Source organism: Anopheles nili, chromosome 3, assembly GCF_943737925.1.
Source record: "Anopheles nili chromosome 3, idAnoNiliSN_F5_01, whole genome shotgun sequence".
NCBI lineage: Eukaryota > Metazoa > Arthropoda > Insecta > Diptera > Culicidae > Anopheles > Anopheles nili.
In genome coordinates, this window is record NC_071292.1 from 44,178,194 (window position 1) to 44,315,735 (window position 137,542).

Consider the following 137,542-nt stretch of genomic DNA (forward strand, 5'->3'; position numbering starts at 1 on the left):
GTGTGTAACTCCCACGACAACCGACTACGTCACGTGTCAATCCGTCTTTTTGACCCCTCTCGAGGAGGAAAGCTAGAATTACGCGTCAGGGACTGCATTCGACATCTGTTCTCTTTTTTTGGGACGATTTTGCTTGATTTTTTTTATACGCTGAAAACTTCCCGTTACCCACCGAAAGCCAACCTCATCTGACCCATCATTCGAGCGCCAAAAGAGTCGTTCTAAACGCAAATTTCCTTATCAAACGTGTCTCTCCATAGCCAGCAGCAGCAGCAAGGAGACCATCACCATGGCAACGGTGCATTGCATCGCCAGCTGGGAGCGAAAGCGCATTTCTCGAAATATGACAGCTGACTGACGTCCCCATGCGGGCCCAGATCGTGCAGGGATTTCTGCGAGCGTTTTTGCAAGTGTGTTGCAAACTGCGCCAACACCGAACCGGTCAAACCGTAGTCAATTAATGCGCTTTATCGAAGCTGTCTGCTGACGCAACTGACAACTGGTGTGCTCCACTCTGGCCAGGCGATGTTGGCTGCTATCAGCTTACAACTGCTACCAACACATGTCACCTCGAGCTCGAGTGCTACAGCTGCAGCATCTTATCGTTGGGGAGAAAAGCAACGGGCAAGATAACGTTCTCCAACATATCGGTGCAGGTGAACAATTTCAGAATGGAATATACTGCCTTAATTTTTACCACCATGAAGTCATGAAGGATAAGATAAATTATTGCGTCTTAATTGTTGCCCGGTACTCTATTACCAAAGTTCATTTAATACCTCACACAAAGAATTGTGCTGTTTTGTATCGACACCTTTCTCTCATGCGTAAATTATTAATAAAGCTCTCAACAATTTCCTCTCCTGTGGCTGTTTCTCGGTTCCTGCGTATATTATTTGAACTACTTTGAAAATATATAGCAAACGTAGCAAAAATAACACTAACCCAACGGTTCTGGGGGTGGATTTTATTATTCTTCCAACTATCCTGCCCTGCGGGGATATCCATTTCCGTCGGCATCCCGCTGGTGTGGGTAAACAATTATTTACTCTTGTCTCAAAATTGAGCAATATTTTTGGCACCGTTGCGTAGTTAGTTGCGAAGGTTATGAAGCGCGCAACTCGCGCTTCCTGCTCGGATTGCGTGCGTGTTTTGTTGCGCTTTGCTTGTCTAGCGATTTGAATGTATTTATTTCGGCTGCCCCGAAATATTTCACCAAATGGGGAGCATTTTGCTTGGCGGAACAAAACCATTTCATGGAATTGATTTTACTCAACAAAATACAAACCTCCTCCCCTTCATTTCGTCTGACATTTCGTGCACTTTGGTGGGGATTTCGCGCACATTTTCCATACTTGAACAAATAGAACGGGGAAAAAGTTTTGCACGGGGGCATCAAAAACGGATGAAACGTTGTTCGAAGAGTGAACCCTCAACAAACATCCACACTGCCGGAACCCATCACGTTCGGCCGTGCGTTCGACGTTTCGACGCAGGGAAATTATGGAAAACCCAGCCCGTGCCGTCGATTGTGAACACGTACACGAATCGCTAAACGGAACCATGTGGCATGTTGTGACTAATAAACGAGCAGGCAGTCAACGAGACAGAAACAATTTCACCCATTTCATCCCTTCGCCGTTGCACCTTGCACTCTCGAAAAAACGCAAACACACCGCGCGACCACTTTGGACCTGCTTTCCTGCTGATAAAACGGAGCCCGGGCACGGGCTTGTTACATGATAATTGGCTCATATAAATCAATAAACAACAAGAACGCCGAACACGGCGTGTTTGGCCGTCCGTCAACTGCCCGATTTTTATCAATCCATAATACATCTTGGCCGTTTCGTGGCCGCGAAAAAGGCCAAATAAAAATAGCCACCAAGCTACTGGCAGACGAACCAGAAAACCGTAGCCCCCGTGCAAGGCTGCAGATTATTAATTGAATGTAGCTAATCCATCCGTCAGGCCGATCGCTGGTTGATCCTCGTTTTTTTTTCCTGCTCCTTTTTTGCAGCTTTCTTGCCCGCTTACTCCAGCGGAGAAACTCACCCCGTTCTGGTGTCGAACGCGAACGAAATGGTGCGAAACATTCGACATAAATCAAATTAGGCTGGCCAGCGGTCAACGAAGTACATTTCCTGAACAACCGCTCGATCGTCGCTCTTCAGCACAGCAAGGACGAGCTGGTTGTTGAGCACGCGAATGCCACAGGATCGGTGGCTTCTTCATTGGCCTTTTTTTGTTTGCTTGTTTTGGTCAAACGAAGAAAGCAGCTTTCTCACTTTCGCCATCAACCTGCTTTGCAACGAAACCGCGGCGAAGGATCACCACTTTTGCGTGCGATCGCAGCCAACTGCACAAACTCACACACGCGGTCCAGTTTCGATCGGATGTCTTCTGAACCATCGTCTGGGTGCAAACTAACCAGGCGCATTTGATCGAGACGTAGCAAGGTGTAACGTGTACTTTTCCGGATCGGGCCGACAGAGGGAATTGATGGGGCGGAACAAAGAAAGAGGCCGTAAAAACAAGATCCTACATTTATTTAATCCACGCATATGCTTATTTTTTTTGGCACGTCCCTCCCGTGCCAGTCCCGTTTAATTTGAGAAAAGGTTCACGCGAGTTTCAGCAAGAAAAAAAAAACGAACCACAAAACCCGACCGTGGCCGTGTTTCTGTTGACTTAAGGCTTACTTCTGCTCTAAAATTCGCACATTTTAATTGTCACCCGTTAGCGTCGGAGCGGCACGAATGCTCGCAGAACGGCAAAACAGCGGCAGGCAGGCAGACAGATCGCGATCGTCGAGAAAAATAACGAAACAATTATAAGCCGATGCTAATTTGCTACAACATGCGGGCCCTATAATTTCGCAAAACACCCCAAAAAACTTCATTCAAACCGCACTTTTGCGTCGCTCGCGAGGATACCACGATCGGGCGGAATAGGAAGAAGCTGCAGCACGCAAAAGGGACCCTTGATTATTGTAGATCCTTAAGCCGGTTTCTGTGCTCGGTGCGGATGGCACAATCTTACCGTGTGTGCGCTCGCATCGGAAGCAGATCGGGGTTTGTTTTATTGCTGGGTGCATTTTTTTGCAATTTTTTTCTTTTCCACTTTGCCCGTCGGTGGAAGCTCCGTTTCTCATTATCTGCATCGAGGATTGTTTCGTTTGTACGGGGTGTGTGTGTGTTTTTTTTTGTAGAGCCACCGAAAGAAAGGTGTACCGTTTTCGCGCGGATTCGCTACAATTTTCCCCGCAGTTTGATCGCATTCGCTCGCGAGCACAGTTCGAGTGTCGGTAGCTGCAATAGAATGCCTTTACGAATGGGTGTGGATCGGCCGAGAACGAGATCGATTGGCTCGGGATCGGAATGGCTTGTAATGTTTAAAGTTGACATGAAATCAAAAACAGACAAAGTGCTTTTTAGTCGTTATATCTGGTTCCAAACATGTTTAACATAAGTGAAACATTGTGAAATTGGAAGCAATAATGGAGCCGAAACACAAATTACAAACCAAATATGCATCTGTGCGCGTTCATCTTCAAGAAGAAATGTGACAAGAAATTCACTCCATAATTTTTTTTTCTTAGTAAGTAAAAATACTCGCGTCCGTGATAAGGCTCTCAGCGACTGTTAGCAGGAAATGCCTTTCAGTTCAGAAACAATTATACAAATCTCAATAAGGCCTGGCCGTTCCTAAATAAATAATAAAAATACTCGCTACTTTTGCAAACAGATACGAAACCGTCTAATGATACGATGATCAAACAGTTGCACTAACAGTTTTCTTATCTTACACGTAAATACAAGGCTCCACAAATGTTGTTTTTATGAAATCAGCATTTTACATTCCTCATGTGTGGTTGGACAAGATAAAATCAATCCAGTGGTGGTTCTTTTAATTCTTGAGGTTGTTTGATTTAGAGGAATGTCCTGTTACCTACCCAGATGTTTGCCTCTAGGATTGAGTAATTTTACAAAATTACTTGAAAGTAATATTGATAACTTAAATATAATATGCACTATACTCTTACATGTATCCATTCTATATTAATTATCGATTGGATAAAATATGTTTAGAATTACAACAACCTAACCTTATTGTGTATTTGAGTTCCAGTGTATAATAAGATTCATTTTCACAGCAAATCTCGTTGTATGTATCGAAACTTATCTTAGAAGCAAATTAAATTTGCTATAGAACAAACACCGAAAAGCCTAAAATTCCAATAAATATCATATTGTTGCTTGTATAACCCTATGGAATACTTACCCGTATATACCCAGAACAGGAAAAAAAAAACATACATTTAGATAAAGGTACAAAGAGATAGAGTTTAACAAATTATTGGCCTTGTAGTTATTCTCGTGTTAACTTTCAAGTACACCTGCCACCTTCAAGTTATCGATGACAAACAATATTCAAACATCGTTTTTCAGTGGTACACACGGCTGTATCGTTTTGCTCACTGGTGTCACGTTCTTAAACACCCTTATCGACTAGTTCTTCAGTAGCATTGTGTAATATGGTACTTGTTCCCTATTTTCTGTGTCTTGGAATGAGTAATGTGCGTTATTCATATCAAACCTCAATTCGATATGATTTGACGCAGCAAAACTGAAAAAAGCAAGCAATGTAATAACTATCAATATATCTCTATCCTACATTCAAATAAATAAATGTTTTTTGAATCCAATGAAATCCGGATTTGTTCATATCGGAAACTAATATCCTCAAACACTTATCGCACCACATCTGCTAGACTGCACTAGAATGCAACGAAAGTAGTGCAAAAAATGCATCTACATTTACCAATGCACTCTATTATACAATCACTTATCATACTTTACGCCACGATTTAGCATTCACGATCATTAGTCAAGCGATCAATTTTAAAACAATATTTGACGGCAATATAAATATATCATTATGCTTCTCTTGCACTAAATTTGCATTCGAGCTTCAACAAACTAGTGAGGTATTTTGAAACCACCACACAAAAGGACAATTTACACCACCCAAAAAACTGCTCCCATCTCCTGCGATCGATTCAATCACAATCTCGCGAACGATAACTCTCGATCACCACAAACCCTGAATATCCCCGAAGGCGATGCATCGCTTTAATTGATTTAACAGTGTAACAATCAATAAAACAATTTTATTATATGTTCTCACTTTGCAAACCGTCAATTACCTTCCAGCTCCGCCTACATCGTTTACCATGTCCGGATGTGCTGCCGTGTGCGCGCGTGTGTGTGTGTGTGTGCTTTTTTTCTGTTTCGCTATGCTCCACGTTGTTAAATACTATGTTAATAAACCGGAAGTGGGTAGTAAAGTTTTTCCCTTGCCATTTGTCCAGCTCCGCATCGCATTTCGCTGCACGCCCAGCTGCAGGTATTCGTGTGTTTGCGTGTTTGTGTGCAGTTGCCGTGTGTGTTCCACTATCTCCCCACCCCCGCACGCCTGCATTTCATGCATTTCATCGACGAGTTGCATTCGCTACCCATCAGGCCCCCTCGCCAGAACCAGAACACACTTTCCCAAGCACGATTGTTTTATGGCGACCGGGGCCAGCCCTTTTGCTTGCCTGCACGGGGTAATGGCAGTCAGTCAACCATCAACCATGTAAAATGTGAACCGAACACGTTAAAAAGCCCGTCATGGTTCTCCCCCCAAAACCCATTCCGGAAAAGTGCTCCGAACGAACGAAGGGCGGCTCGATGGTTCACTGGCCCTTGTGTAGGGCCCTATTGATTTCCTTTTGTGGGGGTCGATCGCGTTCTTCGGCCATGTTCTTTTTCCCTCACCCGGAACACCTTCGCGCCATTATCACTGGCTGTTTGGCCAGCCAGAAGTATGGGCACTCGAAGGCCCACACGAAGGCCCAAAAGGGCTGCTTCTTGGGGTGGCTTGTAATTGTGCCCCTTTTTTGCTGTTCGAACACAGTTTGCCACTGCACTGCGACGCGCCACAGTAGCGCCCCGATACTCGACGAAAACGGTAGAGCATAATGTTCTCTTTTTTTTACCATGCTGAATGCATCGAAACAGAGCAGGACGTATGTATGTAAACGGTTGGGTGATAGGACAACTCGCGCAACGCGGGCTAACTTCTTGCCAGCACGTTCCACCAAAAGGACCTTGTTAGGAAGCAGGGTTTATAATACGCCACATGATTTATCATAATACCAACGCTCACGAACTAGAGTCCCGTCCCGTTCGTAAGTAGTTCTACAGCACCATCGTAAGGATCGTGAATCCTTTTGGCCCCCCTCCCCAACGCAACGCAAGAGCGCATGGAAACAAATTTATGACCTGTGAACATGCAGGATCCAAAGACGCCTTGCGCCTGGTGGGACCCAGGAGGTTGGTTGGTAGAAATTAACCTATTAGCAACATCTGACGGACCGGTGCTCGAAGTGTACATGCACAGCTTTGCGGAACGGCATCACTATCACCTGCCCGGGCGAGAGATTGTAAGATCTTGTCGTGGTACCTTTCGCATCGTCACCTCGGTACGATAATTGTAAGCCACCTCTCAGAGTAGCAATCACTTTGCTTTCCGGTCCCAAAAACCTTGGGTGCCCGTTGGTGAGGAGTCTTGTAGAACATCTAATACCGTCGCTACAGGTAAATGCTTGTCTCGTATTATCTCCGTAAACTGGGCAGCAGGATACGGAGCAAACCGTACGAAAGCGACTTGGAACATGACCTTCGAAGTTTCTCCGGGTATTCAGCAAAGTGTGCACGACGAAGGACGCTTCAATCTTGTGTAATGTTACCGATTTGCATGGATGGCAGGGCAAGATCGTGCCGAGATGGGCCAGGTCAAGTGGGTAGACCAACGTTTAACTAACCAGTTTATGACACGCTTGCAAGTGTTGCACATCATCGTTGGGTAATTGGTGTGATTCGGAAGAAGCCGCTTATTGCGAAGTCGGCAAACTACAGCAATCTGTCACAATGATTTAACCATCATTGTGCAGCACCAACTTGTAAAGCGCTTTTGCTCAAAGTCAATTAAAATTAAGTTATTTATGTCATTTTGAATGCAACCTGTAATGAAATGTACATGCTATTAATATTTTTTATGACTGACTGTCCGGCTAAGGGAATATTTCATGTCACAGATAGCTTTAGCTTCGCAAAGGAGGCCTTGATCGTACACCGGTTGAGAAGAAGAAAAAGATTTTGAGAAGAAGAAAAAGATTAACATTTTTGCATACAGAATTATACAACACACGCTCAACGAATTAACGTCTCAAGTATAACGCTTGTGAGGCACAAGTATAAGTAAACAGCATTTGAACGTAATTTGTTAATTATTAAAAGCATACCGTATTTTATCGAGTATAGTGCGCAAATGGGTATAGTGAGCACCAAAATTTTACACAACCAATTTTTGGGGAAAAAAAAGCTTTTATCTTTAACTTTAATTTTACTTTTTTCTTTCAATATGCTGCTTCACTCGGTAAATCTTTCTTCGCACAAAATGTTTCAGCTAACCTCACTTACTGATTTGGTGACTTCTAACTATTGTTGCGCAGACACTATTTTATTTGCTTTTTTTTTTTTGAAAAATAAAGTTAGCACTATACTCGATAAACTATGGAACATATAATCTTTCGACATAATAAAAAGATTCGATTTGTCTCAACCTGTAGTTGCTTAATGCAAAGGGTTATTTTTTTCAGTCTTCATATATCTATTGCTCTAAAATTTTTATTCCAAACCGAGGATGATCCTATAACCGCATTGTAAAAATTGTACATATGCTACTTAAATTGCTCCTCGGACTTTTAAGTATGTGGAGAAATATTTCTCTTACTCGGGCACTACAGGAAAAAAACCCCTCTGGTACAAAATCACCTTCAAAAGGTATTCTTTTCTAACGAAAGTATTTCGATATTGGTTCCGATGCTATGCGAAAGTCAATGAGAGAGTCTAGTAATACCGGGAAAAGAAAAAAACCAAACCAACCACAATACCACATCTTGTGTGAGCTCTCGGGACTATCTCTTCTTGCTTTATCCCACTCTCATCCCGCATTTACAGTCTGCGGTTCTTATCATTGTCCGCAAAACAATACGCTTCACGTGTGATATTCGAAAACGGCAGCGTGGGTATAGGACACCAGGACATTACTTAATATGTCTTCCTTGCATCGTTCCCACACCGTTGCCGGTTGAACAATGAGGGAAAACGAAAGAATGCCATACGTTATCGTTCATTGTTTTGATAAAGTTTTGCAAACGGAAGTTTGACTTCGTCGCCTGCGTCCATTGTGCTGTTGTTCTAGCATCTCAGCAAACGTCGGTTATGGATAGTTTTTTTTTTATTTAGATTTTGAATCATTGTGCATGGGAGTATGATTCTTCTAGTTTTACTCAACGAAGTGATCAAGTTCAAAAGGTGCATAAATACAATAAAGAACTAAATCATATGTTAAGCATTGATCTATAGCATAATTTAACTATACTTTGCAATTTATCTATCAATATTCCTGACTCCTGTTTTGCTTAACCGTTATTAGACGCAGTATACATTACAGCCCAAATATATGCTTTTTGATCGCTAAAACTGTATGTTTTGATCATCAAAAATGATTTCTTCTTAATTAGGATCAGTCAACCACCTTCCATCGCTACACGACACGAACACTACACGAGAAGCTCTTTATCCTCTGGATGGTAGGCCACTTCGCGCTGGTGAAGCCTCTTATCAATATGATATGTTCGGAAAATGGTAGCCACCGTACCGCCGGACCACCCAGCGTTTATTGTGGGGTTATAAGCGAAGGAAAGAATCAATTTGATGTGAGTATTCACCATGTCGTAAAGAAACACGCAACGTTAGCCTCGCGGATTCGTTCTGAGAAGGCAAAAATGCAAAACAAACAATAATTGGAACAATAAAACATCGGGAAAGACCAACGTTCCACCGCTGGAAGCTGGATCGGTAGGAACAATAAGAAATTATGACACCCGCCTCGCACATTTGAGTCCCGGGTTTCCGTTGCTGATCATCACAATCCTGAAGAAAAAAAAGATTCTCCGAACATCGACATAAAACTTAACAGCGTCCGCTGATGGCTAATCGCTCCGAGGTCGGTTAGTCAGGCGAATTAGTAGCAATTACCATCTCTTAAAAGCTAATTGACACAACATTGGTAAACCGCTCTTGGATGGGCTCTTGGTTTGCTCGCAGGAAAAGGTTGTTTAACCATAAAGACACAACAAACTTATTCTTCTGTACGTATGGCTAATTAATTCGGATATCCATTTATCTTCGAAGCATTTCAAAGGTCTTCAACAAAGGATTTCAACACCATTAACCCGTTTTTTGCTATCCATTGAGTAATGGTGATCTTCTATTCGCTATTCGACAGATGTTCAAAACAATGATATCTGCAATTGATGATTGTCGCTATATCAGCGAAAAGTGGTTGATTTTTTATTCAGTTCCCTTGCTGTTTGGCATAGAGATAAACTACAGCATTTATTTATCGCCAATCATAAAACGGTCAATCTATCTGCAAAATGCGCGCCGTAATTGAGGCTCTGTTACTCTGTTTGGCATACACGCACGCACACAAATAGCGCGCTCAGCTGGAATTCCAGATGATAACGCTCTCGTAAATACGTGTCAGTTCACATTGTTCTACTTTGCTTCGTAGCAGTCATACGTATCGGTGGGTGTAGCTCCCAGAACAGCCTGCTTCTTGACGCTAATAAGTGTACATTTCACAATTTTATAAGTAAACAAGTGAAGAAAGTCGTTTACTCTGACGTAGGTCGATTTCGCCGGCCGGTGCATTACGCAAAACCCGTTTGCAAGTGGCGTGTTTGCAAGTGCAAGAGAATTGTTTGTTTACATTACAACCCGTTGGCTCTGTGTGTTGACAAACGATATCGATATCGCGCCCGGTTCATTTAGCTCGAGCCCAGTTCATTATGACAAGCGCTCAAAGCGACCTCTATGTGCAAGTGTTAGAAGCAGTACCCAGCTGCGAAAGGGTGTCTCGGCTGGTAGAACGTTTTTCGGACGAGTTTGCACGTGCCCCAAGTTTCGTTGTGCGATGCAGCGGAAGGTAGTCAAACTTTTGTTTTACGATTTTACCAAACGAATGAGCATGTGCTATTTCCCAGGGTGAACATCATTGGCGAGCACGTGGACTACTGCGGCTACCCTGTGTTCCCGATGGCGATCGAGCAAACGATCTTGCTAGCGGTTGCTCCATCGGATGATAACCTGCTGCACATCAAAAATGTCGACAACAACTTCAAGCCGTACAAGTGCAATGTTCTTACGTTCAGGTAAATCGCAAAGGTAGTGAAATGTGTATGAATTTTGTCCCACTGCTTCCTCTCCAAACTCTGATATTTTCAGCATTGATGTGCCTAGTATCGGAGGTCCAAACTGGTATCAGTACGTGCTATGTGGCATCAAAGGAGTGATAGAGAATACCACCCCGAATGGCGTCGTGCCCCGGGGAATGATGCTTATGCTTTCCGGCAACATTCCTCCTGCTTCCGGATTATCTAGCTCGAGCGCCATCGTAAGTGCCACAGTCTTGGGCGCCGCTTACCTGCATGGTGTGAGTATATTTTACATGCAAGTGTGCTCAGCAGATGCATCCTTAAGATTCGCGTTGTTGCAGGCCACACTCAACAAACAAACGCTTGCCACCATTTCTGCCGAGTGCGAGAAGTACATTGGAACTCAGGGCGGTGGTATGGATCAAGCTATTGCATATCTTGCGCAAGAAGGATGCGCCCAGTTGATAGATTGGAACCCGCTCCGAGCTACACCAATTCAGTTGCCATCGAACGCAGTGTTCGTGATTGCCAATTGCCTATCAGAAGCGAATAAGGCAGCAACATCCGACTTCAATCAGCGCGTCGTCGAGTGTCGACTTGCGAGCAGGTAGATAGTAGTAATTGGTTCCAGATGGATCACCTCCTGACCTCAACGATCCTGCCTTTTTGCACACAGATTGTTGGCGAAACAAATGAAGCTGAACTGGCGCGATCTTAGTCGATTCGCCGATCTGCAAAAGGCGCTTGGTTTGTCGTTGAACGAGATGGTGGCACTAGTACAGACTAACCTTGCACTTGACGTTTATACCAGGTTGGATTTGTTGAAGTTGCTCGAGGTATCTGATGAAGATTTTTCCGAGCACCTGTTAACGCCCAACACACGCGACTCACAAACGTTCAAACTGAAGCAACGCGCTTTGCACGTTTTTGAAGGTGAGCAGTCGTCGTTCATATTTTCAGGCATAAGAAATTTATCAATTCACATCCCTGTGTGATTCTAATGGGTTGCAGAAGCTCTACGTGTGCAACAGTTTATAGAAACGGCGAAAGCGACACCTGAAGATTGCATTCAGCGAATGAAAACGCTCATGCAACAGTCCCACGAGTCTTTGCGGACGCTGTATGAGTGTTCGCATGAAAATCTGGACCGTATTGTTAAAATTTCGGAGCACCTGGGTGTTGGAACAAGGCTAACTGGAGCAGGGTAAGAATGGCTCCGTTGGAGAATTGGGAAAACTCACAAATTATCAATTTTTCTTCGCAGATGGGGTGGATGTGTTGTAGCTTTGTGCGATGGCGTGGCGGAGAGTGAGCGCTTCGTCGATACACTTCGAACAGAGTTTTATGCACACATTCCTAAAGCGCAGACATGCGATATCGCCAGCCTTTGCTTCACCACGAGTCCGCAACGAGGCGCGGAAATATACTCGATTAAAACCCGAAAGGAGATCTGCAGCCCATGTGCCTAATACCCAGGATTAGTTTTTTTTTTTCCTTTTTCTACACTAGCTCAGTTACCAAGTCGTGGACACTTCGTGCTAGATGGATGCACTTTAACTTTTAATCTGATAGATACAGGCTACGAGATTCTTCATGGGCGCCATTAATGTTGCAATTTTCAGCGCTTTGTACTGTAACGGACTTCAATTAGCATTTACAATGTTCAATACTTCGTTGAGATCGTCAATTAGGAGCCACACACAGGACTATGATTATTCATTCACCATGTGCTAATTATGATGACATTACACATTGCTAAAATATCAGAAGCAGCTACCGTTGCTGAATAATAAAAATAATTACTAACGATAACACAAAACTCAACGCGATTGTCTGTAAGTGTCTATTCTTTTAATGACTATAAAAATAATAGTGGAAATTGTTTGTGGGAAATACATAAAAAATCATCATTCTTATGTGTTATGTTTCATCAAATTGAGAAAAATAATACTGTAAATCATTGTACGAGCGATATGAGATTTATATTGTGTAATACCAGCATGTTACCAAGATTACAATGTTTACGCATCACCTAAGAATGTATCGATTGCTTAACCAATCCATTAGCATAGAGCTAGAAGTTACGTGTTTCTTTATTACTATCGTATCGTATCTTATTTACGCTTTAACCTCACTCCTTTTTTAAAACGGTATGCTTAACATAATTTGATTTCGAGTTTAGCGTAATTGATGTTCTACTGAAGAGGTAACAGCATTGGTTTCTTCTAGCAAAGATAGAATTGTAAATATTTTATTGTACCGCAAAGGATTGAAATTGTGGAGTAAAAACATAATAATTCAAAATCTAGCTATCAAGGATGAGGCTTTTAATATCTTTTGATTAATTAGTGTTTTACTTTTAAACTAACGTTTTAATCATTTATGTTTTTGTTTTTAAATCACAGTATGATGTTTTTGTAAAAGAAGGTCTCCTATAACTTTTACTAGAAATTATAATAAGAAAAGAATTTAAGCTAAAAATAAAAACAATTTCTACTAAACTGATTTTTTTATCACATTCTTACCTAAGCTTAATCGTGATTATGAATAAATTAAAAAGCTAGTAAACTTGTGAGAAAAGACTTGTTTTTCGAGTATTTATTAAGGAACAAATCATTTAACATGATTAAAACAAATCTAAAATTGTTGTCAATAACATGATCACTTATAGAACTTGATCCAAATGCAGCATAAACAAGGAAAAACTCTGCACAGTGACCCAACACATCAAATCATGCCTAATGTTGCTTCATAAACACTTTTCAACCAGTTTTGTTGTAAATTGTTACATAGTTTAAAAAAAACTATTTATGATCAGGTTTTGTTTCGGGCTGCATCACTCTGCAAATATTTTCTCGCAATGTTTGAATTTCCTCTCCGTGAATACCTGTTTGCCGACTCTTATTTTTCAATTCTCACTTCCCGCTTCTCACTTCTCATGTCTCATTTCTCACTTCTTCGGGACGTCGTCAAAAAGAACGATTACCTGCTTCTGGTTCGGGAGCCTTATTTATTGGAATGTTCACAAATCGCTCAGCGATACAAATGTTTGTATAGGGGGGGGGGGGGGGGGGGGGGGGGGGGTTGTATAGGAGCTCCCCTTTTTACCTCGCGGGGGTAGTTGAAGCTTTGAAAATTTTTGCAGTATGTAAAACTACAAGTGAATTCTACTGAGTTAATTACACCAGAAACCAACCTACACTGTGTGACGAGGGCATTCCCTAAATTCGAGATCGTGATACAGCTATGTACCAAGTTTGGTGCAAATCGGTTCAGTAGAAACCACATTGAAGCACGACCATAGGCACATAATATATATATATATATATATATATATATATATATATATATATATATATATATATATATATATATATATATATATATATATATATATATATATATATTCAATATAATTCGCGCTTCAATATGGTTTCTGCTGAACCGTTGTGCACCAAACTTTTTACATAGGTGTATAACGATCTCGGATTTAGGGAATGAATTTAATCCCTCGTCACACACCATAAGTTGGTTTCTGGGGTAATTATTCAGTAGAATTGAGTTGTACTTTTACGAGGTAAAAAAGAGAGCTCCCATACAACCCACCGTCTAACAAATCTATAATAATTACTAAACAATATAAAGAACCACCGATTTCACTGAAATTTGGGATGCATGTTTCTTTTTCAATTTAAAATTAATCCAAATCGTCAACTACTTTGGTGGGGCCCCTTGGTTCCCCATACAACCCCCATCAAAACAGGGTATATTCTTCACCTAACAATACAAAACACAGATCTGTTCAAAAATGCATCTTTTTATATTTTGCAAAAGCCTCATAAGTTTCGGCCACCCCGAAGAAAAAAGGGAAAAAGAGGGGGCTTCCAAACAACCACTCGTCGAAAAAGTCTATACACAAGTTGAGAAACAACAAGAGAAGAAAGAATTTGATATAAAACCCTTTTCTTGATAGCTAAGATGGTTAAAAGGGTAGATTTGCTTAAAAAGGAGCGCAGGATAGTTTGAAAAAGCAAGGTATAGCCAATTGGATAGGTTGTGTCAAGAGCAACAGAGAAAGATGAATTAAATGAAATAGAAAACCTTCAAAGACGAAGCTAGCAATCACGTACACAAAAAAAATTGAATTGAAAAATACACAAAAAATTTAATTTTTTGAAAAATTGAATAACATTATTATTCGTAAAAATTCATGTTACCTTAAACTACATCGACCCGAATGAATCAGCGTGTTAATCAGGTAGTATAAAATATATAGCATCGGACTTAGTAGACTTCCTTGAGGAGCTTCTGCCGATATCGTTACTCGATGAGATAGAGTGGAGCGCAGCGCTACTTTAAACAACCTCTCTCTCTCAAATAGCTACTTATCCCGTACAATTGTGTACGGGAAGGCGACATCTATCAATTCAACAACGGTTGACCTAATAATTGCTTTGTTCCGTTTCTTGCAGTTAAAGCAGCTGATGGACAGTGTACAGCTGCAACGGACGTCAATGAACTAATGCGCTTTATCCTCACATCGGCGATACTAATAGTACATCAGGAAGACCAGGGCCATCGATATACCTTCTAATCACCACAAAGTCTGTGTGATCTACGTAGAGCAACAGCTGGCCATTACAAATAAGACAGATACATCTGTGATCCACAAAATTTACTACGTTTAAATTTGCCAAAATGAGCCGGAACCGCTTGTGGTTCTGATACAACTGAGTAATGCGCTGTCCTGAACGTGCTCTCTAGTAGATAGCTTTGCAATCTAACTGACCTAGCTAAAGTCAAGTTAAAGCCCGGCGCACTTTACAGAGATCAAAGGTAGAAAGGAAGTTGAACTAAACAGGGTAGGAGATCGATGGTCTAATCTCCAAGCGAATATTTATACTTATGATCACCTCAAATCGAACAAGGGTCGATCTCGCCAGTTAATGCATGGCGATTGAGCTACAGCTGAAGCTAAAACTCCCATGAAGTGAACTTCTACTGGCCTAAACGCATCCCTATAAAATAAAAATGGCTTACAATATACTTAGGCACCGCTATCCTCTTTTTTCAATTTTATTCCCCACGTTTTTCGTATGATTTTTAACAAAGAAATCACTTATCACTTAAATTAGTTTAAGTAGAGTTTGATTTTATTTTCATTAATAACTATTATTACTCAGCAACAGGACTTATTGTATATTAACTATATAGATATTTTCAGCAATGTTCAGTGTTCTCAGAATTAACGTATCCGTGAGGAGAAGCTGACGAAAACGGACGTAGATACCTTAGAATCAGCATTTGCTGTGGCTCTAGTGGAGGATTAGACGTTGTAAAAGCTATGTGGTGTATTCTTTTTTATTAATCGATGTACCTCGTGGTTTATTTTGTCTCTGGAGTTCCCTGCTCCGTCTTGGGCATCGACTGGATGATAAAGAGAGCGTCGGTAGACCGCGCTCTTTATTTTATACTTTATTAGCTATTAGATTAAAAGTTAAAGTGCATCCATCTAGCACGAAGTGTCCACAACTTGGTAACTGAGCTAGTGTAGAAAATGAAAAAAAAACTAATCCTGGATATTAGGCACATGGGCTGCAGATCTCCTTTCGGGTTTTAATCGAGTATATTTCCGCGCCTCGTTGCGGACTCGTGGTGAAGCAAAGGCTGGCGATATTGCGTGTCTGCGCTTTAGGAATGTGTGCATAAAACTCAGTTCGAAGTGTATCGACGAAGCGCTCACTCTCCGCCACGCCATCGCACAAAGCTACAACACATCCACCCCATCTGCGAAGAAAAATTGATAATTTGTCAGTTTTCCCAATTCTCCAACAGAGCCATTCTTACCCTGCTCCAGTTAGCCTTGTTCCAACACCCAGGTGCTCCGAAATTTTAACAATACGGTCCAGATTTTCGTGCGAACACTCATACAGCGTCCGCAAAGACTCGTGGGACTGTTGCATGAGCGTTTTCATTCGCTGAATGCAATCTTCAGGTGTCGCTTTCGCCGTTTCTATAAACTGTTGCACACGTAGAGCTTCTGCAACTCATTAGAATCACACAGGGATGTAAATTGATAAATTTCTTACGCCTGAAAATATGACCGACGACTGCTCACCTTCAAAAACGTGCAGAGCGCGTTGCTTCAGTTTGAACGTTTGTGAGTCGCGTGTGTTGGGCGTTAACAGGTGCTCGGAAAAATCTTCATCAGATACCTCGAGCAACTTCAACAAATCCGACCTGGTATAAACGTCAAGTGCAAGGTTAGTCTGTACTAGTGCCACCATCTCGTTCAACGACAAACCAAGCGCCTTTTGCAGATCGGCGAATCGACTAAGATCGCGCCAGTTCAGCTTCATTTGTTTCGCCAACAATCTGTGTGCAAAAAGGCAGGATCATTGAGGTCAGGACGTGATCCAGCTAAAACCAACTAGTACTATCTACCTGCTCGCAAGTCGACACTCGACGACGCGCTGATTGAAGTCGGATGTTGCTGCCTTATTCGCTTCTGATAGGCAATTGGCAATCACGAACACTGCGTTCGACGGCAACTGAATTGGTGTAGCTCGGAGCGGGTTCCAATCTATCAACTGGGCGCATCCTTCTTGCGCAAGATATGCAATAGCTTGATCCATACCACCGCCCTGAGTTCCAATGTACTTCTCGCACTCGGCAGAAATGGTGGCAAGCGTTTGTTTGTTGAGCGTGGCCTGCAACAATGCGAATCTTAAGGATGCATCTGCTGAGCACACTTGCATGTAAAATATACTCACACCATGCAGGTAAGCGGCGCCCAAGACTGTGGCACTTACGATGGCGCTCGAGCTAGATAATCCGGAAGCAGGAGGAATGTTGCCGGAAAGCATAAGCATCATTCCCCGGGGCACGACGCCATTCGGGGTGGTATTCTCTATCACTCCTTTGATGCCACATAGCACGTACTGATACCAGTTTGGACCTCCGATACTAGGCACATCAATGCTGAAAATATCAGAGTTTGGAGAGGAAGCAGTGGGACAAAATTCATACACATTTCACTACCTTTGCGATTTACCTGAACGTAAGAACATTGCACTTGTACGGCTTGAAGTTGTTGTCGACATTTTTGATGTGCAGCAGGTTATCATCCGATGGAGCAACCGCTAGCAAGATCGTTTGCTGGATCGCCATCGGGAACACAGGGTAGCCGCAGTAGTCCACGTGCTCGCCAATGATGTTCACCCTGGGAAATAGCACATGCTCATTCGTTTGGTAAAATCGAAAAACAAAAGTTTGACTACCTTCCGCTGCATCGCACAACGAAACTTGGGGCACGTGCAAACTCGTCCGAAAAACGTTCCACCAGCCGAGACACCCTTTCGCAGCTGGGTACTGCTTCTAACACTTGCACATAGAGGTCGCTTTGAGCGCTTGTCATAATGAACTGGGGCTCGAGCTAAATGAACCGGGCGCGATATCGATATCGTTTGTCAACACACAGAGCCAACGGGTTGTAATGTAAACAAACAATTCTCTTGCACTTGCAAACACGCCACTTGCAAACGGGTTTTGCGTAATGCACCGGCCGGCGAAATCGACCTACGTCAGAGTAAACGACTTTCTTCGCTTGTTTACTTATAAAATTGTGAAATGTACACTTATTAGCGTCAAGAAGCAGGCTGTTCTGGGAGCTACACCCAACGATACGTATGACTGCTACGAAGCAAAGTAGAACAATGTGAACTGACACGTATTTACGAGAGCGTTATCATCTGGAATTCCAGCTGAGCGCGCTATTTGTGTGCGTGCGTGTATGCCAAACAGGGTAATAGAGACTAAATCAGGTCTTATTATTCGCTCAAAGATTGGTTGCAAAGGAATTGTTTAGAGATAAAACGTTACTAGATTGCGAACGTCATAGATCACGTTTTAAATAAGGTTAAAATGCCTCAATTGAGATACTTATTTTGATTCATTTTCTTTGATATTAAAAGGTGTAAGATGTACTTCAGTATCACACGAAAAGCTGAGAATTTGTATGTTACTCGCTGTATGCACTGCGTTAAATATAGTTATATTACGATTGTTCATAATAATTATTCAAAAGCTTTTGATATAACCTGGTTAAATAACAAATAACCTGTTTTTCTTATAAACGACGGCTAGTCTAGCAAAACTTAATTACATATATGTACAAGCTGTTGCACATTTTCTCCAAACAGCAATTGCGCTTCTAATCACTGATAAACTTGGTTGAAGATTGATAAATTACACGAACCGTTGTAGATTAATCTACTCAATGTAAAATATACATAAATTGAGCTATAAAGCAATTGAGCAATAAAGCTCACATATATTTATTGAAAATATAATATTGAAGTAATACTTAAAGTATGCATAATACAATACTGAATTTACGTGTTCAATTGTTCAATTATTTCTGTGAGCTAATTTGTGTTTATTTGCAAGTTGATTTGATTCATTTAAACGAATTTTTGCCTTGACACCTTGAACAGGATTTGAATCTTGAAAACGAGATGTCAAATGTTAATTTCAAACTTCAATTGGCAAAACTGTTGTCATTGGATGCGTGAGCGATTGTTGTTTGGAAAAGTGCTTTTGCTGGTGCAAAATTGTCGTTCTTCGGTGTTACAATTTTTAATGCAAAGCAATCAAACCCTTCTTTCTTTCATGTAAATTGAAACTACCAAACTATTTGCAGTGTCCGTGTTCAGTACTTAAAATCGCGCTATCTGCTATTTGTGCTTTATAGCAATAGCTAGGTAATTAAAGCTAGATTAGTTGTGCTAAACTAACAAAGAAAGGGATACCTTCAAAACCATGTGTTAATGCAAGCTCTTTTTTTCTACCACAGAAGGCTTCATTTTGAAAACAAGGGTACTGTGACACAATTTACACAATTTCGAGTAACAATTATCTCAAATGGATGCCATACAATCACAGCTCGCAGTAAGGAATAGGTGCGAGCAGGCTCAAAAAACCATCAAAGAGTTGTACGAATGGGAGGATCAAGTGAAGCGTACAGCCTCTAAAGCACAGTTTACGGATAACAATGAGGTTAGTTGCCATCTAGTTGGCTGTCTCGTATTATACGACGCTTGCAGGAACTTAATTATTACATTAACTTTTTGTTGTAGCACAAAACAATACCACCCGTCAGAAGTGATGTGAAAGCAATGAATAAATTTTCTGAGCAAAAGACTACCAATGCAGAAAAGCAAGATCCTACCGAGCCTGAAAGTAATTACACATGCACGTGCAACTTTGATATGTAAACGTTTATATGAGTATATCGAAATTGTTTCTTTTGCAGCTGTGGACAAGAAAAGACTAGCTGACGCTGAGACGTTGAAAGAGAGAGGAAATAAACAATGCAAACTAGGCAATTACCACGAAGCAATCGAGTTATATAGCCAAGCCATTGAGACATACGGCGATAATGCAGTGTACTACAGCAACCGCGCATTGTGCTACATGAACCTGGAGTTTTTCGATGATTGTCTTGCAGATTGTAACCTTGCCATTGCCAAGGATCCTGAGTACATCAAGGCATACTATCGACGGATGCAGGCGTACGAACGTTTGGGAGAGAACGAAAAAGCCGCCATCGAATGCCGTCAAATTCTGCAGCTATCGAAGGATGAAAATGATCGCAACACGGCGAAACGCGATTTGGCAAGAATAGAGAAACGACTCAAGGACCAAAAGCCATCAGCTGCAGCCAAACCTGTTCCCGTAGAGGTGAATGACACGCTCGCGATGGTTAAAGCAGAAGCTGACAAATACAAAGAACTCGGCAATAAGCATCTGGCTCGGAAGGACTATGAAAAAGCCGAGCGATCCTATTCAAAAGCAATTGCACTGTTCGCCGATGAAGCTATCTATTATAACAACCGCAGCCTGTGCTATTGGAATCTGAAGGATTACGACAAATGTCTGGCCGATTGCAATAAAGCGATTCAGCTGGACGAAAACTATTTTCGGCCGTACTACCGTCGGATGCAGGTGCGAGAACTTCTCGGTGCTTACCAGGGTGCGGTGGAAGACTGTAGAAAGTTTCTCGAACTCACTAAAGATGACAAGCAGAAAGCAACTGCCGAGAAGGATCTCCTGCGCTTAGAGAAGCTGGTCAGAAATGAGCAACCGGCTAAGCAAGCATTTGTGTGGAGCGAAATAAAGAAAAATGCCAAACTGATCCATCCGATCCAGAAGCCGCCACATCTCCGCTCTAAAAAGCCCCTCAAACAGGTGTTCATTAAGGAGGCAGGATCCTGCCCTTTCATATTGGATCCCAGTGCTGTTACACCTCCAGGACAGCGTAAAGTCATCCACGATGCGATCATTGACAAGATATTCAATAATAACACTGGTGAACGTTTGATAGAACCAGAGGAAAAAACCAATCTTGAGCATTTGTTCCCATCACACTCGAAGCTACGCAACATGTTCTCTCCTCCGACGACGCCAACAGAACAGCGAAAACTAGTCCCAGCCAAATCTGCCGCGACTTCAGCAGTGGTTCCAAACAAAACAGCGAACACCACGGGGCCAAATACTAGAATAACAGCTGAGCAGAAACCGCAAAATAAAGTAGAAAAGAATAAAATAAACCTAGGAAGCCAGGTATGTAATAATAATAATAATAATAGTGACGGTTAAAACCCATCCATACCCCCGTCATATCAATACGTTCTTTTGCGTCCTATTACAGGATGCGACCGAAAAAGCTCCACAAAAAGCGCCCTTGCCTGACACGCAATTACCACGACAACTGCCAACAATTCCAGCAATACCCAAGACCAGTTCTCAGTTTTACACCACCTGGAGTGAACTGAACGAGGATGCAAGATATCAGTGCCTTAAGGTAACATTTATAATTGCAAAATGTAATCTTGATTCGATCTGTTTTAATCCATTCGCTCGTTAATGCATCCTCTCCAACAGCTACTCAGAAGTGCGCCCTTGAACAAGCTATTTGGTGCCAGCTTGTCAAACAAAATGCTCAGTGAGCTGTTGCAAATTCTCCAAAAACGATTCATACCCGATCGGGAAGAGGTGACGTATATTTTGCAGGAAATAATACGAAATGATTCGACAGCGATACTTTCGATGATGATGAACAAAACAGATCGTGATGGTAAGTGTGTGTGTGTGCGTCATACTTGATGAAATTTTTCGTTGTAATAAATATTCATGTTTTATTTTCCGTTTACGTTAGCAATCACGGAGTTGCTCAAGTACATGAAAGCAAGTAACGCTAAACCAGAAGACGTGGAGGCAATTCGTCAGAAGCTGCTGAACTGAATATTCTCACAGCAACGGTGTATGTATGCTTGCAATAGATTATTAATGGTTTTGTGGTGCGAAACAATATGATAAATACGGTATCCATTTCTCTCCATACATGGTTCAAAATATCAAATATTTAAAATAATGTTATGCTACTAGGGTATTCTTAATTGTACATCTCGAAGAGAAAGAACGAATGAAAATAAAATCTATGAACCATCGCAACATAAGTTAATTTAACGCCTTCTATCCGAATGTTTGCTTCACGTTTAAGCAAATGGGTTTTCAGCAGTTATAGTGTATTGAACAAAAATAAGTACAAAAAGAGTGATTTCGTTGATATATTATTTGATATCGTAGTTCATGGAATACTTACTAGTCGCAATATCTCAACTCGTACAACAATTGATAAATAAAAGACAAAATCACACAACTTTTTTTCACAAAACAACATACTTTGTTTTATTGGGTTCAGCTGCTTACCGTATCTGACATAGTAAAAGAGCCACTGGATGGGTTAGTGGACCACTTTCCTTTCTGTTAAATTATTGGATTTACCCTTTATTTCCAATGGCAATCCCCAATTATTGGACAACAAATTATGTCACCATTATCAATATCTCGTTAATACTACATTTCGTTTTTTTTTTGCATTTTACGCTGGCTCTTTCTATGGGTCGCTTGCATTTCATAAGGATAAGAAACACTGCTTACTTGTTGGCTTTTGATGTTTAGTGTAAAAGTATGCGGACGAAAACACGTCAGTTCTATAATTCTTCCCAACACGTTGAGTAAGATGTTTACCCAATTGCTGACGTGCTATCGTTCGATTTCTTCATTCTACGAATACATCGAGCTCAATAAGACAATTTCCTATCGTTTACGATTTATTATACTCATTCGTTTAGTTTTTCTTCTACCGCTAATAACAGCGTATAGACTCAGAGCACTTTCAATACATTTGGTATTCTCGTGAGAGTTTTATCGTCCTGTTTCTTCTGTCATTAGGTTACATTTAATGTGCACGCTCATCCGAGTATAAGTTCGCTTCCTAAAAGCGGCACCCACACACACACAAACACACACTTCAATGCTGCTTAAAGAGATGAAATCGTAGAATATTTAAGGGTTACTAATTCATGTCGCTGAGCGGTTAAGCGCTTTTCGCGGGTTTTGTAACTGTACGCACGTGTGTGTCTTAAGTTTGGTTCATTGGATGGCTGGTTGGATGGTTGATTATATGGTTTGTTTATCGTAGTACCTTAACGTAAATGGAAGTTAGATCAATAGGTCAAAATGCACTGTGGGTCACCGCGATCACGACACTCCATTACTACACTAAAAACAAAGGACATTCACGTACTGATAGTTTTAAGAGGGTGTTTGGCGTATTGTGTTGTGTATGCTTGTTTGTAATCGAATTTATTTTTCGAACGCAATGCATAGTGTGTGGGTGGAACGAATGTCGGGGGACAAACAGTATCCCTAGCTTTTGCGGTTGTTTTAATTTGGTTTTATTAAATTCATGAGATTACTGGAAATTACGCATTTGTCGCATTTCATAGTTGTTTTCTGTCAGATTTCACCGTTGTGCCTTAATTTCCCCCCTATGCACCAATAGTCAATCTTTGTCGCTGAACATAACTCATAACCAAAAACCTGACTGCACACCACTATCTGGGATTGAAGATGAACATAAAACTAATCTAGCTACCCTGCCGCGCTTTGATTGTAGAATAACTGCTCCACTAAACGTAAGAAAAATGCCCGTTTTATAATTAACTTGGAACCAACCTAATGGTCCTCTAGTGATGCACTAGCAAAAACCTACTTATGTTCTTCGCGGGTCGCATAATCGTTTTGATCAAGGTTTATACTTGGACAACATGAAGCTGTGTGTCAAGAGGTGTGATAGCTTGAAGGAATGATGCTAAACGATATTAAATGACCAAGTTATGTGTAATCCTATTCCCTACATCAATGGCTGACATCATGGGTTTCCGGCAATGGTTTTTGCTATAATAGGAATACCCGATGATGGGGTTATTGTTATTTCAGAAAGTAAAACATGCAACAATAGCCAATCTGTCGAGATTAATACAAATGCTAAATCTTGCCAATATCCATTCTAGCGATCGACATATCAGCTCCATTTCTATAAAAGGCTCAACCACAGTGATCGCTCCTCTCGCTACTTGTAAAAACAGCATTCAACAAAAGAAAACGTATTGCTGCACGCCTTCTACTAGCTCTGCTGATTGATGATCCAAGGAAGGAGACTAGGCTATTTTCGTCCTACCATTCTATGTTTTTTTTTGTTGTGAAAATTCCAATTACACTCCACGCACTCACAAAATTTATTTCATTTCGTTTATTAATACAAGCACACGCCCTTCCTTTTCTCCTTTGTGGGACCACTGTTCTAGGAAACAGCGGCACTTTAACGTGCTATGCAATGCTTGTGGGTCTTAATTACGATTGAAGCCGACTGATCCCGTGCCACTGAGGTTCTCACGAACACTGCAAAAAGAAATAAAATAAGCAAAAAACAAATTAGGAACTGTTTGAATGAACATCATTTCGATAGTTTTTATATTTAAGCTATGAATGAATCAAACACAATTGTTATTTACGATAATTTCAAACGAATCAACTAAACAGACTATGCGCACATTATACATTTATGTCGGTGAGATGTAGCCAGGCCTGTTATTGTCGTTATGTCGGTAGCAAAGAGCAAACTTTGTAGAAAGACGAGAGATTTATTGTTAGTATCTTAAGCCAAACAACAAAATCACTAGTCTTCCATACAATGACTTGCTTTTGGAAGAGCGATAGCGCATTTGACAGAAATGTTTGTTATTAAAGCACAAATGAACCGAATAAATGAGCGGATTAACACATCACAATGCAACACACACACAAATCGCCATTATTTTATCCTCCTGATTTTACGAATCACCACAAATAATCTAACCACCATCGCGAACAGCATTTTATTATGCCTTTGCATAATTGTCTTTACTAGCAGAACGGAATAACAGCTTTTAATGATCTTTCCCAATGAGTTTAATGAATGCCTTTTATGTATATGTTCAATTTAGGTTTTGATATTACCTTTGTTGTAGCATGTATTGAGCAGCTTGAATTTCGTTCGGCGTGCCGGTGATCGTGATGATACGATCATTCGATCCTGGTAAGGCTTCGTCTATCCGTATAAAAGCGTTAGACTTATTCCGAATACGACGTATTCGGCCACCTTCCTTGCCAATGATAGCCCCAGCCAACTGATCAGTGAAAAAGAAAAAAACAACAAACAGAGGTTATTAGAACAATGAAACAAGCAACGCCCAGTATAGTATGGCAAGGTAGGGAATTACTTCAACTCACATCTTTGGGAATTGTGACCTGTGTGGAGGTTTTGTTATCCATAGCACCATTGTTCCCGCCGCCAAAGTTGCCAAGGCTTCCGTTTCCCAAGTTACCTCCTGCACCACCTAGGTTCAGACTACCGAGGCTTCCCAATGCCAGACTGTTTCCCCCACCGAAGCTTCCTCCCATGTTGTTTCCATTGATGGGATTAGCCCAAGGATTGATGTAATCTCTGTCCCTAAGATGAAAGGAATATTCGCAAATGTATCGTCTCGTTGGAAAACGCAGAAAACCTATCTCCACCTCATCCTGTTGCCTACCTCATTCCACCACCACCGCCACCTCCAGCTCCCGCTGCAGCTCCACGGTTCGCACGATCGTTTCCTCGATCGTAGCCACGATTGGCACGTCCACGGTCATCAAACCGATCACCTCCGCCTCCACCTCGACGATCGTATCCGCTACCAGGTGCGGCACCGGTGGCGTTTCCACGACCGCCACCGCCATTACGGAAGCCTCCGCTACCGCCACCACCTCCGCCGACACCGTAGCCACCGTACTCGTCGGCGTACAAATCGTCGTAGTTGTGCGGGTCATAGTTATGCACCGGCCCCTTAATCGGCGTGCCCTTGATCAGCTTGATGATCTCGTTCAGCGTCTTCAGACACTGTTCCTCGCTGCCTATCACTTGAGCAATGCGGTCTGTGCTTTGCGGTGGGATGTTTGAGAAGATCTTCAAACGACATCCTATTTCCTATAAAAAAAGGCAAACAAAATATTTTATTAATTCAATGCATTGAAATCCTATGGAAGTATATAATTCATGTTTTTTTTACATTTCTGAACATGGAAGAATTACACTTTTGCTATTATTTTACCATAAAAATGTAAAAATAAAAAAAATTAAGATAAGAATTTTACTGTTTCATTTGTAGCCATCAGTATTTGAAATAAAAAACAAAGACTTTTATTTAGTGTTCTACCGAACAAAAGACATCCTCTGACGATCGTTGAAATGAAAGGTAAGTTTCATTGAAATTGAACACGGCGAACATCTGGTTCCCCTCAGATACGTTTGGCAATAATTACCGGTCTGAATTTTCGTCTGTACCCTCGTATTTACTGATCTTCGTTACGGTGTAGCCATATTTGCCTTCTTTTCTGTGCTCTCCCCAGGAACCCCTAAAGGAACAAGCGAACGAAAAGAAAAACAAAGGAAATGTCGAAAAGGCGCAAACGGAATGAACTCATATTCAAATGTTCCTTGACATTGTTCCCCTACTGTATCTAAAACTTCCCCTTTACTCAACTCATCGAAGGTCGTGAACAGAGTGCCAAAACATATGCCCAATGCCTACTCATGCCGTTTTTGGCACATAAGAGTAGTCAAGGAATGCATGCGAACCGCATGTGCGACCACACGGTTTATGTGAGACATGAGCGATGCATCTGTACTGGACCTGTATCCTTCCTTTGCGCTGTCTACGAGCGTTTCCTGTGCCGAAGAGGCTTACGATCGCGGTAACGTGCCACACCATCTGCGCCAGTAGCATAAGATAGCTTTTCTGGCGCCCAAAATGTTCCGAAAACGGATGGAAGTGGAAACAGAACGAACGGATACGCAGGAAGCAGAAGAATATCACAAAGCGTAAACGCAACTAACGGATGCGGTGTAGTTACGGAGAGCTGAGAAAGTACAAGGGCGAAATCCTGAAGCAGCTGTACGAACGAATGGTGAACATAAAAAGGAAAGAAAAAACACACACGAAATAATTATCGGAACGATAGTTTAAAAAAAAAAGGAGCAGCAAGAAAACCTGAATCCGACAGCCTCAGCTTGACTGACAGATCAAAACCGGCAAGCACACACTCATACAGAGTAGGCTGAAATTAAGGTGGTTACTACGCTTTTCCGACATACCAGTTCAAATTAATTCTACTGGTTTCCTTCCATTCCTATTCCCCCATATTTCGGCCTACGGTTGTGTACGTAGTTACATACACCTTAACACTCGGCGACGAGCATTTTTTTTTTCATTTCGTCTTACTATTTCCTCCTTCGTCAGGATGACATTATTCTACGTTTGTGCACGACCTGGATGCTCTGGTAAAGAAAATGCGGGAGAGTAGAGCCAGCACATAAGAAAAAAAAAGATGACATTTCACGCAACAGGGGACACGCTAAATTACGATCGACAACGTGATGATGATGAGGCAGATGTACAGCAGAGCAGGGATAACTCTCATTAATGACGACGCATACACAGACAAATTCACAGCGCACATCGTACGCAGGAACGAAGGAAGGTTGAACACAATATACAAAAAAAAACGTTCACAAGACGTCCTGAAAGGACAGCTGGATGCGAAACGAAACATTTCTTCGCGTTTATTTTCACAGCTTCTTCACGCTTCTATATGGCATATGTGTGCAGCCGATTCCGTTTTTTACCTCAAAATTTATATTACACGAATTTGTGAAACCCAACTCTTTTGGAAAACGCTTCGCAATGACAAAATATAAGCGTAGTTTTTGCAAATTATTTCTTGTACTTCTGCCGTTCAAACGGGTATTCTTAACGTTTAATCTTAAGAAAAACTTTGGTCATAATTTACATTTGCTCGCAAAACAATATGCCAATCGTTTAGCAATTTGCTATCATTGACTGACGGACACCCAATGGACGGATCCAAATTTCGCGTCATTTACTATCATCGACAGTCATTGCCACAAAACCTCGCGTGAGCATCATTACAAGTGCTTCGCTGTCTGTGTGAGATAGTGACCAAATTGGAGTCGAAACCGAACAGGCAACGAATAACGTGCTACCGGAAACACAACTAAGGATTCAGTTCGAATTTAACACTTTTTATCGATCCAATGTGTTTCTCTTTTCACACACGAACGTGATAAATGCGACGAGTTAAGCAAAAATTAATACAAATCCATGGTTATCAGCTTTCCGCCCTCGTTTGCGCTTGGAAATAAGCGTACAGGTATATGATTCACACATCAGAAAGGACACCGTACCACAGTAGCAGTGTGCGTTTGCTCAGGACATTTAGAATTTCTTTAAGTGAGAGGGATCGAAATTGTAGCATAACTGTAAGAGGACAGGGAGAATATTGTAGGCTTACCCGTGTGTTGAGGTGATGATTTCATCTCCCTTGTACAATAATGTTGATGAAAGAAAAGTGCAATGAACAACTGCAGGCCGTACGAGCTGCATCATTACACCGCACACTGACTCAACGGCTCGGGGGGGGCTGGACTCCTCGGCTAGGAATAGCATCGTCTCGCTCTCAATGGAGACAAATTGAAATATTTCTTTGTTCGATACCGCAACAGGACGTACCGAAAACAAAGCACCACCTAAGTGACCCATGATCGCTGGGGAGTGAAAAGGGAACATGCAGGAAGCGCGCGCGCACACACACCACCATCTTTGCCTGTTCGTGAAAGAGTGCCAACCATCATCACCTTCTTTCGTGTTCAAGACGTTCTTGCTGGAGTAACACGCACCTAGCGGTGGTGGCGTCCCAAGAGAGGTTGGAAAATTTCCACCTCTTTTACAACCAACTGTCCACCACTCAATGTAGGATATGATGATGTGTAAAGATTTTTGTTAGATGCGTTTAACAAAAAATATCACTTTGTTGTTCCTTGCGGCAAATTAGTTGTTTTTTGATGAGCAAGCAACGGAATAGAAACAAACTATTAATAAAACACAATCCACCATACATCAATCAACTATGAGCAAGAGCACAGGAAACTATTGATGCAATTGAAACCTTATTTTGAACAATCTGTATGCTCTGAACTAGACAAGATTCAACTGAGCGAAATAATGCCGGCCTATAAACGCCGTTCCTCGAATCGCAACTGTCCAATGCCAACTGAACGGCGAGAAACGTGTCCTCTGAGTAGAAAGCTGTTGCGCATGCCTTAACTCTGGCTCGTTATTATCTTCGTCTCCTTGCTGTGGGGTTCGTTTGCTCCCTCGCGCATCGCGCAGATGGGTACGGGTATCCTTGTTCAACCGCCATTCGTCTCACTCTGCGGCTCTCCATCTGCCACGCACAAAAAGGATTCTACGATGCCGCGCTGCTGCTCATAATATGAAAGCGATCGCTGTTTGCTCTCCCGCACTCACAATTGCACTCTCGCACACGTGCACGCATACAGAGGCAAGCACGTGACTGCATACATCATCGAATCCGGTGGTACTTTTGCCTTTCTTGGAAGATCCTTTTGCCTTTTCTTCTTCGTGAAAGCTTACCATCTCACGCTTCTTGCTTGACACTCTCACTGACAATAGGCTATACGAACGAGAGGACGACGGCCGCTGCGGCCCTGTCTCGTCAAACAGTTCTTCTTTGCGCGCCTATTGCATTTTTCTTTTCCTTTCGTCCTTCTTCAAGAGGTAAACGCAGAATACCATTCTTCGGTACACCCGCTGGTGACTGCCGCGGTTGCTGCTGCAGCTGGCACGCTGTTCCTTCTTCCTGTTGTACGCGCCATGCTATGTTAGAGCTTATTTTCTACAATCAATCAATAGGATACCCCTCTCTGGCAAGTTTGTATGTATGCGGCTCGTGCTAGCACCTGCCTGCAGCTTGCCTACTGCGTTTCCATATGGCAGGGAACAAGAAAAAGGTCCTGCCGTTCCACTGTTGCATGTATGCTTGCCCGCGGTGTTCGATTCGGTGCTGTATAAAATGCCATTAATGTTTCTTCATGGGAGTCCCTAGTTTCGACGTGTACTCAAGTCGAAATTTATATTAGCTAACATTCTCGCTGTATCACGAAAAATTCTATTCTATCGTGTACTAGGAAACACCGTATTGCATACTTTAGGGAAAATTCGAACGAATTTAGCAAAACATGCATAATCTTTAAACAAAAAATATTTTTTCTATAAAAGTATTAAATTCTCGTTCGATTCAAGTCAATTCCAGCACCAGAATACCGCCCATTTTGAATCTATTAGCCTGCAAACAACAAAATCATCATCAGGAAAAACACCGTCTATTGTAACGCCTTCGACAGATGCATAACCTGCATAGATCCCCAATCGGTTAAATTTTAATGGTAATATAGTTTCATGCCCACGTCCCACAATGTCTAGCCTTCAAATCCATATGACAACCGCTCCGCTTGTCATCAACGAAAAACCACAAGGGATGCACAGCTCATGCGAGCTCCAACAAACCGTGTGTCGCCTGAAAACTGTACCGTAATTACCCTACATTTGGGAACCACTGCCATCACCGCAAACCCCCCTTGTCTCTTTCGATGGACCAACAAGGACATGAAACAGCGCCAATGGTGAGAGCCAAGAAAGCAAATGTACAATGCACTCATTATAACCAGTGGTTAGAGTCATAATTATTTCCATGAAACGCTGGAAATAGTTTCCCGCATGCATCACGAAGGGGCGGAAGAGCAAAAGGAGGTCATAACCGCCACTACCGCCATCTGGTAGCGGTAGATGACCAGTCTGCAACTCTACGATCTCCTCTTGCGTGCTCGTAAGGACATCGGGCGATGGGAAACGGCATTTGGAGCAGCTACACAGGACAAAGTGTGCGTGTGCATGACCCGCTGCGGGGTTTACTACCACATACGTGCGCTTATCATGCCACACACAACATCCACCGTCGTCACGGTTCCGTGCGTATCTTAATAACGATTTGCTTTTGTCATCTGTTCACCAGAATTACACACTCCCGTCGCTAGAGCGCACTACGGCCACAGAGAGACGCACCACCGGGGGGGGCCTGTGGCAATGAGGAGAAAAAACGCAGCAGTCCAACACATACTTCTGGCGCCGTTAAATACTTGGTTGCAGACAGCAACCACCCTTCCTCGTCGTACTAGTCGTCGCACCGATACCCGACTGTCGATCATTCGACGGTCTAGCTAAATGCTACTTTTCCCTACAACGCCTTTCCCGGTAAAATTTCCCAGTGGCACCTCGCTGGCGCGAGCTCGACGCTAATACGACTACGTCGACAAATTTCTGGATGTTCATGCTGCCGATGATGATGATGATGATGATGATGATAATGTTGACCAGAATTTACAGGCTGTAAAATTGAACATACTCCAAAAATGGTTGCGAGGATAGAAACCATTTTATATGCATTTTTGACTTTCATTCCCCTATGAGGAGATGTTAACTCAATGTAACATTACGATGGATTGGCGTACACGAAATATTCGTATCCAAATCAGTTACCATAATCAGAGCCACCACTAGTAGTAGCTGGACTCTCCTCTTCGCACTGCGGTGCCATTCGTCCTTACGATGACGTCATGTTGCTATGAAAATCGACATCACGCAAGTACCTATTCTTTTTCATTTCTAACGAAGGATGCAAACCATACAATCGACATAGGCTCCAGCGAGCAGCGCAGGGAAAGGATCAATTTTACATGGTCAACATGAATCCACTACGGCATAGACGTTTGTGGGGGTAACGGTCACACTCATCGGTCTGTCGTCATCCAAGTGAAACAAAAACAATCCTACATCGACGCCAGCGAATCCGACACATTCTACGGCACTTAAATTGTTGGCTCGTCATTCATAATTTATCGACTGTTTGATGATAAAAGATTCAACTCATTCACGACAGGTAGAACTGTAACACGTTGAAAAGGCTACAATTGGCCCACATCAAAGAGCGCCCATGTACTTACATCCTTGATCTCCTTTATTTTGCTTCCACCACGCCCGATGACGCATCCGGCCAGACTTAGATGAATCAGTATTCTCAGTTCGAATTCATTATCTCCAGCCTAGTTCATATGACAAAAGAAAGAAGAAAAAAATCGAATTAAGTTAAAATACTAACAAAATGATTAATAAAAATAGAAAATAAATCGTGACACGTGTGATTATATATGTAATCTTGGTAACATTTTATACCCTATCATTTCTTTTGAACTACTAATAGATATAAACATTTGATCTGATGAACTTCAGCCAATGTATTCATGGACAATTAGTTGAATTATTTCGAAGGATCCAGAATAAAGGAAACAACTCAACATACATTACGTCACCAATAAAAAATTCTCGTGAAACGGGATACCGGTAAACATAATTCCAGATGTAGAATAGTAGAAACATTGAAAAAACCAATCCACACACATACATCAATACGAACAAAATCTAAGTAAATATGCACACATTCAGGTATAGTACAGACAATCTGACGCCATGCACTTTATAAAAATTTAAACTTGTAATTACGGAAAACACGCGATATCAATTGCGGGGCGCTGGGAATCACGGGTTGTGTTTTGGATGACAAGGATAGACGACCTACTGGACGCATGGGAGTCATTCTTTGGATTGTGTGGACTACTATTGCATGTCCGGACTCCATGGATTGAGTTACAACGTAATCATGTTCATTCTTTATTCGGAACAGCTTTATTTTTATATGCATTACTATAAACGTACATTTACACAACCTATTAGGTGTAACTTAAGGTATACAGCTAACCAATAAATGCATTTAAATATAAATTTTAGCTACAAAATAAATATTTGCATAATTTTAGAGCTCAATGTAATGCCACACTGGTATCTAAGGAATCGGTCAATAGAATGATCCATATTATGCAATATTTATATGAATCCACAGGACAAAATTTCAAATGTCATCATCCTAACGCATTTTTGCATAATCACTTCAAATGTTGTATAATGCTATACAGTTAAATGTACTCACCCGATCAAGATGCTTCATTACATCTTTCACTACTTTTGTAACTGTCTCCATATCGCCACCAATTGTAAGAACACTGAAAATACAACGATCAGGATAAAGAATAGAAATAACAGTTACCAGATTAGTAAGCGTTTTTGGATGGGTATAAGAAACGATTAAAATAACTTATGCCTCAGCTTCGTGTACAACAACAAGACTCGCGTTCACAAAATCGCATAATTACATTGATGTAGTTACATATAAACAATAAAACAAATGATCCTCTCCTTCACGAGGAAGATTTACATAGTATGTCGTATCGTTAAATTCTATCATAGAACTGCATACTATGCAAACGTAATGAAAAAATATGTAGTTAGGATGGCGTCATAATTTAGGGAAATTTCATCGAACAAAGTCGCCAAAATTACTAAAATTTGGTGAAACAATGGGTACAGACGGAAGTTACGAAGGCCGTGAGGATACATACAGTGTTAAACACGATTGAGAATTTGTGTACTGTGAATGCATTTTAGAGACAAACGTCATACATTTTTTGTTAAGGGGGAGTGATCAAAACTACAGTAACGATTAGAATTACCGAACACCTTGTATCCTTGCATTATAGCTAAGTAAAAATCGCAACAATCAATTTATATCTATTTCAAGCTTTAGTTGCTTTTGGCTAACTTTTGGCTATTTTTAACCGGAGAATGCACTGCATGTATTAATCAGATAAATATTACTTTTTTAATGCTGTTAATAATTTTTACAATTAAAATGATTTGAAATAACATTGCATCAATAATTTTTTGCAGCCGTTTGCAAAGCCAAAATCAATAATGAAAATCAAATAATGGAATGAACAAAAAGGATAATAACAAGCCAAGACTATAGGCATAAGAGCATGTTGTATAGAAACGAAACGGAAGCAACTGGAGCACAAAATCGTGGTCAAGAGAATGCAATCACATGAACAGCGAGGCAGTCAGTAGTAAGAGTGGTCCGAAGAAGAGAAACCTCCGGTTGCGATTATCAGGATACAGATAAACAAACGAAACAGACACACAGAGATGAACAAAAAATAAATAAACACACAATTCTGCGGTATATGTTCAGGGAGGGAAGGCTTATGAGCAACACAACGGAATAAACGGTGAATAAATTGTGATCCAAGAAACGTTTTCATATGATATATCTTAAACTATTTCAGGAAACTCTGATTCTGGGAAGTGGGAGAGAGGACAATCTATTCAGGAGTTACAGACTTCTTGCGGAAAAGCAAACTCGCACGGGTACGAAAGGAATGAATGGTTATTTCAATTAAGAGGTATTCTACGAGCATAGGTGATGATACTTTAACACGGAGAAAACAAACAGATACAAAACTTGATATTATATACTGGAACACACACATAGGTTCTATCTTTTTCAATCATCCACGATCAAATGATTTCGTAATGATTTAGATTCACGAGACACATGTATTGAATAGCTTTTCTATATGCCATGAATTTCCACAACACGAGCAAAACTTTTACCATGACAATTATCATTCAATTCAAGCATTGCAATCTGGAAAAACAAATGAAAAACATTGGAATTTATTGCATATTCAGGGAAAACATATTTTCAACCATTTTTTGATCAATCATATTAAAACAACATCGTTATTGGCAAGATCTAACTTGTGCTTCTCCACTTCTGCACAAAAATGCAAATCGAATGAGAATGCATGCATGTTTTATCAGATGCATTACGAAAGGTATGAATCATGCATGTATGAATTGATACAAAGGTAGCAGAGCAAGTATATTTTATTATTTTCCTAAAAGCAATGCTTTTCTCGATAGAATGATAATTTCATGAAGCTTAAAATGTCTCGGAAAATTTGACTTCATCATCCCAGGACAAAAGGGGTAATGGGCAATCGTAAGGTATTCACAAAATTCACATTTAAGAACGATTGCGAAATGGGATTATATTGGTAACACTGCTTGTAGGTCATGGAAAGACATGTTTATAATGGATCATTTTTTTTTTGGTTGGGATAAAATTATTGTAGTATTTTTGTCGATTGCTTAGAGAATATGTAGAGTAAAATAAAAGAAAGAGGTCTTTACCGTTCGGGGCCAGTACAGTCGCCTACATTCACTTGGGCTTGATACTGCGCATTGGGGGGATGATGTGCGCACAAAGGACACGCAGCCGCACAGAAGAAGATTGTGGTAGTGGTATTTTATAGATTTTTGATTTGTTTGTTTTTGGTGACACACGCACATACACACGACACACAGACACAGGTTTGTAGAGTCGTAGAGTATTAGGTTGAACATTGGGTTGGCAATGCACAGTTTGATTTCGGTTTCGTATTTTGGGGGTTTGATTAATCAAACGATGTTGGGAACACGGTGCGCCGTTCGTGACACATACACATGTCCAGCGACACATGTGCATAGGACCACCATTGGAAAAGAGAGAAAGAGAGAGAGAGAGAAAGAGAGAGAGAAGAGAGAGAGTAGAAATGTATATTATTTTCCAGAAGAGATGAGTCCGAGTCAGGTCAGGCACAGACGGACGAGCGAGCGGGCAGGCGGGCGGGCGATCGGGCCAGTAGTCAGGCGGGCGGGCGGGCGTGAGCGATCATCACAAGGCAGGATAATTAAAAGCGACACAATGGTGTCGTTTTCATGATGACGATGGTGGTAGTAGTAGTAGTAGTAGTGGTAGTAGTAGTAGTAGTAGTAGCGGTAGTAGTAGTTTTGGTTGACAATGATGATGATCGTGGCGCAGATATTCCGGATCAAATCCAGAGAGAAGATGTTTATGAACCATCAACCAACAAGATCATCAGGACGTTATTTCGATCATTAACGAGATCGCGAGATGTTCGATTTGATCAGATCAATGATTGACCCCGTTTCGGGAGTTAATCGTTCATACGCCGGTCCATAATATGGATTATGGTCACGATTCGATCCGATCGTTAACCGTTTACCAAACCAGGTTGTTAACGCATACAACAGCAGCCATTTGTTGCATGAGGGAGTTTGGTTGATTGTCCATACAGTATTAATGGTGGATTTGATAACATGGTTGCATTACCAGACGATCGAGATTTATTTCCAGACGAAACGAACCGGGCCCATTTTAAAGTTGGTATAGAACCAAGAGTCAAGAATCAAGCGAGCAGGCAGGCGATCGGGCAAGTGGGTGGGTGGTGAGCGAGAACGTGAATCAAAGACAAAACAGCCACCGATCAGGTGATCGAGTATTCCGGTATTACGATTTAGAATGTGAAGTCACCGCCAGTAGCCAGCATAGATTTGAGTACGGACCCGTCAGAGACCAGACGCCGAGTGATCGTGATGGTGGCAATGATGGTAAGGCAGGCAGTCATTTGGAGTCGAGCACATCATTACAGTAGCGATGATATAATAATGATGGAATCGTTATTATATTAGAAGGAACGTTTCCGTATGCCATCCAGAAGGGAATATTGCAGAGCCGTTACGAGGCATCCACCAAGGCGGGATCGTTTACACAAAGTGATATGGCGCAATATTCGGTGTGCCGGGTTTTCGTTCGTGTCGGCCAATACCGAAGAAATTAAGTGTATTTGTGTTATTGTGTAATGTGCACAGAGAACGATTCATCAATGGACAGGGCGCCCCACGCCATCGCCAGGACATCATCAATATCGGGTTTGCAGATACCACCACGCGGGACCAGGATATTGTTTTAGGACGATTTGATTTGTTAATCAGCACGCGTTCAAATAGGCGGCATTTTTTGTAGTTACGGTAGTGGTGATAGTAGGGCCAGTGTGGTGGTGGTGGTAGTAGTAGCAGTAGATGAACATGAGTAGTCATTTTTGAATTTGAATTCGATACCAACAGTTCAATGCACCCGAGAATCGATTGTTTACAGAATTTGCGACATGGGGAAGAGGGAAAAGAAGAAAAAATCATATTTAGATAAAGATTCACGTTGGGGGTAAACCATTCACTATAAACAGCAACAAAGGTGAGAAATCAGAAGACAATCGAAGGAAGAAAACTGTTAATTGTACAACTGTCAGAAACAAAACTGTAAACATCTATGGACAAAACGATTCAAATAACCAAACTTTACTCGAAGCAAATGTTATCCTATAGTCAATGTCAGTTTGCTGGACCAATTAATGAATATCGCACCAAGTTAAAACCAGGGACACATGTAAATTTTTCAAGAGCAAAATATCGCATTCCCTATTGCATCAAGTTCGTTGCCAAAGAAGAAATATATTCGGTTAGTATATATTGCGTCGATTTTCTACGATAGGATTTTCCGTAACGAAAGGCATTTATCATGTTTTACATCTATTCTGTTAAAACTAGAACTTGCTACCTCTTTTCCCATCTATTGAAATTCTTCATTATGATTATTATCATTCATATCATTGAAGCATCGTTATTCATTGTATGAAAAAATACTTTACAGTGATTCTAATATATTTTCGTTCTAATAATTATATTCTGCAATAAACAATTCAGAGTAAGATTTGGTTAACTAATAATCGTGCCGTTGTCAAAAGCAGAGTCCAATAAAACAAAATTAGCAAGTTAACAGAACTGATCATATTAGATATTCATTACTACAACTTAATTATCTGTGACCATACCTCTGTTCGCAGCTTTTGTATATTATGGCCGCCTTTTCCTATGATAGCTCCAGCCATCTTGTGAGTGGAAAAATACAATCAGTCATCAGTGAAATTATATAGTTGTGTATGATAATGCGTGAAAATCAAAAAGAAACGAGAAAAGTATGTATTAGTACATGACATTCATCAATAATAGTACATTCGTAAGACTTGACGTAAGACACAAATTAAACCCACTCTGTTGGCTTACCTTGCTCGGAATCAGCAACCGAATCTCCTGTTCCTCGGAGCGCATCCGCTTAACGGAGGACTTTGTGCTAGAATCTGATGAATCCTCGGTTTGAGCATTGTTTTTCGAAATCTGCTCATCGTTCGATCCGTCCTGTTCGTTCGGTACTTGCTCCTCATTAGTGCCGTCGCTAGCATCTTCGTTTCCACGTTTCATTTTGTTGCTTTAATAATGTAGGAAAAGTATGAAATAAAATATGCTTGCTTCTTTAACGATTTTTGGTTTATACTGTATGATAAACTTAAGATTTTAACCTTTGCTTCTGTAATAGGGAATACACTAATGCTACCTATTCATATCATAGCTTACAATACCGACGAGCAACTCGCACATTGAGAAATACAATCAAATGTTCCAAAGATATTGTTAAGCAATTCTGGATTACTGATCTAGCATTGACTTATTACGATCGAAAGATCAAACAATTCATGTAAAAGAAGTTGAGCTCAAAGACCTTGTTACAACTATCGAACGGCAACCACAGAACACAAAGCGCTGCAATGGCTGAGTGGGATTGTCACATATTTTAAAATGTAAAATAGGTTCCACTACAAGCATCACCCTACGCCACAAACGACATTCGTAGGCTTTTATTGTGTAGGATTTGCTCGGATTACATCAGTAACAAACACTGTTAGATGTTAACTTATAAGGAAACGTGAACAACAGCAGCAATGAGCTTGTGTGCTAAACTTGATATTTGATAAATACCTTATCTAGCACACTCTCAAAGATCTCTTTTTTAAATGTTGACTGCTTCAAAAAATCATCTACGCAAGTCAAATGTAGATAAAAAAACGAAAGATATAACAAATAAGAAATCACAGCGTCGTTTTTTTACTTATAGCATTCATGTACCTCATCATAGTGACGTTTCTTAAACAAGAATCTTTTATCAATCCACTTTTATAATTCCGAAACACACCAAAGCACCTTCACTATTGCATACTATAGCCAAATTCTACTATTCTGCACCAACATGAATACTCCTACTTATACTCAGAATGCTGAACCTCTTGGTCAGAAGAGGATCAGAACCAAAGAACCATTTAGATGCACCGGAAGTGTGGAACTGATGGTGATGTTACAAGTAGACTCATATTTATTGATAAAATTTGCTGAGCCCTCGATAGACTTGCTGCAAGCAAAGAGCATCAAGAACATTTGTCTGAGTGTTCCATTTGGCGAAGGGGAAGTTCATCCACCATGTACTAGCACTATCAATCGAAGGGACATATTTACTAGATAGACACCACTGGACACATCATTGGTACACGTAAGTGTCTATCTATTCTCTCTATACTAGCTTTCCCAGCCATTATGTAGACATTCACAAGGGAAAAGAGAGCTAGGATACTCTGTGGCGTACCCCTCGGACAGAACTTAATCATTACACATGCCACGAAAGTATTACCACATAGCGGCACGAGCAACAACACCACCGTAGCTTACAACTCGAAACTAGTAATTTGTTTTTCTCTTTTCACCGCTATTGACGCCTAATAGCGTGGTTGCTGGAAAATTATTTTCCAATACCAATACTCACGGTATCTGCAATATATAGGACAGAGCAAACATGAACAACCGTGTAGTGGACTTCTTTTTTTTGTAATGCTCAAAAGCAGTACTCGACTAAAATTAAAATTTAGAAGCCTAAGCTTTGATCACAACCACATTGTGAAGACTCGAAAAAAAACGGTTATTAGAACTTTTTCGATACCTTCTTATCGTTGCACTGGAGCTAAAAAAACAAAAACTTGCGTATTGAAAACGAAACGCGATCAAGAGTGATCTCACGGACCGCTTGACCCACTAAAACAGACTGAAAACCAGCATAGTTGTCACTCGCAGTGTTTGCCTCTGCATATTCTGCTGAGCTGTAAACAAAATACTCAAACAAGTTTGTATGGCCTACGCAGATCTAATAGATCTCAACGTGCGGCGCTAAAACGCACCGCCACTACGGATCAGTGGGCGAATGAGCGCTGGTGTGCAGGGGGATGGGGATGAAACCGGTGAGCAATTTACTTTTCTCTCCTGCCAGATCACAAATTCCAACTGTACAGGTGTAGGTCGCAGTTGCCATTGATTGCGATTACGCAGTATTTTGCCATCTTTGAAAGCTTTACATTTAATTGAGTTATTTCTACCTCACATTTGAGTATGCAAGATTCTGCTGATATAAAAATAAATAGTAGATACAGAAATTAACCTTTTAATATATGACTTATGAAGTTACCGATTGGTTATATCTTGGACAATAGGTTATAAATATGTTATAAAAATACAATACGTTTCCATGATAAGTTACATTATAAAATAATTTTTTAAAAATTAGAGAAAGTATCCAGTTAGGTTATTCCGCTCTCGATACGACAAGTGAATTAATGGATCTGCACTAATCGAGTCAACAAAATAGTAAAATTAAATTCAAAGTATTTAACAAAAACGTTAGGGTATTCCTTATTTGGCATGTTTATGCAACTACATACACACAAACCATCATAAAGATGAAAATACTAGTAGTAATTTTCTTACAAACATTTAAAAAATTGCAATTTGATTAGACAAAATAGATTTTTTCATCATAGGCCATCAAAGAGAATGTACGATACCAACGGGATTTGGTTTTGTAGGTCTTGGTTATTGAAAAATGCATAGACAGCTGCACAGTTCCATCCGTTTTGCCTATGCAAAATGATAATCAATAATGTATACCTAAATGGTACGGAAATTCGCCACGTGTTTCATACAACATGAAGTAAGAGGTGGCAGACATACAAAGCCTAATTTTCACGTGCAATACTATATATTACATTTCAAAATACACGATGCTATACGCTATTATCCATCGACACATACAGCTCTAGTTAGCGAAGCATTGGAAAGCAATCCAGCTATGTTACAATCTTTTCTTCATGACACTTTAAGCATAGCCTAAGGGTGACGCTTTATCTTGCATTAGAAGTAATGGACCATGCACTAAGTCGTGAAGAAGCAATCCTTCGAATTCATCAGGCACGATCGTCGTGTGTTTGTGAAATTATGTAATAATCATTATTTAACATTTGTCGATTGCCTTATATGATACGTTTCCCCGGCAGCATATTACAATTAGAGTAATGTATGTTCCTCCGAAATGATTTGCATCGATAAAGCAAAAGCAATACCATATTTTTTTCTCCTTCAACGGGTTTCACAGCATTACATAGCTATGAACATCAATCGAAGACAAATGATACAATGCCCTGCGTACCCTCCCTCCTCTTTTGTAAAAATGGTCAGACTGGCCAAATGATGGCCTACCCCTTCCACAGTTCGCCGTGCGTTCGGGACTTTAGCTCCAGATATATAAAAACGAAGTTATCATCCTGCCTCTAATCGTCCGCTCACCGGCTGCTCCTTCCGCGCGTTCGAATCGACGTAACGAAACGAACTTCCAGCGCCCATGTTGCTTTAAGCGTTGCGCGTATGGTGCGTTCATTCGCCCGTTCGAAAAGTAGCCTTCTTTCTCGGTGGTGTCTATTATGTATGTAATAGCAAAATTGATGGTCACATGCCGCCAGCCTGTCCAGTCGCACCAGTGGCGGGTAGTTATCTTTTTACCCTACCGGCTAATGTTTGACATTTCTCCTCCGGTTTCAAAACAAATCGGTTGCCATGGTGTCGGCGACAATACTAGTGGCCGTTTCTTTCCGTAAAGTTCCACTCATCAAACCACCCATATCACCGATTACCGACCACCAATAGCCGGTAATGATTAAGGGGTGGTGTCTCTGCGAAAGGGGATGGTGTTAGTATTGTTCGGGCATTGGCTTTCTTCTCACCCCGCACGTAGCTGGTGTGGAAGTTATCTCTGTGTTGTCTCCGCTCCGATTGTGGACATATTGGTGGTGTGCTTTTGCCAAAGTGGCCCCGTCTGCGAACACCTATAACGCTCTATGTAACTGTCATGTTTAACTAGGCCCATTACACGGTAATATATGCTAACTTCTTTTTTTACTACCTATCGATTGATAACTGTCAGAGAGTTTGTTTAAATCTTGTCAATGCTATGCAACCCATTGATCCAGCTACTGTTGGTCGAATATTTGAAATCAAAAAAATCCTTTAGTTTTCATATCTAGCTCTAGATCTTGATTCAAACCCGTCAACAATCGTCATAGACCAACATGATTAACAAATTCTGTTTGACAAAAAAAAGACAAAAAAGTAAACATACAGCAATCGTGATAAGAAATGTATTACACATCATTAGATTCTTCTGGAGAAAAATACTGTATCCAGAAGACTTGTGACAATTCCTGAATTTTCCAACGTTTTAGAATTAATCAATTGCTTGTCTTTCTTACGCTAATCCCGCTTGCTATGATGAAGACCGCACATCCATGCCAAATCGTTAGTTTCCATACAGGGAAACTATTCCGCTTGGAAGTCGTGTTAGTAAGCATGTGTATTTCTTATCAGTTAGCCAGTCGAACAAGCAGTAGCTCGTTGCTACAAAACGTTAGCAAGAAATTTTATACTTTCATCATTTTCCTAGCAACGCAGTAGCCTAAATGCTTCACACCAGCAAAACGCGAAGCAAAAACAAATAAATAAATCCAACAGCTTCAATATGGTTTCTTCCCAAAATTGTAAGGCTTTTCGCTGTGAAGATATACTCCTTACTGGAGTGAAAATCGATCCAAGTTTTCTTGCTTTCCTTCTTTTTCTCGCGACTGTGCTTAGAATATTGCCTTTTTCATTGCTTCTCTTTCTCTCTCTCTCTCTGGCTTGGTCTATCTTTTTTCTACGGCCATCACATCCTGCGGAAGTTGACTATAAAACTCAAACGTGAGTCACTTTCAACACGCATCTTTGCATCATTTTTACTATTTTTGTTTTTTTTTTCACTAAAATAATGACACGCATTATTCTTTGTTTTCATCATACTGCTAAAGTCCGAATTAGTTCGCCTGCATGCATTGGCACACCGAACACACTCAGCATAGACAAAACAGACAAAACACATCCGCCATGAGCGGTCGGTACAAGAGACCGACGAAGACACGGCAAATATTTGATCAACATTTACATATTGCTGAGAAAACACCTTTTTCACCAAACGGCGAAATTTGACCCACTAAAATACATACACGACGAGTGGATCCCCGATATCCGGGGATACAAAGAATACCGTTATACGGCGGAAACGATCTTCCGTGAAGTAGAATGGCCTCACCATATTTGGCTTCTCAGACATGCCCAACGAATTTCTCATTCGCCCATTCGGTCATTCTTCCGCCCGCTTCGAGCCAGATTCTTGCGGAACATTATATAATCATTTTCGGGGCGGTTATGGCGAAGACTACACAGCGCTGTCCGAAAACCGACAGGAAGAGTTTTCTCTTCTGTCGATGACATTCTTGCAAACGACGGAAAATGAGATTTTACTCGGACAAACGTGCGCGGCAAGTCGAGCAAACGCGCATTTCGCCATTCTTTTTGTCTAGTTTTGCTTTCATACCGACAAAATCCCACGAGGTACCATTTCCATCCGACCGCATTAGGAACTTTCTCCATTCGGGAATGTTCCCGGTCAGTGTGTGTGGTTAGAATTGCTGCTCACGCCGGGCCACATTGCATAACGTGGATAAATTCGACCTGATCTCGATCGACCTCGACCATTTCTTGAACCTTGGCGGCGTGCAATACGACATTCCACTCTCGGCACACTCCAGATTAAGAAACCGGTTCGCAGTGACCTTCAAGTGCACGTTTTCCTTCACCGTTCGAAAGGATATCGCTGCGGCGCCACAGTACGCTGCACTGCTCGGTACACCCTTCTGTAGTCGCTGTGCTGCCGACAACGCTACCGCTAAGATTATCACGCGCACTCACGCTTCGCGATCTCATTTTTGCTTTCCCACATATTAACTAAAGCCGGACAATGTCCGCCAATACGCACTTACCCCGTTTGCTTAGAACACACACGTTTTTGCACCTTCTTTGTTTATGGCTGGTACTTTTAGCGAAAAACACTTTTCCCTAAAGCTTGGCGTGGCTTGATGTGCGGATTGACGTTTGAACGCTTCTTCTTTACTTCTTCTTCTAGATTATACCTCAATGTCCTGCAGACTGCGTAGTTCCTGGACCATGCAACAAAGGCGTTCTATGAAACTGCTGGCAATATTTTCTGCACAAATGCAAATATCCGCACTTAATGATTTCCTTTAATTATTTGCAATAATTCACTTCTTTCCTGTTCCCAGCAGTGCAACCGCTGTAAGAATCATCCAAACTGTGACAGTGATATCACTCGTTTATTTTACACCGCTGAGAAGTTGAACGCGTATGTGATAGCATAATGATCTCATGCAAAGGCCTTTTCCATATTCACTTTAGTGGGTAGTGCCAAATTAGCTAAAATGTACTACTATTTTTTATTTAATCGAATGACTTTAAAAATTGATCATAGGATACGATTTAAAAAATATTCAAAGCTTTGAAACTACCACATTTAACAATTGATCATAACCTGTAAAGGCCATGATTACAGAACCCAGCGCATTCGAACGATATTTGCTCTTTTATATAAAATTCTAAATGAAAATCTTCATAATTCATACCAAACGATAGAAAATCAACATTTTTGTCGTTGTGAAACAATTTATACTCAAATCAAACATATCTAATGCAAACACCCTTCGGCTAGAAGTTGGTTCACATCCTTAGAAACATTGATTCATATATCATATGGAGTTCATTCATCATACGGTATGAATTACTCTGATTTTCATTCTGAATTTTCCGCAATTTAATTTCGCACGATCTGTTAAAAGGCCTTTAGGCTGTTGTCTAACATTTTATTTAAAATTTTTAAAATTGGCCTTCATGGAAAAATGAACGTCAGATTAACGTCAACTTCACAGGATAATTATAAACAAATTTGCTGATTGTTTACTGATCATTCAACTTAATTGCACACCGATACAAAATGCTCAAAACAGGCGATAGAAGTACCGACTAAGGCAAGCTTATATAGGATTCATCTATGGAGAAGTTTCACAAATTATGAAGAGCAATCAAGTGCTATCGAATAAGGGCAGTTCAACCAAATGCTGCTACAACTCAACATTGCAAGTGCATTAAGTGACGCGCTACAGTTTTCCCTTAGCATATACTTTCGTGTCGTCTTGTTGCTAAAAAGCATTCATTTATTTTCCATAAACCCGTAAGCTTAAACCTTTCAAGCACAATGAATGAGGATCCCCAAGTATGGACGGACGATCAATCTAACGCTTCGTCAGATTGTAGCGATAGTAGCTGTGACTCGCGATCGCACGAATGGACCCAACATATTGTGAACAATTCGTTGTTTTTTGTAAAGTTTGATCTTGTTTGCCACTCGAAGCCGGCTGTATTTGACGACGATTTGTTCTTCCGCAATGAGTATCGTCGTTTGTCCATTCGAAAAAAGGAGAGCATTCTTTCGCGGTTCGGTCAGAAAGACAAGGGCAAACATAAACTCTTTCGAGTCAGCATCATCGACTCTTCAAAAAAAGAGCTAATTAATGGTGTGCAAAAAGACGTTATAATCAGCATTGCGCCCAAGAAGAATGTCCCCCTGAAAGAAGTGCTGCCTCTTACCGAAACCATACTAGGGCTTAGCACAAGTTTGTTTCCTGATGGTCGGAAGCTTATGGTGGACAAAATTAAAGAGTATTCGGTGTTTGCCAAGAGCAAAATGGTAAAGTCCAAAGACTGGATAAAATCTATCGACGCTGAGCAGGTCACTGTGGACAATTTTGAATCCCTGCTGGAAGGATCGACCAAGATTCCAACAATCGTAAAAATATCCTTTTTTGAAATGATTGAACCAGACATCAGCAATGCGATTGAGATAAAAATTACGAATTTCATGGATCTGATTCAAAGCCAAGAAACGCTATTCGACAAGGAAGATATACAATCGATGAGTAACAACGATCTTATTTTCAGCATGATCTACATCTCGAAAGAATACACGCAAAATGACGAACTGGATGTGAAGTTTTGTTATCCTACGCGTGAAAACAACTATCTATTCAACTCGCGGGGTAGCTTTGTGACGTTACATTCGATTTTTAATCAATCGTTTAGCCAACAATCGGTTATGACTAATTTGAAGATCAAGAACGTGCTCTACTACACTACGTACACTGTGCTTGATGATGGAATTTTGCTGCTCGGCTTCAATTCGAAGTACTCTTCAGTGTTTGCGGTAAAACAGAAAAGTGAACAAATATGTCGGTTTTTGAATGTTCTCTATCAAAGCGGAACAAGCATGTTCAACAAACCGATCGAACAGCAAACGGAACTGATGCAGTTATGCGAGATGATTCGCCACTCGATCAAAGCGAACAGAAATTGCGATAAGTTTGAGAAAACCTTCCCACAGGCTCATTTTGTCCCACTGCCCAAAGAGATCCAGCTTCGGATTGATGATGCACTAGGCGAACTGGAAGCGATGGACTATCGTAATTGGAATGACGACTTTGTCGATTTGTTTTGCCTGCTCACCGTGATCGGATGTGCGTTGTACTACAAGCAGCACCTGGTCTGTACGCACCTGAGCGGAGAGTACATGATGGATGTGGAAGCGATTCTCAAAAATATGGGTGTTTTCGAAATTTTGATGACGACCGATGTGAAGAACATGGCCATCTGGAGAAAGCTGTATCCCAAGCAGTATTGCGATGATGGTTTTCACGAGAAAAATGACGCCTATCTTATGCTTGTATCGATTGGAAACCTGCTAATGGTCGTAGTGCTCGAAGTACCGATAAATACGACGCACAACAAATCCTTTTCGCGGTACGTCGATGAAATTCAGGACATGCTGAGCTATTTCAAATCGACTGGCATTGAACACCTCATTCGCATCTGGATTGACTCGAACAGGCGACCCCAATGTATTCCAACGAATGTCAGCAAACAATCAGGGGAACAAACGGCTCATGAAGATCGATCGCAGGTGCGCAACCACGACGAAGAATCGAACGCATCTAGTTCGATAAAAAATCAAACCATTCGGGAGGAACCGAATCCGGAACACGATGATGATGAGGATTCCGATTGGGGACAGAGCGTAGACAGCAGTCAACGAAGTAGCAGTTTTGATATCACGGATCTATCCGAGAACCGCTGCAAGGAATTTTCTGAACTGGTTCCAACGCAACTTACTAGCGGATTGGATAACCTACTGTTTTACTATGTTCAGCTTGAGGTGGGGGATGGATATTTTCTTGCCCCTACATGCAATAGTACGAACGTGAAGAACGACATCGTGATGAATCTGTTTCGTAAAACGTGCACACTGATTCATGCGACTTTTGAGAATACGAAAAAGTTTCGTACGCTGCTTTCGCGTGAATCGAGCAAATTGAACACGCAGCGATCGCTAGTGGCTATCAAGGAGCAGGGAATGTTGCTGTCCGTTCCCAAAGAGCATGCGTCAGGAGAGCGTGTTGAATTTTGGGTTATCGGCCGTCTGTTTCATAGTCCAGCAAAGGAATTGTACGTTTGTCATCGAGCGGATGCTCCGCAGAACATGGTTGAGTTGGCGTTTCGCATTTGTCTGACCTGTGCTGGGTAGGTGCCCATTGGGGCACAACAGACTCTAATCCGTTTGCCGTCCACATTAAGAAACTAATACAGACTGATTTTTAGCATTTACATTTTTATACATATATTTTGCAATATTTAAGACATGAAATGTCCAGTTTTATATAAATAAGTTTTTTTTATCAAATAAACTACCGTCCGAAGAGGTATCTCTCAGTGTGTTACATTTATTTTATTGAAAAGAAATGGTAGACTGTTTCGTGTCCGGATGATGAAAATATCGTTTTATTTAAAGAGCTAACCAACGATTGTAAAAGGCACTCTTTTTACAGATGTTTGACACCGCTCACATTGATCAGTTAGTTCATGACATTTTCCATGGTCGTATTAACAGAACAAAACAATTATCCATCTACGAAACAAAAATACGTCGTAGAATACCGTCCCGTGGCCACAGCTAAACACTGTGGTTTGCGTTAAAACTATCGTGATGATATTTATCTATGTGCTCCGCCACATATACTACATAAATAAGAGGAATAGCAAAGCAAAGTGCTAGGATAAAGACGAGCAAACAAATCCAAGAAATATCACAATCACTTCCATTACATGAAAAATCGTTTGCCGGCAGTCGGAGCGCTCGCGGTTGCGGGAGACTATCGTCGTATTCGCCACTGAGTAGCAGCGGTTGGCTCGACAGCGTGTCACCGTCATAATCGTCCTCATGCAACTCATCGAGCACGATTTCACTCGACTGTCCGGCAATATCCCTGTGTTTTCCGGAAGACTTTTTATGCAGTTTAGTGGCAGCATTGCTGCTGGGTTGAATCGACGCATTGCTCACGGCGGCGAGAATTAATTTCTCATCCAAAGTAGCGTTCCCTTCAGCCGGAACGTGACTCACGCTCGGTGGTTGGTTTGTGATGTTTTTTGGGCTGCTGTTTCCGCTCGTATGTACACGCGGAAGTGTTTCTAGTAACACGGAGTGTGGTGTCAATGGAACACGGATCACATTCCGTGCGTAGATCTCATTGTCCTTGTCAATTTTATTGAGTTTCTTCAGCTGTGAAATCTGGAATGGCAAAGATAATCCGCTGTTCATCTAGTATATTTAACGTACTAAAAGCTGGCCTTACCGAACAATTAAATCGTAGTGCGATGGCTTGCAGTGTGTCGCCTGGTAGTATCTGTGCTTCGAGCCATCGTTCGATCGGGGCAGGTCTATGCTGCGTGAGTGGTAAATCATAATCGTCCCCCGTGCTTGGATCCTCCACGTAAACATGACCACTACTAGCACTAGCTCTGACCCTGAGACAAATTAGCAACAGTGACAAACGAATAGAATAAGTTATTGAATATAAACTCCAACTGCTCGTCTTGGCTTACCGTTGACGCTTCATTTTACAACGATTCTAGCAGTCAAACCCTGCAGGAGGACTTTCATTTTCTATATTTCTGTCGAAGAGCAATCCTGCAGGGACGTGTTACAGCTGGGATAATACAAACAAACTTTCCAATGGCCAATTTCTTTTTCTTTTGTCGTAAGATATCAACAATAGTCGTCAGCGGACAACTGTCATTCTAACGCGCGCCGTGCTAGGCTCCACCAAATGTAAGATTTCAATGCTAGAGCATGTTTTTTCGAAAATTATAATCAAATCTGAATAAATCAAGTTTATTACAAAAGAAAATAAATACCTGAATTGTTTTCTATGATATGCAGCTTTAAACGTTATTTTAACACTTTTTAATTACCTTAAAAAAAGCCCAACGCGTAATTACGCTTGCACACTTTAACATGATGCTGTAAACAAAGGTGCAAATTTCTAAACTACAAATAATGACTGCCGTTAACAACAGTTGATGTTCAAAAAGCATCCGAAGCAATGGCTCAAGAAAATAAACCAACCTCTAGGCAGAAAATTGTCGATGCATACACTACGCTGGTGAACAAAATAAGGTAGTAATGATAGGACGTTTACGAGTGCAAGCAGACTAACATAATTTATGTTCCAGCGTCGGACATTTCGATGAATTCAAGGAGTTTTTTGCGTCTGAAAAGGACTTGGAAAAGGCGATACAGGAGTTTCGCACCGGGTTGACGGACGCGTTACTAACAAAAGTTAACAACTTGTGGGATGAGACTGAGATTGATGCGAACGTTGAGCTGTTGGCAAATCTCAAAAAGAAAGCTGCCGGAAATACACAGAAAATGTGGCGTCCCACAGGGAAGTCAGTCAGCGAGCAGGTTCGACCGCTGGTTGTGAATCAACTGAAAATGTCGCTAAAATTCTACCAATTGCAACTGGGGTTTCAAAAAGAACGAACAAAGGTACCCATTAAGCGACATATTTGAAAAAGGACCGAACAAAGAAGTATATATTTATTCTTTTTTCTTACAGGAAGTTATTTATAATATTGAAACGATGCGTGCAAAATATAAAGCGATGCAGGTGCGGCGGACCAACTTACTGCAGCAAATAATGAACGAGCAAAACACATTTGATTCTATCCGTATGCATCAAAAGGAGCTGGACGATCGAGTGAATGTAGATTTAATAATTTAATGCTTTTCGGTATGTAACTTGCTGCACAACAAAACACCAAACTTCAATGTCAGGTAGAATAAATTTGTAACAAGTTTATTATCATTTAAAAGAAAACATATTTAAACTAAACATTCCATTTATGTTACGATAAACATACAACATACAGCATTCCAGAGCAGCGCATCCGTACTAATGCTGTTTGTCATACTGCGGGAGGTCGGGAATGGTTAAGGAAGATTGTGAGTTCAATATTTACAGCGCTAAAAGCGTTAAGGGTAAAAGGCTCTTCTAACATTCAAGGTAGTAGTATGCCCCCGTTGCGTACTCTGTTACTGTTGCTAAGCATCCAAGACATTGTTTTAGTTTCGTTTCGATGAATTAATTAGATATTTGCAGCAATGCGTGAGTAGATGCTTTTCATTGGAAGAGTTGTTGTTGTGCGAAACCGATCCGACCTCCCGAGTATATATATCCAAACCGTATTGTCCTTCCTCAGGAAAGCTAAAAGCAAAAAAAAAACAGAAGGTAATTACATTCACAGTCACGTTGGTAAGATCCTGTTTTTTTACGGCTCACCTTATGTTAAACGTTATCATATCATCGATAACTGTCTGTTGGACGTATTTTGAGAGTTTCTTCTCCTCTATGCCATTTTTGTGCAACGTTGCCATAAAGTCTGTGAGTGGTCGTGACATACGGAATTGCAGTTCGATAGCTCGTCCGGCGAATATAAGTGGTTCCTGAAATTTCCCGCAAAAAATAACAATTAATCCGACTTCACTTGTAATAACGTATATTTTAAATGACGTACCGGATGAGTTATGGGTATAAGGCCAAACAATCTGGTCGCTTTTGTTGGGCCCCATTCACCGCTGGCACAGTCCGGTAAGGGCACCATAACGGTTTGCAACTCTTCGCAACATATCTACGAATGTAAGATAAGCGATAAATGCGTAATGTTCTTTCAAATTTCCACCGAAAAAAAAACCATTTTCAAGACATATTCAGTTTTTTACCTTAAATTTGCACACACTTTTGAACTTCATGGGTTCTCCGGTGAGATACTCTTGCGGTGTGACGGCATTGGCAAAAATATCAAGCAAAAAAGCACCGGAGCAAGGCGCATGCACACGGAAAGCAACAACGTTGCTGATTACGGATTGCATGACGAATCGCTTCAAGGACACGGCGTCGAACGAATCCTCATCGCTGTCATAGAACTTGAGATTGTAGTGGAAGATCAAGCATCCCTGCATATCGGATGGCATTGCTATCCGAACGGTAGCCGCTCCTAGAAAAGTAGGTTTTTCCACAGTCAATAAAATGGTCTGCGCTTGCTTGCAAAGTTGACCTCACGACCTTACCTGTGTCGTCGGTGTAGACTACAGCACCATAACCGTCATCGGCAAAGTGCAACCCGTAACGGAAGAACAGCGAACGGACGAATGGTAAGTTCTCAAACTCCGTCAGTGTGATCGGTCGCTTCAATAACTGCCATTCCTCTTGCAGCGGGAAAAACTCGTATATAAACTCTCGTGGGTCTGTCAAGAAGTAATGATCATCGTACTCATATCGCAGGCTATCGTTCTTGCCTTTGCCAGTTTTCGGAGCTTCCTTCGCGTTGACCAGGTGCCGGGCACCCCAGTTGCATTGCACGAATCGCCACGCTCCCGCCACGTAGACTGCATTCCACGAGTTGCGGAACCTGGAATTTTTCGGATGGCTGCAGACCGCCAGGCAAACACGACATTAAAACGAAGAGTGTCATAAGAACTCCGTTTGGGTACACAATGGCACCACCACCGAGATAGCCACCACCCAATAGAGACCCTTATTATCTTACCTTGAATCTTGAAATTTCACTCCCGGCTGGTATCCGGCACTCTTTGAGTATCCTTTAATAACCACACAGTGCAAACCGGCGTAGCTGCAGAGCCGCTTGAACAGTACATGGTAACTTTCCGTGCCGTATTTGATGCCTCGCAGCAGACCCATCGGTGTATCGCCCCGCAAGTTATCATCAAAGGTCATCGTATTCAGGTTTTTCACCGTAATCCATCGGAAAATTGTGCGCGCTTTTTCAATGTCCGAAGTACAACGGCCCACCAGCTGTCGCACGAGATCCGTAAACGTTTTCTGATCTTCCTGCGCGACCGTTATCGCGATTTGGTCCACGTCCGTAAACTCAACCGGATCGTTGTACACCTGGAATTTGCTCAAGGCTGGTGGTGCTGGTTTTGGAGCAACCAGTGGGTACTCCATTGCCACCACAGTTTCGTTGATGTCGTCATCAAGGAATATGCTTTCGCTTTGCATGTATTCGCTTCGTCTGACGCTGATCAGTTCCAGCATTTCGCTTGATTGACGATCAACCAGGGCTGCCGTTTCGGAACGCTCGTGTTCGAGCAGCTTTCTCGTTAGGCTTTCCTTCTTCTTTGTCTTGCGGATGGTCATGTTCTTTTCGAGGTCTTCCTTTTGCTGCTCGTGCTTAAGCGTAAGAATGTTTTGATCCTCGCGCGATCGTCGACTCGTGGTTAGCTCTTTTTCAAATTTGTGCGCTAACCGTTGCAGTTCTCTTTCCCATTCGTCCTGTGGGTAAGATAAATGATCGATTCAATGATTATATGCTCCCAAAACCTCAAATACTAGACAACTCGAACGGACCTGAATCTCACTTTGCATTCGTCGATCTTCTTCCTCTCGTTTGCGGGCAAACTTCCGGTATAGATCGTCCTCCTCTTTGCGATGTTTCATTTCCAGTTTCGCTTGTTCATCGCGTGCCTAAAATGTTTACCAAATTAGCATGTTATCTACATCAATTACATTTCAAACGCTTTAACAATCCATCGAAGATAGTTCGTAAATTGGCCAGTGCAAGAACTTTAAAATTTGTGAATTACATTTGAAAATTTCCACCCAGAATTTGTATAAATCTTTCATGCACGTTTGTCTCTACTTTCGTTAGGTATTTTTAAATACCTTGTCCCTTTCTCCTCATACCATTTTATCGCAAGAAAAGCTGCGAGAGAAAGACTATAATCTATCATCGTCCCGATGTTGGAAATGAAGAACTGAACGGTTGACTCCCTTCCACGCTCTGGTAACCATTTTCTAGTGGATGTACAAAACGAGCTAAACTACATTTGCCTAGAGATCGTTCGCTACGATCGTCAGCAGGAAAGCTTTAAGGGCGTTACAATTTGAAACCCATCGCCAATCATCGGCTTCTGATGCCAGTGAATCGTCTAATCGAGCATTCGATAAATCAGCCGGTGATGTTGAGAAAATGTTACCGATCGTGCGAATGTGTCACTTACAAGATAGTAATCGATCGGCTTCTCACGTGCTTTATCGTAAGCCTTCTGGATTTCTGTCTGCTTCAAAGCATGTGCTATGTGTAACGCACTGGCGTCGAATCGACCGTACTTGTAGTCCGGATCATTTTGTGGTGGCGTATTACCTTCCCTGCTACCATTATTGTACCCATTCGGTGTGCCAAGCCGCGGTTGTCCTGTAGTAAAGCAAAAAGGAAAGAAATAAAATAGTAATTAAATGACGAAAAAGGCATGCCATAACCCCGTAACAGGGGATAGTAAAAGCACAACACACATTTCGAATGATTGTGTGGAGTGATGCGCGCAATGGCTCATCATTTCGAAGAGTTTTTGATGCATTACGAGAAAGTATGCACCAAGCATCGATCACAGCTAGCCATCCATCGCATCGCATCGATAAATAAGCGAAGGGAGTGAATTAGATCGTACGTAGTGGCAATAGGAACAAAAAAAAAGCATAACACAACGCCGAGCTTCCGTTCCGGCCTATTGGTTGCGCATAGTTTAGTGTTGCTGTCGTCGACAACAAACGAAAGAAAAAAACCGAAAGGAACGGAAGGGCACATTAACCGCGTTAAAAAACTCATCAACCGATCACCTTGAACAACAGGAAAAGGAAAGCACGCGAAATGATACATCAGAGCGAATGGAGGAAAGCTTTCGTTTTCAAGCAATTTTCCGGCTCAGTAGTTTAGTGAATCGCCTGAAACGCGAAGCTTTTGGCGTAGTAACTTCCCATTGCTGCATTCGCACGATCAGCGGCTTCCATCGGCTTTGATCAATGTTGTGTCGGTTGAGGAGATTTTTTTGTTTCGCAGGACTTATGTTATTTTTTAAAATATTTTCCCTCAACTTACCATCAATGCTATCGTTTCGATGACCCCGAATTTGTTCGTTCACATAGTTCGTGCTTTTGGGTACGTTTAGCGCCTGCCTTATACCCACGGAAGTTTGATCGAAATGTCCAGGGCCACTTTTCGGGACATGTGAACAGCAGTAGACCTTTGGGGCGAAGGGAGATAAAACGATGCATTAACATTAACAAGAAAATGTTTATTTCGGTATTTGAAAATAATTTAAGTTGAAAGAAGTAGTTACATTAAAGAAAAATTTTGTAGCTTGTATTGTTTCAGGATATATTTGTGCAATGCAAAGTTAAAATGGATACATATTTTTCGATAATCTATACGTGTGCAAAATACATATAATTATTATGTCGTTCACCAATGCTTAAGCTGGAAGTGATAACCCTCACAAAACAGGATGAAATGTACGGTTCGTTTTGAATTCAAAATAAAATTCTCTCTCTGATGAATGTTCACTAATGATTACGAAAAACGATAGACTACAAATAAATAGAGGACCAATATGCTTGCAGCTTTCTAAAGCACAGATATAATCAATCGAGCTCTTAACATTTGTTTTACAAGAGAATGGTTGAATGCTACGAAAAAATAGGAAGCTAGTGAGTCATTACGTAACTCTAGTTATTGGATGCGATAGTTGATACTAAGAGTAGAGTAGCGATGCATAATTGATGCAAATATTCCCCTCACTTCAATCGCTCTGGTGTCAAGCAAGGAGCTGTTGCTAATCAACTGTGCTCTAGTTAATTACCAATTACCAGCTGAATGCATAACATGAAAGTGTCTCCCCTTCTGTTGAATGATGAGTTAAGCTACCTGTTAAATATTATGTAATACAAAACAGGGGAGTCTGTCTTTCGTTACATAGTAAAATATATACTTGTTAGTTGTTTCTTCAATAGGTAAATATATATTTGTTCTTTATTTCAGATAAGCAATTCTTCCAGTTTGCATACACATAAGCATGTACGCAGTCGTCACAGTCAACACCATGAAATGTCGTATTTTGCAATGAACATATTTTTTAAGCTAACCATCGCAACAGCTAGAATTTCTGTCCTTTTTTTATTGACTTTACAATTGTGTTAAAACGTTAAATCTTATTTTTTCTTAATGCTTAATTTTTCGTCGGCTCCCGGTAACGGGCCATATAGTTCATCGGTATGAGCGTCGACTGGCCGTTCATCATAACCACCGCCTCGTTGCTGCCGGACATCTCCATAAACTCGCCGACCGTTTCGCGATCCTCACCAACGATGACCTTAAACTTCTCGCCCGGTTCGGGCAGCACCGGTTGCAAATTCGAAATCGGAACCGTAACGCAGTGATCCTCCTCCGGCAGAAACACGACACAATCACCATTATTTACGGTGCGAATAATGCCCGTCTGTCCGCTAAGATCGGAATCGCCATGGCTTCGGATCGTGACTTCGATGTCAGTCGTAAACCAATCACCCAACTGAGGATCAAGCCCAGCGCCGGGTGTTTGCGGATTGTACGGAGAAGCCGGTGCACCAGGCGTAGCAGGAGAATAAGCACTGGGCGAGGGTGTTCCGATGTACCCTCCAACCTGGTAGGGTGATGGGCTCGGATTCGGACTGGCCTGGTAAGGACTGTAGTTGTCCGCATTGAACATGTTGCCTGGAGTATGCGGTGCATACGGCGTGTTAATCTGGTATCCGGGCGTGCTGGGATTGTAACCAGGCGAAGGTGATGGTTCCTCCATGAAATCGAAATCGTTCGACCGGGCTGGCGTGTTGGATACGGTCGGATCCCAAGCACCATGTCGCGGTGTCATCGAGCCATCGTGCGACGGAGTCATCGAGCCGTAAGGAGTACGGCTGCCAGGATCGTACTGCGGTGTCTGGGAACCATGCAGTGGCGTCTTCGAGCCAGAATAAACCGGTGTTTGAGCACCATAGCTGCTCGCTGGTGTACGGCTCGGTGTTCGCAAGTACGACGAAATGCTTCCAGCCTTGGTCACTCCACCATCCACGATCGCTATATGGTTTCGATCGACCGAAATCGTCTGACATGACGAGTGCAGCTCCACTCGAGCCGTCGTTTCCGTGGCATCCTTCACGATACCAACGGCTCCCTTGTACGGTCCTCCGGTGATACGGATCGTGCGACCAAGAATTTCACGATCACGCGAAACACGTGCACCCCCTCGGCCACCACCACGACCACCGCGAGTTGCCCCCCCACCGCCACGTCCACCAGACGGATGCATCGGCGAATGAATGCGCGGTGACATGATGCCTCCGAATGGCGACATCATCGGGTTGCTGTTTTGCATCGGGTTCTTGTTGCCTCCGGCCAGCTGTAAATGGCGCGTTTTAACCACAAAAATACCTCCGTTCTCCGTGTACATGCGCGAGTGCAGGAATGCAAGGTTACGATACAGGTGCTTGATTTCACCATCGCGCCCGGTGTGAGGCCCTTCCAGCACCTTTACGATGTCCTTACGGCGGATTTGATTCTGCTCCCCATCCAGCGCGATTGTGTTGCGATTTTCACGACGCTTTTGCAAAGCCGTCGGTTTACATTCGATGACTTTGCCGTGCATTCCGAGCACGTGGAAGTTTTCGCGTTCCAGGCGTACGATTACGCCCACGGTTTGTGCGTCCAGCTGCACAAGATCGCCCCATTGGTAGATACCGAGCGAGTCCACTCCTGTTGCCATATCCGTGCACAGCTGAAGATCCCGCGGAAGCACCTCCAGCTCGTGCATGGTCAGATCGGAGACGAGCACGATACGGGAGGGTTCTACGCGCACGATCAGACCCGTCTCGCCTTCGTACCGTCCGGCCAGGACTTTCACGTGGTCTCCCGTCTTGAAATACTTGCGTAATTCGCATGCCTTGAAAATAAGCGGATCACGCAGCTCTTCATGCTTCGGCATAACGGTGATCAGCGATCCATCAATCGCGACGATCTTCGCTTGCAAATTCATCAGATCACCGACGCATACTTCCACGTTATCGCCCATCGAAAATGAGTGGGCGGTCACCGGATCTTCCTTCGAAGATACGGCAAGCTCGATGTTGATTTCCTCGGGCTGTTCCTCGAACCGCTCCAGTTCGGCTAGCGTAGGTTTCACACCTTCCGCCAACACAGCTGACATTGTGAATGCCTTGTAGAGAAATCCTTTCCGCGAGTATCGGTTGCCCTCAAAGATGAGAAAATCTCCATCGGAAGTTAGCTCGCCGCCGATCGCGCGGATTGCTTCCGGATCGAAAGATTTGGCCGCTGGACGACGTTTTTTCCTTTTACCATCGCTTCCTTCTTCCGTTTGAGTCGCCCGCAAGGCTCCTCTTAGCCGCGTGTAGTCAATACGAGGAAGTAGCTTCAGATGAACCTGGTTCTGGGCCAGATCTACGTAGTCTACCTGCGCGATGTCGTCCTTGTAGATGCCGCGCTTCAAACGCACCCATTGCTTCGGTTTCAGGCCCGTTTGTTCCTTGACCACCTTCAGAATGTCCGTCATTTCCTTGATCGGGACCATCTCCTGCTTCCAGATACCGACACGGAGGTTGCCCACATTGTTGATTGCCGCCTTCACGTGCGCCTGCTTGTATGCCTCGATGTAAATGTACCCTTTGACGGTTTCCGGTGCGACGACGGTCTTAATCTGCATAGGTTGATCCGTGTTTTGGTAGGTCAAAAATTTACGCATCAAAAGCAGTGCTGTGGATTTTTCCTCGCCTATGCGACACTTCATCATCCACAGGTTTGGATCTTTGATGCCCGGCAGCAGCGTCTGTTGCGTGATCTCATCGGACATCTCCTCTCCGCCATCACCAAACTGGCGGCGTGCCACCGAAGCGTCAGCATACTTGCGCTTCAGATATTCGGCCAATTCGTCTTCCTTGTGGGAGTCCCACAAGTTTGTACCGCGCCGTCTGTTCTCGATCTCACGGGCCGTTTGGCCAACTTCTTCGATCTCGTTGCCCACGATGCCCATCTCTTGTGCGCCATCTTCCCACTCCTCGTCCTCGTCGACTTCATCGTCTACCTCTGCCTCGTCGATGATGAAGCCACCGAAACGTTCCTGTTTCTTTTTCTTTTTGCGCCCACCGCGCCGGTTGTCGTCGTCATCCTCCTCGTCGTCGTACTCCTCCGAATCTAGATCTTCCCCTTCCGGCTCCTGCTCGTCTTCCGCCTCTTCCTCATCATCGTCGTCATCATCGTCCAGACGCCGACGGTCTTTGCGTTGCTTTTTTCGCGGCCGCTCGTTCTCCGATTGCGATGAGGAAGCCGATCGGGAGCGTTGCGGTGATCGCGACACCGATCGCGATACCGAACGGTTCGATCCTCCACTCTTGCGGGAACGATTCGATGCCACACTGTCAGCATCCGAGCCGCTACCACTGTCCGACATGTTGGCGAGGGTCGAATATATGCCACAGGTGAAACCAAACGTTTATTTGATCGTTTGCACTGCAAATTTAATGATTTTCACCACTTTTCACACACTTTTCAGCACAAATTTTCATCATTTACTTCATGTTGCGTTGCTTTGCTTACATGGAATTTTTTCTTTGACAGCTCCCCAAGGTTCCTATAACGCCCGCAGACAAATGTCACTGAAGGCCGCTGTCAAAGTCAAGGTATATGCAACAGGTGAACACCCATGTGCACAATAAAAGACAATTTATGGGCCTATTATATCCCACAGCTATTATTGCTAACGATTTTTTGCCAGCTTTGCTTTCAAATCTTTTTTGCTTAGAAATCTTAATATTTTTATATAATCGATTAAGTTGTTCGAAATGATTTTGTTTGAATTTAATAGAATAGTGGTGTTTGATACACAAGCAGTAAACGTATAAAGAATATAAGCGTGTGCAAAGTATAAAGACTATCTGCTAAACACAAAATAGTATTCTTCTTTAAAATATGAGAAAATAGGTGATATGCAAATATAACCATGGTAACATCACCCCAATTTTGTGACCTTAAAGTTAATGAATTATTTTATAATGATTCGATCAAGGATTCAAACATATACTGATTCAATTTTAAAATCTGAGCACCTTAATGTATGGTAATTGAAAATTAAATTTGAAATCGTTATCAACACCTACTTTTCACAGTATTTCACTCACTCCTATGAGTCATCTTCTGTATGGTTTTGTGGATACTTTTATAAATTAGATCATTTTATAATTTCTATCTAATCTATAGTTCGTGCTATATTTTATTAAAATCTTTAATGATATTTTAAATGTATGAAAGCTGATGATGCATAGGAGCTACGCATAATATATATGAATTCAAATACTTTCTCAGGAAAACCCGGAAATATGCTTATGAACTAACTCATTTGTATTACTAACACCATCATACTTTTCAACTTAAAAAAACCCTAAAAGAAGGTGACATACATGTGAAATTATTGTAATACATATTTGATTGTAAAAATTTTAAACATGCAGTTTACTAATTAGCTAAATACTTAGCTGTCTGAGGTGAAATTTTAAAGCTTGTTATAAGTGGAATGGTTAAATATTAGCGTTTACTTTGCTGATGGATTTTTTGCTCATGAAACCCATGTTTATTCATTGAGTAGATAACTCAGGCTATATTTGACCAAAAAATTGATTGCTGCTTTTTCACGGAAAATTAGTCGTATTTGATAATTTTTGAGTCTTTTTTATCGAGCTGTATCTAATTGAACACAATTGATTTCTGATGCAGATCCGTTGTATTTTGTTGTCCATAGTAGTAGTTCTGAACTAATTGAGAAATCTTCATAACATGTTTTTTAAAGCAAATGAAAAATAACCAATCATATCTTGTAAAATCTGCTAAAACACCACTGTACGCACTATTTCTTCTCGTGTGCCAGATTATATTCACAAATAAGCTAACAAAAGCTCATCTCAAATGAGCTTACCTTTGCAGGAGAGTTTTTAATTCTTCAATATGATGTCCACATGGGAACATGCTAGAACACACCTAATGTCTGATAAAATATTCCATAACAAGCTAACGCTTCATGTTTCTGATATGTTGAAAAAAACTTTACTAACGATAATGAAGGTAACAAGCTAACGATAATGAGTTAAAGAGAATTATCACATTCGGAATTGTTACTTATTAGCAGATGATTGTTAAACGATACAGTAAGTCTACTACGACTAAGTCTACTAATCTCAATTGAGTTTCCCCCAATAAGCAGGATGGATTATCCGACTACGAGAAACATTTCAAATTACAGAAAGCATTTCAAATTACAAAGCAGGCCATGACGGTACAACGGATGTTGAATCATTTAAGAAGAAGTCAACTAAGAATTTACTTTCACTGGTACACAACGAGCGCACCGATTGAACAACCGATTGGACAATAATTAGACAACATTTTTGCACTTAGACAGTTGTAGATTATATTAGGATTAGACATTAGAAAAAATGTAGCTTAAAAAATTGCACCCACCCAGCACGGTACTTTGCGTCGGTGCGGTGCGCCTCATTTAAATGGGTTGATCGAGAGAAGAAGATACCCAACGGCTGCGGTGCTTTTAGTGCAACCGCTTAATGTGGCGTCTGCTCGAATGTAATCGCTTCATCACATCGACATGCCCCACCCGGACAGCCACTTAATTCATTTCCTTGTTTTATGCCCCTCGGACCGGCCTTCCCGGCTCGGGAAAAAGGCGGCCTCGAATCACCCGCCTCACGATTGACTTACCTCTTTATCATCCTGATTGTGCTGGTTGTTGTAGTAGGTCTTGAGCGTCAGCTTGGTTCCGCACCGTTTGCACTTGAAGCATCCGGAGTGGAAGAAAGTAAAATCTTTCAGCGGTCCCACCCTATCCACCTGATAAACGATTTCGCTGCACCGGAGGCACGTTGATTCGTAGAAATTCGGTCGGTACATGATGGTGCCGCTTTTCTCGGCTCCTGCCGGACCAGATTGCTGCTCTTTCTCGTCCCTGCTTCGCGGAATGGCGGTTGCCACGGGCTTGGCTTATTGTTTTCCTCCCCCGCCCCTCTAGCGTCCCTTTTGTTTATCGATACACTATGGAGATGCACTCACGGGCACACTGTCTCTTTCGGGCACGATCACTACATGCGCCGGGATGGTGCATCAAATTTGCTTCCACTTTCGGTTCCTTTTTTGCTCGCGGCGAGTGATTCCTCGCGCGCGCGTGAGCGCTTGCGGTTCGTTTTCCACTCACTCGATCAAAAACCGCAACTGATCGCTCTGCCGCTGCTGTTGGGGACGAGGGAAAATTAAATTAAACAACGAAATTAACTTTTCCACCACCGGGGGCACAGCATAACGTTCATTGTTTCTTTTTTTTTGCTGATGCTTCTCTCGCTTTTGTTTGCCCGTGTTACTTTCGCGAATGGGATTTTAATTGCAACGGTCACCGCGTCCCGAAACCGTCACGATAAAAATCCCGCACCATGCCTGTTTCCGTGTGGTTTGAATGTTCTTTAGATTTGGGTGGTTGGTTTTTTTGTTGTTGTTATTTTCACTTCACGATTTTCCACACGATCAAGCACACGTGAAGGGAAATGCTTCCAATGTTCCGATATTTTCCGCGAACAACGAAACACCAGCAGTAGCACAAAACAGCCTGCGAAAAACGGTACAACGGTATCCCCCTTGCCGTTTGGTTCTATTTTCTTCTCTCCACCCAAGCCCAGTGACTTCAACGGTGCGGAGAAGACGAACCCTCCACGAGTGCAGTTGCAGTAGGCGGTGTGTTTTTTTTCTGTTCACGCTCTGGAAAACTCCGGCGCATCTTGCACCGACATCTGCTCCATCATCCGCGTCTCGGTGCCGGGAATCGGACGCGAATCGAATCGATCCGCACACCCACCGTTAGATGGCGCTTTCGTTAGAGCCTCATCGCGCTTTTGAGCCATCGTTAGGGACGGTGGATCGGATCGGTGCGAGCATTGGGACACACCGGGAAACAGGGGGCCGTAGAAAATGGGCACCTTCACGCGGACGCGAAATTATAGTAATACGCGGGTTATAGATTGCTTTCTGACGAACGAAAGTCGGGAGAGATCGTCCGCTATTTTGGGCGATTTGTTTGAGGACGGAAACCGACAGATGACGACTTGGGTTAGGATTCGAGTACGCTGTTTCGCAGGGGCACACATACTACGATCACCAGGTGGGACACTAATTTCATCGGTTCTATTTTGATCACTTACTCAAGCGCAGGCAAGCCTCTACGAAGCCTGTTTTTTTCCTGGGGTTTCGTTAAGGGTTAAGTACACTGGCATTCGCGAATCTCTCGGTCTCGCAAACCGTGTCCACCCTCACGTTTGCAAACACCAGCGCCAGGCGCAAAACCGAAGTGACACAACGACGAGAAGTGACAGCTCGCGAGCGGAGGACAACAATTTCTTTTTGACGTTTAACCTCACAGCTGTGGTTAGAGATATGGCTTTTGTTTGTGTTTTTTTGTTTGCTTCTGTTTTTACGTACACACTTTCTCACCGTGCTGCCGGTACGGATGGCCCGACATCGATCGTCCACCCAGATTCCGGTCGCATGGTTTGTGGAAGAGCTTGTTTGCACTTTTCGTACCTCCCGTTGCCCTCTCGCTCGCTCACTGTCCGCTCGCCCTCGGTCGGTCGGTCACTCGCTGGTGCTGCACGTAACGTTCGAAAAACTCGTTTCACTCCATTCCATTTTTCCGGAGCCCTGGAGCCCGAGCAAGAGTTTCTTCGCGAAAAACGGCTCTCGCGGGAGCCTGTGTGCACGTAAGCGCGCCGGAACTGGGGGGGTGTATGTGTGCACGCGTGGTGTGCCAGAATGGCACGGGTGAGGGGCCTTTTTTTTGGGTTTGGAGAAGCGTCTAGAGGGGACGAAGACGCAGCCCTAAACCGAAGCTGTTGGTCCGCCGTGTGTTGGTTCGGATGACGCTACGCGACTACTGGCCCGGCTTTTCCAACCCTTAGCGGTACCAACCCTTTAGCCGGAAACAGTCCACCCCAAAAAAACGCTCGATCGCGCGCTCGCGTAAATCGTTTCTCCCAGCTTGCGCGGTTGGTTTTCTGTGCCTATCTGGCTGGTTCAAGTATTTTCAAGCCACTTGTTGAACGCCACTCTCCCATGCGAGATGTTGGAATGCCTTTCTCCGTTCCTTTCTCTCGGCCCGTTTTGTGGCGGTGAAGAGGAAGGAAGGGGAGGGGGGGGGAGTGGAGAGGAAAAGTTCGCATTAATTTATCACTCCCTGTTTGGCCCTTTTTCTCTCTCTCTCTCTCTCCGGCAGCCCTGCCCGTTCATGCCAGCCAGCCAGCCAGCCAGCCCAGCCTGCAAGTGGAGAAAGTTTACTACTTTTCGGGCTCTCTGGCGCTCTTTTTCGCTCTCAGCCTACTTCGGGGTGGCGTTTTTTTTTGCATTCACCGAGCCATGAACGGTTGCACCCTTTACGGTTTTATTATCACTGTGATTATTACTGCTTATTTTTTTCTTCTTCATCTTCTATTCCATTGATTCCGTGGCCCCGAGCCCCGTAAATCATACGACAGCATCCTCTATTGTTCAATTAGCGTCCCGATGCGATCGAAAGGGATCGAATGGCTCCTGCGAATGGCTTAGGGTTCCGTTGGGTGGATTCGTGCCATCTCGCTCCCACACCGGTCACGTTGGCAACGCGGTAAGGCGGAAAGTAAGAGTTTTCCTTCCGCAAATACCAGAGAAGGCCATGGAAGGTGGTTCTGCGCCACCCTGTTTCGATTCCGACGAGGAAACAGGAAGCTGCCGCCAAACAGGTACGTACGTACGATGGTGACGTACTTTCGCGGACCAAAAACCCCAACCAAAAGAGGGTGTTTTCGTGCGTTTTCTACACACACACACACACGCGCGGCCTAGCACATAACGAGTTTTGGGCGGCATTCGGGAAACGATCGCTGTTAATGGATTTTCATTAGCGAGCTTGTGATCGCGGCTTTGGAGGCGAATTTTGCCCAAAACCAGCCTGTCGCCGACTTTGGTGTACTGGCTTTTGGTGAGAAAGCTGCGGCGCGTAGTTGGTGTGACATTAAATGCCACACAATTCCAAATCCTCACTGGTTTGGTGCGTTTTTGACCCGTAATAAGGTGGTTATAAATCGAGCTTTTGTGATTTAGAGCGATGGATCCTCGCGATTCCCAAGTGACAGGCTTTTATCAAATCGTCAAGCCTTTAGCAAATCATCCCCAACACAAACAGATGTGCGGTAAGTTTTCGTTGGACTCGATCGAGGATCGTGAAATCGAGCTTTTATCGGATTGCTCGTGTTATCGTCCCAACGCGAGCGAGATATTCCCACCTCGTTAACGATTTCGGTGCCACTCAGATCGAATTTCATCTCGGCCACCGATTTTGGTCTGACAGAGAAACCAAAACAAAAAAAATCTCCCCATCGCAAGCACTCGCGATCGGCCTTTCGGTTTCGTGGGTGTGATGAGCCAACGGTTTGTGCGTTGCACAATAGAGATAGAGATTTGGAAATAAAACTGTACGATCGGTGGCTGCAATAACGCGCGAGCCAGCCGAGAGCCAAGCGAAATGTGGGCAAACGAAAGCATGACGAAGCTGGGTTTGCTGTTTTATCTTCATTATTAATTTTACGGACAGGTGATTTTTATTGGCCCCAGGCCGTGGTGCTGGCAGGCGTTTTGGGAGAAACCAAAAAAAAAAGCAGCATTAGAAGCCTGTGGTCTGTATAGGGTTTGCAATGTTCGAAAAATTGCTATCGAGCCCCGGGGGGGCGATCGCGGGATTCAATTACTTCGCAAAACGTTGCAATGTTACAGCCCCCCCCCCCATCGCGCCTTAAAGATGATGATCATGATGTTGTTGATGATGATGAGGGTCGTAATCGTGATGCCATTTGTGGGGCGATAATGAGCGTCCACCGCACCGGTAAATGGTCATCCGATAACACGCGCCAATAAAACCATTTCGCGCGATTACATAGCACTCGCGGTGTGTAATATGTTGCTACACGGCTCAACCAAATCAGCAGCCGGTATTTGATGATGAGCGAGAGAAAGAGCGAGAAAAAACATGTACACACACACACACATCACAAATGGCGTGGAAAAGAAATCAATGAACATCTTTAAACAAAAATTCGTTTCCATCATTCTCACTTTCGTTCGCTGGCCAACGCTTCGGCGGTCGTTGCCTGTTGCCAGTGGCCAGTTAATCGAACGCTAGAAAAATGTTAATCAACCCAACCGCGGGCAAGAGAGCGCGAAAGGAGCCTTTAACCGCCTTCATCCGCCGACCGTGGGCAACCGCTTTTTTTTTGTAGGTGAATAAAATCGAATCTTGCGCCAGGTCTTTGCCAAAATGAAAAACGAAAGAGCATGATCGAGGGGGGAGGGATCTGGCTGCATGAAAATAAGGGGAGGAAATGAAAGAAGAAAAAAACCGCACGCAAATAACAGGAATCACCGCTTTCACCTACGCTGCCGAATCGGTTTGAAATTGAATCCGACGATCGATACCGCGCGGTGAAAAAAAAAAAACGCGTGTCATACCGCTCGGTTCCGGCCGGTTGGTGGGTATGTAAACGAAGCGAATTATGATGCACTTTGGCAGTACACCAGGTGTTTCCCTCAAACGCCACGTTTCCTCGGGCGTTTTCCACACGTATGGAGCATACGCGATCGAAATTGAGTGAGGATCGAGCGCGATGCAGCTTTGAAATGGTCGGAAGCATTACGAAATGTGTTCGGTAAACGGACAGATAAATTAGATTGATTTTTTTTTCTGGTCGTTCCCCAAATTGATCTTCACGGGCGGAATCGCGAAACCAAGTGTCGGGAAATTGGATGAGACAAATGGAAAGGGGAAGCTACGTCGGAGTTGTATAATCATGGCTTTTTTGCGCGCGTGTGTGTTTGTGTGTATCAATATCCTTTTCTAGCTATTTTTTCATTTGTTTGAAATTAGGGGATGTCTTACACACGGAAATAAGACATTTTCTATTGGCATTAAGAAAGCAAAGAGGATCGTAAATTTTCCATTGCTAGTCGTAATTGTTATCCAGGATTTTGTTTAGTTTTTATCTTTGTCATAATTGAAGAGCCAGCCAGAGTAAACAGGATCGCCTCAGAAACTTAATCTGATCCTTTTATACACGAGAATTTGTTATGCAGATTTTCCCGAGTTTTACTTTGCCAACTTTTTTTTCGTTTTTGAGTGATACTCGGGCAGTCCTCCCTTGTTCTTATTTATGAATTCAATTCAATTTATGAATTATGCGATTCCGAAATTCCTAAATCACAAAAAAACCTGTAACAAAGATTCTAATCCATTTCGTTTTAAAGGGTTTAAGCGTGCTAAGCAAAAACCGTCTGTTGGCTCATGAGCTGCTGAGTAAAGAATGTCCGAATGTCGGTGCGTGATTATTTTCACAGCATCCAGAAAAAGACCGTGACTCGTCTTTGGTCGCACCATCAAGAACAACGAACGTGCCACTGAGCGCTTAAAACCTTCCAACCAAGAACCATCCCCACCAAGAAGGTGTTGCGGAAGCTTATTCTTTTTTTCTCGCCACCCCCATAGACGCGGCTATGTTTGGAGTGGAAGTCCGGATTCCGATGAATTATACGGCCAAAGCGTCACCGAAATCGTCATCGCCACCAGCCCCAAAGCTGCAGAGGCGTGATGCTGAAACGGCAATCCGTAAAAAAAAAACACCCCAGCACACACACACACGCAAACCGGGTGAATGAAAGCGAACCGAAACCTCGCTCGCAAACCAAAGAAAAAAAACATATATGCACACCCGTGAGATCGATCCGCCCATGCCTCAGAAATCTTACGCCGTCCAAAGAAACACTCGGTTCGGTTCGATCGCCACGGCCACTGCCACGACCAGCGGTGGATGGTTTCTGGATTTGGGTGAAGCAGCAAAAACCTCAGAAACCTTCCGTCACCAGGAGTTGAATGGTCAACACTACGCGCGCACCCATACGTCGGGTGGGTTGCCTTTTCATTCACCTTTCCGGTTGCGAGAGCCCGATCGCGAAGGTGGGCGACCGGATGGGAGGCGAAGGAGTCCCCGGGCAAGGTCCCTTGTCATGGTCGAGGGTGGAAATACACACCCTCCCACACGCCGGCTGAGGCAATTAAAAATGTATTATTATCCGCTGGGTGCTCGGGCAAAGAAACGCGCCATGTGAACGATCGAACCGATCGATCGACTTTTGCGATGGGGTGAGGTGTTTTGCTATTTTCCTTCACTCGAGGTCACCGTGCATGGTGGAATGCGATCGTCGAAGGTACGGAGGTTTATCGACGCACATCGACCGTGAGGTGAGTGGTTTGGAAGGAAACACGTGTTATTTGCCCGATGCACAGGGTGATCGCGATCCACCCTCTGTGGCGGTTTTATGCGCGCGAATGCTCGAAATAGCAGCACCCATTTGACGTGCTGGAGCAAAGCAAAAAAAAAAAAATACTACATGAAACTTCGGTGAGCCTTGGCCTACGCCTTTCCCAACATCGAAATGCGTGAGTGAGATCGTTTGGGTATTTTATTGACACTCTGCCCTCGTGACGCGTGCCGCAACATATGCGGATCTCGAACCGAATAGGTGTACGATCGAGCGATAGGTTCTCGATCAAATATTTGTCACACATTCGATGCCCCCGGGGTGGCATATGGAGGTGGACGAATTTTTAAACGATTTCATATTTCCTTTTCCGATTGCGATCCACCCCCGGAAAGTGGCCGGTGGGTTGTGTTTTATTTCACGGCTTAACGGTGCTCTAAAAGCACAGCTTGTGACGACGACGATCCTCGGTATAATGTATTCCTGTCTTGAATTTTGTTTTCTTTTTGTTTTTTCGAATGCTCGCTTTGGGTGGGCAACGATGTGTGCAATTGGGCGCGTTGTTTTTTTTCCCTCTTCCGAGGTAGCTAGCTCAAATTTAAAAACTTTTTAATTCCACTCCGTTTTGCTTCCGGGTGAGTATTTTGCTTCCATTGCACCAATAGTTGAACCACGAACTAGCGTAATGAGCTGGGCACGAAAATCTGTCCAAAGAGTGTGAGTTTAAAGGAAATAAATAATGGAAATACGCTGCGTTAGCGATCTTCGAGCGCACCATTCGTTATCATTCGCAGACGATGCTTGAGCTCGTCCGAACCCGCTTGAACTCGTAGCTCATTGTCAGCTTGACGGTGCATGTTGGATTTCCGAGCAGGTTATCTTTAATCACGGGTAAAATGGTGCATAATATTCAGTTCCTTGCTTTACCAAATTGCGCTATAATAAGCTGTATGTCTCAATAGCACGCGCAGACCGAGCGTGTGCCCTTGTTACCCCATCCGGCATCATTTATCTCTCAAAAAAAATAAAACAAGACAAGCAAACAAACCCCCCCCTCCCAAACGCAAGTTTTCCACCAAACCAAACGAGCGCAAAATGGTTCAGCAATGAGCCAGAAATTGCACTGCGTCTGGGTAAATCCACCTCATTGGCCGCCCGGGTGAACTCCGGTGGCCCAACCGTTTCTCGAAAGGCTTTCCCGAGCCCTCGTCACTTGAGCGGGTTCGTCGCTTGCTGCCGCCTTTAAGTCTTTCGTCGATGTCGTCTCAGACCGGTCCCGGGAGGGCTCGCAAGTCAACGAGATGAACGAACGAACCGATTTCCAAATGTCTGCCATCATCATCCGCCGAAAAAGGGGCACTTTTTTTCCCCTAAAAAGTTTTCACAACAAACCCCGAACCGTGTGCCATTGTCGGCGCTATTGTGCGATGATTGTATGGTTCGCTCGCGCTCTCGCCAGTCTGGAGCCCCCTCTGGCTGCTCTATCTCTCTCTCTCTTTCTCTCTCATTCGCTCTACGCCCATCTCGTTCACCTGCGAGCATTAGCATTTTTCTCACCTGTGCGCGGAGGCTTTTGTCTACGGTAACCTAAAAATAAAAGCTAAACAGCGGGAAAACTGGCCGAGGAAAAGCCTACCCACCAGTGCTGGAGCGAGAGAACCGCGCACCCGTGGAGGATCGCGGATCGACGATCACGGTGCTCTCGCTCGGACGCTCTTTTGACTTTCCGCATTCACCACACAGGCGCACACATTGTTCCCAGCACCGCAAAACGACACGCGCACGTACTCAACACTCAGCCGGGCTCACAATACACTCGTAACGCTGAATGCATGATCGCTTGCTAAGAATGGTAATGTGTGAGTTTTTTTTCCCTTTCTAGTGTTTTTTTCCATTGCTCTTACACCTTTCTGCTTTCTGCGCCGTCACGTAAATTAGGCCCTTTTTCAATAATGTCCAAGCAAAAATTGAAAATTTAACCCCTGCTGATCAACTACGTGCACTTCTTGGCTCAGGAGGGCAGGCTACTAGACACGATCAGCGATCGCAAGGAGGTTTGTTTGATGATCTGTCTAACCGGTGTGATATCAGGTGCAATGTAATGTAAACGACCGCTTCAACGATACAACCACTACGGCATAAGGGGTTGATCCCTGCATCACTGGCATGCGGAATGCGTTTCCGATCGTACACGTTTCGCAAAAACCGTTTATAGGAGCATACGTTAAACGATCGTAAAAGAAAATGCACGGGCATGGACATAAATTGCAATATTCGAGCTGTGTGAGCTGTAAAACTGAAGCACTGGAATTTCATTCTCGCAAAACGAACGAGTATCTTTTGGCGTGGCGATCTGCGATGATGTAACACGACCGAGATGTCCATCGATCAGTGCGACGGGATGATTTCACGGTTTTCCAATCCACGGAGCGGGTTTTAATCTCCCGTTTTTTTTTTCCTTCTAACTGCCATCACCATTCACTGCGCACCGTTAGTGTTTCGGGTCGATCTGGGACATCATTCGCCGAATGGCGATGCTGATGACGATGATGACGATGTCGATGAAGAACTAGACCGAAAACAAAACGACGAACTTGAACCGGCGATGCTAGCCACCAACGACGAAGCTTGATTGCTCATCACGGGGCACTGACTCGTCGTGGTTGTGCCTCTTCGATCGACGATAATCGTCCTCCGCGGTTTCCATTTGTTGCTGACACTTCGCCTCGGAGTGTCTAATTAGCCCTCCTGCTGCTGTTCCGGTCCTATGATCTGTGGCACTCCTTGCCTTTCGGTTCCGCTTTGGGGTTTATTTGTTGCACTGCACCACGAGCACGGTTGAAATGGCACGGTGTGCCAACTTCCGCACGGTACGGGACACCACACACAAAGCACACAAATTTTTGCACAAATTTTAAAAACAAAACACACACTCTCTAGCCGGAATTCGCGCAGTTCCCCAAAATCCACGTTCTCCTTTCGCTCACCCCTTTTTTCGGTTCTCTCTTTCACACCGTTGCAAAACGTACGATCAAAAACTCTTCCCGGTTGCTTCCATCTGACGCGATCGCTGCTTCGAAACTGATCTACAGCAGAACAACTGAGCCACAACTATAAACAGTCCAACAGCACGGGAGTGCTGTTGCTTTCGCGGTGTTGGTGCCGCGTTTCATCTCGCGAGTTAAGCACCACGAAAGCTCGCTACGGTGTGTGTCCCGCTGAAGAGAGAATCGCGGAAGCGTTCGGATGGATGGGAAAGAGCGGGCGTCTCTCATGATCGATGCGATCATCACCGCCGTATGAAAGCTGTGGAATGTTGTATTATGCTGACGGTATGCATCTTGCGCATGGCCAGTGCAAAAGTTTGCTAAAGACCACGCAAACGTGTCGAGGGAGGCGCAAGCTGGGGGAAGTTTTAGGTACAAAAGGGCTGCTTGAAGTCATACGTTTGAGTGGAAAGCTACACAAGCTAGAAAAAATGTGAACTATTTAATAGGATCTATTTTCGATACTCTTGCAGACGTGCCATTTAAACGATTTTTCGAATGTCTTACCATGTTCTGCAGAAGTTTGGAATGTATGATTTCAGAATATTGTTGTTTTTATTTCAGAGTGACCTGATTCAACATTGTTTCCAGTTTACGAATTAAATTTTCTTGTTTACAGCAAAATATTATGGGGCTTAAAGGCAGTATTTTTGGAGAAAATAACTTAAATAAACAAATTTGCGAACAAATAATGATTGGAATTCTATATTCAATTTGTATATTTTTGTATTGTAAGGTTCAGTTGATATATGCCTTATTTTTGCCAATATTTTTCAATATTGGATCATATTGAGGTTTTTCATAGTTGATCAATTTCCAATTGTTAAACATAATTTTTTGTTTTTTTTTTAAATCATCGCATGTATGCTTGCTTCATGTATGTATGCTTCAATTGATGATCACAACATTTTTTACGAGAAGGAAAGAATTATTATCGATCACTGTATGATAGCGATGTGGAAAATGCTATGCGGAATTGCATACATTTAGGCGAAAGATGGATATTCTTAAAAACATACCTTTAGGCCGATGTACCGATTTATAGGTTATAAAATTATACCAGTTTTCGTAAACCTAGGATTTGAGAAATATTCAATGCAATGCAGCTTCAATTTCGTCACGATACGATAACAACACTTGAAGTTATTTAATACCATCAGCATGTATGCAGGAACTATTCCTATACTTTTTATGTTATCGCTAAAACACCAGTGGACCGAATTGTGAATCTGGGCGACTGGTAATTGAGGTGTTGTTGGACTGTTCAGTCAAATTGAATTATTCGCAGTAATACACCGGTACTCTATCGAATGCTAAACCACGGATCAAAATGATTACATAAAACGTGCACTATACAGAACATAAATTATAGCATTGCAGACCTTGAGATGTGTTTCATGGCAGAGTATGAAACTTGCTAGTGTTTTATAGAATCCCAATATGTTACATACATTTTCAAACAATTTACGTTTTACAAATGTTGGGTAATCATCCACTAATCCAAAAGTTGTTGTTAGATGAATGCAATATTGTTTCCTTGCTGATAATATCTTAAATTCCTATCACATTCTTGTTACACGGGAGATAATTGGGATTAGGTATGAGCGAATATTTCCTGTAGATCATCAATTAGATGATATCGTGGGTTTATCAAATGAAGCGTGGAGCATGTTTAGCTGTACTAAACCATGATGCACGTAATGTGAAAATAACACGCAAAGACTCATTAGTTGATGGTGAATGAATAATATTTTTATTATCATTTGACAGATAATTACAGGTAAAAAGTATTTGCGTCTAATCGATTGATAAATATACAACCACTTTCGTTGCTCTAATAGAAAACACTACGCGTATCTTACTGCGAGCAGCCTTAGTTTTGGAAAGTCGACCGAGCATTGAAGAAACACTAATCAAAAACTCAGCCCCAACCATGGTGGCGGCTGCATGGTAGAATGTCTTTCCTACGTTGGCCTTTAGTCTTCTCGGTCGGTCCTGGACTGAACTAGATGCTAATCTGGATTATGCTAAAGTAACTGCCTACATGCTATCGCAAAGCTTAACGAATAAACGTAATAAATTACTTCTCACTACTGCGCTGCGTGGTCGATGCCGTGCTAGTGGACATAATATTGCGGGGCAAATTGCGCTACATTTGGCATCCCGAATGGATTTTCCCCGAAGGAGTAGTAAGAGTGCATTCGATGCTCACTTCTCTTGCCACAATTTGGCAAGGACCCTGATGTTCACCGTTGGGAGAAGAACGTAACCCCGAGCAATTTCAATGGTCGCGAGATGGGTGGAGGGATTTGTTGTCACACTCTCGTTTAGTTTCCATTTCCGTGGTTGTGGTTTGGACTCAGTTCGTAGCGTGTCTGCGGCAGGCCACCAGCCAAGGCGCGCTTGTTTGAAATACTGAACAAGTCGGTGCAGAAGTTGGACACGACGATCGCTACCGTTGCACCGAGGACGCCTCCGGACAACACATCCGACCAGTGATGCTTGTAGTCGGAAATACGGCTCAGGCAGGTGTACCAGGCGAGCAGGATCAGCAGAAACTGAAAGAAGTGTTTCAGCAGCTTCGAACCACGCCAGTTCATGCGGGCTTGTAGATATATCTGCAACGAGAGCGCAAACGCGGGAATAATGAACGGATCCAACGCAGCACGCAGCAGCATACTTACGGCGCAGAAAATAAGCGTGTACATCGAAAAACTGGAATGGCCACTCGGGAATGACAGGCGCATTTCCTTTAACATACGGGCAGTGGATTTCTCGCTGGTACACATGAAGTCCGTTATGTATCTTCCTTGATTGATAGCATCGGCGCAAGTGGTCCCGTCGGGCATCCTGGGACGGCAAACCTGCGAAATCGCAACCATAAAAAAACCCATGAAATGGTAATAAGAGTACGTACATGTATAGTTCGCGTTCGCTTTCACACAACATCTTTATCAGCTAATCACCGTGTTTCACAAACTCGACGATCATAATGTTTAGGGCCCTGGCGCTCATTAGAAGGGGAAGGCGTAATGAAGGAAAAAAAACGACATTAACCAGCCACATCCAGCACTAATAAGCAACCCCTGGGAAGCTTTCTCTGCAAATTATCTCGTTATCGAATCTGCTAAACGATGACGCAAAAGACACATCAAGCGATAGCGAAGACAGTGTTTGTTTTCACATGCATAATGTCGCGTAAAAGCTCGTCATTCAGTAGCTGGATCATTCTCAAAAATTGATCAATTTCAAAAGGATCAAAACGGTGAAAAGAAAAGTAAATTCATTTTAGCAAATAATATCGTTTCAAACAATTGTATATCGTATGAAGTGAACGTAAACTGAAAATTAAATTGTTCAGCGGACAAAATGTAACTTGGAAACGTAATCCTTGCGTTGATCTTATACCAGTTTTCAACATTCAGTTTGTTTTTCTTCGGAAATGTTTGTGATATTTAATACCAACATATTTTCAACAGAAAATTGAATGCTTATTTCATAAGAAGGGAGAAACCAACACTTCTTCCTACTTTTTAGAAACATCGACAAACGGGGGCTCGGTGGCAGTGATTCAACAACAATTGTGTGTAACCTTTTTACGCGATCATTTTTTTTTCCACGACTCTAAACAAGCTCACCAAACAGTACGGCGCCGCACACCAGAACAAGCAGGGCATCGTGAACGCATGTCGTCCGCTAAGTGGCCCTGAAGTGTAGATGCCACTCATTCATTAGCGCCATTCGATTCGTAGTGGCACCACGCGCGCCTTCAAGCACGAACAATTGATAGGAAAGAAACCGTGACTCAAACGATCCCACCGGGTTGATTTGAACCGGCATTCTTTAAGAAACGAACGGAAGCGATGGGACCCCCAGGCACTGTGGCAAAGCCACTGCCCACCACCATCGAAGTGCACTTCTTGTGAACGTTCGATCGGCGTCGTTAGTAACAATTGAATTGTGCATTGTTCGAGTGGGTGCAGCGTCGATACATCCACGCACGGTACCGGCAGGCTCGTTCAAATTGATAAGACCCATCGGGTCGGGTCTCTGGCACCGTGTGCGGCATTTTTTCCGCACACCGGAAAAGGGAGATTGTGTTGACGCGAAGGAAGTTTGCGATGCACTTCCTATTGCGATCAATCGAAGACGCGACGTTTGTTTTTTCCGCTCTTTTGAAGCTGCTAATGGGACGCAACATCACCATTATTGACCGAAACTGCCTGCACTCGATCGTTCGTTTTGGTACACAATGTTCGTAATGCATTTTGTCCTCACAACGCCACCCCCAAACAGCCCTTTGGGACGACGATCGATTCAATCCGATAACTTACGTCGAAGAAGTGTGGCCGCAAGCGTCCGATCGTGTACTTCCCAACGTCCGTCAGCAGCTGGCTAACGGCAGCTCCGAAACCAAACATCCCGATCGATTTGTACGCCTGCACGACCCAATATGGAATGTCCCTGTTCCACACCTTTAGCGGGGGTGTTTCCGATGACTTCTTCACGCGCGCCCGGCAAAGCTCCGTGATGACAAACTGTAAAGGAAAGAAAATTCAAAATGAAAGTCGCGCTTGAAGAGTGGCATACGGCATCAAACGAAACGGGAGTGCATTAGGGCGAGAGTGTGATCGTTAAACCCTCTGTTGGGGAACCTCTGGGGACTGTAAAAGCGAGAGTTCCACAGAAGGGAACCGCGTGCTGAAATGGAAGGAATTGAGGTCAATCAACTGCAATCGCATGGTACGGCTCGACTTCACGGGACTTGACGTGGACGTTTTTTTTTACGGTGATCTAAATTTTGCTCCGTCAGCAGCGAGCTGTCAGATGACGAGAGTACCTAAGTCTGGATGTCCAATCGAGCAGGGGGAGACCGAATGAAAAGCGTGATCGTTGACTAACTGTGGCTGTTCCGTAAATTAGATTAATGCTTCTATGCACCCTTTCCCATCCCGGAACCAGCGGAGTCGTCCACCAAACGGACACAGATCCGATTACTAACAGGACGAGAACCACGATTCGGTCGTGCATCATTTACAACCCAATCCTTAGCGAAGGCACGAATGACACACACCACTAGAGAAGCGCACCGTTGGAGCAAAATTAAGCGTGGCAAAAGGCGTACCGTACTGCATTATGATTTGCATTTTTTTTAACGCCTCAAGCAAGCCCGTTTGCCCTGCGAAACGTCAGACCTGGTCGTAGCGGTTATCTATGAATTACAATCCGTAAGCCGTTGCGCGCGCACGCTTCATGGGCAAATTTTGTGCGGGTCATAAATTTGTCGCAGCCAGGACAGGGGCCCACAAATTGCTGCACACGCGCTCTTTTTGCTCGCTGCGAACGATCTACACCGGCGATACGTGAATCTCGAGCACGCCGTCGGTTGGTTGTGCTTTATGATGACTAGAGTGAAGAAAACGGGGCAAGATCGAGGATCACGGATGCCTTGAGGAAGACGGGAACTTTGTGCTTTTGCCCTGCAAGAAGAAGGACCTGGGTTCCTGGGGCGTTACGTTGCGGAAATGCACACGAAAGAGATCATTTAAATCAATGATAAATGGCGAGCGACGAGAAAGATTATCGATTTGCGGCACACACGACGTTCGGATGGATATGGTGTGTGGAAAATATTTCATACCCGTGACCTGGAGCCACGTTTTTCATACTTATGTCACAACACCACAAAGGCGACGCCTGCGTTTCCGTGGAACGTGGAGTCTTTTTTGTAAATCAACTATTATCGATGTAAGGAAGATTAACTCAGCTTCGCTTTTTTATTGCTGCCATGGCGTAAATCCCACGATATTTACCAGCGTCCACGAGACAGACTTTAAACGTGGTACATAAATCGATGCGCCTTCTTTTTTTTTCTTGATAAGTATGTTTCATTTGGTCTCACAAATTTACAGTACAACACTAAGCTTTATTCATTACCGCGTGAATCCACGCCATTTACTCCCGTTTTGTAGTAAAAGACTTTTTCCGGAAGCTCTATTTTTCTGCAATAAGGTACACCTTTACGCGTAACCTTTACAAACAATATCTCGTCCAACGGATAAAACCATTAAACGTTTCGTTTTATATCCGGTCCCAGGGAGCAAACATACGCTTGGTGCGGATGCCGTGGGCGCTTCCTTCACGTGGATCAAATTTCTACCACCGTGCGATGAAAGAAAACTGTTTCTATTTTTATGGCACAAATAGCTATGGAATACTAATTGACTGTTAGTCTGCGTGCGCGCGTGTGTGTGTATGAAAACACACCCGTTGTAACTCTGTTAACATGTTGTTTCGAACCTTTTGCCCAAACTCAACGTTACGGGGTTCAATCCAAAAAGCCCTGATGGAGTTGCCCCGTGAAACGAACAGGCCCGAGACGAGTTTTATCGGTCAGAACCCACCGCAAGTGGGTTGAACAGGAATGGGAAGCAAATGTGTGGAATACAACCTATTTGAGCTAGCAAACCCAGCCCACAAGCGAATGTTAATGGTACGTGTGCTATAAACTAACCCTGAGAGACGAGAGAGCGTTGTGTGAGGAAAAACCACACCGAAACCATCTAACTTATCGGGAACCAGTTTTCTCTCCTCATCAATATTGTGAAAGCGAACGAAGGATGGGGGACGAAAAAAAAAGGAGAAACTCCTTTACACAGACTCCTGGCACCCTTGCCTATCCTAGCAAGACGGATTCGAGCGGTATCGTCACGAAAATCAAAGCACTGAAACCGCTTCAATGCGCTCGAGCTAAGGTACTTGCGTCTTCTGAGACGACGACGACGACGACGACGATATATGGGCGTATCAGAATGCTGAAACAAAGGACGCGGAACCAGCACGACCTTCTCTCGGTTCTCTTCTTGAGATGGTCCTCCAAACCGTCGACGGGATGCAACGACGACGATGCTGGCACGTACGTTCGCCTGAACCTTAAACGCATCACTGAAAAGACAGCCCACCGTGGCCCTGGCCCGCCGGAGAAGGCGTAAAAATCATTTCGCAGAACTGCGACCATGACGAATTTCTAAATTCATGCGATTATACTTTGCATTAGCGTGACCGTGGCCGCGATGGATGGAACGACGATCAAAACGTCAACAAGGATGTTGTCATGCCTTTTCGGGTGTTTGACTCTCTGATAGTTTTATGAAAGGAGATTTCACTTCATGCAGCAATAAAGCATTATCTCCCAACAGGATGCTTTCAAAACCATTCTCTACGAAGGATTTGATAAGTAAATGAGCGCCACGGTGGAATAAAACCGACGTGTCTTGTGGTAGGTTATTTGCATAACAGCAGAAAGCGTAAACATTTACGTAAAAATAACCAAAAAAAAATCCCCCGCGAAAGTAAACTGTGCTAGTTTCAGTCTCACAAACAAGCGCGTGCACTTGTTGCACCATGCACTCGGTGGTGCACTCTTTCCCGGCGACGAAATTCTTATCCAATTTCCCGCCATGTCCGGAAGTTGATCGAGGGCAAACACCCAATCCATCCCTTCCATGGTTTCCATGGCGTGGCGTGGCTCCCCAATTTTTGTTTCCTTCTCTCGAATAATTAGAATCTCGCCTCGAAACGCTTCTCGGTGCATCAAAGAGGAGCACGATACGAAACCAACCGTACAAACAAACAACCTGCCACACTGTATCCGTCCGCGTACGGCTTTCGGGTGGCGGTTTTTCGTTGGAATTGTTTGGAGTTCCATCTCATCCATTTCCACGGCGCTTCTTAAGGTTCCTTCCGATACATCCCTCGCTCGTTCTTGGCATAGCGCGATGAAGCGATGTAGAGGAGTGCATCGTTTAACAAATTTCTCCCATGTTGTTGCGTTCAGTGGTTTCCCCCCTTCGTTTGCTTAGAACACGTTTGTTTAATTTTTTTATCCTCTCTCTCTCTGCATTCTATCCTTCCACCAGCATGCTTCGGCCGGTCCAATGTGGTGCGTTACACACTTTGGTTTGGGTCACTTTAGACCCGCGGGTTTCCAGTGAAGACAGGCCGCTATATGGCGGGAAGATGGGACGTTCAACCACGGAAACTTATTACATTAACACACCGAGCGAGCGAGAACAAATAAATATCGATTCCCGGACCCGGGGCTACATTTGGGACTACGTGCTCTTTAACGATCGGGTCAAGTAATTAACGATGCCGTTGTTGATGGGTTATAAATTATGAGTGGTGAACATCGGTGAAATTGGAGAAAAACGCGGGCGATGACATGTCGGCTCGAAACGGGGGAAAAGCACAATTAATAGAAATATATTATTAGGGTGGAAAACTTACCACAACTACCGGCAGTGCGATGCCGATGATGTATAGCATCCAATTCTGGAAAAAAATGAACCAAACATTGAACATTTATCTTTGCGCTAATAATATCAATAAACCGAATGGTAGCTAACATGCGATTATCCAAAGGAAGGTATCTTACCGTAACAGTTGAGTCATGGAATGGATGCATTAGTGATTCATCGTCGCAGAAGAACCCTCGCTTGAACGGATCGCCGGCCAGGAAAAAGATTAGAATGGGAAATCCAACTGAAATGCAGCGGGAGCAGCAAACGAACGAAGGGAAAAAAGAAATTGTAATCATAATGCTGTTCGTTGGAGTGTCATTGAAAAAAAAGAGCGATAAGGACAGTATCAACCTAAGCCATCTCTATTTTTATAATGACCTCGGTCGCTGCAGACAACAATGACATGATTCATACGGTTTGTAATATTTGAAATTTAAGTCCAGGATTCTTGTATCTTAAAGCTAACTTAGCTTCAGAGGCGATAAGATATCTTTCCGCGAATTTCCATCAATCCAATTTGAGCTTTAGAGATCACAAATCTAATCAAGTGTTATAAAATCATGAGTAAATTATTTGCAATAATGAAATAAAGAAAATTTTATCCGTTTAAACGAATACCACCCCAGAGGACTTTGGTACGCTATATTTCATCATGACAATGCTTTAATCAAAAGTAAATAAATTGTAATTATAATAATATGCTAGGTATATTACTTTCTGCTATAAGGTCAGCAGTTTTAATGAATTACGTAAAGTCTGGACATGCCTGAAGGCAAACGTTATCGAAAAGCAATCGATCCAGGCACCATATATTCCTTAACCACCACCGATGGCGCAGTATGAAACATTTGATTACACTCCACCGAAGGTAATCGATCGATCGATCGATCGATCGAAGCCCGAACTACTATGCATCGCTGGCCACACAAGCGGGTTTTACTGGGTCCTGCCATGGGAAGGTGAAAGCCAGCAGGGGGGTTGTTCCAGGGATGAAAATTGGATGGTGGCATAAAAACGTGACAATCTTCGCTTATGCCTTGCAGCAATTTCGTGCGCCCAGGCACGGGTAGCAGCAATTGCGCCAACGAGCTGCTTTATAAAAAGGCCTTATTTGTATTTCCCCTATGCGTGCACTGGAGCGAAGGAAAGCCAAATATTTGCATAATATTTGCATAAATAACCTTCCCGAAGAACACCCGTTACCGTGCGGTGCCTCTAGGCTTTCGTGTATGCAAAGCTATGCCATGCTATGGATGCAATGGCATTCCGGATAAGATTTTCCCGCTGCGCTGGGGGTTGACTGCGGGTCAATTGAATTCGGCTCCAATAATTTGCTAATGGGCAAGAGGAGAAGGCGGAGAATCATACGATCGAAAGCTGCTGCAAGTAAGATGAGACGGTATAAGAAATGGAACCGGATACTGATGTTGGATTTTGCATGTTATGACCCGCTTGTTAACGGCGATGTAATACTGCCTCGATTGTTGTCAAAGGTAGGCGACGAACCGTGGAAAGGATAAATAAATGTAAGCTGTTGTACGGTTGAGCGCGGGTTAGTTTGGACCCGTGTTGCAATTTATATGTAAACGAGGCTTCACACCGCCAGTCAACTAGGTGTCCTCCTTCCGATTAAGCGGAGCGATACGATGCAATCAAGCCAGCCAGCAATACGCGATAGCATAATTTACAATAAATTACAATCAATCGCCATGTACCACCGGCGAATGTGGACTAATTTTGCATGCGTTCCTTGCATTCGGAGGGTCTTTACTAGCAGAAGACAATGTTAACGCATTCGCGCCTAGGGAATCAAAATTCGCTGCAGGGAATTTCGACCTTTCGGTTTAATCGAAAATAGAAATCTACTCTACTCTCACTATCTTTTAGATTTACTTCAGCTTGTCTAGTATCATTTGTTGTAAAACACTAACAATTTCAAGTATGATTTATCTGAAACATAACATGAATTTATGAGGAAAGCAATTGATATTAACCATTTACTTGGCAATAATATGTTCTTGTTGAAGGTGTTTCGATGATGTGACTCTGTAGATTTTTAAGGGATATATTGATAAGCGTAAGGAATGCCGTACTATCAACTCAAAACAAACAAACGTGAGTGCCTGGCACAGATGTTGATAAAATGTGTCATGAAATGCGTCACCTACTTAATCGTCTGCGTCATATGTTTGACAATCGCAATCTGCCATCGTCCTCATGGGACGCTGGGAATTGGGGACTCAACCACGATACAGACTTACTGGAGCTATAAATAATGCCTAAATTAATACCAATCTTAGTGTACAATATGAGCAACATGTTTCCGCCGAATGGAAGCAATTTGACAACCAGCTGATTTGTTCCGGGTGGCATTAAAACGACCACTTTTTGGGACAAAATACGACCAAAGAAACAAGTGGGGAAAACACTGCACATTGATCGAGTGACAAGAATCTCCGCGATCGAAGGGCACTTGAGCGATCTGCCAACAAGTGCCCTTACGGAAGCGACTTTTGCTGCCGATGGGGAAATATTTGGGGCTGAAACCACTCTGTGGTGTCTGTGTGGCGCACGATTTCCTCACCCTACCGAGAAGTGGACGAGAGAAACTCGAGTTGGGAAGCGAGAAGTGCATTTCCAGAGTGCAATTGAACCGACGGAAATGATCCATTTGATTGCGCGCTGCACATTAACGCTCAGCCATGGGAGTGCGTACGTTTTCACGGGTGGTGAAAGTGAATCGCGTGCTATCGCAATGTGTGCGAGACCAATCCATCGCGGCCATGTCCCTACATGTGGTCTAGTTATTTGTACTTCGAGCCCTTCGAGACCCCCACCCCGGTTGGGGCCGTTCCGTTTGGGTAACCATGTGTTGATGTCCGTCGGTTGTGCGATGATTGATTGATACTTTCCTATGGCAATGGCAGTAAACTATAGGAAGAAAAAAAAACACACCGAAACGGGAACGAAAAAGCGCGTCAAAGCCGTGTGTGGCGACCCGTTGTTGGTCGGTCAAACCACACACGCCTGGTCTCGTAGAATTAAGCTGTTCGCGATTTTAAAAATAAAAATAAAAACCACCCGTTCCGGTTGGGCTTCGTGTGGGGGGGGGGGGGGTTGATTATTTTTTCAGCTGGTCGATGGGAAGCAAACTAAGAGCAATTGGGTCCAAGAAAGGAGCAGATGCTTATGCGATCGGCGTCTTACGACCATGTGGGGTAGAAGCAGCAACAGCAACAGCCTCCACCGGCAATGCCAGACTTGGGCGAACTTGAGGATATTAGGTTTCGGGTAGAAGTGCGTCCCCTGGCGTTATATTTCAATTATTCGCTAAGGCCATTAAACGTGACGCGTTACATTTGTATCAAGCAACGTGACAGCGCCGGCGAATATATCATCCACTATATTGTTTCACGTCTTCGTTAGGCGAAAACCACATTAATATTGATTGTTGGCTGAGGGATAATAAATAAAAATATGGAGAGTTTTAACGCTAATCTAGAGCTTTAACCGGATATGTGCCATGCAAGCAACAGGTACAGGTTTGGCAATTATAAACTTATCACTGAACATCTCTGCTACACTGTAGCAACAATAGCGGGATTCCCCGCAAATCTTCAATTGGAATCTTCGCTTATCAAATGATAACAGATCGAATGGTTTTTTATTTCCGGAGTAAAAAATGCCTTTGTACTCATAAACACATTAGCGCGTATAAACAATGCACTGCGAGTTGAGTGTTTGTGTAAGTTGAATAAATATTCGTTCTGTATGTTCAATTTAGTTCATGTTGGTACAACAACATTTTCCCTCAGAATGAATCACCATGACGAGCCACGATAAGCCCTAGACTACGGTCAAGGTAGGTTGACTAAAAATAGTTCATGTTCTCAAAACCGATTCCCAGCATGAGTCAAAAAAATAATGGCTAAAGAAGCATGGTGTGTCTAGCATAGTTTTTTTTTCTATTTTTAAATTATGCTACATTGGTTAATGAGTCCACCCCGATAAATAGTAGACAACATTACTCCACCTGGGGATCACCAAAAAAAGGAAATTGTGATGGATTTACATGCAAAATGTACACGTTTTCTCAAAATTCCTCACGCACGTTTTGATGACACAATCGTCCGCCACAAAACCAAAATATCGTAACGCCAACCTTCTGAACTCAGTTGATTTCCATTTTTTTTCATCGCAACGTGATGCGGTACAAATTGTCGTTTGCCTTCAGCGTGCCGTGCCGCCGGTAGACAATGATGCCAGCCCCGAAGGTAGAGATTGATGTCATTCAAAATGCAAAAATAAGCAACACGACTCCCGCGTGCTACTACCACCGGATGCCGCCTGCTACGGTCAGTGAGAAGGTTGCACATTCCATATCGGGTAAAAGGAGGCCATGAGGTTGATTTTTAAATATCCGCATTCACGCGGTTCGACACTGAACATCAAGATAACATTTTTGGTGCAGGGCTCCCAGTCGAGATTAAGTCACGTTTTCATATCGATTGACGTTCACTTATAAAACGATACAGATGACACAAGTGTTTAGATGATAAAAAAACACCTATTAAGCTAACAAACAAACCGCAAACTCACCACAGCACAGGATAAGGAAATCGAGCCCCACTTTTAGCAGCACTTTTTTCGTGTCATCCATGGCGCTGAGCTCGATGGTACCACGATCGACTACTATGATGGGTTGCTGCTCGCTCGGGAAGCTGCAGGTGTAGCTGTCGTTACTGCCTGAAATGTTACCGCTAAAAGCACCCTCGGAATAGGCCACTACTGCGGCTTGATGTGGCCGTTCGCGATGCTGCCGTGGAAAGATTCGTTCGTCGTGTTTCAACGGCGTTTCTTCTTCACTGATAGTGGCACCAACCGTAACGTGGTACATTTATTGCTTGAAAACGTAAGTATCAGAGACGATAACACAACGTCACGTCGCTGGGGGGAACACGTACGCACACTGTTACTCACAGTAGGCTGCGCGCTCTACAGATGGTAACGGTAAATCGCGAGTTCACTTCTACACCTAGCATGAACTGCAACCACCACTAATCAACTGTCTTCCGTTGTTTACCTATTGATTGACATAAACAATCGCTTTTCGCACCACCTGCGCTGTGCATCGACGCGTTGCAGCTTCACGGTTGCCGTGGGAAAATACCTTCAGAACACCTTTGACACCCGTAAATGCTCGCCACACAACGGTACACAGGTAAAATCGGGCGTAGAAACGAGCCAAAACCGGTGGATGGGCGTGTGCTAGATTTTTGCAATGTTTCCTTCGCCTTCCAGCGTCCTTTCACTGCACCCTTCTTCGATCGGGTACTCCTGCGCACGGTGTATGCTGTGCGCGAGATGTCCTTGAACTCGTTACCTTTACCTTCGTGTGCGAGGATCGATTCGAGGTCAGAACCCGTTTTTCGTTTCGTTTTCGAATACGCGCTCTTGCGGACGGGCAAGGTCAACGACGTTTCGTTGGAATGTAGCGCCACAATTCACCGACACGGACGTTTGGGTTTATTGTTTTGTTCGCACAGCCAAAACCACCGTTAATCACTAGCGGCCTTCGTATACGGCGGGGTGCATACGAATAACACAACCGGTTGTTTCGGTTCAATCACCGCTCGATCCTTTTGATCCTCTGCGGCCTAGCTGGGATTACACACGTTATCACTAACTTCGCGCGGACACTGATTTAATGGAAATCGTTTCACACCCGCGGATGCATTATCGCACGCGCAGACAGACGAACCACGGACACAATTCTCTCCCGGACGCAGCTGTTTTCGTTTTCTGAGATGTAAAACCGCGAGCCGAGTGTAAGAGCTGGTTTGTGCTACATTTCTGCAGCACAACACTATGCTTCACAATGTGGACATCTTCGGACATATAGACTACCGAAAATTAAAAAAAGCTAAGATTAAAATTTAATCATTTTTCTATTACGCGTTTCTATTTTCTGCCATTTTCTTAGTGTTTTATAAGTTTTGATTTTTTTCACTCGAATTAGCCATAATGATGCACCTATTTTACTTTTTGACAATCTTTTTCCATTAATTTTTTTTATAAAGTGATCTTTATTCCAAAGATTGCTATCCTATTGCATTGTATGAGCAATACTATTTTTAAATTAATGCTTTAATTTACATCTTATATATTTTACGTGTTTTTGTTCTTTTGTTTATACGCTGTGACTATAAAGTCTCATATGTTTTGACATTTTACTTCAAGGGCTGTTAAAACCCTAACATCTGAGACTGACAGATCATGTTTTGAATTAGTTCATATCTGTTAAAACTTGATAAGATTTCTTACAATTAACTCTTTTAAAAATAAGCTCTTTTTTAGAAAAAATAATAGGTGCATTTAAAATTATGCTAAAATCGTTAAAAAAGATACGTTTGGATTCGATACAGCCCTGCATTGAAAATGAAAAATTTAAATGAATCAAAGAGTGATATGAATTGGACAAAAATTTATACGGTGAGGGCATTTGGTTAGTTCTCAATCTTCAAGATAAGAAAAATCATTTGATATCAGAACATAAGTTCTCTATCTCGTTTTTTAGATGCAAATATAATTTGGTAATTTTTTAAGTGTTATAAATTAAGTGTTTAAGCAATTCAACTGGCGTAGTTCTTGTAACTTTGATTTAACGTAAAAATTTTCTCATTGTAACAGCATCCGCATTTAATCCAGTAAAGTATGATGATTTATAATATATTTGAAACATGAGCAAAACATACATTATCTTTATTTAAATATTCATTATATAATTAATGTTTGAGTTATGATGTACATGGTCTCTCGAATGATACTCGCTCTCGCTTTCATTTTTCTTTTAGTATAGTAAGTATGATTAAAAGCATGATTTGCTCGTTACGATGTTTTATTTATCATTTTGGTACAGGATTTGACAACATTAATGAACATAACGATCATCATAATTTGTGCTTGGATGTGTCGTGAGTTAACATTATTTAAAGTTAAATTTTGAGGTTAACAAACTGTAGAAATTGCATCAAACATTGCAACTGATTGGATAAAGTTGGTCATGCAAGTGCTGTATGGTTTGTTTAGACCCACATTTTCTGTATCTTCACTCGTTTTTATGGAAATAGATATTTACACCATGCAAATTTGATTAAACAGAAACAATAGTTTCATATTAACTCCTTTCGTGTATAGCGATGTGCAATTTCATTCAACTATGTCACTATTATTATAACTATACTCTCTGTTTTCTGTCGGTGAATAGCAAAAAATGTTGTTGTTATAAAGGCATGTTAGATTACAAATGCACATGTTAATTATATTCAACCCGACGATAAACAGCTGTAGCATGAGACATGCATGAATCTGCTTGATTAAAATTTGAATAGAGTCTAAAATTAGTTTTATTTCAAAATCTTGATTGGTTTCTTTCAAATAGTGCACTAGAGCATATGTATTTTGTTGTAACGATAACTTTTTTCATATATTGTCTAAAATATTTTCAAAAGAACAACAAAATGCTGGTTGGGTCACAGCAATGTTTGACAGTCATGATTAGCCCATAGTGCATGGATGATTTCATTGACAGCTAAAGACCAAAGCTAGTTGGCGGTAAAAACGACAACATAACATAACTCTTTTGAAAATTAGTATCCTTTTTTCCAAATTTAAATTCTTTCAAATTAACTGTTTTTTATCCTTTTTCTTCGAGCTGCAATGTAAGCTCAGACAAACTTACCTATAAAAATAATATTGTTGTAAAACTATTTCATTTACGATATAAAACAACCATAAAGACGATTCCCTATAGATTCATCGGTTGTAAATGGTGATTTCTTTCCAAATTTCTCTCCACTTAAATCATCTTACGTAATCCGATGCCTGGGTACCTTGAGCCCCTTGGCCAAACATTCGACAGGTCATTTCCTTGTAATTGTGCACCGTTTGCTTAAACAAACGGCACCCCGCTCACATGACCACTGTAAACCACCGAACCGGGAAACAATCTTGCGCGTACCGTGTCATCGCCGGAGCCGGAACTCGAACGACTCGAATTACAGGTGCTGTTTGTACGCCCGGGGATGAATTGAATTATGCACCGTATTAACAGCACACAGCCGCGTCCGGGTATGCCGGCCATAACCACGCAGCGATCCGATTAAGCAGCGACATAAAATATGCACACACCAGGCGTAAGCTCCCACCCCGGTTAGGACACCCGGATTGCAGTCGATTATGGTGCGATTACGGGATGACAGCACCGCGACAGGAAACCGAAATGAATGAAGGCTTACACCACGCCAGTAGCTTTGCGCGCCTTTTGGTAATCGATAGACTATCACGGCGCTGCATGCATATGATGCGGTTTATTTAGATTCTTGATTTGGGCTCTTACAATAAATAGGTACGATAATTGCAGGTCATAACGCTAAGGCGCAGCAGAGGCGCACTACCACACTCCGCATGTGTCGCCGGGCCAGGCCCGGCAACGCATTTTATCCGTGTCCTTCCGGAAGCGAAGTTCTCGGCCCTTTAGCCAGTGGTAGAAGGGAAGGCGCGTAGCAGCGAAGCGCGGGCATGCCATGGAATTGCAGGAGGTATGTACAGTACAAACAGCTCGTCGCACGGGCGATAAACACGTAAAAGGGCTCATTTTACACATTAATCAGTGCTCGTGGAAGGAGGGCGAGAGGGGGAGGGGGAAGGCGAGGCAGGACGCCGCGGCACGGTTAGGTAAGGTGGGCGGTCGGTGGCAATCCCCAAACTGTACGTGGTTGTAGCATTCTCGTCGTCATTCGCCAGAATTGTCCGCTGCCGTGCCGTTATTTGCCCAACCGGTAGGAGTGCTTGTCACCGATCTGCTCCTTTGGCCACATACACTCACACCCGGCATCGATCTGATTGTCATTGTGGGTGAGAGAGAGAGAGAGATGGAGAGATAGTTGGTGATAAGCTAATTAAAATCGGCGTGTCCTTTTACCTCCTTGAGTGCGACGTGTTCCCAGCAGTTGGTGGGTTTGTTATCCGTTCCGGGCACCTTGCGGCGCGTGATGTAGATCTTTTGACGTATCTGTGTGCAGGATAGGCCCGTCTCGGTGCACTACGATGAAAGCGTGTGTCAATGTGTCAATGTGGGGGGTTTCTTTTTTTTGCGCAATGTCAGTGTCATGCAGAATGTCATGAATATCGTTCATAATCACCTTGTTCTGGTAGCTGTTGTACGAACCGAGGCAGGACTCGGTGACGTAGTGATTTGGCCGGTATTCGTACCCATCGGTGCCGTTACCCACGTACACCATGTTCAGCAGGACCTCGCAGATCGGTTGGCGGGCTTGGGAGCGTTTCACGATCGCTGACGGCCCATCGACGCTTCCGGTCACATCCGGTTGCTCGTAGTCATCGTACTCGCTGGGTTGGTTGGGAAAATTTGCACCGGCGTCGTACGCGGGCACGCGGTTCCACTTCATTAGTGGTGCCCATACGTTCGCACCAGCAAAGAGGTCCTTCAGTGAGTCCTCGTCCTTGCGGCCCATCACGAGTGCCAGCGTGAGTGCGAAGGAAAACACCAAAATCTACGGTGGCAAGCGATAAAGCGAGAAAACGCACACGAACGAAATTAGAATCGGAAGTCCGGCATTGAACGCATTCAACCGATGGCCCTTCACCCGGATGGGGACATGAATCATTCCGCTTTCTCGAGCGTGCCGCGATACGCGACCTTATCGGAATTTCCATCGTTTATTTTTTTTTCTACCCTCCCACACTTCACTAATCGTCCGCCACCCCCACCGACCGGAACCAGATGTGATTGTGCAAGGGAGAAATGGAGTCTCTGACGTACTCTGGGGCGCTTAGAAGCGCAGATAAGATACAGCAAAAATGTGTGAAAGTGCAGCGGCCAGATGTGAATCGTTGTGCAATAATTGTTCCGATTTAATTGCTCACCTCACTCGCCCCCTTCGTGTGGGTGGAATTTTTCCTTTGGCAGCAAACAAAAAAAAAGACCTACGCTCCCAGCACTTTTCGCGTTGTGGCAGGAATTTCGATCCAGCTGACTGACCCACCAGGTGACGGATGGTTTCACTGGCGCCGTCTCCGCCCCTGGCATGTCCCTTGGTTCCTTCCCCCTCCCTCCTCTTCCACCCCCACCCCCGCCTAAACGACGGTCTGTTGCGGTCGTTATCTGGGCGCTGAGTGTTACCTTTTAATTATGTTGACCTAACGCGCGCGCTTCGGCACTGGCGCTTCGATTTGGCGCCCCATTACCGGCGCGGTTGTTATTTGGTCTGTCAATAGGTCTGACAAATGGTGGCACCGGAAAAGCGTGCAATTTTCTCCGAACCTAATTTTTTTTTCCTTCTGCCCATTCGATGCCCGGTGGTGCTCCGCGCACGCAGACGCTTTTCCTTCGGCTTTCTTTTACAGCTCATTAAAAAGAGCAATTCCGGCGCCGAACTCGCCCCTATAACCGCCATTTGGCACTGATAAGCGATCGCGGTGTGGCTAATGCGCGTTCCCGACCGCTAATAACGATTTGCCAATGCGCACTTATCGCTGCCGATGGATGGCTGCGTGCGCTAAATGGCCGCAAACGAAATGGTGACCGTAGGTTGGGTCTTCAGCACGAACGAAGAAGCACCGAGGGCTCGATGGTGGTGTTTAAAACGCACTAGAATGCGTTTGCAATGCGGCCCATTCGGCCCATTCGGTCGGCAGAAGCTGGCACGCACCTTTTGTTGGATGCAGTGAATTATTCAATCGATGGTCTCCAGGCTTTCGCACCAGTATGCACCTCGGTTCGATTTATCGACGGAGCAGGTGCACAAGGACTAAGCATCTGGCCTAGAACGAGGTACCTGGGTGCATCCAGAGCCAGCTAAAAGACCTACCTTACGAACGCCACTCAAGGCGTTCTCGTTGCGAGTGTACAGTTTGCGTCAGCTTGTCAGCTGCTCAAAGTGGTATAATAAATCCATTACTTAACATAAATATTTATGGGACCACGTCGTGTGTGTGTGTGTGTGAGCGTGCCTCATATCCACCCACCCACCCACCCACCCACAGGTCGTTAAGGATGTCATTAGGAAGCAGGCGAGCATGCGGGAGAATTTGTTATTTTCAACCATCACTTCCGGTGTCCGGTATTCGATTGTTCGCGGCACGGACGATTGCGCTTCAAATCGGGTTGCAGCGCGTTTAATTGTCCGTGGTTAAGCACGTGTTGAGTTTAAATTCAATGTGCACGCACGTTGGCGTCATAAACCCTCGGCATGGGCTTTAAAACACAAATGCCGAGGGCTAAAAACGTGCACTCCATTTGTCACCGGGCGTTTGCGAGCGTTATTTTGTGGATCGCATGCATACGGCTTAAGCTGATAATGAATATGTTTTTGGGACAAAACCGCGAAGGATTTAAAGCATACAATTTAGAGGCTTGTTAAACGGCAAATTCCATTGCATATTTTGAGCGTAATTATTGTCTCTTTTGAAGCATTTAAGCGGCTTGCGCATTAGCTATTGTATTATAAGCGTTTTTTTTTATTTCCAACCAATCAAACATCTCTATGCACCCTTTTTTTGGTTCCGCTTTCAGCCTACTGACGTGTCCTTTTTTTTTTGACATCAGCCACAGGGTGGTACAGGTACAACTGTCACCCAACTGACCCACAGAAAAACAACTACGCTTGGGTCGGGTCGATGCGGTCTTCCGTTACATGTTGTTACGCGCGGCGTGGCAACATATTGCACTCAGATTTTGCCGAACAGCTCCGGGCACGATCGATTTTATCCGTTTTCATTGTAGTGCGAATGCAACAACAACAACAACAAAAAAGGGAGGGAGAAAAACAAACAACAATTCATCACCGCCGCGTCGCACTAAACACAGGGTGACCTATTTCGCGTCACGCTTTCGCACAAGTGCTTCGCCGGTGAGTCGCCCTAGCATTGCATTAGCGCGCTGAGCTTATTGTGCAATATTGTGGTGCAGCAGAAAAGAAAAAAAAGAGAGAGAGAGAGAGGACGTAACGGAACGAAATGCAACTAGCGATGGCAATAAAAAAAAAACCCCAAACCACCCCGGGAACGGAAGGGCGCGATGGAATAAAAATGTTTGAATAAAATGATCAATAAACGGCGCTTTACTAATTGGTATTTGTTTTTCCCTATCTCTCCCCCCCCCCGGTGGTGACCTCCGCCCACCTGCTTGCTCCACCCCCGCCTGAGGAGGGTTTCAATTGGATGAGGTGCGTGCGTGAAGTGTGCACACGTGAACGCTCCCAAAACGCGCCAACCGTTCGGAAGGATAATGGCGGTGAGAAGTAGGATAAAGAAAAAAAAAGCAATGTATGCACACTGCACTCCGAATGCACTCGAAACCATGGATGCATGGTGGGTGGAGGGTAATTTTACTTTTCACCCCACACACCACCCGCCCACCATTGAGGGGGCATTCCACGTGTTTCGGTTTATTCGCTTCGGTGAAATTGAAGCCCCCGGTTTCTCGACTCGAAACTCGACAAGTGCCACCAACGGGTGGGGGTGCGAATGCTAAATGAAATTAAAATTTCATCAGCCCGCCGCCCGAAGTTTCACCTGTGCACCTGTGCGAGTTCGCAATTGGTTGTGACTGGCTGCCGGGCGCGTGGTGGGAGATTTTCCTTTTCGAACTGATTTTTCGTGCCACCGAGCAGGATGATGGATTGTTCTGCCGATGCGATCGGATCGTTATAAAGCAGCTTTCGCGCACCCCACCACCCCACAAACCTTTCCCAACGGGCACTTACAAGTTTCCCAATTTTATCCATTGTTTCGGCGTCAGGATGTCAGGATGCTGCGGTACGGCGGTAAAAAAGGACACGACGAAATCGATCAAACGGAACGGCGAAAGGGATCACGTGTGAGTGCGCGCACAAAAACAAATTTAACCAAACCACGGGCACTGTTTGGAAGCACTTGCGGGGGTGGGAAATTTGGGTTTTTTTTTGACTCCCTTTCGAGTTGGCTTATTTTCCCACGAAGGAACAAAACATCGACCGATCTGATAGCAGCAGCCACGGCCGCAAACACGGCTGAACTTAGAGGCACCACGATATCTCGTCGCTCGCGTCTCGAGCCACCACAGGGTGTAGTAAATTACTGGCCAGACTACCGTGCCCCAGCGGAGCTTTTATAGCGCGTTGGAGTGCGGATTGATGAGCAAAAAATAATAATAATAATCATCATCATCACTCGCTTATCAGGTCCCCGCGCGGTCCGGCAGGTATCTATCGTACCGGGAAGCCCTGAACCCACAGATAAGCCTGGCCTCGGTGGTATGCTGATGCCAGGCCATACCTTGACGCATGCGCCCCCAGGAATCGTTGGTCGGCAGCGGGCAGAACTTAATCCGCCATTAGGGAATTGAATTTCACGCCGATGCTTTCGAGCGTTTTGTGGGCGCGACGGCATTCTCCAGAAGACCTTCTCGCTTGCCGACTAATCGACAGCAAAACCAGCGGATTGGGGTTGTTGGGGTTTTTTCTTTCGTTTGTCTTTGATCGCTCGTTCAAATCGTAAAGCGATCGCTCCTTAAAGCCGCCATTTGCGACGAGATTTCGAGAATCACCGCAGACAAATCTGCGTCTTGTCGTCGTCGTCATCGTCCGGCGAACGGATTTAGCTCAATCGATTCGCCGAAGACAATCGACGCCATTGATTGCCTATTAAAGCAGGGCTTCTATCTGGGAGCGACAGTGGGCGCTATAAAAGTGTGAAAAGCAATTCCTATTCCGGGGAAAATGCCGCCCAGTTGCAGTGAATCAGCAAAAGGTCCTGCGCGCAACGTTGCGTGGATTAAAGTTCAATTCCAACGAGAGCTTCCGGGAAACGGGTGAGCTTCCTTGCGGCCTTAGGACCTTCGGGGTTGACGCGGTTCTAAAATCGACTGCAATTAATTACGTCCCATATCAGGGGCAGTGTTGGTAATATCCGCGGGGAATATTGCCGATGTGCGTGTGCGTGTGTCTGTGTGGGTCCGAATCCGAATCGCTTCATCGCCGATTTCGATCGCTTCATTTCGAAAGGGCTTTTCTCGCCCGCCCGTAGGGGCCCCAAGTATCGATTTCCCAGCAACGCCCCGTGCCCTGCTGCGGGAAACTCGGGGAAAATGGGATAATGGCAATTATAGCCCCCCCCCTACCCGGGAGCTAAAGGGGAAGCCCGGTCGGTCGGGTGTCGGTATCGATTCGGATGAAAATGAGTGCCCTAATATATATAGCGGGCAATTAACCGCTTTAACTAATTTAACACATGACCGCCGATGAATCAACACACGCCTCGAAGAGTTCGAGTGGTGAGGGCATCGAAGGGCCTGTTAAGAGGACACTCGATGGCAGCCGTTTCGATCTGATGCCACTGCAAACAGCGCACTTCGTGTGCCGGTTGGATTGCGAGGTGTGAGCGTGTGGCTTTTTTGGGAATTAAGTGGGTGGCGGGGGAGGGATAGATGGAAGTCCTGGAGAAGGGGGGGGGGGGGGGCAATATACTCGGTACGATGTATGCAAATGTTTATTATCGTTCATTATGATTGTCAGGCTTGTCGTAAATTATTAACAACTCTTTCAAGTGCCTGGCTCGTGCTGCCCATTTTTTTTCCCCCGGCCGTATGTCCAGGCGTTTTCCACCGCTTGTGGGGATCAATTTTCCACCCCTTTGTGGGTGGTTCGAGCGGCACGCTCCTCGAATGCCTGCGGGGTGAGAATTGATTCCAAAAGCTCGCTCTTGGATGCCCGAGATGCGTGCGAATTCTTCACAACTGGCATCGAAATTAAGACCCTTTGCATGGAGCAGAAGCTTTTAGTTAAAATGTGGCTCATTAAAAACGTAACCTCAAAGTGGGTATCGAGTATCGGTATCGGTTTATTGGTTTCGAACAGACAACGGCGTGCCAGCAAGTTTGAGGCGTGTATTTCCCGAGATTATGAAGGCTTGTTTGGTAAAGTAAGGTGGAATCGACCTAACCATTTGATTAAAGCTTCCCACCCCCCGATAGTGGGTGGGAAAAACCCCGTCGGCTTTAAGCAATTTTATGTGATAAATGAGTTTCTATCCGCATGGTTGCTTCTTTTCCTTTTTTTGTACGTGTGTGTTTCGCGCTTCTGCACACTTCATCGATCTTATCGTTACAAGATAGAGCGCCGGTTCGATGCTCACAACAAATCGAATCAAATCTTCGATGAATCACGGGCTTTTATCAGCTGCAGCTGCGTTTTTGATCGTTATCGTTGGCGTTAGTTAACCTATTTTTAAGCATCTTCGCGGAGGTTATAAATAAAACCCCTGCTTTGGCCAAAATTCCTTCTAATCCTTCGAACAATCGACCAGCGAGTGAATAGCGAGCGCGAAAGATAATCAATTTCGGTGTGATAAGGCAAAGGGTACTCCGAACGAGTTTTATAATGAGTCATTGTCTTGGGATGGAAGAGGGGCGTTTCGGTATCTGGCCGGAGTAGTAAAAATACCTGGCGGCAGCAAAACGTGCAGCGCTTTTACAAACATTTTCCTGTACGTACCGGATTTTTGTGTGATTTTTACGTAAAACCTAAACCGCAGATTCCGCGGCAGTGATTACGGCCAATTAGTCTGTTTGTCCTACGCGGATGTCTTGCTGGTGAAACATTCTTCGACAGGCCCGGAGGGTTTTCTTCCGTTGGAATATGGCAGGACTTTCTGTTTGCGGGAATTACGCCCGGGGCGTTGTGGAAACTTGCTCGTACAACATTTAAAGCCATTCGAGTCGAGTTATATGTGAACTTTCGAGCTTAAAGTCGGGATTAAGCCGCGGTAGCTGGATAAAACTCGCTAAACATCGCTTTTGGGCATAAACGCAAGCTTAACACTTTTCTTTAAGTTAAAAATGATCGAACTCTGGAAGAAGCGTTAAAGTAAAATTAACTCTCCATCAGCGCGGAAGCAAAGGCTCCTCTGATCGCATCCTAAAACCAATCAAACACAATCGAAAGCGTTTTACTACAAATGTCACCGCATCCTTGGATAGGTGACTTTTCTCTAAAACTGCACGCCAACACAATGCTTTGGGGTTTGCTGTCAGTTTCGGGTGGGCCCGAGATATCGAGATACAAACTAATTGAATGTCAGCGCAAAATGGCGAAGCAAAATGGCTGATAAATTTCCCCAAACCCTCTCTCTCTCTCTCTCTCTCTCAGGCTCCACCGTCGGTGGGATTTATGTTGCAAACATTTTCTTGCTATCGCATCGCAATGAAGGAAGCAAATCCCTTGATAGAGAGCATGATGCCAGCCAGCGAGCTTTGTCGATTGGAGACGGTTTCTACTTAGCTGTTAATACGTTTTCCATATCACGGCCATCTTGCTTCTGCTCCCACCCACCCACTACTCCCCTTGATCACTTGATGGAGATTGATCCCGTGCCCATTGTTTGCGAACGTCGTTGTCGTACACTTGTACACCGATTCGTCTCGATTCGTGCCCCCGTGCTGGGGGGTTTCCAGCGCCGCAGTAACATATGTATGGCATATTCGTTTGTCAATTTATTCCATCTGACTGATGTTTGAAATTACAATCACGTTGATGCGATCCAAAGCAGCAGCAGCAGCAGCAGCAGGAGTAGGAGTACGCACGCAAACTTTTCCCCAAAACACCACGTTTCAGCCCAACGGGATGGGAACGGATTTGGGCAAATCCGTAAACGAAATATTGACTGTACCGCCTCCTGCTGTTGCTGCTGCTGCTGTAGCAAGGACGAAGCTCCATCGATCTTCATTGCAACAATCCGGAAATGGGTAGACCAGTAACGAAAGCCCCAAAGCACGGCTGTTGTTGCAATATGTGAAAGCGTTTCTCCAAAATTCATGCCCACCTCCTTCCACGCACGCAACAACGCGCATTGATTGTTTGAGCAGTTGGTAGCTCATGCTTCGCCAGCAGTCCCAGGAAGTGTCGGTGGTGTCCTTTGACGACGATGCGGCGATGTCTTACTTTGCATGCAACTCAATTAAGGCACCGGCAGCGTACGGCAGATGTTGCGGACGCATCCGTTTTTCGGGCAAGGATTTACGGTCGTCGACCATCGGGTCCGGGTGTCCTGGTGTAACGCCTCACCCAATCATGGTTGTCGGCAATCCTGGCGTATGGTAATCGAAAAATTAACACCAACCACTGGATCGATGGCGAAAAATGAGATCGCTTCAGGATGTGGCGTCGAAGGGTTGAAGAAAGAAAAAAGGACACTCCATATTGCCAGCGCATTCGTCACTCGTGCACCATCGCTGGAATCTTTTAGACCTGCCCGAATAGGTGCGATACAGAGAGTGAGAGAGAGAGAGAACAACACAGCAGACTGCATTCGACATACGGACGGATGATAACAACCACCCGATGGAGTGCGGGAGTGATAAAGAAATGTATTTATTGTGCGCTATTATGCGCCAAAGGTCAATACAAACGTGGGGAAGGACGATCGGTTTGTGGTTTGTCAGTATGGCGTATGGTGCCGGTTTGCCCGAATGCGGTACTGGGGGAATCCCCACCACATTCCGACTTTATTGCGCTGCTCAATCGGCATATGCAAACAGTGTCGCTTGCCAACCGAATTACCGGTCCAATATGGCGCTACTTCCGGTTCCAACGCCTCACGGCGCCAGTTCGGGTTGTGTTCATTTGTGCTCTCGATTGTGTCCAAAGGTGGGGTCTGATGTAAATGATTGCCGGTTATGGGCGCACGGAAACGTGGTGGGAAGAGTTTGTTTAATCATCCACTCGAGTCGCCTTGTCAGCGAGCCACGTACGTGGCCACGTGGTTGCACTTTTGTGTGGAACCAACCGCGAACCACGCGACGCAGCCAGTTTGACCCAGCACAGTTTGGCCAATCAGTCAATGGGAAAGTAGTGAAAGTTTCCTCTCAACCCCCTCTGCCAGAATGGCGTCGGCATGGTATGGCTGGTTTTGGTTGTGGTTGTGAATAATTCATTTCCTAAATGGCGGCAAGCATTTCCGGCGATCCGCACGAACCGGGTGGGTTTGCAATTCCGGTGCCATTCCGCGCCGGATGTCCATCCCGTGGGGGGGTGCTGGGAAGCGAGCGTTCGTCCTGCTTCGTAAGTTTCGCCAGCGTTCGGTTTATAGTGCAGGTTTGGGGGATTTGCTGAATGCCACTACAGGCTGGAATGCTGGAGCGCTGAGAATCACGGTCGGCCGGTGGAAAATAAGCCCCCGAAATGGAAATAAAGCGATTATATTATGCCGAAAACTCCCCCGCTCCGTAATTGAATCGAACCGACTCGAGAACCAACTTAATTATTAACTTTCACCATCGCTCATCCCCCGCGTCAGTGCTTCTTGGCGCCGTTGGTCCGTTGTTGCCGGCGACAGTTCGAGTGATTGAGAGCACTTAAAATCAAATTAAGCGGCCCGCTTTTCCACCCACGCCCCACGCCCTAGGGCAAGGCAAGGGCTACTAATTACGGGGCTGATTATCTACCCCCGAACTCGTCGGCGAGGACTTCGTCGCGTGATGACAGCGTGTGTATGTATGAACGCCGGTTCATCTCGTTTGATTAATACTGCAAGTTAATTGGCGTTTGGATCCCCCCCACAGGGTGATGCATTCAAGCATGGGTGGATGGGAGGATGGGACAGAGAAAAAAATTATATTTATACACATGGACATGCGTCGGGAAACAAACAACTGCCGCGAAAACCCGGGGAGGGTTGGCTAATTTCGTCGATTGCATTCAATTCGAGATTACGCGCGAGCTGTGTTAATCATCGAATTAAACTCACTCGCGCGCTCTCGGTGCTTCAAGATGGTGTTGGAGAGCAGTTAAGGCAGCGGTGTTCAGTTTTAATTTAATAGCTCGTGAACGGTGAGCTGGCGGTACGTGTTATTTACCGCGAATCGTAAATTACAATTTCACGTTTGAGCTTCTTGCTTTCCGCTGTTAATAAAGCGAACAGCAAACGGGAATAAAATCGATAGATCGGTAAGCGCAGGCTTTGTATGAAAATGGGAATTTTCTAAATTTTTAAACACAGTAAATCTTTACTACTTATAGGTAAATTTTATGTTTCTATGTTTTTCATCGATTTATCGCATTTTAAGGATTATTATGATGTTAAAAATTGATTTCAAAACATATCCGTAATACCAAATGATCCTGTGGGATGTTATTTGTTATACGATGAATAAACATATGAAGTCTTTCTGTTTTACATTTTCATATAAACTTCTTCTTCTGATTTACTGGCCTGCTCACAATTGAGTACGTCGTAATGTCATGGCCTACCTTGCTATGCTTAGCCATGGCTTTCATGACTTTTGATTACTCGTAGCTGGATAGTCAGTCCTGCGTAAACGTTAACCGTATCAATTTCATATGAACTATTAACCATTATAAATGTCAGGATAGATTGTTTAAGCGTATATGCTTTGTTATCAAGTTTTTATCTCGAACCATGTAGCCAGCAAAGCACAATGACTTTAAATTCATTGGCTTTATACCTTTACTGCTGTCTTGTTTTATGTTGTTTTTTTTTTGTATTTGCAATTCGCATACAAAAAGGGGTTCATACTCGTAGAGATCTTTCGACGAGACGCCTAGACTACACTCTGGTTGGTTTTAGCTCTTTCATCTTCTTCCTAACTTTCTTCGCTTGGGGTGCATTATTTCCCTGAACCTGTCAGCGAGCAGTGAAACAACCTGGAAGGTATTTTCTCTCAACAAGAAACGCAGATGTTTTTCCAGCAAAGAGTTTCCCCGAACGACGCTCAATAAATAGCATGCTGAAGGAAATTTAGGACAAGCAATCGGCACGGGTTCTACACCGTCGAAAAAAGCTTCTCGCGATCAATTTCCAAAAATAAAACTTCACTGCATTTATTTTCTAAAAGTTTATAACAATAATACTAATGATAGGCAGGTATTTTTCTGTACTTTGTTTTGAGATGCTTGTTGCTCGTTCTTGTTCACAATGCAAGCACAGTAAATTGAGTCTTCATTGTACTAGATTTAGAAGTGCCTTAAAGCCTGCCTGACCTAATTCAGTTCAATGCCTCACGCTACTGTACTGTACTGATGACGATGTCAATTACAGCGTAGAGGTTCAAAAGCTTCTCAACGCGCAGCATCACGTGTGAAAACAGCGTACAAAACCCCCTTTTGGCAGGGAGAACATCAATCGGGCCGAATTACTTGTGCCATTAATTGAGAGCTGGTTGAAAGGACGCGAAAGGAAAGGATACGATTCTGAAAAGACCCCCCCCCCAACTTGTGTCGTTCAGGTGGAAGTAATAATAAAAAATAACAGCTCTCGCAAGTGTCAAACCGGCCTTTGAACTTTAATCCTCGCAACAGCAGCAGCAGCAGCAGCAGCGAATGTGAAACAAAACAGCACAACGGCATTCCTGTGGCGAATGGCCAACAGCGCGAAGAGAGTCCTTCACTCTGGTGAAAGTGCGGAAGCGAAAAATGAAAATACAAACAAAAAAAAACAAGATGAAAAGGAATAGAACAACCACACAACAACGACTCAGACACCGCAGCGGCCTTTAAATGGGGCCGATTCCACCTCCAGAAAGCTTTCTTATGTGATTGCCAGCGGAGAAAAGTAATGACTCTTGAAAAACACGTCCTCAAGCCTTTCGCACCTTTGAATGTGCGACGGGTGTGACGAGCACTCCAGAGCGGAATCTCCATCGTAAAGGAACGAACGCGTTGGAAGTCCGGAAAATGGAATGAGGCGCTAGAACGACCTCTCTTCCCGGACGTTCGTTCGTTCGTTTCCCGACGAGCGGCTGCCATTTTCATTACGATCCTGGCCTGGCGGGCTTCTCGATCCTTCAAACGTGAAGAAATGAAACGCTCCCTTAATGCTCTTGCGCTTCCGTTCCCAATTCCAGCCCGTCCCGGTCCGATCAGCTGGGAAGAAGGGGGCTTTTTTGTAATTTATTTTCACGTTTTACACTGGGCGGGAATCATCATCCCTTTCGCCATTGTTTGCATCGGATTTCGTTCCTTTTTTTTATTGTGGTGTTTTTTTTTCTTTCTTTAGCTTTGTTTGGCGGGTTTTTTTTTGCTGCCATCCCGGTCCCGGTACGCCAGTTCCGGTGTTCCTGTTTGCTGTTCTCAGGTGCAAAATGGTCCCTGCGGGATGGGGTTCCATCGTTTGACTCGATCCTTCTATCACGCTTCGTGCTGGACCGTCAAACCAAGGTGTCTTTTCACCTTACCGACCGAGGCATCATCTTGAAACCCCTTCTCACCGGGAATCGAGTGTGACGGTTTCCGGTGCCTTTCTCCGTTATCGTCATCGTCCGCCATACCTTCTGGAACCGTTTCACCCCGGTGCGGAATGGATCCCGTTCCGTTCGGGAACGCAACCCCTTTGATAATGGACCGGTTGGGGCGTTTTCGTTCCGGAAGCGAAAGCATACCGACTAACTCGACCCAAATCTCATTTAGCGGACGGACACTACGGCCTGACATATGTGAGCCAGAAGAACCAGCCACCATCGGGGCGCGTTGACGGGAGCGAGGAAAATGAAATGCTTTTGATTTAGTTGCTGCACTATGATTGATTAAATGCGGAACGGCTGACGACAGGCACGTGGGTTGGGTGACGAAGTCCTGATGGGCAGTTGGCAAAAATCGTGGAAAGTCGTCGCTCCTTTTCACCTTTCACCTCGGGAAATCCTGCACACGATCCCATGGCTGAGATTTTAGTGATTCGAGCTCGAGAACGGTCCGATGTGATGTGCTTATTAAAAATCGCCCCCATCGTCGCTTTCATTTCTTTCGAGTGCTTTTGGGTGCCCGTCTGAGTTTGAGGCCCCTGAAGAAGGCACAGACTCGGTATCCAGGATCTGGAGTACGATCTCCGGACGGGTTTTTGTCCGGAAAAGCCTATTGTGATCGAAACACGTGCACGGAAAATTTTCCCGTTCCCGAGTTCCGTAACTGCGACCCAGACGTGTGGCTCGTGTGGCGTTTAATTGTGTTGCTTTGTTTCTGTGCATCTTAACCTGCTTTCCCGATGCCGATGAGATGCTGCTGATGTGGAAAATTTCCGTTCCATAGAACGCCCAAAGAGCTACGATGGATCAGCCACATGGGCTTAGATTTTGTGTTTTTTTTGTTTTTCCTATGTTTGGCTTTGTGGTTTTGCATCCATGGATTTGCGAGCATTGTGTGCGTTTCCTACCCTTGTTATGTTTGGGTAAAAATCGACAAAAAACACGCTTAAAAGCTTTCACATCCAATTGACCTCAAGCGCATAGAAAGAAGCTCTTGCTGGTGGGTTTTCACGCTAAATTCTTTAAACATTATTTCCGTATTTGATTCCGTTATTTTGCTCTGAACGTTAACAGCGAAAATGAGTCACTTTTTCGTGTGATAGCATGGGCTCATATCTCGTGTCAGCTTCAAAATGAATTCCCATGCCCACACCGATCCGTGGGTATGATTTGCTGGCAAACAAACCTCAAAACTGCATCATGTGGTATCATTTAAAATCCATTAGCTAACTACGGAGCCACCACCCGACCTGGTCCGTGCGTGTAAATATGACACGCAACAACATATAGCTATTGCGCAATTCGCAGCGTGGTGGTTTCTATTACGCTAGCGAATGCAGTGGAAATATTTGCGCGCATTCCCATGCCTTTATTTTGTGCATTTATTGCAGACGAAAAGGGAGTACATCGATATTTTCACCTGTACCATGCACCACACTTGGTTAAAGACTGCCTGCCGCTAAAGGAATCGTCCAATTGCGAGTTAGTAGCAGAGTAGTAGCGAAAGCAAATAATTGTCGGTGCCGATCGTACGGTTTGGTTAACCCCCTTTTTTGGAAGCTTCCCTTTCGATGGGAATGCATGGAAATGGTGCCATATTTCCTGTCTGCTACCAATTAACAAACCAACAGTACGCGCGTATGCGAAATATTGGTTATGGTGAAGGAGAAGAACGACCAACGCGCGTACGGGCTTCATAATTCATTTTCCTGAACGCGAGCAGCTCGCCGGCGCAATAAGCGGTGAGCGTTGACGAGCTCGTTCGTCAGTCGGGCTGGCAAAATTTGCGGCAAACGAATTTGGCCAACCCGAACGAAGGATTATTTAATTAATTTCCCGTGCGGCTGGAAATATTTCGTGGCCGCGTGGCGAGCTACGCAAAACTGGTTGCATAAATAAAGCAAAGGCTGAGCATCGTTGAACGGTTGTCATCGATTGGGCTTCGAGTCTGTTCCCGGCAGGATCGCAAACCGACGGATGGATGGCGTAATTCGCACGAAAATGCAGCTGCACATCCACGGGGTGTGTGTGATAGGGCGAGAAAAGTTGCCCAGAGTTGCGGGAAAAAGGTCATATTTTACGTAAATAATACACTTGCGCGGTGATGAACACCGGTTTGAGCGTTGTAATGGATATGTAGACATATTTATTTTAAATTCTGAAAATAAAAAAAAACCAATGAAACCTTGCTTCACTCAATTAAAAATGAATTGTTTGCAGATGTACCGTGGGAAGGCCGCATAAAATTACGATATTGCTTTGGATTACCTGTACAATGGAAAATTGAATTAAATAGCGTTTATTCGATCAAACACAGGGGCACATTTTTAAAGAATAAAGGAACGTCTCTGTTGGCATGTCGTGTAATTGCTATTAAAGAGAGCACGAAAATACCCCTTTTTCGTAGTCAGTTTTCCATTATACTTTATTGCTATTGTGTAATCTAGCACAGTAATTGATAGTTTCATTTCCATAAGTGGTGCATGTTGGTAAATTTTTGAATAACTTTGAATACGATCAAATAATAGATGAAATAGCGACAACGACATTTAAAAGACACAACAAATCTATAAGTGCCTTTATATATGATTATCAAGTACAACGTTTGATTATTAAATGAAGTACATCATATTATTAAAAAAAAATAAATTTAGGAATCAATGACGTCTCTCAATGGCTGCATTTGTTAACTTTCAGAAACGAAGTTCTTTTTATTCACAACAGTCTCAGCGTGGAACAGCATACGTATGATCATTTGTAACACATCGTCACCAACATGCCGTATTAAAGGATCAGAGCATCTAGTCTACCAAGAAATCAGTAAAAAATGCATTTTAACCGGTACATTCATTCCGCTAGTAGTGGGTAAATTGAATATGTCTAAAAAAAACCCCTTCGAAGAGCCATACACAGATCAAACTCTTCCAGTGCTCTCAGGACCTCATTGTTTGTTGCCCAAAATTCCCATGGACATAGAAGTGCCGGTTCTCGCACGCAACACTCCACCAGAACCACAACAACAACAACAACAGTGACCGTGGTCGGCTCATAGAACGTACGGCCTCGCTTAAGTTCATCTTGTTGAAAGCATTTCCGGAACAAATTTAATTCATGCTTGCACCCAGCTCGTCTGGCCACTCCTGTAGAGGGCATTCATTTTTTTTTTTCGCCAGTCCCAGGCCCCCAACATATCCGTTTTCCCCGAGTGAAGCAGTACTTTACCGCCCACGCAAGTACTATTTAAACACGCCGCCAGCATCGGATGAAACGCCGGACAGAAGAAAGACAAACTGAAGAACACGAGCCGACGGAAAAACAAAAAACAAATACCCGCAAACCAGCGACTGAGCGAGGAGGAGCGAGTTGGGCGTTTGCAGAATTTGCTGCAGCAAAAGCTCAAAGACCCAAGCAATCAAGCGAGCTTCGAGGAGCCTTTTCCTTCTTTTTCTTCCTCTTCTTCTTCTGGCACAACTCCCGGCGCACGTTATCACGGACCGATTCGATCTGTGCGGCCGTCGAATGCGGGCCATGTAGTATTGGTCTGGTTCTTATTTGCAGATTTTATCAGTCGGAAATGAAGTGGAAAAAATAAGTGAGCGCAAGAAAAAAAAAAGCTAAACACCGCTGCCAGACCGTCAAAAGAAGGTGGCTGGTGGAAAAAGGGGGCAAGTTCCTGAGGTCCGGTCGTGTTGTAACGGTGGTGCGAATGAGACAACCCAGCCACCCAGATGGGGCGCTTTTGGAGGGAAAAATTGGTAAAGCAAAAGAAAAAAAACACCACCTCATCGTTTGGCGGTCCAGGAAGCGAGATCCTTGTTGTGCGGGTGGAAGGATGGTGGCTCATCCTTTCGCAGGATTCCACCCCACCCAGCGTGAGATGGTGGGTGTGTGCGCGTTTGCACTTTTTACTGGCCGGCAGGTACGCGAAATGAAAGGTGTGCTGTTTATGTTTTTGCCGTTGGCCACTTTCGGTGTTTGACTTTTGTGTGCTCTCGAGCGCTCGGCCCACATTTACGTTGTGTAAGGACGATGGGATGCCGCTTCGGGGAAAGGATATTGGGTATTTTGTTGGGTTGGGTAGCACTTTGCGCGCCTGATGATGAAATCAATTGTCACTGGGTGGTGCACGAGTTTAGCTTCGTTTTTACGAACGGAAGTCGTCATCCCGTTATGGCACGTGCAGGAGCAATTTAGTAAAGGTCTACAAGGCGTGTGAAAGTGTGTGTGTTTTTTTTCTGGTAAATGCACAACAGGTGAATGCATAATTATTGTGCCCATTTTTGGAAGCCCACCAAGGGATGATTTTGTTGACGTTTGCAGGCGCGTGATTAGATAAGAGCTTTACGTAACACCAGCAGTGCACACCAGTTCCACGTTGTACGTTCGCATCAACGGAGTTATTCAATGCAGCATTAACACACACGCAAACTCATCGCAACCAAACACGCTCAACGCTCAACGCTCAACAACGACTTCCGACGTGGGTGTCTCGGAATGCGCCTCGACCCGAGGACGGATTGTCGCAACCACAGCCAACCGACTGAGCGCTAATGAAAGAAGCCATAAGGCGTCCAATTTCGGAAACGTCTTTGATGGTACAAATGGGCTGTAATTAAGGCTAACCCCAATGAGCCCGCACATCGGCTCATGGTTCCGGCTGACTTCCGTCTGCTTCTGACGCGTCCATTTGGCCGATGGCGTTCTTTTGGCGTTTCCTTTTTAAACCTGCCCATTACGCGACACAGCAACGCCGGTGGAGACTCTGAGCGCCAGTGCACGGGAAAAAAAGGGAAATTTCTTGTACCGGAATTTCCACCGTCAGCAGTCGAAGTAATAACGCAGCGGGAGTTAAAGGGCAAAACCTGAAATTATGCTTCTGCAAAAAGAAGCCTTCGTGTCCCTTTTTGTTTCTCTCTCTCTCTCTCTCTCTCTCTCACTCGGCTTCGGTTTCTGCTTCACTCTAGTGGAAGGTATTGCAACCAAAAAGTGCATCCGAAACCCGAACAGGCTAGGGATTTAAATGCAATTCAAATATTTCCCGGCAATTAAGCAGACGCTATCTCCTTTCCGGAACGAGCGACCCAGGGATGACCTGAACCCAGGTTCTGGTTCCGGGCAGGAGGGCCGCATTCCGTCGTTTCCCTTTCCTTTTTTTCACGCCTCAACCCCACGGGTGAAGGATTTTGCGGACCGCTTTCTACCTGCATCTCGTTTGCGGCGCATTTATGGCACCATCATCAACCCTGGCGCGCACCTGCAACGGTCTGCAAGGTCAGCGCAAATGCAAAGCAACCGGTGCTTTGTCGGTTGCCATGGCACCAACACAAAGAAACCACTCGTCGATTGGTGGCTTTGGGTTTTTTGGGGTACTTGACCGTTTTCTGCTGTCAACCCTGGCTTCCGGACGATCGACTGTTAGCAGGAGTTAGTTCACCACGCACCGTCTTGGCAGGAGGTTGAAGAATCAGTGGAATTCACGCTCTGGAATTGCTCGAGCGATATAAATTCATTTTACAGAAAATTAGTCCACCAAGCTTCCTGGCCGCTTTGCTGAGGTAGCGCTCGGGCCGAACGTGCTGTCTTGTTCGGCAAAATACGTGCCGAGTGCGAAAGGTCCTGACGGATCCTTGCATACGGCAGAGATTGGCAGATTGAGCGCGAAGTGAACGAGCGAACATTGGCCACTAAAACCGATTCCGTTGATTAGCTCAAGTCTGCGTTGGGTTGACTTAATCGGCTGCTGGTGTGTGTGTGTGTGTGCATCATGTACGTGTGCTAGACGGCAGCGTGAATTAATCTGCAACTCGTGCGCTCTCGATCCTGTCTGAGGCGAATCGACGTCATCCACCTGTCTGAGGCGAAAAACTAATCCGCATCGTGCACCAAAAAAAAAAAAGAAAGGGAAAGCCAAACGAAGGAGGAAAAAAAAGCGAAGCAAAACTTCCCCAACAATGAGAATCGCAACGGTAAAAGTGAGTTCGAGGGTTTTTCGCTGGTGGTGATGGGATGATGTTTTCAAACGAACCACCCCCACGGTAGTCCGGTATCCTTAGGGGCTTTTCTTCACCCGTTCAAGTGTTTTCATCAAGCAAAGTTTATCGGCATTCCCGGGGTATGAATTAATCAATTGCTCGTGCACCAGAACGAGCGAGCGAGCGCGAGAGAGAGAGAGAGAGAGAGAGAGCATCATGGCACGTTATGGCCAAGATTTTCGCAGGTTTTCCCACGCTCTTTTCCTTTGGTTGTGCGGGGGTTTCGGATCCAACTTCGTTATGCATTTGTTTGCACCGTTTGTCGAATGTATGGGCAGCCAGGAGTGAAAAATAAACTTCAGCAAAAGCCCTCCGACCCATTCGTCCTGTGCGGCCGTAATCTGCTAGCTGGCTATATTTCGTGCACACACACAATTCGTTCTCCACCGTGGAGAGCCTGGCGAATAAATCGACCGCCGACCACAGAACATCCAGAACAGGAGAGAAAACGCGCTCGGGAAAATAGGGACGGTCGGGAAAAACAATTCTGCCAGCTTGAGTTATCAGTGACGGGGAGTGCACTCGGTGTGCACGTGCGAAAAGCTGCCTCATCAGGCACCGCAACGAACGGAATGCGACCCATTTCCCTGGGCATTCGGTGCGGCTAGCCAGCGAGGACAAAGCGCACGTGTGAAGCTATGTCCACCGAACCGATCCTGTTGGTTGGGTTACGGAAAATCCGCCACCGGGAAGTCTTGTGAAGTTTCCCGAGAGCCCTGAGACGCCACCGGTGGTTGTGCTTGCCCGAACCCCGTGGGGTGTGGCGCAAAGTTTTCGCAGTCTCCCCGAAAAACCCAATCTCTCCCTCCTTCCAGCAAATGCGCCACGGAACGATTTCGGAGGAGCTTGTACCGGAGCTTGTCGGGCGAATCGTTTGGCGAATTGGGTTCGCTGCAGGGCGCTGTCGAGGCGCTTTGGTTACAATTCCCGCGAGGTTTTAATGCTGCGACCCGGTAGCCGGGTTGTATCCCTTTTACGAACGGGGTTTTGCAATATAGCCGCCCACCGGTGGGGCTGCACTTTGGAGCGGATTTGTTATTCATGCGCTGCGATCCATTAGAGAGGGGAGTTTGAAGGTGGGCTCCCATTGGGGTTGCCAAAATCGCGTTCAACGCACGCCAAAATATCCAATTTATCGGCGTCTCGACGGCGCGGATTTGATCGCGGAACCGGCCGTTTTGGCCCCAGCTGGAGTGTTTGTGGGGCATTTTACAGGCCACCAGTTGTGAGGTAGCAAACCTGAGAGCGGCATCATTTCCCCTTTAATGCGGCTCGGGAATGGGATCGATGCTTAACGCTAACGATCCCATCCATTTGATGCCATTTTTGTGCGCCATTAGCCTTCAAATGGCGCCAGAGAAGGTGTCGTTGAAGGTGTACGATGGTTTTCTGAGAATTTGACACTTGCGCGTGTTAACTATTCCGTCATTGTGATTCATTTCCTTCTTGCTTCGTTTATGACTGTGATTCATTTTGGTTTATCTGCAATAAGTGCGCCATCTTTTTTTTTGTTTATTAACGAAGGAAAGGCCATATTTTGAACGTCCGCCATCTTTATTGGCATACAGCTTACGATGAAGATGAAGATGTAACCAGTTAAAAAGGTGTCTTAGATCGTATTTTGGGCATTGCAAGTGCTTCTAACAAATAACGCACGGAGCCTAACAAAGCATGCCATGTTGCAGGAGCCTTTTTGTTTCTTCTTATCGACAGATGCCCATTGGGCGCGTTTCAATTTATTAAACAATATGTTGACGGCAATCGTTTGCCACACAGACGTTAATTTGTTTGTTCCACGCACCGAGTGTCGACGCTTATTAACGGTTGCCGTTAACGATCGTTCGCTATTTATCAAAGGAAATGATGCTATTTCTGCGTAGCTAAAATGCGCCCGTTCCGCTGCGTAATTACGCGCGAAATTGCCTGCGAACACAGCAGGCGCACTCGATGTCCCCGACAGCGCCCCCCTGCGGACAAAGTGTGAACATGCGATAGCTCTAATGCCGATGCTTTCTCGTTATTACAGCGGTTCGGGATTCTCCTCCAGGCCGGATGGCTCCTGCTGAGCGTCACGCTGGCAGCCGAAGCTAATAAGCATCAGGAAAACAGCCCCGAGCTCGTTCGTAACAAACGTGGCCTGCTGTCTGCCCTATTTGGTACCGGTGTTGAGCCAACAACGAACCCAACCAATCCGGCGGAGGTGTTACCCGTGTATGGTGACCCAGCGAAACCTCCACTTCACATGCTTTACGGCCATTCGACGGGACTTCAAGGACCTGCACCCTATCCGGTTGTGTTCCTGCCCGGAGCGCTATCTCTCGGCCAACAGAGTCCCTATCTACCGCTGCTGACGTACCCTGGAGCACCTGTTCCAGCGACCGGTGATGGCAACTATTTCCTGCAACCTCCCATGGGTACGTTCCCTCCATTGGCGCCTACGACCGCAACACCTCTGGAGGTATCAACATCCGCACCAACGACAAGTGTCCCCAAAAAGGACACCACAACCCAGTCGACGGACCCGTCACTAGCGAAATCGGCCTACTTGATGAAGCTGAACCTGTCTCCAGCAGAGGAGGCCGAGTTGAAGCGTCTAGCGAAGATGCTTGGTGTGACGGACTTTGAGCATTTGCCACCTTTTGAGGATGTCCAGGCTTTGTTGGGAACGACGACTTCCGCGGAGACCATCAAGGCTATCAAGGAGTATGCCGCCACACCTGACGGTCTCGAACTCATTAAGGACTATGTGATGAGCTATCAACCAGCGAAACGCGTCAGCCTGGGCAAAGAACCGTACGAGGCTACGTCTACGGAGCAAACGGCGTCGACTCCGGCCGCTCCAAGTGGCTTTTTAGCTCACCTGCGTCGATTGAAGTCACTGCTCACGTTCGGGTACTTCGATGCAAGCGAGGCTGCGCCCTCTGGTGTATCGGAAGTGAACGACGTCGCAACGCCCGTAGAACCCAGTGAGGCTCCGTTTGTGGTGAACGAATACCCATCGTTCGAGATGCGTGATACCGTACGTGGATCGCCGATTCCGGTGGCTCACTATCTTATTCCAGTTCGAACGTTACCACGACACATGACGCCTACGGATCTGAAGTACGCATCAGCTCTACCGTTCCCGTACGCCATGCATTATCCGACCGTAGTGCCTCAGGATCCAAACCCTTTCAGTTTGAGCCAACCTGCGCCTGAAGTGCCGCTGGTTGTCAGTGCTCCGGTTGAGGTTAGTGCGCCTGTGGAGTTGGCACCTGCGGCTCCATTAGCTACCGGAGAAGTGCACACGTTCGAGCGGGTGGACATTGATCAACCAGTTCGAACTACGACGCCTGCGGGAGTACTTCCCCCGGACAGTGTCCTGGAGGTTCGTAACCCAGCATCTCTGCTAGAGGAGCTCGCTGGACTGGAAGAGGACACCACGGCGTTCGTACTGAACGTTCTCGATGTCGAAGACCAACCAGAGTAGGCTCGAATGAGCTCTTTAAGCACCACCTCTTTAAGCTTTTCCTCAGGTCAATCTTAACGGGGGGAAAACGCGATTGCAATTCCATTACACCACATTCCGCGTGTACCGATGCAGCAGTAATTTAAGCAGTTCCGATTGAAATGACTCGCAAGTGGAAGAATACGTTTATAACGGCGCTAGTTCCCGAGATAGATGAAAGGCGCAGTGTCCGAAGAACTTTTCACCATTAATATTGCCCATGATGAGGGAGGTCATTAATGCTCATTCCATATTCATTTTATGCAGTCCATTTCCCCGCATTTATTGATTTGCAACTGATGGGTGGGCGCGTGCTCGATTCATTGATGTTTCGATTACTTTCCATTTTGCTTCCCCCTGCCACAGCAGTAAGCACCCATTTTGTATCGATTTTATCATTCGTTTCGCTTGGTCATTTGCTCTAACGCAGGTAGATGCGTTACACTACGTGCGCCTGGTGTAAAAGTGGCCTTCACTTGCGTTGGTCTCGCAAACGCACTGTATAAGGGATTATTTATGTCGTATTACACATTCCATCATAAGCTGTCCGTTTAATAACCGCTCGATACCTACTTTCAACGAATCGTGGTGATTATATGTAAAGATCATTTTTAATTAGGTTTTTAATAAAAAGTTGAACTGAACTCACTTTGGTGCTTGTGTTTTGTGTAAATTTTCATTTCCTATTTGCATTTTTCTTGATCGTCATGCTAATGATCTATTACAGTATCCCTGCAGCAGTTGAAAAAAAAGTTTAGTGATGGGTCAGTTTAATTAACATTTATGAAAGAAACAAGGTTGAAACAATGGCATGTTGAAAGTTGTCCAATACATTTCTGTAGCGGATTGTGATGATTATTCATACCACGAACGATTGAGCTCTGAAATATGCAAAAGCTACGAACACCGGCTGTTACTGTATATAATCCTTCTAATTTTTATCGCATACCATACTCCAGAGCATAAAGAATTGATTCATAAATTGATGCTTGCCAATCCGCCATCTTAGAACAGACTCTCATAGCTTATTCCATATCGGTACCATCATTTATGTTTATTATTCATGCACAGTACATATACTCTCAACCATGCATTGCTTGGGCTATGGCTAAAAGAAAACATGCTGAGAAACTTGAAAAACTTGCTTCGTCTTGCCTGCACCGCACACATTTTGTGAGACTTCATCAACTTCGATGGGGGCATGAGAAAGAGCTTAGTAGTTGTTAATTTTTGGGGTAACCCTAACGTGTCCATTTTGCTGCGAATTGATCGACGCCGCACGGTAACTACACCGAGCGTTATGTTCGTGTAAGAACACAAGACGAGAAAGCCAACAATAAATCGTTATCACGTCGTGTCTGCATCGCACGTGAACGATAACGAACGGAAAGCGCTGTCCGAGCTGCAAGCAAGGTGTTCATGCTTGGCTAACTGTGGCTTCCTCTCAGCCAAACGCTGCCAAATACAACAAGTTTGCTTCCGATAAGTTTGGCAGCAATGTCGGGGAAAGTTTTCCACGCTCGTGTTCATTTCATCCTTGATGCTTGAGATTTCCAAATTTCCTTAATGGAGAGGGTGTGCGAGCGAGATTCCTCGGAGATCGCATAAATTCACCAGCGTCGTGTGCTTTCGCTTGACGTGTTTCACTTCGGGTCGGTGTGTTGCTGTGTTTGTTAAAATTCAGGATGTTTAAATTAAGCTTCGCAACAGCCGGGAAAGGCTGTTGTGTGTTGTTGGCCCCTTCCCGAATCCGATTGTGTGTTGCAGCCGGTCAAAACTTTGCGTATTGCTCGAGCGGAAATAGGTCGCCAGTGGAAGGTAGCACACCATCAAGCGCACCATTCTAGCTTCCGCTTGACGGTAAAGCTGATTCGTGACAGCAGTTCGCCACGCAACAGAACGGGTTGATTGTGTTCTTGGCTGCTTGGTACGTATGTTTCGAGAATAGGAACGGAAGTCAACGGAACGAGGGTTTTTTGGCTGTTTTGCGAGCCATGTTTTAAGTGTGTATCTCATTTGCTCACTCTCCCAATCCAATCCAATCCAATCCGTTCTCGAGGGTCTTCTTTTTGTTTGACGTTGTTGTGTGCAGCGATTGTTGAGATTAAATAATTTAGTACCCACCAAGCCGCGGATCCCGAACAGGAGCAACAACAACAACAAAAAAACACCACCAATTAGCTTTGGCGTGCTCCGCCGTGGAGGTATTGCCAGAAATTAATTTCGCAAACTGCCACGCAACTAGCGGCCAATGGTAATTTATGGAAAGTAGAGATTAAATAATCCTCTCCCCGCACCGGCTTCCGATTGCGGTAATCAAGCGCTGGTGCTGGAAATGAGGCAAGAGTTAATTTTGCAACCTATTGATTTGTACTTCCGCACGAGCTAATTCATTAATTCCGGGCACATAATTGATGTTTCGGAAATGTACACAACAGAGCCGCTGCTGTTCCGTCGCTGAAGCGAGCTGGAAGCGAAAGCTGTCATTATGCTTCAAATTTTGCTGGAAGTTTGTTTCTACCAACAAAAAAAAAAGACAAAAACAAAACAAAACACGACTCACAAAAGTTTGCAGAAGAAAAAAAAGCAATCCCCAAACACATATAAGGTTGAAGAAGAAGACGAAAAAAAGAAGAAGAAATAGCAAAAACTCTCGTTGGCGTAAAGTCCAGGGGTCAACAAAAACGAAAAGAAAAATGGCCGACTTGACATGAACCGATGGTGTCCTTGTGAACGGGCGTTTTTTCTCTCTCTCTCTCACTCTTTTTTCGTTGTTGACATTCATGTTTGTTTATAACGCGCTGGTGAAGATGCACTTCGCCCGGGCATATAGTGTAAACATAAAACGAAGAACTTTGGCAGCATTCGGACATTGGACTCCGACCGGAGGCAACCAGACAGACCAAACAGTGACCATTCGGATTCGGTTTGGGACAATCGTGCTGGGATCGATGGACAAGCGAGCGTCGTTTGAAGGAACATAATAAGACGCAGCAGCACCAACGATGCCCATTGCTGGCAGGCATGCTTGAGGCGGAAATGAGTCGAACATGTTTGGCCTCCCCTCGTGTGTATGTGTGTGCTCGGAACGGGCGCACATCACATGGACGGTGGAAATGTGACCCGAGGCATGCGAATAAGAACTCGTCGAGCAAAACGAGGGGCGCAAAAATAAAACAACGTAAAATAAAACATATACGCCACAGCCACGGAGCATTGACGGACAGACGAAAGGCGACAGACAGCCGCGGGACAGCAGTTTCCCGGGGCGTGAAGAGTAAGAAACCCGAACCCCGGCGCGAGTCATGTGGCACTGATATTTTGAACCGAAGCCATGACACCATGACCATAAACCGGATGGTTGCGTTCGTCGGTGAAGTCGGTGCTGGTACGAAATGGTGAGCAAATTCTGGTATGAATTTCGTTTCGTTTAAGATTCGAGAAGCTATCCTTTTTTTCCTATCTTCTTCTTATTCTTCTTTTTCTTCCCATTCCCCTGAAACCGCACGCTCAAAAACCGCCTGCTGCGATGCATACATAAGGCATATACGGGAGCAGACAAAACGGCAGCACGTAGATGGAGCGATGATGCGAAACAAGGACAGCAGCATGCGGTTTAGCAGTGAAAGGAATCGATCAAGATGGTGTCACTACACATGAGTCGTTGTGAAAAGCGCGCAGAAAGACTGTCTATTGAGTCGGAAAATTTAATATCTGCCGTCGGCTCTCTCTCTGTGTGTGCGGGATGGATGAGATAACAACCTGTGCGCCGCCGTACGCACTGGGAAGGCAAGAAGGCTAGGCGACTGATCGGGGTTTCATGGTTAAATTAATTAGATTTCTTGGATCATTGAGGATAATTTATCTAGTTATTTCGGTGCCATTGGGGGTGTTTTATTTGCTGTGTATCGGTTTCGAACGGGGCACACTGCACTGGTGGGATTGAGTGTGTTAAAAAATCGATAAGAGAAAAAATGGGAAATAAATTAAGGGTTATGTTGTACACATCTGCCAGAAGCAAAAACGTGAATAAAAGCTTAAGCTCCATTTTTTGAGTGATAAACACAAGTCAGCCATTTTCAATGTAATGTTATTGTATTACACAGTCCAGAAATAAAGCAATTAGACACTAGATCAAATGAATCGTTTCTCACATTTCAAACTAACAAACCATACAGACTCTTAATAAAATTCATTGCAGCAAAATGACGACAAAATGAACGACAGCAAACAGGGCCACATAATCCCAAGCATAAGCGCTTCTCACGTAACGCTGCATTATCACGAAACAACGGACATCTCCGGGTTTGGAAAACAGCTGGTCGAAAATAATAACACGCTTTGCGACGGAAAAAAAGCATTCAAGGAGGCAACCCGGCTCGTTGCCAACGGAAATCAATGGGTTGCTAAGTTTGCCTTGGTCGAGAGGCAAAAATAAAGCCCTACGCAGACAAACAACAAGACGAAAACAGCGTAAGGATCAACAATAAAGATATTACCTCACCAGCGTCGCCGCAGATTAGCTTTCGCACGGTTTCGCTCCTTGGAAAGGAAGCTGCTTATAATTTCCCCACTGAAGAATGCGCCCAGATGGAGCTTTGATGGAGCTTTTAATGAGAAAAAAAGCCGATTTAGCGCCACCAACGCTTCAAAAGCAGAATGTTTCGGTGATAATAATCCTATTAATATTTAAACTACTGCTCTAAGTGTAGCACCATTGTGCTCATAATGGATCGTAAATTCTCAATGACCACATTGTGTGGGTGTGTGTTTGTTGTGTTTTCGTTGTCTTGGCGCACGCATGCACATTATGAACGATCTTCAAGGCGATTCAAAGCACTGCCAGATTTATCAGCATGATGTATTGCGTATTAACAATGGTGCCAAAAGTATTATCTCGGAAAAATGTGTTTCTTTTTTTTCTGCGTGCTTCTGCTCTCGAATAAGTGGCTCGGTTGCTTCGCCTGGAGGTTCGCGTGGGGGACGGCTGCGAGGCGGAAAGCAGATGAATAATAAACAATGTAGCCGAAAAACGAGCCCGCCTGTGAATTATAAAGACATTTCAGGCTTTCTTCAACCGAGCACGATACCGTCCCAGCTGCCGGGGGTAAATATAAACGAAGAAAAATAGTCCGCTGTCATCTGGATTGAGCGGAATGATTCAGAATGGCTTCGTTTAATTAACAAGAACGAAGCGGATGAGCGACCGAGATTGGCGCGAGGATGAAGGCATCCATCGTTGGGCGGTACGTAATAACAACAACGAAAAAAAAAAACGAGCGTGTGGCCAGGGCAGGTGGTGTCATATCCTGTCATTTTTATTAAAACGTAAAATGTGTACCAGAATGTAGCAGTAAACGAGCCTAGCGACGAGGGACGGCGTTGGAGTTTAACTCCGGAAAAGCTCTCAGCTGAATTAGAAGAAAATGAGCGCATGAGCGGAAGGTCTAGGCGATGTGAAGAAGCATTTATCTACAAGCGAACACCACCATGCTGTTATCGGTTAAACGAAGAGGTTTACTCCCTTTGCAGGTTGATAGTGATCGATCGTGATTGGATGTGGTTGTCTATAAAAGAACTTTGCTGAATGATTGTTAATTGCTGCTCATCCTTTTAACTCGATAGCTATCGGTTAGTCGAACACGTTTCAAATGTTTCTTTTAAAGCCGTTAGATAATAAAAATGCTTGGTGCAAAACAGAACTCATACAATCAAGTCAATTGTATTTTCATTTTAGATATTTTCAATCAAACGTATGTTTCGAATTAGATAAAGTGTAAAACTGCAAAATGACATTGATTTCTAAGTCTTGATAACAAAGAAACGTACAATAAACCTTCACAAAGTATTCTTTGCATCAGATCGGTTTGGGTTTCACAAAAAACTGCCTATCTTTTTGCTTAAAGCAACGATACGTTTATCTGAAAATCAAGCACAGCACGTGATTGTACCGACATACGGCAAATAAGACCAATTGTTCCGTTGCAAGCGGTGCAAGTGAATCGGAGAACAGTAGCGCAACCGGAGTTTGCTGAAATATGCACACTTGGAAAGCAACAAAAAAGTGCTATAAATATGACGGAAACATTTCGAAATATTTTGAATTTTTCCGCCCTTGAAATCGGGGGAGAGAGAGAGGCGAGAAACAGATTCAACCCTGATTTAATGGCACGGAATGAATGATTGTGTGGAGGTATTTTGATGATCCTTTGCCAACGGCCACGGTGTCTCTTGGTGTTGCAGCTCGTGCCATCGTTGCTAGCAGCTAGTCGAGCGAGACGTATAAAGATAAAAGGGCAGCAAAAAGCTGGAGCCGAAATTCGTCACCGATGCATATGTTTGCACTATAGCATGGAGCATGATTTATGTCATGCTACCGTTTATGCTGCTGCGCCTCTTGCTGCACCGAAGGACCAAACGCACGTTGCACGTTTGTGTTCGCTGTGTACGAGCGGATAAACCGTGATGAAGTATTGATGTTGAAAATTTATGATGTGTTAGAGTGACCCGTTTTGTGTGAGCAACAACAAACCAGACGAATGTGGCCCAGAATGCGAATGCATTTTTGTTAAATACCGTGGTGATTTCAAAGGGTTTTTTGCTGGCCCGGTAAACCAGTGTACGTAAAAACAATTTTCCTCCCTACACAAACGCGTAAAACAGCTGTCTAGTGAAGTTGTGGTGCGCCGTTTTCACTCATTAATTATTTTCCGTCTTTTCGTGCGCCCTTTTCGTAAACTATACACGATGGAATGGTTTAAACTAGAAAACGCGCGTAACTCTTTTGCTTGATCGCTTTGCTTCGTATAAAAACCGTGCAAAAATGCTGCTCATATAGGAACGCCACTAAGAAGGTAACAGCTTTCCTGCAATTTCATTACAATTCCCTCGTTACGGGGAGCGGGAAATTAATTGTAATAGTTATGAAATTACCGCTTGGCTTGAAATGGTAATCAGAAGCAAGCGTAGCACCTTTCCCGGTTCGTTTTTGCTAACGATATGCATCCAAGACGGGCTCCAGCCACTCTGGCTTCCAGCTTATGGAAAGCTCTGCTCGCGTGGCCAGAAGCATTTGATATAATTAAAATATTCGCAGAACTTTTGCGCGCGACACTAATTTGTAGCATTTTAAATCAACCATTGTTTACCGGGGCTATGATTCTGCTCCACCTCGGTCCTCGCGCGCAAGGACAAGGCGAAAACACATTCACCGAGATTTGATTTTATTTGCCTCGCCTTAGGAAAGCGAGCAGTTTTCCTGAGGCGTTGGATTCGTACATTAATTGCACAAGCGCAGGTTTTGCCGTGCCGGTGGTTGTGGAGGTGCTTTTTTTTCGTTTGTGTGTGTCTTGTTGTTGTCTTCCTGCTTCCAGCAAGCAGGATGGTATATTGCGTTTGCCGTTCGCGCATTGTTTGCCTGCTCGCCCACAAAAGACACGCTCGCGTAATAACATCGTGCTGCGGGAAAGGTGAAGAATGTAACGAATTGAGTAGTACAAGCAAAACGAACGAAGAGCGACGCTGATGACGGTTTAGAATAATTAAACCCAGCACAACTTGGTGACTGTGGTCCGGTGCGTCCTGATTTGCCCGGTAGCGTTACTTGCGCTGTGAAATTAATTCCCGCTGCTGTTCCTCGGTTGCAGAGCTGTTTCGCGACATTTTTTTTCTATTCAATTACTTGCAGTAGCTGGTGTGCACTTAACAGGGTAGATAGATCTTTACCGTATCCACAACTGCCCGTTTCCTTGCCGGGGAGCAGGATTTTTTCTGTTTTAAATGATAATTAAATCGCCGGTGTCCAGCCCACAGAGAATCATCAGGAGCTCCATGTTTATGAAATGGTATTTCATTACATTTTTCTGAGTTCCATTTTTAGCTGCTGTTCACTCCAATCTTCCAACAGCGGCGATCAGATTCCTCTGAGTACCACAATGTTTTTAAATCTGGGGCTTACATATTTAAAGCTTCGACCGCATTTTTCAATTGCATTTTACATTATCCAGGATCATGGGAGATTATGAATGGTTTCTTCAATGTCGATGAATTGACATTCCTCGTCTCTTGCTATTGCCTTTTTATTTGATAAGATATATATTTAAATTTACTTTTTAATGCATCCTACATGTTTAGATAATCGCAGGTACTGCAAATAAAGTAAAGATTAATCAGGTGTATGTTTTCAAATAATTTTAACATTTTAATTGCTGTAATTTGGATTGTTTAATAACATTTCATAACTAAAATTGATTTTGATTATTTATTATATACGTGGATTATGCTTATAATGGCATGTTCTTCCAAAAGTTACAAATATGTCATAAAGGACTAGGCGCCTCCATCAAAGTTGAATATTTACACCGAACAGTGTGTTCAAATATGTAAGTTGTATTTAACAGTCATAACTCATTTGAATTATCAGTACACGTTTTATAAACGGTAGTGGGAGATTCTATAAGCAAATAATTCAAGCTTTTTGAGTATATCTTCTTATATATATGAAAATTAAAAGTACAAATTTGAATTTTTATAAGCCAAAAACTCAACAGTTTTTATGCCTTTGGTAAACCTTTTTTTGAAAGATGAGATAAAGTACAAGAGCTTAATCAAATTATGTTTTAACATTTTTCTTCATAATCCTTTAACATGATGCATAATAAAGGAGGTATTTTATTTAAAAAATCAAATAAAAGATCATTGTCAGATTAAAAAAAAACATCAAAAAGGTATAATGCTATTGTGTAATTTTACCACCATTGCTGGTTACTGGTAATCGGCAAAGCGTGATCTTAATTTAAAATATTTTCAATCATTGTCAAACTGAGCGTCCGCCCAGAGACAAACAACGCCCCACGCGGCTTCCCGTGAACTCGCACTCAATAACTCGCCCCGGAATGCATCTGGCAGATGCGTATTTAAAGTTTAATACTCGCATATTTCCAATACCCAAGTGACAGTGGAAATGGGCTCAACATTCCGTCGGTCGCAGCACGCTCCAGACAACCCTTCAGACACGCGCAAGCCGTTACAATTCCGATTTAATGCTAGTTAGATAAAAATATATGTTTATGTTCGCAAGTCCTTTTCTTCGCCGGTTTTGCTGCCCCACCAGATGGCACCGGGTACCGGGTACAGGGCGCCATCTGGCGCGTGGCGTATCACTGTCCCGCCAGCTTTAGTGGGTGGATTAGCTGAAAAAGCTGGAGCGACAAAGGGGTTAGCCGGGGCGGGTGTGTAACTCACCCGCGACTCCTTCGCCCAACTCCCCAAAAACGGGAGCCCGCGCGTGTGACCGAACCCTCAAATGCCAATGGCCTGGATATCGAAATCACACGCCAGTGCGTTAGAAAGGACGCGTTCGGGTGGGTCGGTTTAAAATTTCTTAATGGAGTGTTGGTGTCCTGGCTGCCACCCGACAACGGTACACAATTACAGAGATGTAGTAAAGGCTCGGTAATGGAAGTAATTCAATTATCTTATCCACTGGTAACACAGCGTACGCAAGGTCTTAGCGGGTTAACGCACATTTGACATACAGAGCTTTCCGCATGGCACACTTTGATGACAATTTTTGAGTCACTCTGGTTCAGGAATCACTTCAAGGCGAACTAGATCGCTCGTTTCCTCAAATATCCGAACGCGCTATCCTTCACAGCACACGTGCAAAATGCAGCAATAGAGACAATAGCGGACGACGCACCACGCGACGTAAGCCGATAATTTTACGCACCTACAAATACAAACAATCGGAAACGTTATGTGACGCTGGTGGGGTCCTTGCTCGGGAGCATCCACCCGGCTATCAGAACGTGCGGCGGTTTATGATTTGAATAACAAATAGAGATTATCTATGCATGCTTCAGTTTGGGGTATCATTATCAGATAACGGACGTGCGCGTGGACTCGCTCGAGGGCAGGACCTGCGAGGGGGGGGGGGGGTGAGGGTGAGTTGGGTGATGCGCCATGTGCGCCATTTGCGCCGGGAAGGATACGAACAGCTCGTCCGAAACTTTGGCAACAGCAAGCGACCAACATCACAGCCGTGTGCCGTGACGAAGGACTCGCCCAACGCCCAGCCGAAGGAGTGCCGAGCTAGAAAAAATGGTAGAAATTTGTATCCTCCCACCCTTTGTGGTGGCTTCCATGATCGCCTTGTTTGGCGGTACCGGGCTGCTCGTATGACGCGGAATTTCATCCTTAAACTCCACGTCACGCCCATCACGATTTCCATAACATCAACAGCAAAGTTTCGCGCTGTTACACCGTGCATACACCTCCACCGTTGAACACGTTTCATGATGCAGTGTACGTGCTTCAATACACACCAACGAACCCCACCGCCAGTAAACCCATACGGTGGCAATCACGGGCGAAATTGGGGGCACTTTTCCTTAAGGTGCGGGATGGCTTTTTAAAATTCCACCAATCTCAACGAGAGAGCAATGATCCGCTTGCCGCCCGCGCCCGGTGATCCGATCCTGGGGCTTATCCTTTTTTTTCTTTTTCTTTTTTTGGGGGGTAACCTTGTTTCCTACCACGCACGCCTCCAACACGTGCGTACTGGGAAATCTAAACGCAGGGCCGGAAGGGTGAGAGAATCCAAAAATTATTCCACGTGTTACCGTTTGAGTGATCGTTAATTTCCTTCCCGTGTGGCCATCGCGGGTTCGTGGGTGGGAAAATGATTCGGTTCACCGGAGCGCTTCTTGCGTGTTCGCTGCTCCTTGTCGACTGAGATTGATAGTTTGCGGGGGTGTGGTAGAAGGCTTGGGAAGAGAGAGAAAGAGCTCGTTTCCGGTAATGGAAAACATCCCACAGATAAAGCGGGTGGCGTCTTCGACCGCGAAAGCTAAAATGGCTCTTGCGCCACGCACGCACCGAGCGCGCGTGTGGGATGTACAAATTAAAATATTAAATGAGCGTTCGCCTGGTGAGCCCTTTTGTGTGTGTGAAGGGTGTTTAGCGCGTGTTTGTGGGCGCGAGTCTGCTCAGACACAGAGGCGAATGTTGAGAAAGTTCGCGCTCGATGCAAACCGAATTTAATCGCACGCAAGCACCCAACTCAAAAGCCTAAGATGTGGGGGGTGAATGCAGCTGCGAGCTGGAAACAATGAAACAATGAGAGCAAATGGGAAAGTAGCGGCAGAGGGAAGATAACCAATTGGAATGAATATTTAAATTATTCAAAAATTGGGTTTGTGGGTTGCCAGAGTGCTTGATGTATGTCGGATAACGTTTAATTTGCTTATCCAAACGGTGGTCTTGTGCTGTTTGATTGAGGGCTGGAAGAAGTACAGCAAAGGAAGAAGTTACCATTACATCAAACAACGATGAATAAATTATTTATTGTAAATTACTGCATAATTATAAATTCTACTTCTAACTTTGCGTGTGACTTTATATCGAATACAGAAAAAACATTCAAAACAATAATTGTTGAGTTTTATTGAAAATTGACACTAATCAATTGTTTGTTTCCTGAGTTGTTTAAATTTATTGATCGACACGTCAAAATCAAGCCTAACTATAAGATCACTATTATTATATAACGGTAATAGTGCAACGTACCAGCACATCCGATTCATGAAACGTTAAACTTCGAGCAAAGCACTTTTGTCGAAGCTTTTATTCAAAATTCAGTATTCTCTCAATAACAGAAACAATAAAAAAGAGAAAAACCTAATACGCTTGCATGTTTTAAAAGAGAACAGTATCATATTTAATGTTCGAAGCATGAAAATAACCCGCTTCTTGTGAGTTTTAAACTGATATTTGATGTAGAAAATATATATATTTAAAAGCATTAAACATTTCCCCCCCACTACAGACGGATAAATGTATTAACAGCCTTTTTTGCGCTTAATACCTGCGCGCGACTATTTCTGATACACAACACAGCTCTCAACATGATGAATAATAACAGTATAATTTTATTGTTTTTTTATCTTTTGCAGCAGTAACAACAAAGCCCGTCGAAAGCGTTGTTCGTATAAACGGCAACGAACGGTGTGCAATAGGCATAATTACTATATCACAACCGTGCCATTAAGCCTGCTTTATTGTAAACGATCGAATAATTTCTCAACCTAATTGATGCCGCTTAAAAAAATGAAGGGAAACGAAAGCAGGCTTAATGTCGTGTTGAGCGTTACAAAGCTGTGTGTCTGTGTGTGTGTGTGCATAACGATTAAAAAAAACCGGACCGGTTCATTTCGCGCGCTCCCTGCCGTGCGAGCGGTTCGAAGCAAACGTCCAAGCGGGAAGATTACTTCACCCTAATTAAAATGCCAATTGCTGTATTATGAGGCAAATACCTGGTACTCATAATCCACTAGCGGAAGGAAAATGCAGGCGGCACGAGCTTTTCCATCGTGGGCTTTCGCGAGCTGGCTGAATTGTGGAAAGCCATCGCAAAACACATTAATGCCCGTGGTGCGTCGGTGGCAGACCATCGTGCAAAAAGGGAAACATTATGCGGGATAACGGGCAATATTAAAGCAATATGCGAGCGGCTTACCGACAATCGAATCCGGGAATCCAAATTTCATATTTTCGGCTCAGCAAGCGACGAAAGCGTAACGAAATAAAAGATGGATTTTAATGCCATTTAAATCGGAAGCGATGATGTGCCGGATGTTTGGTGAGGTGTGTGTGTCAAAAGCAAAAAAAAAAGGGATTAACATGGGGTTTACCTTCCATTAACGCAAAATTGTCAGAAACAGCACAAGGGCAGCGTGCGTATTCCTGCAAGGCATGCAGTTCGTGGAAAAAATATGCACAATTGTGCCGGCATAATACCTCCAATTGACTGTATCAATCACGACGGACAACGGTTCTTGAAAAACTTTAAGTGATTCTAATTCTCCGAATGCTGGAGCACCATTTTTTCAACATGCGCAGATGAAATTCAATTAGCTTCAAGCTGTTGAGAATGCGAAACGATGGACAGTTCGCATTTCAATATCAATACAAGTTCAATTTCGTCTACCAATTCCATTCATCCTTTGTTCGAAAATGAATTCAACGGCATGTTTTAGGCTCGCATTTGCTTGATAGTGAGGCACTCTGCCTTTTTGCGCCATAAGTAATTCCCATTTAACATTGTTTTCGTAAACCCATATCAATACGATGTGGGTGGAAAAGTGAATAATTTAAAACCAATCTAAATCAGCTGCAAAACGCAGGCACACGTTAATCTGCGCAGCGCGGGCGAGATATTAAATTCTCGTTAGCAAAAGTGAGTTCCTCCTAATGTAACGGCAAAATGGTAAAAAGGGGCAAATTACGTCACCCGCCAATAAGCGAAACAACGCAGCAAAGCTTCCGTTCGGTTGTCGGAAGCAAAGTAGTGAATATCCTTACCTCGCTTGAAGCGAAGCTCCATCGCGCCAACGAAGGAACCCTTATTCAAGAATAAATGAGTTGACAAAACTCTTCCTAGCCATTGAATAAAACATTCTCGATCATGCTGCTCGGGATGCTGCTCCGTTCCCATTCTTGGGCAAGAATGCTTTAGCCTGCTTTCCGGTGCTTTCCGCCGAACCCATTATCGTTTCCAGTAGTTAGGTTTGGATGTGTTTTTTTTTTTACATTCTATTCTTCATCTGCCTGTGCTGTATATATATATAGAAATCCCGACATAGCTCAAGAAGCCTCGCGCAAGGTTCGAAGGAAATCGGTTTGTCGCTTCGGGTTCTTTTTTTTTTTACTTTTTCTTTGCGCAAGGTTGGCAGTTTGCGACAGCTCCGTCAGTGCATTTGCAATAATGAAATCAGTCTAAGGCATGAGCATGAAGCCACCGCGCACCAGGAACACACCGTGTCGACCGGCGCAGGAAATAAAGAAAGTGACGAAGCGGGGACGTACAAATAAATCATCATGACAAAGGCAGTTTTCGTCCTTGGCGTCATTCAACGGTACGAATTGGTCCGTTGGCTTCACCGGGTTCCGGTTACCGGCGCGGAAGCTGATCGTAGTTGAACCGCATCCGGGCCCAATGAAAGTTGTTGGTTTGTAATTGTGAAGCAATTTAATTGTGAGGTGTAATCGTTTTTTGATTAAAATTTGAAAATAGTTACCAATAATCGGCTGCAATGGCGGTTCCTTTACCCATCCGTTTTCTGCACCGACTTTCTGCATTGGAATAATCGTTGCGTAGAAAATGTCTTCACGTTTGACTGCAATTAAGATTTTTTCATTAATTTACGATCGCTTTGACCACACAAGAATCCCTAGAGTTAGAGTTTCGTTGTTTTGGTATCAACTACAGTACGTATTTCTCTTCTATTTGATGTTCTTTTTGATGCTACATTTTTGCTAAAGTCTAATTATGAGTTAGTATTACTATTTGTAAAAATACTCCCGTTAGGACTACGGACGATAAAAACCATTTGCATTAACCAATATCTTTCTTCATATACCTTTTCTAAAAACATAAAATACATTTGGCAATCATTTAGCGCAACACCATTAGCGCAAAGCATTTAGGCAATCATTTAGGCAAAATCAAAGCGATGCTTTTCGTGATTTTTGAGCCGTTTCGTGGATTTTCGAGGGTTTATGGATTTTATGGGATATTTTCAAACATTTTAAACAATTCAAAGGCCTGTGCTACATTTAGATCGGTCACAAATTGTGTTTTTATCGAAAAAACATGCTTTAGTTTCACAACCCCATTCCAGCGACCTTCGGTTTTAGCGACAAACGCACCGCTCCGGAGATTAACGATAAAAATTCATTATCGCACGAACATGCAACTGCAAACTGCACTTGATCATCGGCAATCGGGCTCGTTTGATGTTATGCCAAAAAGAAAAAAAACACTTGCGTATATCCTGCTTCTCGCGGCCACGTGTCTGCGGTTTCGCGCCACCATTCCATCGCATTTCGCTGCTCCTCACCGACCACTCGGAAGCTGATCCGAGTGTCATTCGAACCGGTGCATAAGCTTTAAATGTTAAATTGCACAAACCCGTGTCCCACGTTGCTTACTGCCTCGCCACACAACGGATTGTTTGAACTATTATACAACGCATCGCGCACTTATCAGCTGCTGGCTCGTGGCTGAACCCACGCACGGCTTCGAATGTCGACAGTTATTTCGTGAGGCGCTCCACTCCGATCGACAAGCGGGTCCACTTTCGATGCATCGAAAGGCTATAGAAATGGTGTTTAAGTACAGGCAGACAACGAGCGGCTTCGCATGCCGGTACCGGGTAGGAGCAAAAGCAACCCGCGTGGCTTGCTAGCACTTTCGGGTTTTGCGGTTGCCCATTAACATATTGAACCATAAATTTTGCATCATGCCCGTCTAGTGCGATTCGAAATAAATTTGTTTTATTGCCCACCACCCACCGGTGGGGGCCACGCCCCAAAATAAGGACGAGAGAAGCGCTCGTGGGAGCATTTTTCAGGAGCTCAGATTTGTTGTTTCGCTACCCAAACACGGTCGCTTGGTTGGTGTCCTTGTTGTTGTTTTTTTTTATTTCTTAAACTGCCGCTGCAAGCTGCTCACGAGCATTTTGTGTTATGCTTCGCTTAGCAGACTCTCGCGGGAATGTTGGAAATTTTTTGGGGCAGCGATTTTGGTGAATATTTTGAAAAACCTGCGAGCCAAGCCGTTCTCGGAACACCTGCCAAGTGGCGAGGCATTGGCCTCAGTGATGCGACTGTACGAAGGCGCAAGTGTAAGCGGGAGATGGTCCATGGTTTATTTACATGTAGGCCGAATATACGGCATCGTTGTGGGCTTTACCTATTGCAGCTGGTATAGATTTGTTTATGCAAATCACCGTAGCACGGATCGAATGAAATCGGTACCATTGTAATTCGATATTCATGGGGAAATTTTAAAATGTTGTCCGAATTTGTGGATATTGTTTGATAGAAAATGCTACAATCAAGAATTTAGGATGATAAACGAGGCAGAAAATAGAGTGCTAATCTCTAACTTTACTACCCCATTTCTTTAGCGTAGAGGATAATTGTTTCATAGGATTGCTTTATGTTTCTGCTTTGATTATGCTTTGATTATGTTTCTTCAATGTGAACTGACAATAAATGTTCTCGTATTTAACGTACCAATTGATCAAAACTGACCAAAAATGTTGCACGTTTGTAAGCTTTACCTTCTTCTAGCTGGCTTAAGTTGGTTTATGCAAATCATCGTTCTACGAATCGAATGAAATCGGTGCTATTTTAATTCAATATTCATGAAGAAATATGGAGATCGTGCCAGAATTCGTAGATATTATTTCTTGAAAAAATACTACGATGAAGAATTGTGAATATTGTCTTTCGCAGCTGCTAATCTCTAAATTTACTACACCGTTCATTCAACCAAGATGAAAATTGTAGAATATCAACACAGATATTTTTGGAGCGTTAAATATACATGAAATTGTTTATTTAAGTTATTTCAATGTGAACTGTAAATAATGTGCTACGTTTGTATAGCTAGATTGTACCTATCATTTGTCTTCTCCTTGCTAATTTGCTTGTTTTCTACATGAAATAAGTTTTTTTTTAATTTTTTAAAATATATTCACTATGATTACAATATGTTTGAGTTTGCAATGATTAATGAAATAATTTAATAGATACAAAGAATACAATAGTTTGCAAGCAATAACACTACCACGCGAGGAAGATCGATTCCATCCATTCAAAAAGTATACAATTGTATATAACATTGAGAAAATAATGAGCATTTATAATAAAAATTCACTATAACATGCTAAAACAAAATGATGAAAACACAATTTATTTGTTTTGTGACAGTTTGAATATTGGTGTTTGTAGATAATATCTAAAAGTTGCATATTAGTTGTATAAAAGTTCATTCTTATACGTGCATTACAACATTCTGGAGTTATTCAAGGTAAAAGAGTTATTAAAAATTTAGATAACAAACATTTCTTTGTAAATAGTTAAATTTATCGACGATTTGTTTCTTGAATATAATTTTAACCGATATAAAACAGCTCAGTTTGATAAAGTTTTATAATATTAAAAACCTGTAACCTGTTTATGTAGCTATACACATCACAACATGAATAGCTAGTGAAAACGAACTGCACAATAAACATCTTCTCTTTTATACATGTACCTATGAGAATCAAAAGACTACGATAGGTACTAATTAATTATTCGCAAGCAGTAATTAGCTGCGAGTTCCGTCATTAGTTGGAATCACAGCAAAGTTCGCTTTTTTTTCCTACCCATCAGATTCTAGCATAAAATAGACTTCACTCAAACACCACAAAAAAAAAGCTCGTTGAAGAGTCTAACCAGTGCTGCCAGCTAGTAGGTCAGCCATTTCACTATAACGCGATGTTTCACAGCACGTACCGAAACACGGATAAACTATAACAGCGGCTACACCAAATTGCTGCATCGCTCTTGGCGATTCGGGCGAAATCATCAACAGATGGCATTTTCATAACTTCCCCGAAATCACCCAGCTCGGCACACCTAACAAAGCCAAAAAAAAAAACAAAAAAAAAGGAAAACCCACCAAGCTACCCGGCTTTTCATGCGGCTTAAAGTGCAGCACCCGGCGATGCAACGTTGCAGCAATCCCGCCGTAAGCTGGCTGCTGGAATTTCGCCCAAGCAGCTAGATCGCAATTGATGATAAGATCCCTAGCGGAAATAAAGGGCAGCAGCCTCATAAACTGCGTTAGAATCATCCCCGCCGGAAGGTCCATTGATCCTTTATGCGCTCGCATTTTTGTCCGTCCGGTTTGGCGTCGTCATCGTCGCCATCGTGCTTGTTCCTAAGGGAGCAAAAAGCGAAGAAACACACACACATACACACATACACACAAACTCAGCCTTTGCGCCGCCTACTGCGAATGCGGCAAAAGGTTTTGCCTTGCGTTCGCAACTTTGCCATATGATTTTCACCTAAATCCCGCTCGGCAAACCGTACGTGGCCGTGGCGGGCCGAGTTCTAGCTTCATCACGACCCGCTTTGAGCTTCTTCAAAACGGCTTGGAACGATGTTGTGCTCTTTTTGCACCACACCGTCTCCGGTAAGCGGTAAGCCCGGTAGAGGGAAACGATTTCTTCGAATTATGCATTCCACATTGTCACATAACGAACTCAAAGTGGCTTTTGATGCCGATGGCAAACCACCGGGACGACCGAGTCCGAAAGGACGCCCTCAAGGAGTGTTTTGGCAGTCCGCCGTTCGGAGTTCGTTTTTCCGCCCGACAGCTCGAGCACGGGTAATTTATTTGCAGCGGCCATTTTGCGGGGGAGCGAAAGGATTCTGTATCGATGGCGGTCGGCACCGCAAAAGGGACGGTGCCTTTTCACGTTGCATCATGTGCATCGAGCGGGAAAATATACTCCATTGTAAACAAAGCGCGCCGTTTCCACATGGTGTTCGGAAAAGGACGATTCCGCGACGTCGCTTCTTTCACCGGAAACCATAGCAACGGGAACCCTCGACAGATGAAGTTGGCACGTTGTGCGCCGTGCTTTCCAAAGGCTAGTAGGCGGCGAAACGTCCACAAAGCGGTTGTGGAAAACGGACCCAACCCTCCTTTTTTTTTTGGGAGCTGTTTTTCCGGGGAAAGTTGGAAACTTTTCCAATTGGAAAAATTTGAATAAATGCCAGCCACTTTACCAGATTTATGTCATCAATATCGACCAGGATGGCACACTCCCGGGGTCCCGGGGTTTGGCCGAGTTTCCGAGAGGGTTTCCCGAGAAATGGAGCCAAACCCTGGTGGAAAACAAATACGAGCAAGTTGTCACGTTAGCAGGAAAGCCTCTAAACATGTGCTAATACTCGTCCCTCTCGAAAGCACAACCCGAACAAAAGGGAGCGCGCAGCCCTTTAAGCGACAAACTTTTGCATGCGAAATGGCCGACAAAGGTCGTATGGGAAGAAACAAAAAATCGCTGCCAACCATCGCGAACCTCGATAAAGACCTTTCGAGACCACCGCGCCGGCATGATGAGGGAAAACTTATCATAAAGACACAAAAACCCCCCAATGGGTGCATCTTTGCTGTGGCCCTGCATGCCGCCACTTGTCGATGCAGTGCAGTTACACCGCCAGCTCGAAAGTGGGTTGCATTTTTGATGAATGTCTTCGGAACAATGGGGAAACTTATCTAAGCCTTTGCTGGGTGGAAATAAAAAAAACGGAACCATGTTTGTTTTCTTACTCACCCCAGATCGATGTTGCGCGTTGCCCCAGTTACGTGAGAAAACGCTGGTAAAGAAAGCACCCTCCAAGAATGCTCCGTTTTTTCTCCGAAAGGGGCAGAAAAACAAAATGGTAGAATACAAAACGAGCCCGGAAATTGGAACGGACGCATTTTTCCTTCGCATTACAGCACGATACTCGGGCGGAGGTGTCTGCGAAGTTTAACGTGGCTGCAGTTTGGTTTCTATCACACGCCCGACTACCGAAGCACCGACGGCTCTGCTGGCAAGCGAAAGACGACGAGAAAACCATAATCATATTAAATTGTTGCACCCAGCGCAGTATCGCTGCTCGGGGATGATACTGGGTGATTCTGCCTGCCGGGATCCCTTAAACTTCAAACGGCCCACCCAGTCCCGGCTCGTTGTAGGCAGATCGGAGACCAAAACTGCCACTGCGGCAGCGTGCCATTGCCCGTTGCAGCAGATAAGGATCCTGGACGGCTTCACGGCACGAACGGTGGGTTTGAATTTGATCGTGGACGCATTGGCCGCATCGCTGTACATGTACTACGGTGAACATGAAAAACTCATTACACCAGAGGCATTTTCTAATTGATGCTGAAAATAGATGGTACGCCACTGCGCATACGGAATTCGGTCGGTCGGTTGGTCGGTGTGGTGCAGACAAAGTTCAATTATATTCTTTTCTCGTTGTCCTTTTCTCACTTGGCTGCGGGCCCAGAATGATTTTTTTTCCCACCCCAGGGAAGGGCTAATAAATTGCACTTAGATATCGTACTGTACAAGAGCGTGATAGAGGAGCATTGAACGAATCAAATGTGGAGTACCATTTTGAGTCGCAAAAAGCATGAATTATTTTACAGAACTATACATGGTGCTGACCTAATTTGCTTCCAGATGAACTAGGTGTTGTATCGAAAAGGATGATAGTATAAACTTTCATTAAATGATGACATTAATGACACTAGCTACAAGAAATGTTTCTTCCTAAATAACTCAACAACAGTCGCGCGGTCAAGGCCTACTTTGCTAAGGCATTCTTTGACTTGACATTTTTCATGTAGCCACACACAAAACGTCATTCCGGAAGAAAAAACCTTGTTTAAATTAATTTAACATCGTTTTCTAATCCGTGAATTATCTAGCTCAGTGACGTTAAAAACAAAACAAAAGCTTTTTACTAACTCATTTACTTCCCCACCATCTTATTGCATCGATACAGCTGCATACCAAAAGGGTACAATAAGGAGCATCATATAAACGTGATGCAATCTCGCGGTACCAACAACGCCAATCAGCTACAATAAACATCGGTTTACAAGCCATTAAGGGCTCATTCGTGGCATCGCATTAGAACCCAGACGAATGACGCAGCTTCCAATCGCCTGCTAACACCATCCGACAACGTGTCAATCGATCCGACCCCGTCATTTTCCCGTGGAAGAATAAAGCAAATTTTACTACCAACCGTGAGTGGAGATAAAATAAATTAGCCCATCTCTGCGGCCCCATTTTCCGTGGCTCGCAGAGCCCGCGTGAAGACGCGCACGGGGTAATAAAGAATTCATTATCATGACAACTTTATTCTGAGCTCGGTGAAAATCTCGGCACCCTAGCCCCCTCCCCCTCCCCTCCCCCTGGGCCCTTAGCTGCTGGATTGTCGCAAGGATGAAAAAGAAGGAGAGAGAAAACAAAACAAACCACGAGCTCGCCTGAACCAGTGCCCTGGAATGTTCGGTCGCGGAACACCGTGACGGGAAAGCGCGGAAGATGAAATGCATGTAGCGGAAATTCCGGCAACTCACGGGCAGAACGCCACGTTTTTCCTACTCCCCTAAATTTCCACCAACGGCGGCGGGAACAATGGCGGCCAAAGACAAAAAAAAAAGGTAGGAAAAAAACCAATGTCGCAAAAGGGCAGCTTTCCTGCTGTGGGCGCTCCGCAACAATAAAGTTCTCTAGCTTCGTTTGTGGTTAATAATATTTCCCCAGCGCTTGTTAGCGGATGTACCCGGGTGTGTGTGTGTGTGTACCCGTGTGTGTGAGCATTTTTGTGTGCGACTACGTGCATGTTTATCTGCACGGGCCCACGGTTTGAAATGCCTCGAGTGTTTGTGGTGGCTTGGTTCGTGACAAGGCGGTCCTTGGGCTGTGGATGGAAGGGACCGATCGGGAAAATCTCCCATCCTGCTCTTATGGGATGCCTTCTCAGGCCACGTTGGAGAGGTTATGAAATTCTCCCGACTCCCGTGCCTTGCCAAGGTCCTGGAAGCAGGGTGCGGCTTGCTAACCTCAAATCAAATTCCCGAATACCATGCCATCGTGCCGTGATTGTGCCACCAAATCAAAGCATTGCTCGTGCAACCGACGGAACCGTGTGTGGGTGTGTGTGGTTGGCACCGTAATAAGCTGTTCGATAATGTCACAAGTTATTTTCCAGCACGACGCCTACCGTTTGGCTACTTAGCGGTGCTGTTTGAAGCTCGATTCGCTGGAAGCACGCACCCGGGTCGTTGGGTCCCTTGATTTCCTGTGAGGTCCCCCTTGAGGACGAGAAAGTTATCTGGTTTTGCGAAAGAAAGCGAGGCAAAAGGGACAAAAAAGCGAGTAGCTCCCACTTACAGCCGGTGGCAATATGTCAAGTACAACACCAACGAAATACGCCACATTCTTGACTTGACTCCTTTCACCCGAGGGGTGGCGTTTGTTTCCTTGTGTCCTTGTGTTTTTTTTTCCTTTCTTTCTATTTTGTTCATCATTCGGACTTTTGACATCAGCTGAGCTCGTAAGGAGGAGGCTGGATTGAAGTGACGCACCGGAAGCAAAACCCACACCGCACGCAAGGAAGCACTCGAATATGGTGTCGATTTATTAGTGGCTGTTCGATTGTATCGTCAGCTTCGAATCGTCGATGCCACTCGAACGTCCTGTGGATGGATGCTTCCGCCGTGCTACGTTCGCCGTCGCGATAACGATGCCCATTACTTACGATACGCCGGTTAAACGAGCTTACGTATAATGCAGCATCCGCACACACTAAAACACCTGCGGCAAGGCATAAATCTATCGTCCTTACATGTTTGCCTTTCGCGGGAATAAGCGAACGATCGTGATCGAACTTATCGGCTTCTTTTCGCTGCATCCATCGCGTATGTGTGCAAGCTGGCGGCATTTATCTCGCTCATCTATCGGATGTTATAATAAAAGCCACCGTGATGAACCTCTCCGAAGACCAACCCTTCGGTGTGCGTGTGTGTGTGATGAACCCTCGAGAAGGACTCACGTGAAATTGGGGGCAAAAAAAAACCCCTCATGTTGCTATCGTTACCGAACCGCTGTCTGCTTGGATAGCGATACTCATTTCCGGCAATTCCGGGAACGAACGCAAACCGAACTCGTACCTGCTACTGAGCGGAATTCGCCAAAATTCCTGGACAGAAATTCGGTATGTTTTTCTTATCTGCGACCCGTCTGTCCCGTCTGCTACCGCCAGGATCCTAATTCCGGGCGCGTTCCGTACACGTGAGACCCACCGGTGATGGCATCCCGTGCCGATATGCGGATTATACAACAAAAGTGAAATCCATCAGTCCTTGGTCAACGTGCCGTCCTTCGGCGTATGCCGCACTTGTGACGGTGTGACGGAGCTGAAGAGCCAAAAACCGCCTCCAGACAGTGTGCGGTGTTTATTTTTGATGTTGTTTCGAAAACCGTTAGCAACCCGGTACCGTATCGAGGCTCGAAATCGCAAGGGTTAAAGGCAACCACTCTAGCTTTCACCCAAATCGCAGGTAAAATCCGTCGAATCGTGATGCTACCAAACGGAGGCTTCTAAATCCAACATTGACCATGCGTTCGCTAGCGGCGGCTATTATTCAGGTAACGGAGTACGATATTGGACTGACGTCAAGCTGAGTGAAAATTTTAATCGTGCTTGCTTCATATTTGCTTTTCTACGAAGCAACAAATATTTTGATGTAAAAGACAACTCTGAGTATGGCAACGCTTAATCAACCAGCGAGGGCGGAATTGTGTCAGAAATGTGGGCACACAGGTTTCGTTCGGTCAAAAAATTGTACTTTCACGCAATTCGATCCGAATTGGCTAAATTTTCATATCCTGACCATTTTAGCAGGTGGTTGTGTGCTGGGAGGAATTTCATTTGTGCATGGCACATGCACTCAAAGCTCTTTTCGTAGAAATAACGTTGCACTTATGATATGGAATACCAAATATGACTACTTTTGAGAAAGCAATTTTGAGTTTTTTTTTGTCGTTGTGTAACTGAGTATATGAATTAATTTAACATGACGTGACATTAGGCTGAGTCTTGGTATATGCGCTTTGGAATTAGTTATTCGTCGATGAATGTTTGAATAGCTTTTTGAGAGGATCACAACGAAAGCGAAAACGGTTGGCTGGCTACCTGTAATAAATCATTTCAGCAGAATTTATAAATGCAAACCCGTTTTATCCCTGGGTCAACAAATTCAATAGAAAACTCTTATCGATGTTTACCTGGGACTACTGGGAATTTCGAGCTCTGAATCGCTGCAAATAAAGACTAAATATAGAGCAATTTTTTGAACAGAACATGGGAACATACTCAGCTATTGCATTTGATTTCTATACACTTTGATCAAAAATAGAAGTCACATGATTTACTGGTGTTCAAAAATTTAATTCAGCTTCATTTGTAAAAAGAGATTTCTAATAAAATGCCAACATTAATTTGGTTTTCATGATGAGCTTAGGTAAATAATACTTTAAATAAAATTACGCAATCAATATCTTCGCAAAGAGCGCTTTGAGCATATGTTCAGACTACCAGGCGCCTCCATCGGTACTTCTGTGAGAACCACCAGGCGTCTCCATTTGGACGAGTAAAATTTATATGATTTTTAATTTCTTCCACTCCTTTTTTTACTATTTGTATATCATTTATGTTTTTAATTGATGTTCTTATCTACAGGTATTTGTGGCAAATTGTCAAACCAATTTTAAGTAGTACAGTGGTACTACACCCTTGCTTCTCTACCGCAGAATACATTATAATCATCTAATTTCAATCGCCATAATTAGACACATAACACCTGTGCTGAGTGCACAGTGAATGCTACTGTACCATTGAGATTGCTATCATCAATAATTAAGGTAATCTACGCAACCTGTAAATTTGCACCGGCAAGACCGTTTCCCACCGTTACAAATAAGCCACATTCGAACGCAATGCTCACCCGCAGCGGCACGAATGTTAAACGTGTGTGGGCTATATTCCATTCAAGTTCCCTCCCGATAAGGCCGTGCGCTACGTCGAAACCCATTCGCCGTTCCTCGTCGATCCTTTCGACACTCGAGCGCATCCATCGGGCTTCAACCCCTACACACAGCATTTGTGGTGCACTCGAAAGCGAGAGAGAGAGAGAGAGAGAGAGAGAGCGTGTTCGTTCATTAAAATCCCCGAGACACGAGCAGGCGGGAAAAAAAAAGCCCTCAGCAGCCCCAGTCACGTGGGCTCTGGTGGCTCATCACCTCGAAGAGTCCTCGCGTCATCTTTTCGCGCTGTGCCGCGGTCGTTTGACCGTTTATTTACGGCCAGGTTAAAGTGTACCTTTCCACACCGGTGTCCGTCGCTTCCTCCCCAACGTTACCCAATGGCGATATCCCCTGGTGATGGTGACTTTTGATTTTACGACCCCAGCGGCAACAACTTCCGCGGTGGGCAAGGAGGAAAAGGACGATTCAATGCTGCCGGCGGACGAGGACGAAGCGGGTGGTAACCTTTCCGGCAAAAGGGCACCCTGCGTCGGGTAGTGATTTTCCCCTTCACTGTCCCCGTACTCGGGAAGCTCATCCTTAGGGTCACTCTTCAATGCAACGCCAGGACGAGCCGGCCCGAATCGAGAGCACGATCCTTGCTGCTTCGTGGGCTGGACATGCGCACGGAAAAAGGACAACACGTTCGTGCCGTCTCATGTGCTGCCCGATCGGAACCCGATGCGGGTGGAAATCTTGGCAGCCATCCCGCAGTTGGACAACGTTCAGTCAGTCGTACGGCAGGCTACGTTGGTGAAACAGGTTTCGGCAACCGGCAGTACTTCCGGTCGCACATCGCACTTCGGTGGCGTGGCAGGACACGTCGAACGTTACGCACTTGCAGGTTCGTTGTTGTTGTTGTTGTTGCAAACGTTTAGTCGTTCGTGTTCTCTCTTCACCCAACTACAAAGGGGAGAAAGGTTGCGCCTAAGCCGGGCGCAAACAAAAAAAAACAGAAAGAAAACGGGGAAAACCCTCAATAATGGTGGCTAAATTGCGCGGCAAGTTCGCGGAATCGTGGTGAGCGAAAGGAGAGCGAGCGCGAGCAATGTCGTTAGGAAAATGAAGTTACGGTAATAAAGGATAAGTGGCTTATCAAACGTGCAACTGCAGGGCAGCGAAAAAGCGGAATCGAAACAACCCGAAACGCGGGCGAATGTTGGAAAAAAAAAACTCAATCGAAGTAGGCGCGATCTGTCGGTAGGGATGCTAATGTACGTTGCGTTGCGAAAAGTGTGGAGAATTAAAAAAAACCAGCGATCTTCTTCAACGATGGCTCATGAACAATGCGATTCAGGATTTAGTTTTTGCTGTTTGATGTAAGCAATAATTAGCGTGCGGGTGTTTCTTACAGTTGTTTTTCCCTCTTCCGATCGGTGGGTCGGAAAAGCTTCGCCTCGAAACGTCACCAGGACGAATGAATAATACATACCAAAATCCGACCCCCACGCAATTCGAGTTTCAAATGATCGCCAAAAACCGCGTTTCGGTGGTAAAGTGAGCAAATGGAAGTAATGAAGCCACCGTGTCTGTGTGTTTGTGTGAAGCAAAGTGGAGTTGAAGTGGAAATTTAATAGCCTACCGATGGCAAGTGACCGCCGGCAAAGTGATCTATTCGTCAGGACCACGCAAAGGATGCAATGGCGCCGGCTTAAGGCGTGGCAGACGAACGAAGCGCCTAAACTCGTCCGGTCGCGGATGTGGACAAAGTTGGAGAAAATTGAATTTCACGCTGGCCATCCCCAATGTGTGTGCGTGTGCGTCCGTGTGTGTGTGTGTGCAGTCAGTCCCGGCGGAGTGGGTGGTGACAATCTGATGCATTTGACGGACGAAAGGACGCACGCACACGAAAGCCGTCGACGATCGTTAGCATCGTTGGGTTTGGTTGCTCGAGATTGTTTCGAGTTTTGCGATGCGAGTTGGTTTTGGTGGTTTACGCTGCCAAGTGGTTGCTTCGTAAGTCCACCACCGCCGTCAAGTGTAGTTCCCGGACTAGTTAACCGTAGATAGCTTAAACTCGAGCGAAGAAAGGGAAATAGAAAGAGAGCTCACAAATCCACAACACCAACACCAGCGAAAACCGGTGACCGTGACCAAAAGGGCGAATGTGGCCCGCTTTGACTACGCCACAAGGCACCCGACTTCAAACCGCCTCCGGGAGGTGACCAAAACTTCCCTAACTAGCGTTCCCTTTTGGGCGGCTCGGTCTGCCCCCGGTGGCTTTATCTCGTTACTGAGCCAGGCCTATTTTCCGGGCAGCTTTCGGCCTGTTTCACATTCTCTCTTGCACTCGGCGGCTTGGGACAAAATTCAATAACCATCCCTTTGAGTTGAGTCCTACTTCCGGTACTTCGGCATCGCGCTAACGGTTTCATCCTGCAGCCCGTCGCGCGTTGATTTACATTATGAATACATAATAAACTAGCCCTCCCCGCTACCGTGTGGACCGTGCCGTAACGAACCTCTCTGGCCTCCGGGTGCCAAAGGACTGCGAGGTGTCTCACGGCAATGCTGCCCAGTGTGTCCTTGCGACAAATCCCTCACCCACCGAGTGCCCTAATAACGGCGGCCGTCTTTGGCGGGCTTTTCGCGCACGAAACGGCCAGCTCTTAATGGACGGAAGCGACCGAGCGCGCGCACATCCGTGCCGGTGAGAATATTTTCCCTGATTGTTAATAAATATTGCTCCGGAATTATGGTCCCGTCTGACTCGCGTTGTCTCGGTGGGAGATGGGTTTTTCTTTTCTTCTTTTTTTCTTCGTTCAACAGGCAAAAGCGCGCGCCTCCCCGTCGGAATATCCATCGGCATTTGATTAGAGGCAAATTGAATTTGCACCTTTTCCCCGTGGTCGATCTCGCGTTGTTTACGGCGCGCGCGCGCGCACACACCAATGTTCCCCGGTTTGGATGCAAAATTAAAAGCGAAGAGCAATCGTTTCCTGATGTAATTATCGGACGAAAAGGGGGCGATATTGATCAGCGCAGCGGTCGGTCGGTCGATCGGGCGATAATTTATTCTTCCCCCAGCAAATCGCCCGCGCTGCGGTGGCACTTCTTGCGCAATCCTTTTGATCGTCGCGCCCTTTCGCATCCCGTTTTACTGTTAGTTTCCTGCTGCTGGGCCGCGAGGGCACAATTTACGGCTACTTCAGCGGCCAGGGGGAGTTTTTCCACCCACCGTTCTCGTTTTGGTGAGGAAAAATGCCACCCAACACGGAAAGTTGGCGCCCGATTCTCTTTTGTGCCGTTGCGGAAACTTCGTTTCCAGGCCGCTCGGTTCCCTGGGTTTGCTGCAAAAACTTTTTCCCTAACAAGGTTTGTGCGAGCAGGGAATTGGGCAAATGTAATTCTTTTCCTTCGGCGAGTGTGTGGGCGTCGGATCCTTTTGCGCACGGATCATCGGTACAAGTGCAAACAAAATCAGTTGAATAAGCTGTCGGCACACGGGGCCTGCGTGGAAGTGTACACTCATAATTGTCTCAATTGCTTCTCATTACTGTTGCCGAAGGCGAAAAAGAGGGGCCCATGCAGCATCTTCGTGACGTGTGAAAA

General features: G+C 44.2%; 12 protein-coding genes across 13 annotated transcripts; 5 read left to right on the forward strand and 7 right to left on the reverse strand.

Annotated features, from left to right (window-relative positions):
- Positions 1-9,967: 9,967 nt before the first annotated feature.
- Positions 9,968-12,050, forward strand: LOC128725543 (N-acetylgalactosamine kinase-like). The gene is made up of 7 exons (XM_053819296.1): positions 9,968-10,104; positions 10,163-10,330; positions 10,404-10,611; positions 10,675-10,940; positions 11,010-11,266; positions 11,345-11,537; positions 11,598-12,050. The coding sequence occupies exons 1-7, from the start codon at positions 9,968-9,970 to the stop codon at positions 11,800-11,802; spliced, it is 1,434 nt and encodes a 477-aa protein (XP_053675271.1). The 3' UTR covers positions 11,803-12,050.
- A 3,739-nt stretch (positions 12,051-15,789) lies between these two features.
- On the reverse strand, positions 15,790-17,750 carry LOC128725859 (N-acetylgalactosamine kinase-like). The gene is made up of 7 exons (XM_053819627.1): positions 17,614-17,750; positions 17,388-17,555; positions 17,107-17,314; positions 16,778-17,043; positions 16,452-16,708; positions 16,181-16,373; positions 15,790-16,120 (listed from the first exon to the last, which is right to left on the reverse strand). The coding sequence occupies exons 1-7, from the start codon at positions 17,748-17,750 to the stop codon at positions 15,916-15,918; spliced, it is 1,434 nt and encodes a 477-aa protein (XP_053675602.1). The 3' UTR covers positions 15,790-15,915.
- Positions 17,751-19,255: 1,505 nt separating this feature from the next.
- On the forward strand, positions 19,256-21,837 carry LOC128725463 (RNA polymerase II-associated protein 3). The gene is made up of 6 exons (XM_053819211.1): positions 19,256-19,390; positions 19,471-19,573; positions 19,647-20,956; positions 21,045-21,197; positions 21,278-21,470; positions 21,552-21,837. Exons 1-6 carry the CDS (start codon positions 19,256-19,258, stop codon positions 21,635-21,637), a joined length of 1,980 nt encoding a protein of 659 aa, XP_053675186.1. The 3' UTR covers positions 21,638-21,837.
- An 895-nt stretch (positions 21,838-22,732) lies between these two features.
- Positions 22,733-43,655, reverse strand: LOC128726976 (heterogeneous nuclear ribonucleoprotein K). The gene is made up of 10 exons (XM_053820830.1): positions 43,608-43,655; positions 37,615-37,816; positions 37,383-37,439; positions 34,843-34,886; positions 32,741-32,813; positions 31,701-31,799; positions 25,315-25,748; positions 25,013-25,232; positions 24,740-24,909; positions 22,733-24,142 (listed from the first exon to the last, which is right to left on the reverse strand). The coding sequence occupies exons 2-10, from the start codon at positions 37,807-37,809 to the stop codon at positions 24,091-24,093; spliced, it is 1,344 nt and encodes a 447-aa protein (XP_053676805.1). The 5' UTR covers positions 37,810-37,816; positions 43,608-43,655; the 3' UTR covers positions 22,733-24,090.
- Positions 43,656-44,893: 1,238 nt separating this feature from the next.
- On the forward strand, positions 44,894-47,272 carry LOC128726466 (protein inturned). Its single transcript, XM_053820280.1, has one exon. It carries the CDS (start codon positions 44,894-44,896, stop codon positions 47,270-47,272), a length of 2,379 nt encoding a protein of 792 aa, XP_053676255.1.
- Positions 47,273-47,563: 291 nt separating this feature from the next.
- Positions 47,564-48,716, reverse strand: LOC128725825 (uncharacterized). The gene is made up of 3 exons (XM_053819596.1): positions 48,628-48,716; positions 48,378-48,549; positions 47,564-48,313 (listed from the first exon to the last, which is right to left on the reverse strand). Exons 1-3 carry the CDS (start codon positions 48,639-48,641, stop codon positions 47,699-47,701), a joined length of 801 nt encoding a protein of 266 aa, XP_053675571.1. The 5' UTR covers positions 48,642-48,716; the 3' UTR covers positions 47,564-47,698.
- A 411-nt stretch (positions 48,717-49,127) lies between these two features.
- LOC128726924 (uncharacterized) lies at positions 49,128-49,808 on the forward strand. Its single transcript, XM_053820772.1, has 3 exons — positions 49,128-49,201; positions 49,258-49,573; positions 49,644-49,808. The coding sequence occupies exons 1-3, from the start codon at positions 49,128-49,130 to the stop codon at positions 49,806-49,808; spliced, it is 555 nt and encodes a 184-aa protein (XP_053676747.1).
- Positions 49,809-49,927: 119 nt separating this feature from the next.
- LOC128722637 (hillarin) lies at positions 49,928-60,879 on the reverse strand. Its single transcript, XM_053816313.1, has 10 exons — positions 60,691-60,879; positions 53,983-54,127; positions 53,108-53,301; positions 52,455-52,571; positions 51,634-52,379; positions 51,155-51,495; positions 50,807-51,081; positions 50,602-50,715; positions 50,367-50,530; positions 49,928-50,291 (listed from the first exon to the last, which is right to left on the reverse strand). The coding sequence occupies exons 1-10, from the start codon at positions 60,877-60,879 to the stop codon at positions 50,150-50,152; spliced, it is 2,427 nt and encodes an 808-aa protein (XP_053672288.1). The 3' UTR covers positions 49,928-50,149.
- Positions 54,911-58,375, reverse strand: LOC128722636 (transcription elongation factor SPT5). The gene has a single exon (XM_053816311.1). The coding sequence runs from the start codon at positions 58,373-58,375 to the stop codon at positions 55,109-55,111; it is 3,267 nt and encodes a 1,088-aa protein (XP_053672286.1). The 3' UTR covers positions 54,911-55,108.
- An 11,212-nt stretch (positions 60,880-72,091) lies between the features above and the next one.
- Positions 72,092-83,613, reverse strand: LOC128726912 (putative phosphatidate phosphatase). 2 transcript variants are annotated; one of them, XM_053820759.1, is made up of 7 exons: positions 83,258-83,613; positions 78,793-78,899; positions 78,648-78,689; positions 76,094-76,117; positions 74,690-74,878; positions 73,040-73,219; positions 72,092-72,973 (listed from the first exon to the last, which is right to left on the reverse strand). In XM_053820759.1, exons 1-7 carry the CDS (start codon positions 83,553-83,555, stop codon positions 72,683-72,685), a joined length of 1,131 nt encoding a protein of 376 aa, XP_053676734.1. In that variant the 5' UTR covers positions 83,556-83,613; the 3' UTR covers positions 72,092-72,682. The 2 variants fall into 2 exon arrangements, with proteins under 2 accessions (XP_053676734.1, XP_053676733.1); XM_053820758.1 differs by lacking the exon at positions 76,094-76,117 and having other exon boundaries at positions 74,690-74,893; positions 78,645-78,689.
- Positions 83,614-86,980: 3,367 nt separating this feature from the next.
- Positions 86,981-91,467, reverse strand: LOC128726001 (uncharacterized). The gene is made up of 4 exons (XM_053819780.1): positions 91,447-91,467; positions 87,862-88,233; positions 87,642-87,761; positions 86,981-87,558 (listed from the first exon to the last, which is right to left on the reverse strand). Exons 1-4 carry the CDS (start codon positions 91,465-91,467, stop codon positions 87,484-87,486), a joined length of 588 nt encoding a protein of 195 aa, XP_053675755.1. The 3' UTR covers positions 86,981-87,483.
- A 16,661-nt stretch (positions 91,468-108,128) lies between these two features.
- LOC128724396 (uncharacterized) lies at positions 108,129-109,472 on the forward strand. The gene has a single exon (XM_053818122.1). It carries the CDS (start codon positions 108,246-108,248, stop codon positions 109,470-109,472), a length of 1,227 nt encoding a protein of 408 aa, XP_053674097.1. The 5' UTR covers positions 108,129-108,245.
- The last annotated feature ends 28,070 nt before the right edge of the window (positions 109,473-137,542 follow it).

Excerpts from the sequence above, each read along its gene's own strand:
- LOC128725825 (XM_053819596.1), bottom strand. Across the intron at positions 48,314-48,377 it reads CACTACGATTTAATTGTTCG|ATTTCACAGCTGAAGAAACT; the intron begins GTAAGGCCAGCT and ends TTGCCATTCCAG.
- LOC128722637 (XM_053816313.1), bottom strand. The coding sequence starts at position 60,879 with ATGTACCGACCGAATTTCTACGAATCAACGTGCCTCCGGTGCAGCGAA. Across the intron at positions 51,496-51,633 it reads GTGAAATTTCAAGATTCAAG|GTTCCGCAACTCGTGGAATG; the intron begins GTAAGATAATAA and ends GAAAAATTCCAG. Across the intron at positions 50,716-50,806 it reads AAAGTGTGTGCAAATTTAAG|ATATGTTGCGAAGAGTTGCA; the intron begins GTAAAAAACTGA and ends TTACATTCGTAG.
- LOC128722636 (XM_053816311.1), bottom strand. The coding sequence starts at position 58,375 with ATGTCGGACAGTGGTAGCGGCTCGGATGCTGACAGTGTGGCATCGAAT.
- LOC128726976 (XM_053820830.1), bottom strand. The coding sequence starts at position 37,809 with ATGAAACGTGGAAACGAAGATGCTAGCGACGGCACTAATGAGGAGCAA. Across the intron at positions 32,814-34,842 it reads GACTGTACTGGCCCCGAACG|TGTTCTTACAATTGGTGGCG; the intron begins GTAAAGACCTCT and ends TTGTATTTTCAG. Across the intron at positions 24,143-24,739 it reads CAATACATGCTACAACAAAG|TGTTCGTGAGAACCTCAGTG; the intron begins GTAATATCAAAA and ends TTCTTTTTGCAG.
- LOC128726001 (XM_053819780.1), bottom strand. The coding sequence starts at position 91,467 with ATGGATAAAATTGGGAAACTT. Across the intron at positions 87,762-87,861 it reads ACAACAGCTACCAGAACAAG|TGCACCGAGACGGGCCTATC; the intron begins GTGATTATGAAC and ends CTTTCATCGTAG. Across the intron at positions 87,559-87,641 it reads AACACGTCGCACTCAAGGAG|ATCGATGCCGGGTGTGAGTG; the intron begins GTAAAAGGACAC and ends AATGACAATCAG.
- LOC128726466 (XM_053820280.1), top strand. The coding sequence starts at position 44,894 with ATGAATGAGGATCCCCAAGTATGGACGGACGATCAATCTAACGCTTCG.
- LOC128726912 (XM_053820759.1), bottom strand. The coding sequence starts at position 83,555 with ATGTACCACGTTACGGTTGGTGCCACTATCAGTGAAGAAGAAACGCCG. Across the intron at positions 78,690-78,792 it reads TCCATGACTCAACTGTTACG|AATTGGATGCTATACATCAT; the intron begins GTAAGATACCTT and ends ATTTTTTTCCAG. Across the intron at positions 72,974-73,039 it reads ACACGCTTATTTTCTGCGCC|ATATATCTACAAGCCCGCAT; the intron begins GTAAGTATGCTG and ends CTCTCGTTGCAG.
- LOC128725543 (XM_053819296.1), top strand. The coding sequence starts at position 9,968 with ATGACAAGCGCTCAAAGCGACCTCTATGTGCAAGTGTTAGAAGCAGTA. Across the intron at positions 10,331-10,403 it reads TGCAATGTTCTTACGTTCAG|CATTGATGTGCCTAGTATCG; the intron begins GTAAATCGCAAA and ends TGATATTTTCAG. Across the intron at positions 10,941-11,009 it reads GAGTGTCGACTTGCGAGCAG|ATTGTTGGCGAAACAAATGA; the intron begins GTAGATAGTAGT and ends TTTTGCACACAG.
- LOC128725463 (XM_053819211.1), top strand. The coding sequence starts at position 19,256 with ATGGATGCCATACAATCACAGCTCGCAGTAAGGAATAGGTGCGAGCAG. Across the intron at positions 20,957-21,044 it reads AAATAAACCTAGGAAGCCAG|GATGCGACCGAAAAAGCTCC; the intron begins GTATGTAATAAT and ends GTCCTATTACAG. Across the intron at positions 21,198-21,277 it reads CAAGATATCAGTGCCTTAAG|CTACTCAGAAGTGCGCCCTT; the intron begins GTAACATTTATA and ends CCTCTCCAACAG.
- LOC128725859 (XM_053819627.1), bottom strand. The coding sequence starts at position 17,750 with ATGACAAGCGCTCAAAGCGACCTCTATGTGCAAGTGTTAGAAGCAGTA. Across the intron at positions 17,315-17,387 it reads TGCAATGTTCTTACGTTCAG|CATTGATGTGCCTAGTATCG; the intron begins GTAAATCGCAAA and ends TGATATTTTCAG. Across the intron at positions 17,044-17,106 it reads GCGCCGCTTACCTGCATGGT|GCCACGCTCAACAAACAAAC; the intron begins GTGAGTATATTT and ends GCATTGTTGCAG.
- LOC128726924 (XM_053820772.1), top strand. The coding sequence starts at position 49,128 with ATGGCTCAAGAAAATAAACCAACCTCTAGGCAGAAAATTGTCGATGCA. Across the intron at positions 49,202-49,257 it reads ACGCTGGTGAACAAAATAAG|CGTCGGACATTTCGATGAAT; the intron begins GTAGTAATGATA and ends TTTATGTTCCAG. Across the intron at positions 49,574-49,643 it reads TTCAAAAAGAACGAACAAAG|GAAGTTATTTATAATATTGA; the intron begins GTACCCATTAAG and ends TTTTTCTTACAG.
- LOC128724396 (XM_053818122.1), top strand. The coding sequence starts at position 108,246 with ATGCTTTACGGCCATTCGACGGGACTTCAAGGACCTGCACCCTATCCG.